Source organism: Lissotriton vulgaris, unplaced genomic scaffold (assembly GCF_964263255.1).
Source record: "Lissotriton vulgaris unplaced genomic scaffold, aLisVul1.2 SCAFFOLD_1198, whole genome shotgun sequence".
Lineage (NCBI taxonomy): Eukaryota > Metazoa > Chordata > Amphibia > Caudata > Salamandridae > Lissotriton > Lissotriton vulgaris.
The window spans coordinates 432,789-576,967 of NW_028255539.1; positions in this window are offsets into that span (position 1 = coordinate 432,789).

Consider the following 144,179-nt stretch of genomic DNA (forward strand, 5'->3'; position numbering starts at 1 on the left):
CCCCGTGTGCATCCCCACATCACCTTCACTCTGGGGGCCCGCAGGGTGCCCCAGAGTGAAGACCGCATGCCTTTCCGTGGCGGCATCGCTGCCGCGGAAAGGCATTCCAAAATGCCCATCATAATATGGCTGGCGGTGTCTATTAGACACCGCCACCATATTAAACCTGGGCGGAAAAGCGACGGACGGTCCCCCCCGCCATACTAATATGGTGGGGGGGAAATCAGTGTGGATGTCGGGCGGATTGCCCCCGCCAGGCTGGCCGACATTGTAATGGGCCCCATTATATATGCTCACTTAATAATACATTTTATCAATTATTTTAATTACTTATAAATTATTAAAATATACTATAATTACAAAAATTTCTACACACATAAAATAATAACATAAATAAAAATAAACAATTATATTTAATAAATTAAAAAAATTAAATGTACTTTCAGTATTTTTAAACTTAATTAAATACAACAGTATCTAAAATAATAAAAAAAATATTAAATACATAAATAAATAAAACTACTATTTAAAGTCCAAAAAAACTACAGTAATGAAAACATTGGATAGCGTAGAATGTAAAATTACTATTCCCACTCCAGAAAATTAAACAGTAGGGAAAGCGTTAAATAGCGTAGGGGTAAAAATTACTATTCCCACTCCAGAGAGTGCAACAGTAGGAAAAACGTTAGATAGGGTAGGGGTAAAAATTACTATTCCCACTCCAGAGAGTGAACAGTAGGGAAAGTGTTGGATAGCGTAAGGGTAAAAATTACTATTCCCACTCCAGAGAGTGAAACAGTAGGGAAAACGTTGGATAGCGTAGGGGTAAAAATGACTATTCCCACTCCAGCGAGTGCAACAGTAGGGAAAGCGTTGGATAGCGTAAGGGTAAAAATTACTATTCCCACTCCAGAGAGTGCAACAGTAGGGAAAGCGTTGGATAGCGTAGGGGTAAAAATTACTATTCCGACTCCAGAGAGTGCAACAGTAGGGAAAGCGTGGGAAAGCGTAGGGGTAACATTTACTATTCCCACTCCAGAGAGTGCAACAGTAGGGAAAGTGTTGGATAGCGGGTGGGTAAAAATTACTAATCCAACTCCATAGAGTGAAACAGTAGGGAAAGCGTTGGATGGTGTAGGGGTAAAAATTATTATTTACACTCCAGAGAGTGCAACAGTACGGAAAACATTGGATAGCGTAGGGATAAAAATTACTATTCCAACTCCAGAATGTGTAACAGTAAGGAAAGCGTTGGATAGCGTAGGGGTAAAAATTACTATTCCAACTCCAGAGGGTGTAACAGTAGGGAAAACTTTGGAAAGCGTAGGGTTAAAATTACTATTCAACTCCAGAGTGTGTAACAGTAAGAAAAGCGTTGGATAGCGTAGGGGTAAAAAATTACTATTCAAACTCCAGAGGGTGCAACAGTAGGGAAAGCGTTGGATAGCGTAGGGGTAAAAATTATTATTCCAACTCCAGAGGGTGTAACAGTAGGGAAAACATTGGATAGCGTAGGGATAAAAATTACTATTCCAACTTCAGAGAGTGTAACAGTAAGGAAAGCGTTGGATAGCGTAGGGGTAAAAATTACTATTCCAACTCCAGAGGGTGCAACAAAAGGGAAAGCGTTGGATCGCGTAGGGGTAAGAATTACTATTCAAACTCCAAAGGGTGCAACAGTAGAGAAAGCGTTGGATAGCGTTGGGGTAAAAATTACTATTTCAACTCCAGAGGGTGCAACAGTAGGGAAAGCGTTGGATAGCGTAGAATTTAAATATAACATATTTATAAATAATTTTTACATTTAAAATAATGTTTGATGTAAAAAATTATTTATAAATATGTTATATTTAAATTCTACGCTATCCAACGTTTTTTTACATTTAAAATAATGTTTAATACCCTTTTGCTTAATTTTATTGGATGCCGAAAAGGCTTTCGACCGTGTGGCGTGGCCCTTTCTGTGGGATAACTTGAAGAGTTGTGGTTTTGGTCCTGAGTTCATCAAATCAATACAGGTTCTGTATCAGCAACCGGTAGCCCGGATTAATGCCATGGGCTTGGAATCAGCAGCAGTGCAAATAGGCAGGGGGACCAAACAGGGGTGTCCCTGCTCCCCCTTACTATTTGCTCTATATATTGAGCCTTTCTTAAGAATGCTGGATTCCAATGCTAACATTACTCCATTAAAAGTACATATATATCAGGCCAAGGTGTTAGCATATGCTGACGCCGTAGCAGTGGTCACGTCCAAACCTATCATGGCAATGCAGGCTATAGAACATCTGGCCCTAGAATTTGGTAAATCATCCGGATACAAATTAAACGCAGCAAAAACCCAGTTACTCAGTATAAATATATCAAATTACACTGATGCTAGACTTTGTCAGGAAGTTGTATATTTGGGAGTTACGCTGCAGGCTAGTACAACTGCCTTAGTAAAAACTAATTGGGATCAGCTCTTAGTTAGTGCTAAGAAAAAACTAGATCAGGCAGAATGTTTACACCTTTCATTAGTAGGTCGTTGCAATTTATTAAAAATGCTGATTCTGCCTCAAAATCTATATTTTTTCCGATGTGTACCCCTAGAAGTCCCGAAGACCAGTTTGGAACAACTGCAGACAGTTTGTATGCGCTTTATATGGTCTGGAGGGAAGGCTAGAAGGGCTAGGCGCTTCATGATTCTCCCAAGAAAGGTGGGAGGTTGGTCGGTTCCAGATTTCATACTTTATTATTATGCCTGTATGTTGCAAGGAATGGGAATTTTACTAACTGGCAAAGATCCTGCAAGACCTGCAGATTCTCCATCGATTTATCAAATGTTGCTGGGGGTAAAAGTCAAGAATTGTTTATTAAAGTATCTTGAACAAAGCTACTACAAACGTACTCGTTTTAAGACAATGACAGCTGCATATAAGGTCTGGCATATAGTTCGGAGGCTACTGGGCCTTGGGAAAATAACTTGGTATACCCCATTTTTATCGTCGTTTTCCTACCCTTAGATATCTGGGATAGAATTGTACTTAATTGGAGGGAGAAAGGCATTAGAGTGGTGGGGGATTTGTATGATGCTAGTTATTGTAAATCTTTTGAACAATTACGAGAACAATATTCTCTCCCTAGAGACCATTTTGCTAAATACTTACAGATTCGTAATTATTTAACGGATTTGGGAGGTAACTTCAAACCGGATTCTCTAATTGAAGACATTATGAAAGGGGTAAGAATTGGAGTACTATATAAACATTTGTTAGACACTACAGAAAATGATCTCGAGCAACAGAATATTAAATGGTGTGCTAAACTAGGCAGACAGGACATCCAAATAGAAACTTCACTAGTTATGGCTAAAGATTTATTCTTGTCAGCAAAGTTGGTGGCTCAACATTTCAAATCAATTTATAATTTATATTATACCCCAGATAAGGTGTCTAAATGGTCAGGGGATGCTATAGGCAAATGCTTTCGGTGTGGGTTTATCTCAGCGGATGATGTCCATATATTTTGTACATGCACTGTGTTAGCTCCCGTGTTGTCACAGATAGAAAAATGTGTCTCGGCAATAGTCGGTAGTCCGATACAATTAACAGTAACACAGATATTACTGGGGTTTGAAATGGGCACAGAGAATACTAGTATCTTGAAGAAATATGCTAAACTTATTTTTTTAGTAACTGCAGTGTACAGGCTATGAATTGCATCTGCATGGTTGCAACAAGAACCACCCGCTTTTGAAGCCTGGCGGGCTCGCTTTTTTTCAATACACAATATGCCTTAAAGAGCTCCCGTAGAAAGAAGATTGGGGAACAGATTTGGGGGTTGGTTACAAACTATCTCGAGACTTAAATGGGGGGACTTATCTTGATCTTGTATAATTTCCGGGTGGATTTAATTAAGTTTGTCATGTATATAACTTTGTTCATTTATAATGTCGTTTTCTATTGTTTTGCTGCAAAATGTCTACTGTTGGAGATGTACTGGATCGAACAAATTGTTTTCCTCTGTCACTGTTGTTTTTTTTTTTTTCTCAACCGACTCATGTGTTTTCATATAAATAAATAAAAAAATTTAAAAAAATAATGTTTAATTACATTTTAAAATAATTCTACATCATTTACAAACAATTAATAATTATTAAAAGCAATTACATTTGAATAATTAATTAACAATAAATTAACAACAAATACCAATAAATATTAATTAATAATTATTACTCCCCAAATAATAAATATTAAACAATAAAATATTTTTCATTACAATTTTTTTTATTAATTCACAATTAAAAATTATTAAGCAATAAAATAAATTTTTATACCAAATAATACTTTTTATAAAATATTGATTACCAATTAATTAAAAATGTTTTCCAATTAATAAGAAATAATTACCAATTAAAAATATTAATTGCCAATTCACAAAATTATTTACCAATTAAATAATTGATTACCAATTACAAAAATTATTTTGCAATTACAAACATGAATTACCAAATTAAAAAATTAAATAACAATTAAAAACATTAATTACCAATTAAAAAAATTAATTTTCAATTTAAATAATTAATTGCCAATTATTAAGTATAAATAAAATAATTATCCATAACAACATTTTTTATAAATCATTAATTAATTACAAATAAGTTACTTTCCACTCAATTCCCCTATAAACCCACAACCCGCTACAGAAATAAAAACAACAAATTATTACAATTAATTTATAATTCCTAAAAAATTAATAATTAATTTAGTATATTTAAATTACTTCCCACCCTATTCCCCTATAAACCCACAACCCGCTCTGTTACTAAAGCATACAATTTACTTAAAAATAACATTATTAATGATGATCCCCTCATCGCTCCTGCCCTGAGTGGTCGCTCCCCTGTCTCTCTGCCGAGACGCGGTATTGTTGCGTTGTGCTGCTTTGTGAATAACTTTGAAATATTTGCGCCTTGAATTTAATTGCGTTAACCTTGCTTGGTGCTGCTTAGCTGGCTTGCTCTATATCTGACTTGCAGTTTCATTACGCGATATCCCCCGGCGCCCTGCTCTGCTCCCCCCTCCATTTTGTTTTTGTTGTTGTTGTGCTCCGTGTGCGTTCCCTTGAGCCCGCCCCGCCTCCCAGCTGAGCTGCCCTTGCCCCTCCCCCTTTCCACTATCCATATATGACCTTCGCATTTGCGTGCAGCGTTCACGCGCAGCGACCGCGCCCCATCCGCGCCGAAGGTGCGCCATAGGTAAGCCCGTCTACGCCCGTCCTCGCCTGGACCGCGCCCAGCGCCAGAGCCCCTGGTCCTCGTAATGTCCTCCCCTCCCCCATTACTTACGATGCCACCACCCTCCTAGCCCTCAACCCTGGCCGCTCCCTCAACTGCGTCCAAGCCGCTCCTGGACACACCCATGGACCCTTTTCCTGCAACTCCTGCAAGTTCGACGGTACCAAGAACAACTCCTCATCTACGAACACACAACAGATATCCGACCCCAACCACCTACAATGCATCCTGCTCAACACCCGATCGGTCCACAGGCACGCCATTGACCTCTGGAATCTACTAGACACCATCTCTCCGGACGTCGCCTTCCTAACAGAAACATGGATGAACGCCACATCAGCCCCAGACATCACCATTGCCATCCCAGAAGACTATAAGATCATACGCAAGGACCGTACCGGCCACACAGGAGGAGGTATCGCTATCGTCCATAAGAAATCCATCCGCATCTCAACCAGCTCAGACGTCAATCTTGCCAACTCTGAACACCTTCACTTCCAGACCACACTCAGAGGCACCCTCCTTTACAGGCCACCAGGACCCCGCGCACAGTTTAGTGAAGACATCACGGACTTCATCACTCCACACGCACTCCCCTCCGAGGATTACATCCTTTTGGGAGACCTCAACTTTCACCTTGAAAAGAACAACGACCGCAACACCTCCACCCTTTTGGACAACCTCGCCAACCTCGGACTTAAACAACTTGTCACTACCCCCACCCACATCGCAGGTCACACACTCGACCCTATCTTCACCTCCAGCAAACATGTCTCCTTCAGCCACACTACAGCTCTCCTTTGGACTGACCACAGCTGCGTTCACTTTACCTACAACAAGCCCACTTCCAACAACCACCCCCAACCCACTCTGCAAAGAAACTGGAACAAAATCACCATCGACCAGATCTCCTCATCACTTCTTCAAAACCCCCCAGCCCACTCCTCAAACCCAGACCAAGCAGCCACCAACCTCACCCAATGGTTATCCAACAGCAAGGCGACCGGGGCGGAAAAGAGGCGGGCGGTGTTTCCCTCCGCAGTGGTCCCCCCCGCCATTGTAATGTGGCGGGGGGGAAAAGGGTGGTGGGCGGGCATTTCTGTCGGGCGGATCGCCACCGCCACCATGGCGGTGGCGATCCGCCCGACATCGTAATGGAGCCCTAAGTATGGTCTCACTCCTGAGAAGTACAGGGATCAGTTCAGGTCAAGTAAGAAGTCTCATGCCAACACTTGGTTGGTATGTGTGGATGTGTTTTGCCGGTCACTGGATGGCTGGCTGAAGGGCAGTAATGTGACAGATTTCTAGGGGCTCTACAATTTGATTGCATGGGAGCATTTGTCTCGTCTATGTTTTGCAGATCTACGCCAGCACCTAGTTGATAGTAAGCTGACTGACCCTAGGAAGTTTGCTATGGAGGCGGACGACTGGGTGAATACCAGGGTCCACAAGAAAGCATTTGAGGGAGACTCAGCCAAAGGTGGGCAGGGTCCCTAGCAGAAAAGTGGGGGAGGGGGACGACAAGGGTAAAACACAGGAGTTCTCTAAAGTGCCCAAAACTAATACCCAGGGTAAAGGCTCCCATCCCCCTAGGACAGCGGTTCCCAAACTTTTTTGACCCATGGCTCCCTTGACCGGGTTGGCAGTTGGCCGTGGCTCCCCACTTGAGTGTTTTAGGCCACGCCCTTTGTTGCATCGGCCACGCCTCTTTGAGACCCCCCCTGCATTTGCCTGGATGTAGGAGGGCTTCACCCATCGTGCTACTAGCTGTATGGGCCCTATGGTAATAGAATGGCAGGCCTCACACGCACCCCAGAATGGAGCCCGACTAGAGGTGAGCTTTTAGGAATGGAGGGCAGACCCCTACCCACAAGGTACAGCCCCGGGGCAGCCCCATACAAGTAGGGTTGCACCCCTTGGCCTGCATTGCCTGCACTCGCACCTCTCGTAATACACAGGACCTGGATCCCCCTCGTCTTCATGTGCCCTGCTTAGACCCGTGGGGGACTGCACACTTACTGTGATCCCTGCTACTTTTGTGTTTGAAGTCCCCGCTCTAAGCCGTGGGGTACAGCCCAAATAGCAGCTGGGGGAGCGCCATGGCCAGGCAGACCAGCTGGGTTGACTGAGACGCAACAGGGCCAGGAGGCAGGAATCAGTGGGACCACCGCAGCAGTACCCCGAAGGAAGTAATGTCCATGCTCCGATGGATCCCTCGAGGATGTGCGGAGGGTCACACGGCGCTGCCGCGTCCTCTATCAGGCGGTCGGGCGGCGAAGGCGGGGTCCTTTTGGCAATGGATAGCCGACCGAATCTGGTCATTCACACAATCACATTATACATGGAGGGAGGTGGCATGAAAACGCCGGCCCGCTAGGCTCGCAGGCACCGTGGTTCGGGGTACTCTACTGCCCACTGATCATTATGTAAGTGTGCGGCTTTGTTTTTGTTTACTGTTGTTTATTTTAAAGGGGGTACTCAAACCACAATTAGCTGCATCACACTTCCAACCCCGGAAGACACATCCTGCGCGGCGCCGTGGCGCCCCTGGCTTCTCATCACGGCGCACCGGGGTGCCGCTGCGCACACTTTGGGAACCACTGCCCTAGGAGATAAGAAACAAGGGGTCTCAACAGGCAAGCCTGCTGAGACCGGCCCCCGCAGGTGTTTGGCATGTGACCAGGTTGGTCACATGAAGGGGGACCTCAAGTGCCCTAAGAGGCACAGCCACCCACCGGTGGGCAGTCCAAGGTATTGGCTAGTGTAGCGCTTGGGGAGGAGGAGTACCCGCAGGAGGGAGGGGACCCCACAGAAATGACCCTCACCTTACTAGGGGACAGTGAGATGGTCCCAGAAAACCCGTGCCCCCTAATACAAAGAAATACTGCCTCTGAGTGACCATCAATGGGAAAAGGGTAGAGGCTGTCAGAGATACTGGAGCCAGTGTGACCTCAGTCCGGTGCCACCTGGTTTCTGAGAAGCAGGTAGTCCCAGGGGCATTCCACCAAGTAATTTCGGTGGAGAATTCAGAGCGCCAGTGTTTGGTGGTGCAGGTTCCCTTCGAGTGAGGGGGGTCTCAGGTCCCTTGAGGGTAGTTGTGAGCCCTTCCATGCCTGTCGATTGTCTGCTAGGTAACTACCTGGAGCAGTCCTTCTGGAAGGATGTTGAGCTCAGGTCTCACTTGGAGAGGCTTGGGTTGCCGGAGTGGGCATGCGTGTCCACTTGGTCAATGGCGACCAGAGAGATTGATCAAGAGGACTTGGCGCCTGAAACAGTGGCCCAAGTCCCTGCCAAGAGAAAGGGCAATGGGTGCAGGAAACCGGCCCCTGAAGTTCCCACAGACTGAGAGGAGGCGGACCTTGAGGGGGCGACCCGATGCCTACAGGGGAGCAGGTAGCTGAACTGGGGGACATCTCTGAGCTGACATATTGGCAGTAGGAAGGGGGTCCCACCAGGGAGGAATTGTGCAAGGAGCAGAAGGAGTGCCCTTCTCTGGATGGTCTGTGGTGGCAGGCTGCAGACCAGGCAGCTGGTGATCAGTCCGGCTCACATTGGATCCACTGGGAGAACGATCTCCTGTACAGTGAACCTAAGGTCGCAGAGCCTGGGTTAGCCCGTGTGCTGGTGGTACCCCAGCGCTTCAGGCTCTTCCTACTGGGTCTGGCTCATGACGTGCCTTTGGCAGGACATTTTGGGCAGGACAAAAACTTTGACAGGCTTGTCACCCACTTCTTCTGGCTTCAAATGCGGAGCGAGTCAGATGGACCTGGCAGGTCTTGCCAAACTTGCCAGGCTAGTGGGAAGAGTGAGAGGAAGGTCAAAGCTCCTCTCCAACCTTTTCCAGTGGTTGGAACACCCTTTGAAAGGGTAGGGATGGACATTGTGGGGCCACTGGATCCCAAGACAGCCATGGGCAACAGGTACATCCTGGTCTTGTTGGACCATGCCACCCGGTACCCAGAGGCAATCCCTCTCAGGACAACAACGGTGCATGTGGTGGGCTGGGCATTAATGGGATCTTTTCTCATGTGGGGCTCCCCAGAGAGGTGGTTTCTGACCAATTTCATATCCAAGTATATGATATCCCTGTGGAAGGAGTGTGGTGCAACCTACAAGTTCACCACCCCTTACCACCCTTGAGGTAACGGTCTGGTAGAGAGATTCAACCAGACCTTGAAGGGTTGAATGGCATAAGGTGACATTGGATGACCTACAGAAAGTGTGGACAGAACCCACTATTTTAGCTACAGACAATGTAGACTGTTCTATCTAGGTTTAACACTACCCTTTCAGAGGCAGTTGATTTATTGGCCCCTATGAAGCTGTATAAACAACATCCTAAATCTAAGCAAGAGATCTGGTACACTGAACAACTTAGGTCGGAGAAACAGAGATGTAGAAGATTGGAAAAAGTCTGGCGGAAGAACCACACAGAGTAATGTAGGAAAGAATACACTGATGCCCTGTCCTTATACCGCAAAAACATCAGGCTGGCTAGAAGGAGCTGTCTTACTTTACAGCTGACAGAGGTGGGCAATTCCTCCAAAGAACTCTACAGGATTCTACAGACTTTTGTGAAACCTATAGCCTGTGAGAGTCCTGATGATTCCTTTCAATCCCTGTGTGATGACATTTCTTCATTCTTTGAAAATAAAATAGAGCTGATCTATGGAAATTTTTTAAAAGGAGATAACTGTAAGGTTAATGCCACTAGTATTCCTCCACTATCAAGCTTACAGAATAGTGGCATACCTATACCCACATTCACTGGTTTTCCGGAGATTAGTCGAGGTGACATCAATTCACTGATAAGTCATATTAAAACAGGGTCTCCTTTGGATTTCCTGCCTGCCAAAATGGTTGCTTCTTTAGGCAACCTACTTGGCCCTATGATTCAAACAATAATAAACCTTTCTCTTAGGGAAGGTCGGATGTCTCAAGAATGGAAAAGAGCTCTAGTTAACCCTGTTCGTAAGAACTCAGCCTCATCATGGACAGATTTATCAAACCTCCGCCCAATTTCCCTTCTGCCATATTTAAGTAAGCTGACAGAGAAACATGTGAATACCCAGTTGTCTAAATTCATCGAGGCATCAGGAGGGCTTGACCATACACAATCAGGTTTCAGACCCAACTACAGCACCGAATCAGCGCTCCTCTCTGTGACAGATAACATCAGGATGGCACAGGATAGAGGGGGCTCTATGATTCTGGTGCTGTTGGATCTGCCTGCAGCCTTCGACACGGTTTCACGTGATATTCTCCTCGGATATCTGCAGAAGGAGGGGATATGGGGTTTGGCTCTGTCCTGGTTTGTGAGTTTCCTCTCAGGCCGCTCACAAAGTGTCAGCTTGGGCCCCTACCATTCCATCTCTAGGGAGCTCACTAAGGGAGTTCCACAGGCTCATGCCTAAGCCCTACATTATTTAATCTGTATGTGGCCCCTTTAGCTGATATTGTGAGAGCATACGGATTCACTCCAGTGTCGTATGCTGACGACACTCAGCTTGTGTTTCCATTCCAGACCCTCACTCCTGCAATTAAACATTCTTTTGCGGAGGGAATGACGGCGGTGTCTGACTGGATAGCCTCCAACTGCTTACAATGTAATGTGGGCAAGACAGAGGTCATGCTCTTCGGGAAGGCTCCTCTCCTCTGGTCTCCGGATTGGTGGCCTTTGGATTTGGGCCCCGCCCCTTGCCCTAAACAGACAGTGAATAACTTAGGTGTACGATTGGACCGGGGACTACTACTGAAAGAGCATGCGAATCAGGTGACAGGGTCCTGTTTTCGGATGATTGCACTTTTGAGGCGTGTATTTCCATTCTTGTCGGACACATTCGGAAAGACCCTGGTTCAGGCACTTGTAGTCAGCCGGTTAGATTACTGTAATGGCCTCTTCTTATCTGCTAATGAAGAGGTACTCAGCAGACTGCAAGTGGCCCAAAACACCGCAGCGAGACTGGTCCTGAATGTCCCGCCTAGAACACCCTCTCGCCTCCTTCTGGAAAGACTCCATTGGTTGCCCATTCGTCAACAGGTTAAATTCAAGATCTGCTGTGTTGTACATAAAAGTTTGTTTGGCTCAGGCCCTCAATACTTGGCTGTAAAATTTAACATCTATAATCCTGGGAGTTCCCTTCGCTCCAATGGCTAACTATTGCTACAGATTCCTTCGGTTAGGAAGGTAAGGCAGGGTGGGCAAGCTCTATCTTTTATGGGCCCTACCCTTTGGAACAAACTTCCCCTTGGCCTGAGGCAAACTACCAATTATCTTAAATTTAGGAGAACACTCAAGACACACCTGTTTCTGACACAATAATTTCATTTGCCTTCCTAAAGCTCTGTTTTGATGTACATCTGGTGAACCAAGCACTGGGATACCCCTACGGGGGTCGAGTCCTGCGCTTTACAAGCACCTAAATAAATAAATAAATAAATAAAGGGCATGATTAAGGGTCTAACAGAACCCATGAGTCGTAAGTGAGACGTCCTCTTGCCGTTCCTTCTCTTTGCATGCATGGAGGTGACACAGAAGTCTCTAGGGTTCAGTCCCTTTGAGCTCCTGTATGGCCACCCTGTGAGAGGACCTCTGAGTTTGGTGAAGGAAGGCTGGGAGGCAGCTCCCAGGAAAGCTCACCATGATGTGTTGAAGTAGATACTGGCCTTCAGAATCCAAAGTGCCCGCTTCAGGAAACTCGCGCAAGCGAACCTATAAGAAAGCCAGGAAGGAAGTGGTAAGACCAGAATGCCACTCTGGTCGAATTTCAACCTGGGCAAAAACTGTGGGTCATAGCCCCAGTGGAACCTTGTGCCTTGCAGGACAATTGGACTGGGCCATTTGAGGTGGTGGAGTGCAAAAATGATGTCTCCTACCTGGTGGATTTGCAGGCTCCAAGGAACCCTTTGTGGGTCGTCCACGTGAACCACCTCAAGCCCCACTTCAAGAGGTTCGAAGTGAGCATACTCTTGGCGACAGATGATGGGGTGAAAGAGGAGGGTGAGCCTCTCCCTGACCTCCTGTCTACCAAGGAGCGCGATGGGTCAGTGGAAGGTTTGATTCTCTACCCTACACTGACTCCAGAGTAGCAGTGCGACTGTCACAAGTTGCTGGGACAGTTTGCCTCACTATTCTCCCTGACCCCAGGTGTTACTCACTGGTGTACCCATGACGTGGACACCTGTGACAGCCCACATGTGAAGCACCCGATTTACAGGTTGACTGACCGGATCAAGGTCAGCATTAAAGAGGAGGTCTCTAAGATGTTGGCGTTAGGGGTGATCGAACCTTCCAACAGTCCTTGGGCAAGCCCAGTGGTATTGGTCCCAAAGGCTACTGCACCCGGTGTCCCTTCAGAACTGCGGTTTTGTGTGGACTACCGTGGGCTCAATATTGTCACCAGGACTGATGCACTCCCCATCCCCAGAGCTGATTAGCTCATTGATTGGTTGGGACCTGCCAAGTTCCTCAGCACGTTTGATTTAGCGTTTGGGTACTGGCAGATTGACCTAACTGATGGGGCCAAGAAGAGGTCTGCATTTTGAACCCCAGAAGGACATTACCAGTTCTGGGTGATGCCCTGTAGCTTGAAGAATACCCCTGCCACCATTCAGAGGTTGGTCAACCAGGTGTTGGCTGGGCTGGAGGATTTCAGTGCCGCATACCTGGATGACATCGCAGTGTTCAGTTCCAGCTGGGAAGAACACTTGCAGCACCTCGGTGAAGTGTTGTAAGCGCTGCAAAGGGAAGGCCTCTCGATCAAGGCCAGTAAGTGCCAGATCGGGCAGGGCTCGGTGGTGTACTTGGGACACCAGGTAGGAAGCGGCCAGGTGGCGCCCCTACAGCCCAAGATTTCCATCATTCTGGCTTGGTAGCCCATCAAGACCCAGACAGAGGTGAGGGTCTTCTTAGGACTCACTGGGTAATTCAGGAGGTTTGTTAAGGGGTATGGCACCATTGTTGCCCCCTTAACAGAGCTGACTGCCAGGAAGCAGCCCAAGAAGGTGATCTGGACGGAGGCTTGCCACAAGGCTTTTGATGCCCTGAAGGCCGCCATGTGCACGGCGATCGTGCTCAAGGCCCCCAACTTCTCCAAGGAATTCGTCACGCAGACTGACGCTTCGGAGCGTGGAGTGGGAGCAGTGTTCTTACAACTGAACGAAGAGGGCTTAAACCCGCCTGTAATCTTCCTTAGCCGGAGACTACTCCCCAGGGAACAGAGGTGGAGTGCCATAGAAAGGGAAGCTTTTGTTGTGGTCTGGGTACTGAAGAAGCTGAGACCATACCTGTTTAGGACTCACTTCCGGGTTCAGACAGACCACAGGCCCCTCAGATGGTTGATGCAAATGAGGGGTGAGAATCCAAAACTGCTGAGGTGGTCCATTTCCCTACAGGGGATGGACTTTACGGTGGAACACCGCCCGGGCACAGAACACGCCAAAATATAAAGCAGAGTTGGGTTCCATTTGACTCACTTCCATATCCAACATCGAACATACTTGACCTTGTATAAGATTAAGAGTAAACACCCGGCGAGATCATCTGCGCATCTGCGATGTGGGAAGGGGGATCCCCCTTCGCATAATATGGTCCTATAGCATGGCTGTGGAATATAGGGGAACGGTGGCGGTACTGCGCTGAAAACCAATGGATATCCTGGAGGTCAATTTAAAACAATGCCTCCTGTGAATAATCCCAAAATCTAGAAAAGATAAGTCGCAATTCAGGGGGCGCTTTTGGGATCAGTCTTGGCAAAACATTGAATTGCCGTCCAATGGACGAATCCTGGAGTGCACGGGGAATAAATCGAGGTGAAAGCCATGCCAGAGCGGGTTCTGGTCCAGGGTCCCACATGAGAAATACTGGAAGGGATGAAGAGGCGGCTGAAGACCCGGAGTTGACGGCTGACACGATCCCCACTATTCAACGACCCAGGTGATCATTCCTCGTGGTACATAGGGACACATCTGGAAGAGACAGAAACAAAGGGCACGGAGCCTCGCCAGCAATGATACTAAGAAGGATGGGGCCTTGCACTTATTAATCCCACAGATATGTACCTTTTGCAGAGTGTGTAGTGAGGGAACAGATACATCTGTAACAGACAATACCAACATTGTTAATAATTCTCCCTTTCTTGAGGAAGCAACCGGCCTGAAGTGTTGTGTTGAAAAGTGATCTTTCTCTGTCTGTTTGTGTTTTGTAAAAAATGACTAATAAAGATATTTAATAAAAATGAATACACTTCGGAGTAATCCAGGATTTTTATATATCAGTCACCATCAAGTGAACAAAGTTATCAAAAGTTTCTTCCCTGCCCTGCCAAGCCTCTCCGCATCTTCACATTTAGGTTTATCATTGAAGGACCACCTTCGACCTGGTTTGAGAGCAGCTGGAAAACACATGCCGGTTGTATCTGACCGCCTCAGTGCACCTACTACCCTGAAGACTACAAAAAAGCAGCAGGAAGACAAGCACTTAACCGACACGTGGCTCCCACACAACTCCAGCTCTCCAACCCTTGACCAGGTGCTGCTCCTTCTGAGGAGATTTAGATCAATGAATTTTCATTTACAGAATAAAATGTGAATTTGTAAATGTGCGTCATAATTACTTGAGGCGAATAAACATGTATGGAATGAATAAAGCCTAAAAGAAGCCATGTTCATTCACAAAAACATTGCATGCATATTCACCCCTGCACAAGCCTGGTGGGGGATACATGTCAGACTGCACAACTTTGTACCCTGCATTTCGCAGCTCTGCTTGGGCCCAGATTATAAATTCCCCGGAGTGCAGCGCGATATTTAAAACAACTGATAAAATCCAACATCACCGGATCTGAATTTATGCGCTTGATAACCAGCACCAATTATAATTTTGCTAAAAAATGTGGCATAACAGGTGTCATCTCGGGGCATATGTATGAAAATCCCCGTTTGCGATTCTCAAATAGCGATTTTTTGAGAATCGCTATTTGAGAATTTCAAAAAAGGATGTATGTAAAAAAATCACAATTTTTTAGCGATTTCTTAGTTTTCCTTAATTGCGATTAGCAAATTACGAAATCGCAATTAAGGAATACTTTCCCATTAATTTCTATGGGCCAGGAGGCCCATAGGGATGAATGTGAAGTCATTCTCAATTTGCGATTCGCAATTTGAGAATCACAAATTGAGAATAATTTCAAAGGTGCAAGGGTGTCATATGGACACCCTGATGCACCCCTGAAATGAACATGTGTGAACATATGGCGCACATACATGCCCTAAAGGCATGTATGTCAGACATATGGCACCTTCACAAATGCCAAAAAGTGCATTTGTGAAAGAAATTGCAAATTACCACCAACTTGAACTTGGTGGTAATTTGCAATTTCTTAAGGAGAAATCGCAAAAATTGAATGCTTGTTGCATAGCATTTAAGGAATTGCAATTTGCAATTCCTTAAATGCTTACGCAAAATGAAGGAATCGCAAATATGTGATTTTCCTTCTATATACCGTTTTGCTAATTTTTAATCGCACTGTTTTTTTGCGAATCGCAGCGTTTGCAACTACAAATTCAGTTGATTCACCTGCCCCTTGGTGATTTCCACACTAATGCCATATATCTTGGTATTTACCTGGCCTTTTTTCACCTGGAAAATTTTGTCAGGTGTGACATGCTGAGATTTACATGCCGAAATTTGTGGAGATGCAATTCTACGTGAAAAACGTATATTTCCAATATGTTCTGTACAAGTAGTTACCACACAATTTAGAAATAACTAGGCCACTTGTAATCAGGGCCACAGTCACTGAAGCTTACTGTAAAGTTTACAACGGGAGTCAAGGATACAATAGTGCAGACTGCAACTCATGAACAATATATAATCCATATTTTGAAATGCACCTCTTTCTGAATGGCCAGCATTACTCCAAATACACGACCTGGTTTTGTGCATCTCTGCAAGAAGATTTATAGGGCCTCATTTATGAGGCTGTGCATCACTTTTACGCCGCTGGTGCGTCACTTTTTGTGACGCACCAGTGGCGTAAAAATGCGCCTTGTTGCGCCATATTTACAAAGTGACGCATCTAGGTAGATGCGTCACTTTGTAAACCCCTGCGCCACATTATACCTGCACCAGGTATAATGTATGCAAGGGGGCCGTATTGACGCAAGGAAGGGTCGTAGAAGTGACGCAGCGAAATCTATGAGATTTCACTGCGCCACTTCTAGGACACAAATAGGTCAATTTCTTACGCCTGCCTCACAGCAGGCGTAAGACTGACGCAGGCCCTTTCACATGGGGCTTACCCCATGTGAAAGGAAACATTGCTGGAGTTGCGTCACTTTAGTGACACACTCCAGCAATGCGTCACTTTTGTGCCTACAGATACGTCAGAAATACTGACGTATCTGTAACTCCTTGCGCAATGATGCGTCATACTGTAAATATGACGCATCATTGGTGTCTCAAGGAGGGCGCAATGAAAAGTGACGCACCGCTGTTTTCACGCAGCGATGCGTCACTTCTCATAAATGAGGCCCATAGTACTTAGAAGGGTTTGAGTCAATGTGTGACTGTTTACAGGAGTTGCAGTATACAATGCAATGTACCTTTAACCTTTCTTGAAATCTGCTTTCTTTTATCTAAGAAATATACAATTTAAAATCTAAAAAGATATGCCAGACTCCAAACGTTGTGCAGTGTTACCTATTGTATCGATACCAGAATGATGAAAGGCTAAGATGATCCTGGTGGAAACCAAACTCATGTCAGGGGGGCTTTGCAGCCCTTTGGAAGGCACGTACGCCCATCTGTACACAGAGGCATATTTTCTGCACGTTTTCTAATAATATTTACATAGAGTTTCTTACTCCTTATGTCTGGATGCTACATTACCTTCCCACTTACATAGTGTCATTGCATTCGGAAGTGGTTTCACTACTACTAAGAACGTATAACAAACTGCTTGAAATATTAATGTTTTCATATCCTGAGTAGTTGTACTTTTGTAACAGCAGGAGCCGCCGACGTTGGACCTGGGGAGCCACGCTTGAGTCTCGGCTCAATATCTTGTGATTCAGGGCAAATCCCTTAGGGGCAGATGTACAATAACTGGTCATCTCGGCATTTAAGCAGAGAAGCGCCAGTTATTCTGTGTCACAGAAAAATAGCCTTGCGCACCATGGTGCGTTGCATTTACAATGCGGCGCAAGGATGGAAAGATGGCGTGACGCATCTTTTGACGTAAAGGCAGCGCATTGCTGGAGTTGTGTCGCAAGCACAACGTAACCCCAGCAATGGTTAGAAATGCCTTTTCCTAACATGCTGTGTCACTCCTTACGCCTGCTTCAAGCAGGCGCAAGGATTTGATGCAGTGGCGTCGGAGAAGTGACTCCGTGAAATCTTATAGATTTCACTGCGTCACTTCTATGACCCTTTCTTGTCAGAATGCCCCCCTCTGCATACATTATACCTGACGCAGATATAATGTAGCGCAGGGCTTTACAACGTGACGCTTCTCCCTAGATGCGTCACGTTGTAAATATGTTGCAACGTGGCACATTGTTTACGCCAGCGCTGCGTCACAGAAGTGCGGGGTGGATGGGGTGGACACTAAAAAGCTCACAAATATGTTCGATTGCATGGGCCCCAATAGGAATACCTCACGACGCCCAAACTGCATGCCAGGCTGACAACCCCAGCCCAGCCAGCTCTGCTCACAGACCTGCGGGTGTTGCCTGCACCTGCCACGAGGCGCGTGTTCCAGGTCACCCCCCCCCCCCCCCCTTGCATCTGTCTCCAGCGGTCCAGGTTCTCTGTGCACTAACCAGGACATCCTCTAGCGCCTTTCAGACCGAGAGAGCGCCTTGAAAAGAACAACGAGGCGCGTGTTCCAGGTCCCCCCCCTCATCTCCCTCCAGCGCTCCGGGGGCTCTGCTCTCGCTGTTATGGAAACGAGGCTGCGGGCTGCTCTATCTACAGCATCTTATCTCATTATCCTTAGAGACCCCCGGCTGGAAACATGCAGAACATAACAAGAAAGCAGTCCATCTATGTCTATAATTAGATTGTGGGATAGATTTTGAACTCCGGTAAAGAAATTAATTTTGAACATGTAGCCATTGGTTTTCTCCAGCCCCCAATAAACCGCTGCAAACACAAGGAGATGATGGGCGGAGCCTGACACTTTTCAGACACTCACCCCCTAGTCAAAAGATCTGGGTTGAATCCATCATCATTCTTTAGCCCACTTCACCACCCCAGTTCAGACATGGCCATATTCAAATCAGTCTGACCCTGTGCCTCATGGAAACAGTCCAGCCCGAACTGCCAAGCCATGTCTTCCCTGGACCGGAAACAAGCTTCCGAGGACCGGTTTCTGGCTAATCACCCCTCATCAGCCAGGATAGCTTGACTCCAGTGGTAAAGTGAGCAAGGGACCCACGGCTGGGCATACCCTGCCAACTTAGGGTGAACAAACCAAAACCAAGGAGATGATGGACGGAGTACTGAAACTTTTCAGACACTGGGCAATTCAAGTTTCTCTGTGATGCCAGGTTCTCTAAGTGCCTCTCTGGTGCCAGGCTCTCTAAGTGCCTCTCTGGTGCCAGGCCCTCTAAGTGCCTCTCTGGTGCCAGGCTCTCTAAGTGCCTCGCTGGTGCCAGGCCCTCTAAGTGCCTGTCTGGTACCAGGCTCTCTAAGTGCCTCTCTGGTGCCAGGCTCTCTAAGTGCCTCTCTGGTGCCAGGCCCTCTAAGTGCCTCTCTGGTTCCAGGCTCTCTAAGTGCCTATCTGGTGCCAGGCCCACTGGGTGCCTCTCTGGTTCCAGGCTCTCTAAGTGCCTCTCTGGTTCCAGGCTCTCTAAGTGCCTCTCTGGTGCCAGGCCCACTGGGTGCCTCTCTGGTTCCTGGCTCTCTAAGTGCCTCTCTGGTACCAGGCTCTCTAAGTGCCTCTCCGGTGCCAGGCCCTCTAAGTGCCTCTCTGGTGCCAGGCTCTCTAAGTGCCTCTCTGGTACCAGGCTCTCTAAGTGCCTCTCTGGTGCCAGGCCCTCTAAGTGCCTCTCTGGTGCCAGGCCCTCTAAGTGCCTCTCTGGTGCCAGGCTCTCTAAGTGCCTCTCCGGTGCCAGGCCCTCTAAGTGCCTCTCTGGTGCCAGGCTCTCTAAGTGCCTCTCCGGTGCCAGGCCCTCTAAGTGCCTCTCTGGTGCCAAGCCCTCTAAGTGCCTCTCTGGTGCCAGGCCCTCTAAGTGCCTCTCTGGTGCCAGGCTCTCTAAGTGCCTCTCTGGTGCCAGGCTCTCTAAGTACCTCTCTGGTGCCAGGCCCTGTAAGTGCCTCTCTGGTGCCAGGCTCTCTAAGTGCCTCTCTGGTCCCAGGCCCTCTAAGTGCCTCTCTGGTGCCAGGCCCTCTAAGTGCCTCTCTGGTGCCAGGCCCACTGGGTGCCTCTCTGGTGCCAGGCCCTGTAAGTGCCTCTCTGGGGCCTCTTTCCTGCAGCACACCCTTCTTACTGACTACCCTGTGGCTTCTGGTTGCTAGGTCTCCATATCTAAGGGGTTCGCTTCACAGAACTTCTGAGGTTCGGTCTGGTCTGGCCTGGTCTTGTCTGAAGCGGGCAGCCTCGCTGGGGAATCATCGGTCCTACTTAAGCAAGGGCCCGAGAGAGGCCAAGTGAAGGAGGGGCAGGACCAGGTGGACAAGAATAAGATAACGATGGTGGAGGGGAGTTCTGCTTTGAAATGTTTCAGAACCTCGTAACCAAACTAATGTCTCACAGAAATAGCATGCCCGAATATTGCCCCTTCCAGTTAATAAAGGAACATACTCACCTCGAGGGACGATATTTGTGTAAATATTCGGGACAGTATAGTGAGGTGATATTTTTGCTAATGATATAGGGCCCGATTCACAGAACTAACTTTAAGAGTCCTAACTTCACTACTCCTAAACTGAGAAAAATCCTAACTTTAAGACTTTCGGTATTCACAGAAGGCATTTAGGAGTCCTAAAGTTAGGAGTCTTAACTTCTGTGAATACCAAAATGAGTAAGTGCCTTCTGTGAATACCGAAATGGTAGTATTTTAGGATTTTGTCTTAAGTAAGTTCTGTGAATTGGTCCCACACAGCGTTTGCGCCCAAGGTCGAGAACCCCTGGCATCTGTTCACATTGGGTTAATCCCAGCTGTAGTTTAATTCCAGTGTTCATGGGAATTGTAGTTTCTGGAGGGAAGATATTCTGCAAGCGACATTTATATTTAATGAAGTTGAGTCTGTCTCTGTTCCTACATACAAGTGATTTGTTCATTTTTAGGTAGAATGCAGGGATGGGGTCTGTGAGGATGAAACCCCAGCCTGCTGCCCCGCAGTTCGCACCCAGATATGGACGTCATCTTCATACACTGCATCACCCCAACATTAACAAACAGGTGGACAAGTAAACAAGGGTCATAAAAGCCGCCTCCAGGGATGAGCATCCGGGCTCCCAGCCTCTCCTCTGTTGCTAGGCGACACCTGGGAGCCTGGAAGTGGCAGCCTCGAAAGGGCGCTCTGCCTCTCTCCAGGGTCGGGCTGGCCTGTCGGGCCCCTGGCAGGGCCGGGAGGGCTGGTCTGAAAGGCCTGGCTGTTTGTGGGCCTGGGAGGGTGGTCACGGCTGATTTCCGTGATATTACCACACACATTGCCAGAAGCCACAAATGCATGCAGTCCCCCATACCTTGCAAAACACCTCTTCTGAATGCACCAAACACCTGAACATCAGGAAGTAGAAAAGAGCCAAGCAAGACAAGCAGGGGCAAAGAATGCGCCTGCCCGAGGCCACGCAGTGGCCATCAGGAGGGCGGGCTCCTAGTCACGGAGGGCTGTCCCGCCCCCGCATGACGCGGTAGTTCCTCTCCTGAGGCAGTCTCCCCTGGTTGGTGGAGACTGGTAGTGATGCACGTCCGGGGCGGTGGGGAGGAGCCGTCTGGAGTACTTCAGACCCCTGGCCTGTTGGGGAGGCCTCTTTGCCGCCCCGGACGTCGCAGTTCCATGTTGGGACACTCTTTTGTCCTCGTCTTGCTGGCTTGGGTGGTCGCGTCGAGGAGTTGCCGTGATATTAGGACGTCGGGTCCCGGGTCTGTCTCGTGCATGTGGTGAGTGGCGGGGCATCCCAGCCTCCTCCCGTCGTCCCCCGTCCGTGGGGACATGGGGGGGGAGTGGGCCGGCGTTGTACGGTCTGTTTGGTTGAATGTGGGTGTTTTCGCGTTTCATCATGTGGGTGCACGTCCGGTTTCGCGCATGCTTTGGAGCAATGAGAGTGTTTCTGTAGAGAGAACGGTACGGTTTGGTTGGGGCACTGTGCCCACGGCGGTTGCGGGGAGAGGTGTGGCTCACGGGTCTGAGCGGCTGACTCTGAAACATCGGATGGGCCTGGGGCCAGGGTTCGAGTCCCGGAGCGGCAGGGATAATTCTCGCCTCGGCGCATACTCTTCTGGACTGGCAGATTAAAATTTTGAGATGGCATGTACGACGAACACTTTGGGTTTTCGCTCGTCTGGAAATAAGTGGGTTCCGGCGTCTATGCGGTTGAATTCGAGCTGACTGCTTGTGCACATGGCCTTAAGGGTTAAGCAAGGCTGGTTCCGGAGCTGTTTACTGTGCTTACGAAAGCCGGATCTTGCGTCGGGGAAAGTGGAGAATACAGACACTGTGGGGTACTACGCGATCTAGCGCCTGGTCAGATAGCATTTACGGGTAAACGTTTTGGTGGCATTCGGCAGTTATCTGTATTATATGGTACGTTGTTTCCTTTCGGTATTGCCCGCCTTGCACACAGCTCACAATAAACGGACCTCTGAGGTGTGTATCCCCACGTGTCCAATTCTTGAGTGCATGATTCTAGGGTGATCTCGTAGCCAGGCCCCAGCGTGAGGTTGTTTCTCCTAGTATGGCGACAAGTAGTTCCTGAAAGGTACGGACTAGGAATTAGCTTTATTGCTGGCCGGGACACCTTGAAGCACCGCAGAACATTAGCAGCTCAATCCGTCCGGGCACGTGTTTGGGTAGTTGTGTGAGCGCTGGTGCGGGTTCATGGGAGGACTCTGAGGGGCAGATGCTGCTTTCCGCCGTTGTGGGAGCGCAAGATCACATCTCCGAAGTTGCGGTGCCTTTCAGCCCGGGAGGTCCTCTGGTTAGCGCCCTCCGTCCGTCGGGGGCTGGCGGTGCGCGAGGATTTTAAGATTTGAGGGACTTCTGCCTGGTTACACTGGTAAGGCTACTAGGTGACTTTGCCCATCAGTCTGGCGCTGTTTTCGGAGCGGTTTGTCCCTTGGCAAGCACGTATTTAGACCGCCGATAGGAACGCTTCTAGCTTAGGCCCGCGGTGCCCGAGTTACGAGTAGCCATGCTCCACCGTTCGTTTACTTTAAATATGTTCATCGGGACAGTGTTATGTTATCCAGAGGGTGGCACGGCATCGGATACGACTACCGCACACGCCTAATGTTACCTTTGATATTTTGGGGAGTTTTCTCCATCTTCTCTCCAACAACACGGTATACAGTACTCATTGCTAGGCATGCCTTCTCCTTAGTGGCCGGGCTCAAGATGTGCGGTCATTGTCGGCTCCTTTACACATTGGGGATTCTTCGCACATTTGTTTCCAATTCAGTGTGGCTTGCGACTCATTGCCTAACTGGGGTCAAACTAGAAGGAGTAGAACATTGTTGGTGGTAGACCTGGCTTGGCTTGGCTGTCGCATTTTTCGACCGCCCTGGCTACATGTTGGTCATGTGTTTTCACTGTTCACGGGAGCCAGATGTCCCCAGCATGTTGCCCCGTGGCATACAATAACCACCAATTGACACCAAAATTATGTCGATTAGCAAATGTTAGCGAAAGGCATTACATAATTAATTCCCAACATCCCGGCGCCACGGTATGGTATGGCTACGCGTCTTGCGTTCCCCGTCGAACATAGTGTTTTACAGCCGTGCCCCCCGGCCCATCCTTGGCGCGCCCGTCCTGGTGGTCGACCCCTTCCCCCCCCCCCCCGAGCAGTATCAGTATTTCGTTGGGGAATGGAGGTGAGGTGTATTCGGTGTGCCGCTTTCATCCGGCTTGGGTTTTCCTTTAGACCTTGTCATATTTTCGCATGTGCCGCTACGCACAGTTGTTAGTATTATCAGATGGGGTCTTAGTCGTGTTTAGTCTTCTTCCTTTGCAAGTACAGCACTTGGTTGTCTTCTGGCTTCTGTATATTAATCGCCATATTTATATAGTCACAGACAAGCAGTGATTAGGGGTGGGTATTGTATTGTACGGAGAACAGTATCGTCGTGTAATTGGAAAGGGAGTTCTCTGCAATTTTCTGTACCGCTGCAAATCATTTATGGAGATTGCCGCACCTCTAAGGAGCACTCGGGTACTCCGTTGTTTAAGTACCGGTACTTGCTTGTTTCTTTATGCACGATACATGGGTACGTATGCATGTCTGATTGCGCCACCCTGCTAAAAAATGGACTCGCCCGCAGTCTTTAGAATGCTGCTGCGAGGGTGTCGGAGAGCTAAAATATATTTCTCAAAAGGGCGGTCCGAGTCTCCGTAAACTGCCTGGTGTATGCCTTCATTGCGCATCCAAGTATTTGTATTCTCACATCCGCTGAGGCACGTGCATATCCCATACACGGGTTCCTTCTTCCGCCTTTCGTGCGTGCAGGTCCTCTTTACGGTATAATTATGGGTTGAGTATTTGCGGTTGTTAGGTACGATGTCCGGGAACACTATTTTGTGCCGGATACATGGATTGTCTTCTTGCTTATTTATTTCTTCCGAACGAGGAAGGTTGTTAGTGTACCGCAGTTGTATCTAACTTTGGCTGTGGGTGGGAGGATGCGATGTCTTCATGTAATCTTCGGCGTGTTTTACATATAGGTTCGGCAAGCGCCTTTCAACGCCCTCGGTAGCTATGGGATGGGAATTAAAGAGAAACCCACATGCTACTTTTCAAATGCTAATCTTCGAGCTCCCGGCATGAATATTCATGGGCCTGAGAAAGTTCCCCCTTTTATTACGTTATAGTTGGCTGGAAATGTCTGTTCTACCTCGGTGTGCATAATCTTCTAGTGCACATACAAGTGGTCATCGCCGCACTCCCATATCGACGATTGGCCTTGTATTTAGGCGACAGATGGCGGTACATGATTAGTTAGTCTGTGCATCTGATTACAGGTTTTTGTCAATTGCTCAATTATAAGTGTACCTTCGCATTCTCATAACGCGCTTCCCGGGCAGGGCAGCATAAAGTCCCGGAGCAGACTCTAGTAGCAGCGGCGCCGCTCCTGCCCGCGCATTCAGCGGCAGGTGTCGCAAGGGTCTTTCCATTGTAATTTGCAAGCTTAGGCGGCGTGGACTTTGCCCGATGGGGTCGGTGCACTTCAGTATAAGTCAGGTCCGGCACATGCGCACTGTATATGTCGGGTAGGTGCAGGCATGGCGTGATTGTTCTCTTTCTAATCTCAGCTGGTCTGTGCTACACGATGCGATATGCGTTTTTGTGTAAGGTGTATCCTAGTTCCCGTGGCACAGCCAGAATGAAATCTTCGCCTGGACATGTCTGCGGCTCCTAGGGCTGCGCACTGAAGTATGCCAAAACTTTGAGGGGCGGGCATCCCATCAGTCTGGCGCAGTTTTCAGTAGTTTTGCACTTCTTGTATGTTTTCTAGTCTAAGAAAACTACAGTAGTCCAGGTGCCGCTGTCTCACGGTCTTTTATGTGGCAACTAGTCGCGTCGCACCTGTTCCATGCATGGCAGGGAATGGTTTTGTGTCCTTTTGGCTACTGTCAGGTTTAAAAAGGCAAGTAACCCTTTAACCATACGGGACCTGGGTGAGTCACAATATTTAAAAAAGGGGTTCCCTTGGTGGATCTGTATTTACCTACGATGTAGTTGGTTGCTTGACCCAATCATTCTCACTCCTCATTCAAGCGTACCTTTGCTGGGATAATATTCTAGTGCCCTTATCATCCCAGTGTCAGTCTGGTATACAGAGACTCTAAGTCACAGACATTATAGTGCTCATGTTTTCGTTCAAAGTTGTTCATTTGTCAAGAAGTCGCTGGTGTCTCTAATTATGTTGGCTGTTCTGTGCCGAAATGACGGGACGACTAGGTGGGTTTCAATCTTGGTGGGGGTTCGTCTATGCTTCCCTCTCTATCGTACACCAATAGTGCAGTGCCTATCACTTTCCATAGCCCTTCTCAAGTATGCTATTTGTGCTTGATAGTTCCTCTCATTCATGAGTAGGGTGTCGGGGCACTGTACCAAAGTCCACCAGCTTAGGCCGCAGTGTTGAGCTATGTACGACCTGCTTCCTTGAGCATACATCAGGGGTATGTGTTGGGCCCTTACTGGAGGAAGGGTCTGGTACGCACACTGCATGAGTGTACTATGCGCTGGTGGTGGGGTGTTCTAAGAGAAGTGAAGTGCGCAGTTTCGGTACTGGCCCGTGCGCAATGTAGTGGGTATCATGCCGCGTAGCAGGTGGTTGGGGCTGACTTCCTTTCCAACTGTACCCCTTGGGAGGACCTCCCTGAGCCAGGGAATATTTTAAGATCACTTGATTAGAAGCTCCTCTCGAACAATAGCAAGGGCATGTCATCCCGGAGGTAATGTGACAGTGCAGCAGTCCTCCTGACTTACTCTTAGACGTTATCCCAAATTAAGATAGTGCTGTCTCGGGCAGAACAGGAGGTAGGTAGACCTCTATAGTTGTTAAATTTGGCTGTGTGTAAATTTGTATTGGCACCTTGATCTTACACACTACAGTTTTGCTGCCGTGCTCTTCCTATGGCGCTCGATTGGGAGGGGCCCTCACATCGGTGTTGCTATCTGACTGTTCGTCATGGTAGGTCTGGTTGTATGGAAGAGTAGTTCTAGGCCCAGGTTAATCTACTGGGTATATCCCCTGGCGCATATCTTCACCTAGGGCCTTACCCATGAGGATTGGTTATCCCCAGGCACATATCTCCTCCTGGGGCCTTACCATGAGGGATAGCTAGTCCTGTTATCTGTACAATCCTGGGACCGTTACTGGTTTATGTTATGTAGGTAGACCCCTTCAGTGTGGTCTTAGGGTGCGATGGGAGCGAATTTTCCTGTCATTTGTCATGTATTTTACTCTGGGTTTCCACTTACTGTTCGGCAAGGCAAGGTTGGCCTGTAGGGAAGTCAGTTTAGGGTGTGCTAAGTAGGTTTACTTGCATGTTCTAATCCCACCCTCAACTTATGGAATATCCCCTGGCGCGTTATATCCCCTGGGGCTTCAACCATGTGGGTTGGTTGGTCCTGTTCTATTATATCCTGGGACCCGTACTGTGTTAAATCGCTTTTGTTTATATATCTGCTTAGAACCCTGGGAGTTGTTGGTACCCCCTATTATTTTGGGCAGGCAAAGGGGGTACGGCACAAGTGATTGTGCCAGGCTCGTCGGCGAACTTGCCACCCTGTGCGGGGTTCAATAGGTTTAGCACGCAGTGCACACCAGACTCCCAAGTACAAGAACAAACGTTCGTAGGCTATGTTTGCACCGGTGCAAGTGTTAAGATAAGCACGTGAAAAATAGCAAACAGTGCGTTACGAGAAGTGGCGTGGTATGCATCAAAGAGTACCAACACAGGTACATAGAGAGCACTGCAATAATGGCAACCACTTTAAACTGAGAAATTCGACCTGTGCACCCTTGATATCGGCACATGTGTTGCTCTTCCATGAATGGGAGGGTCATACGTTTTAGTCCCCCCCCCCCCTCCGTTGGTTCTCCTACCTTCTTTTTCCTAGGCTCTGGTTCCCACTGGCAGCTCACTTGCGGTCTGCAGCCTTCAGTGTAACACTCAATTCAGGTATGCAGAGAACAACTGTGGCTTCCACAGCCCGAGCACGGACTGCCAATAATCGAGGGAGGTGGGCCCGAGAAGTCTTTTAGGAATTAATGCATTAACTAGGGGGGCAAGTGTCTCGGCTGTCCCCGTGATTTTCAGTTTGTCTCTTGCATGACCACTTCGCTAGTCACCCCAATATATGCATTTGCGTACTGCAATAGACTTCTGTACCCTGTGGGGATTAGTTGCTGAAGCGTAATCTGGCAGTTGATGGGTTGTGACAGCGCTTGTTTATGCGGGAGAGATTCTCTGCAGGGGGGCCCTTCCTATCTCCTGGTCGCTTGCCTGGGATAGTCTTCCCTAATGGGGGTGGAGGGATTGTTCCCGGATGGTTATGCCTACTGGTGTCGGAGTGGCTGGTATTTATCCATGCATGCCCCTGCGCGGGTCTGCCGAGGGGGCTCTCTGTTCCAGGCGCTGCGGTCCCCGGGAGGTGGTCATAGTCGGCCTTCAGTCTAGCTAATTTAACGGTACTATGTCTGAAGCCGCTTCCAGCCAAAAAACCTAAGAGGGCAGGGGATGCCGGCGGTTTGGCCTGTGGACCCGGATTATCGCTTAACTGGGACTCGTCCAAGTTCTATAGTATGTGCGGTGCCCTCCTATTCCCCCCTGTCAGTAAGCACTCTTACTCACCCTGCTGGTTTATGAAGACAGTGATCAGATGTATCAGTGGCTCCTTGGCGCAGTTTTCTGACGCTCAGGGGGAAGGAATATGTTGGTGTCCCAGCGGCTTGCGCTGGACAGCCTATGTCATGTTACCTAGGGCCTCGGTAGTAGGGGCCCCTTCCTATCCCTTTTGTTTCCCTGAGGGGTTGTAGGACAGGTTTATTGGTGCCTGATGGTGGCACCCCACGCCTACGGGCGTTGCCTTGTTCCTCCTCTGTCTGGAGGTAGCAATTCTAGGTGTAGGTTGCAGGTAAAGAGCAGTAATTTTGGTGGGGGGCCCGTGCGGCAGCGGGAACCACCTCACGGGCTGTGGCGGAGTTACTGGGCGATCCGGAAGAAGAGAGGTGCAAACGCTGGACGTCAGCGGGCACATAGGGGTGCCAGAGCATAACCTCAGAGCCTAACCTGTAACCTCATGGGCGGTGCAGGAATCCGTGTCGGCGCCCCAGTAGTCCTTCGGGCGGTTGTGGGCCTGCGCAACCGGGGGTTTGCCTAGTCACGCCCCGTAATGGGCGTGTCATTATAATTATGGTAATTGTACAACAGTTGGGTGGTTCGCCACTGTGTTGTTTGGCTCAACAGGCGGGCAGGTGGCGAGAATGCGGCCTGCCCTAGGATCGCCCGTAAGCTAACCCACCGTCATTACATATGTTGTATGTAATAAACCTGCAGCAATTTTTACCCAAACCTAATACTTGTGTCTTTGTGTTATTTGCGGGTTTGGGCATGTGGGGCGGGGGTTCATGTGGCCCTGATGTGACTATGCGCCTGCCCGAGGCCACGCAGTGGCCATCAGGAGGGCGGGCTCCTAGTCACGGAGGGCTGTCCCGCCCCCGCATGACGCGGTAGTTCCTCTCCTGAGGCAGTCTCCCCTGGTTGGTGGAGACTGGTAGTGATGCACGTCCGGGGCGGTGGGGAGGAGCCGTCTGGAGTACTTCAGACCCCTGGCCTGTTGGGGAGGCCTCTTTGCCGCCCCGGACGTCGCAGTTCCATGTTGGGACACTCTTTTCCCGCCCTTCCTCGAACCCAGAGTGTCGGCTTGAGGGGGCTCCGGGGGGAGCTTTTAATATGTTTCTTTTTCGTTGCAGGCGGAGTTACTGGGCGATCCGGAAGAAGAGAGGTGCAAACGCTGGACGTCAGCGGGCACATAGGGGTGCCAGAGCATAACCTCAGAGCCTAACCTGTAACCTCATGGGAGGTGCAGGAATCCGTGTCGGCGCCCCAGTAGTCCTTCGGGCGGTTGTGGGCCTGCGCAACCGGGGGTTTGCCTAGTCACGCCCCGTAATGGGCGTGTCATTATAATTATGGTAATTGTACAACAGTTGGGTGGTTCGCCACTGTGTTGTTTGGCTCAACAGGCGGGCAGGTGGCGAGAATGCGGCCTGCCCTAGGATCGCCCGTAAGCTAACCCACCGTCATTACATATGTTGTATGTAATAAACCTGCAGCAATTTTTACCCAAACCTAATACTTGTGTCTTTGTGTTATTTGCGGGTTTGGGCATGTGGGGCGGGGGTTCATGTGGCCCTGATGTGACTATGATGCCCGAAGAACAAGATCTAACCTGCTAGAGCAAACAAGCATTGCCACACCCAAAGCTACAAAACATCCCTGATTTAAAAAAAAAAAACCTTTGAAGCAAATGCCTGAATCATTTTGTGATACCTGTCCCACTCGGAGTGACAAATGCAAAAAGAACAATTGATGGACAGAATGCAGAACAATGTCATACATTCACCCCAGTACAGAGATCTGGAATCAAGCTATCTTGGCTGAAGAGGGGTGAAACCCCGAAACCCCTCCTGGGATGCTTGTTTCCGGTCCAGGGAGTACCTGCCTTGGCAGTTCGGGCTGGACTGTTCCCATGAGGCACAGGGTCAAGACTGATTTGCATATGGCCAGGTCTAAACTGGGATGGCATGGTGAGCAAAAGAATGATGGATTTGACCCAGATCTCTTGACTAGGGGTGAATGTTTTGATCTGTTCTGCATTCCGTCCATAAATTGTGTGTCTTGCTTTCTCGCCCTAAGGGCCCCATTACGATATCGGGCGGATTGCCTCCGCCAGGTTGGCGGTGGCCACCGCCACCCAGGCGGAGGCAATCCGCCCGACAACCACTCTCGTGTTCCCCTCCGCCTGATTAGGATGGCGGAGGGGACAGCGGTGGACGGAAAGACCGTCCGCCACTTTACTGCAGCGGTCGGCTTGCGACCGCGGCGGTAATAGATTAATATGGTGGCAGTGTCCAATGGACACCGCAAGCCATATTACAATGGCAAAAAGCAGAGGCCTTTCCTTGGCGGCAATGCCGCCACAGAAAGGCATGCGGTGATTGCTGCGGCGGCCCCCTGCAGGGTCCCCAGGTTGGCACCACTGTCTGGGGGGGCACATGGGGGGTACCTATGGTACCCCCCCACATTTGCATATGCAAAGCGGCAGGCACCGCGCGGTGCCTGCCGCTTTGCATATACAAATGCAAAACAGCATTTTTTACATTGTGGCGGGCGGTGCAGAGTGCACCGCCCGCCACAATACAAACACTACAGGATGTGCCCGCCACTGTGGCGGGCACATCCTAATTCCCCCCACGGGACCCCTGCCCTTATGGCGGGTGGTCCCGTTCTACGATAGGGTGGCGGGCGGACAATGTCCGCCCGTCATCCTAATGGGGCCCTAAGTGTATGCCCAGACGTGGGCCCTGGGCTCACTGAGCCACTGGAATTAAGTTATTCTGGCTGCAGAGGGGTGAAACCCCAAAAACTGTCCTAGAATGCTTGTTTCCAGTCCAGGGAGGACCTGGCTTGGCAGTTCAGGCTGGACTGTTCCCATGAGGCACAGGGTCAAGGATGATTTGCATATGGCCAGGTCTAAACCGGGATGGCATGGTGAGGATAAGAACAATGGATTTAACCCAGATCTCTTGACTGGGGGTGAATGTTTTGATTTGTTCTGCATTCCGTCCATCAATTGTGTGTCTTTTGCTCACTCAGAGAAGAGGTACCCGCTGAGGAGGAGGGAGCGCGCTGTGAATACCCACTGAGGGCATCTGAAGAAGTGAGGGCAGAGATGGAAAGAGGAAAACAACACATTTAGAGATTGGCACAAAGAGAAGCAAAGTCACATCAGCCGAGACCTTATGTAGGAAATTAGCAAAAAATAAGAGCGCGGTCTGTGGGAAGCAGCCAGGCTTCGGGGTGTCAGTGCGTGAACATATGTGACAGCAGCAGGCAGGCACCGCCATGGTGTCAATAACAGCAGCGATAAAAATACAGAGCAAAACAGCCTGGAAAGCCAGAGGCACCGGCTTTAGCATTGAGAGAGAGGAACAGCATGGAGCTCAGAGTGCCCAGAAGATGCCCCAGTGTGATGCCCCGGGGGTTACCACCTGGCACCGGCTTTAGCATTGAGAGAGAGGAACAGCATGGAGCTCAGAGTGCCCAGAAGATGCCCCAGGGGTTACCACCTGGCACCGGCTTTAGCAAAGAGACAGAGACACAGCATGGAGCTCAGAGTGCCCAGAAGATGCCCCAGGGGTTACCACCTGGCACCGGCTTTAGCATTGAGAGAGAGGAACAGCATGGAGCTCAGAGTGCCCAGAAGATGCCCAGGGGTTACCACCTGGCACCGGCTTTAGCATTGAGAGAGAGGAACAGCATGGAGCTCAGAGTGCCCAGAAGATGCCCCAGGGGTTACCACCTGGCACCGGCTTTAGCAAAGAGACAGAGACACAGCATGGAGCTCAGAGTGCCCAGAAGATGCCCCAGGGGTTACCACCTGGCACCGGCTTTAGCATTGAGAGAGAGGAACAGCATGGAGCTCAGAGTGCCCAGAAGATGCCCCAGAGGTTACCACCTGGCACCGGCTTTAGCATTGAGAGAGAGGAACAGCATGGAGCTCAGAGTGCCCAGAAGATGCCCCGGGGGTTACCACCTGGCACCGGCTTTAGCATTGAGAGAGAGGAACAGCATGGAGCTCAGAGTGCCCAGAAGATGCCCCGGGGGTTACCACCTGGCACCGGCTTTAGCATTGAGAGAGAGGAACAGCATGGAGCTCAGAGTGCCCAGAAGATGCCCCGGGGGTTACCACATGGCACCGGCTTTAGCATTGAGAGAGAGGAACAGCATGGAGCTCAGAGTGCCCAGAAGATGCCCAGGGGTTACCACCTGGCACCGGCTTTAGCAAAGAGAGAGAGGAACAGCATGGAGCTCAGAGTGCCCAGAAGATGCCCCAGGGGTTACCACCTGGCACCGGCTTTAGCAAAGAGACAGAGACACAGCATGGAGCTCAGAGTGCCCAGAAGATGCCCCAGGGGTTACCACCTGGCACCGGCTTTAGCATTGAGAGAGAGGAACAGCATGGAGCTCAGAGTGCCCAGAAGATGCCCAGGGGTTACCACCTGGCACCGGCTTTAGCATTGAGAGAGAGGAACAGCATGGAGCTCAGAGTGCCCAGAAGATGCCCCAGGGGTTACCACCTGGCACCGGCTTTAGCATTGAGAGAGAGGAACAGCATGGAGCTCAGAGTGCCCAGAAGATGCCCAGGGGTTACCACCTGGCACCGGCTTTAGCATTGAGAGAGAGGAACAGCATGGAGCTCAGAGTGCCCAGAAGATGCCCCAGAGGTTACCACCTGGCACCGGCTTTAGCATTGAGAGAGAGGAACAGCATGGAGCTCAGAGTGCCCAGAAGATGCCCCAGAGGTTACCACCTGGCACCGGCTTTAGCATTGAGAGAGAGGAACAGCATGGAGCTCAGAGTGCCCAGAAGATGCCCCAGGGGTTACCACCTGGCACCGGCTTTAGCATTGAGAGAGAGGAACAGCATGGAGGTCAGAGTGCCCAGAAGATGCCCCGGGGGTTACCACGTGGCACCAGCTTTAGCATTGAGAGAGAGGAACAGCATGGAGCTCAGAGTGCCCAGAAGATGCCCCGGGGGTTACCACCTGGCACCGGCTTTAGCATTGAGAGAGAGGAACAGCATGGAGCTCAGTGTGCCCAGGAGATGCCCCGGGGGTTACCACCTGGCACCGGCTTTAGCATTGAGAGAGAGGAACAGCATGGAGCTCAGAGTGCCCAGAAGATGCCCCAGAGTTACCACCTGGCACCGGCTTTAGCATTGAGAGAGAGGAACAGCATGGAGCTCAGAGTGCCCAGAAGATGCCCCAGGGGTTACCACCTGGCACCGGCTTTAGCATTGAGAGAGAGGAACAGCATGGAGCTCAGAGTGCCCAGAAGATGCCCCAGGGGTTACCACGTGGCACCGGCTTTAGCATTGAGAGAGAGGAACAGCATGGAGCTCAGTGTGCCCAGAAGATGCCCCGGGGGTTACCACCTGGCACCGGCTTTAGCATTGAGAGAGAGGAACAGCATGGAGCTCAGAGTGCCCAGAAGATGCCCAGGGGTTACCACCTGGCACCGGCTTTAGCATTGAGAGAGAGGAACAGCATGGAGCTCAGAGTGCCCAGAAGATGCCCCAGGGGTTACCACCTGGCACCGGCTTTAGCACAGAGACAGAGACACAGCATTGGGGTCAGAGTGCCCAGAAGATGCCCCAGGGGTTACCACCTGGCACCGGCTTTAGCACAGAGACAGAGACACAGTATTGGGCTCAGAGTGCCCAGAAGATGCCCCAGGGGTTACCACCTGGCACCGGCTTTAGCAAAGAGACAGATATACAGCATTGGGCTCAGAGTGCCCAGAACATGCCCCAGGGGTTACCACCTGGCACCGGCTTTAGCAAAGAGACAGAGATACAGCATTGGGCTCAGAGTGCCCAGAACATGCCCCAGTGTGATGCCCCAGGGGTTACCACCAGGTACGTACACGCTTTGTGTTGGATTCAAGCGCACTATATTACAAGGGCAGATCAAAGCACAGAGAGCAGCTTTATAAGCCCCTTGCGCCTCATTTATGCCGTTGTTGCGTCACTTTTGTGACGCAGCATCGTTGCAAATCCTGCACCCTGGTGCAGGGTACTTACAACATGATGCATCTGGAAGTTGCGTCATGTTGTAAAGCCCTGCGCCACATGTAGGCGTTCCGGCGCAGGGTGGGCGTTCCGGGGCAGGTGCGCCTCCTAAAAGTGGCTGAGTGAAATCTACAAGATTTCACTCAGTCACTTTTGAGCCCATGCTGCGTCAAAACCCTGCGCCTGCCTGAAGCAGGCCTAAGGATTGACGCAGAATGAACAAGATAGGACATCCTCAAGCCTTGCTGGAGCTACGTCGTGCTTGCGAAGCAACTCCAGCAATGCGCCGCCTTTACAGCACAGATGCGTCACGCATCTGTGCCTTTTTGCCCCATGGTGCGCGCATTGTAAATGCAGCGCATCCATGGTGGCGGAGCCGTGGCGCAAAATAACTGACTCTCCCTGCTGATAAGCAGGGATGCGCCAGTTATTGTAAATCTGCCCCAAAGTTTATATGTTTCCCATCTCTTCCTTCACATTAACATGTCCTCAATACAGGGGCGCTCCGGGAGAGCTAAAAGGTGAACCAAAGGGGGCGGGGCTAACTCTTCAAATAATAAGGCGGAGCTATTCTTAGTGTCAATACAGGAAAAGAGAGCGCTAAATTGTGCATTTTAAATGTATTGGTAAAACCGAATGTGATTACCACAAACATGTTTTAAAGAATTGAACAGCTCTAATAGTCTAGTAAGAGAGGAATGAATCACTTGCTGAGTAAGAAGCAGCTTCTACTGACTTCAACCTAAAGCCCTCCAGTCAGTGTTCGGAAAGCGACAACTTTATATAACAATCCTCCTAAAATCACTTCTATGATATGACATTGAGCTCGTGAAATATTTTTAATTTCATCTTCAGAAGAATGCTCCCGCTCGACTGTTAACAGAAGTGTCGCTTTCACTCTGCGCGTCAGGATGTTGCAAAATATGTGTTTGCGGCACCGCATGAACTTGTCTCCGAATATTTGGGGGCATATTATCAAGACGGGGCAATAAAATTATTGCTGCTTTATCGGCAGGAAACTGACGCTAAAGTGGCGATAAGGGGCTTGATAATATGCCCTAGAGAACTCCCATGGAAGCCCAGGTTAGATGTTCAACCTGCGTTTCTATTAGAATTCTCAAGGCGTATTATCAAGCCCCGTATCGCCACTTTAGCGGCAGTTTCCTGCCGATAAAGCGGCGATAATTTTATCGCCCCATCTTGATAATATGGCCCTAGGTTTCTGATCTCAGGAGGTGTGACTCGCAAGCCTTGGGTGGGCTTGTAATGCATCTTCTCTCTCTCCCTCCTGAGGCAGAATAAGCGAGTGTCAGTCAGTTGCCAATATTACTGGCCGGTTATTACTGTGCCAGGATCTGCGCGATTCCAAATCAAAATGAAATAACTGTCTGCGGCCCACATTGGCTACTTGTCATGTGAGATGACTGAACCACACACATTCAAGAACTCACCAGGCCTCGAGAAATGGCACAAAAACGGAGCTGCTTTGAAATAAGTTTGCAACAGTTGGCATTCGAGCTGCTTTGGAAACAAGGACATGGAATGTGCGGCTGATGGGCAGCGTCCAGCTCAGAGTTCCATCCAATGAAATGGTGTCTCTTATATGCTATAACAACCCAACTTTCAGTGCTGTTCTGAAGCCCCAGCACGTACAGTGCCGAAATCACTAACATATCAATGTTGGACCCGATTCACAAAAGTAAACTGAGATAAAACTCTACGTTTAGGACATTTTGTATTCACAAAGAGCATTTACCACTCGTAAATACTCTTTGTGAATACCGAAAGTCGTAAAGTTAGACTTTCGTCTCATTTTACCTTTGCGAATAAGGTCCATTGTTTTTAAATCCAGTAGGGGAAATGCGCATTATAAAATACAGTTATTACAAATTTGAATTTCTTTAAAATTCCTCTGAGAAGAATGACTATTTTCTCTATAATGATTGTTCCTAAATGTCTGTACTAATTATAGGAATAAGCCTGGCCTGGGGAGAGAAATCCCCACCGAGTCCAGGAAAACATTCACCCATGTGCTCGTCAGAAGCAGAATCGACTACAGCAACGCACTCTACACCAGTACCACCCAGAAACTTCAAAATAAACTACAGAACACCCAGAAGAGACCTCCACTGGGTACCTATCCACCAGAGAATTGCCTTCAAGCTCCTCACACGTGCCTAAAGTGCCCAGCACAACACCCGCCAGGCACACCTCAATCACCACCTCTCCCTCTACACTCCCACCAGACATCTGCGCTCCGCCCAACTCACCCTGGCCACCATACCACGGACCGCAAGACCACGGCTGGAGGAAGATCCTTCTCCTACCTCGCCGCGAGGACCTGGAACTCCCTGCCTCTGCACCTCAGGCTATCGCCGTCGCTGCCTCAATTCAGGAAGGACCTTAAGACCAGGCTTTTTGACTGAACTGTAGAACAGCCCCCCAGCGCCTTGAGACCCTCACGGGTGAGTAGTTGCGCTTTACAAGAAATCTGATTGATTGAAGGGAGCGGGTCTCCTATTCCGTGAAGCCAAGACAAAGGCAGACAGTGAAACAGGAGAAACGCGTTCTCACCAGGGTCCCTTCTACCTCAAAGAAATGTAATCGTGCGCAATTGGTTAATCAACAGATTTAAAGGCTGCGTCAGAGCCAGTCCATGGGTTCAACTGATGGAGACTTTTGAAGCTTCATGATGAATAGGATTTATTTTTTCTGCGAGGTATTGGACCGGAGGTCTGGGGAGCGCTCTTCTAATGAAAACTTATAAAAAGAGGTTTGCACTACTTACAGTCTGATTATGTATTACTAAAAATAAAGATATAGGTATATTTAACACATTTTATCTTAAGCACTAAACCTCTTTGCACATTTTGCAGCAGCCGGTCTTATTCTGTGTGGGATGTAATTTTAAAATAATCTTGGACCCGATTCACAGAACTAATCTGAGACAAAATCCTAAACTTACTACTTTTGGTATTTACAGAAGGCACTTACTACTTTGGTTAAACTTACTACTTTTGGTTAAACTTACTACTTTTGGTATTCGCAGAAGGCATTTACTACTTTTGGTTAAACTTACTACTTTTGGTATTCACAGAAGGCATTTAGTAGTAGTAAACTAAGTTTACTACTACTAAGTGCCTTCTGTGAATACCAAAAGTAGAAAATAAAATTTGAGGGGGCGGACAAAAAAATACCTCCGCTTCACACCCAAAAGACAGAATTCAGGAACTCCGCATTCCTCTTCAGAGTGCAAAGTGCCCGAAATTCTGCAAACTCCGCAAGCGGAGGGAGTTTACGGCCTGGGCCTGGTAAAACCTGCAAACATGGATAAACAAAAGGGTGACATAGTAACATGCAGAAAGGGATTAACAGTGACATGGGCTAAAGTAATCCCGGACCTCTTCTTGAAGCAACTCGTTAGTGATAATGTATATTTAATTGCCATCTGCCTCGTGGAAAGTCCCATAGAGCATGGCCAACAACTGGGGTTTGAAAAATGATATAGTGCTATATCTAGAAATCTCACAATAAATATCCCTAAAAGAGAAAAAACCCCGTTTAGGTGGTTTAACTCAAAATGCTCAGCAGCTCAGAGAAAATGGAAACCCCTTTTGAAAATAACTCTGCGCCTTATGCAGGAAAGTAAGCTTGTTAGACGGCAATAAAAAGAAAAGGTAGAAAAGAGGAAAAGGGTCATTAGAATAAAAGCATGGAATAACATGCAGAAAGCCATCCCATTAAGAGATATTAACGTTTTTGGGAAAATAGGGCCCGATTCACAGAACTAACTTAAGACAAAATCCTAAACTTTCTACTTTTGGTATTCACAGAAGTTAGGATGTTGTCTTAAGACAAACTTAAGACAGACTTAAGACAGACTTAAGTTAGGATTCTGTCTTAAGTTTGTCTTAAGTCAGTCTTAAGACAAAATCCTAACTTCTTTGAATACCAAAAGTAGTAAGTTTAGGATTTTGTCTTAAGTTAGTTCTGTGAATCGGGCCCATAGTAAATAAGTCTTACTTTACAGACTCATTATTTTTCTAAAATTGAGATAGTAATACCAGCAGATAAATTGATGGTGCATTTTAGGAGCATTTTTCACCCAGAACCTTTAACCCCAGATATCACCCTCACAAATACCGAAATAGCAAATACTGATATAGTGCATTATAGATCTTGAACTTTGTTTGATTCTTTATACTTCGAGGTCAATTAAGTGGTGGAAGCAATTAGTAAATATGCAGTGGGGAATGCGACAGGGGCTGACGGCGCGCCGGCTTATGATTTAAATCTAATAAACAATTGTGGGTCCCACCTTTAGTCAATGTTTTTTGAAATTTTGTTAGAAGTTTTATAACTGAATCATGGAAAATGGCCATTATTGTCTTGATTTTTTAAAAAAGGCGACATGACTTCTCTGGCGTGTTATGGGCCTATTTCATTAATTGACTCAAGTCAAGTCAAATATACTTTATTCGGTTTTTGTGATACAAAATAATAAAACTTCATAAAACATACAATTAACAATCCATGATTATAGTAAAAACACTTTAAATGAATAAGATACAGTAAAATAGGGACTCAATCATAAGAGAATTTTCTACTCCAAGATCTAGACAGTACCAGTTGAGTTCATATGCGGTTTTATGAATCCTGCCACATGGAGTATGATTTCGGAAGAGGAGGAAAACTGGGGAATTTGGGGTAGAAGTCGTGTAAGTCCCATATGGATATTGGGCCGTCTCTTACTTGAGGCGGCCAAGTTTTCAGGTAAGGGACAATATTTCTGTCTCTGAATCTCACAAGTATCAAGTCCCCAGCAACATCTTTGTGAAGGGAGCCCAACCATCCCACCCTTCTGACACTCCTTATTGCTCCGTATAGGTTACGAGGGAGTGGCCTGTTTTTGGACAGCCAGAATTTGGTTTTATTAAGTAGGTCAAATTGTCTCTCAGTTTTTCCAGGTGGGAGAGCAGGTACACCCGCAAGGATGCACACGTATGGGGCCGCTTCCGGTGGTAAGTGAATAGAATTGACTTTGTTGTGACCTGCTCCAGGTGCGGTTGTCTGGGGGAGGGAAACTTTGGCGAGGTATTTAGCTATTTTTTGCCCTGATGCACTAGGGCCAGCAGGTTGTGTTTGACGCCTTTTATCCTGCGCAGGGGGTTTAGAGACTGGGTGAGTAGGAGTTGACCTAGGGTGGGTAAATATGTCACTGCATATATCAGCCCGCGGGTTTGATTTGATGGCTTTCTCTATTCTAGAGAGCCTATCCCCTAACATGTTAATTTTTTCAAGCAGCGGTGCTATCATAGAGCTTACCAATTGTTCGATAAGGGGTAGTATGTGGGAGTGGGGAGGAGGTGTTAGAGCCTCTGAATTCTCAACAATCGAAGGGATCATTGGGGAATTGGCGGAGGGTGTGTTTAAGCACAGTTTTTGAGATTTGGGGTTGTTTCCACCTTGAATGGCACCGTTATGTTTCCATTTCACCGATGGGACCTGGGGGGGTTCAACACTTACGGTGTTCGGGCTGCAGGTTTTGGTAAAAGATATGGGGGCATCTAGAAGTGTAAGCTTGTCTGGTAGTGTACTAGCGTTTTTGGGCGGAGGGGGGGTTTCCAAAAAAGCATAGTTAGATTTACATAAGAGGTTTAACTCATCTAGCAGGGAGGGCATTTGCCCAAAACCCGCTACGCTAGTAGACTGGTCCCCCTTGGAGGTCATGGTGGATAAGGGATATAGGGAAGCGATATATGAACAGGACCACAGGTAAGGAGACGGAACGATTGAGGGGGGGTATTTACCTTCTTGATGGTAGGCCTACATTGTGACAGCCAAAGGGAGTGGCCCGTCCCGTCCTTATCCGGCCTTTGAGGGCCGTAGAGGGCCCGCCCTTTGCCCGGGCTTAGCCCCGGGCTATGTCCCGCGCGCGTCCCGCGTCGCGGGAATAGGAGCGAGATTAAATCGCTGGAGGCAGGGGGGCGGGAACGCCGAGGGAAGAGGCAGCAGCTAGGAGGCACAGAGCCTGCTGGTCCTCGCAGTCCCTCGGCGTGTAGTGCAGTTCGTGTCCTTTCCCCTCAAAGCAACCCGCAGAGTTCAGAAAGCGCTTACAGAGCGCAGGGATCCCACGTCGTTCTCCCCTGTCAGCAGCACACCGTGAGTATTAAGTATCAAGATACTGGGGAGAGTCATTTTGTCAAATTTGCCATTTGGTTTTAGGCCAGTAGTGAGTACAATAGTTCAATGCATATATTTGCACTTGAATGTAGGTAACTATGTATCAGCCAAAAAAGAAGCTCTGCACATGGACTTTATTGACTTATCGATGGCCTCAGATTTGGTAAACGCTGACAAGGAATGGTCTTTGATGGAGAGGATGAGGTATAGAGCGATCTTCTACTGCTACTCAAGCGTTTACATCAGGCTCTTAGTGTGAAAGTGCGCTATGGCCCCAGGGAGAATGAACATCCCCAATAAAATCTACATGAGGACTTAGGCGGGGATGTATCCTCGCCCCAATCCCTTTTCTGCTGTATATAAATGGCCTTGCTAAACATCTAGTTGGTTTAGGACTGGATATTCCTGGTACATGGGCCATAAAATACCTATTTTATTATATACAGATGATGCCATCTTAATCGCACAAACCGCAAATGGCTTGCTAGTAATACTGGATGGTTTTGTAAAATTGGATCTTAAAATTAACTATTTTAAATCTTTGTAAGGATTTGCAGGCCACAAAACACAAAAAACTAAAACATATTTGATGGGAAGTTCAATACTAGAGAAAGTTCATATTTTTAACTACTTGAGAATTTTATTTAGCTCGGCCCTTTCATGGAAACAGCGTTTAACTGTTAGGTCACACCAGTTTAAAAATAATGTTGAAGACATTTTTAGATTCTCTCAGATGGTAGGACAAAATCCAGCTAAAGAGCTTATTCATCTCTATAAAACAAAGGGTGTTTCAGCAAGACCTGGCCTGTGGGGATACACAGGTCCTACAGGGCACAGCAAATGTATTATGCCATGAAGAGCTTGGCCTTTAATACTTATCAGACCTTCTAAATCTCTCCCCCTATTTGTTATAGGTTAAGGCTTGGTCTAACCCTGAGGCCTTCTTGGTACGGGCGTGCATCTCGGAGTGCCGGGGTCTGACAAGGGTCAGGGAGATCTTTTTTTGTCATATATAAAGAAGTCCTTTGAAAAGTTGGATAGGAATGAATTGTATGTAAATCCCTTCATTATCACTGCAATTACAGAAGAGATGGTAAAACGTAATTTCCTAAGTTATTCAACTGACACGAGGTTAAGGAAAGCACGAAGCATGCCAGCTTTGGCGAGATATGCCCCACTGGTAACAACAAATGAGATAGAGCCATATTTATTGTGGGTAACAAATTTCATTTACAGGCGATTAAGCCTGGGTGGTAAACTCCGCTCCGCTCGCGGAGTTTCCCGCACTCCGCATTAACACGGAGCTCCGAAAAACTCAGCTTCACAGCGGAGCGGAGTTTTTTCCCCGCTCGCCTTCACCAATGTCAAGTTGGCGAGTGCAAGCGAGGAAAATCAAAATCCCGGCAAGATTTCTCAACGCAGGGTGGTCAGGTTTCTCATTGCGAGTGGTCGCGTATGCTCGCGACCGCTCACAATGAGAAACTGCTTGTTCGCGTTGAGAAAGCTGCCGCTCGAGTAAAAATCTACTTGAGCAGCAGAAAACAGAAAGAAGGGACCACTTGCGCTGTGCAATGTGCCGTTCGCAATTATTGCACAGTACGGACAAGCATCCGCAATGTGCAACCACCGCGAACTGCATTTTTCTATAGAACTCCGCTGCTTGCAGACCTCCGTGAAGTGCAACAGAGTTTTTTTGCACTTCGCGAAGTGCAACTCCGCGAACTACGCCCAGGGTTACAGGCGATCTCTTTCCCTTTTTGGATTTTGTACAATTCATTTGCTGGTATTCCACCCACATAGTGTGTGTAATCAATCACCCAAACAGAACACGTCATCTGATCTTGCCTTGTCCTTTGTACGAGGCTCAAAGGCAACAGTTTTTGTAACCTATTTTACAGAAGTGAAAGGTTAGACTTCATTTGGAAGGACTACACAACGTATGGATATTTGCTGGGCAGCTCTTAATTTTTTGAGGAGGTGCCTGGCACTTAGATAGAGCTAGGAATAGGGTTGATGTGGTTAGCGGGCTATGCGTACATAGGAGCTTTTAAGTCAGTATTGTGAAACGAGGTAATTAGGATTATTTTAAAATAGTTTGTATATAAGTTGTACTTGCAAGCCGGAGGATGAAATTATAGTGCAAATATTCATTCTATTTCTAAATAGGAGGGGGAACCTTAAGTGTACCTGTGTAAGGTTTTTACTGGTATTGTCTGAATATGAGTTGACCCCATCTGTCCCCATATATACTTGGTTCACATGTTGACCCCATCTATCTTGGTTCACGCGTTGACCCCATCTGTCCCCATCTATCCTTGGTTCACGAGTTGACCCCATCTATCGTTTATTTATGTGTTGACCCCATCTGTCCCCATCTATTCTTGGCTCACGTGTTGACCCCATCTATCCTTGGTTCTCGTGTTGACCCCATCTGTCCCCATGTATCCTTGGTTCACGTGTTAACCCCATCTAACCCCATCTATCCTTAGTTCACGTATTGATGCCATCTGTCATTGATTCACGCGTTGACCCCCGTCTGTCATTGATTCACGTGTTGACCCCATCTGTCATTGATTAACGTGTTGACCCCACCTGTCATTGATTCACGTGTTGACCCCATCTATGGTTGATTCGCATGTTGACCCCATCTGTCGTTGATTCACGTGTTGACCCCATCTATCCTTGGTTCACATCTTGACCCCATCTGTCATTGATTCACGTATTGACCCCATCTATCATTGATTCACCTGTTGACCCCATCTATCGTTGATTCACGTGTTGACCCCATCTGTCCCCATCTATCCTTGGTTCACGTGTTGACCTCATCTGTCCCCATCTATCCTTCGTTCACGTGTTGACCCCATCTGTCCCCATCTAGCCTTGGTTCACATGTTGACCCCATCTATCAATGATTCTCATGTTGACCCCATCTGTCCTTGATTCACGTGTTGACCCCATCTATCGTTGATTCTCATGTTGACCCCATCTGTTGTTGATTCACGTGTTGACCCCATCTGTCATTGATTCACATGTTGACCCCATCTGTCATTGATTCCCATGTTGACCCCATCTGGCATTGATTCACGTGTTGACCCCATCTGTCCCCATCTATCCTTGGTTCACGTGTTGACCCCATCTATCCTTGGTTCTCGTGTTGACCCCATCTGTCCCCATGTATCCTTGGTTCACGTGTTAACCCCATCTAACCCCATCTATCCTTAGTTCACGTATTGATGCCATCTGTCATTGATTCACGTGTTGACCCCCATCTGTCATTGATTCACGTGTTGACCCCATCTGTCATTGATTAACGTGTAGACCCCATCTGTCATTGATTCACGTGTTGACCCCATCTATCGTTGATTCGCATGTTGACCCCATCTGTCGTTGATTCACGTGTTGACCCCATCTATCCTTGGTTCACATCTTGACCCCATCTGTCATTGATTCACGTATTGACCCCATCTATCATTGATTCACCTGTTAACCCCATCTGTCATTGATTCACGTATTGACCACATCTATCGTTGATTCACGTGTTGACCCTATCTGTCATTGATTCATGTGTTGACCCCATCTGTTGTTGATTCACGTGTTGACCCCATCTCTCATTGATTCACTGTTAGACGGGACCTGGAGGGTCGGCCGAGGACAAGGGGAGAGGTCTCCGGGGAGAGCCGTCTCCAGCGATCGTACAGACAAGCAACTTCCCCCCCACAGAATAGGCACCACACAAGGATAAGATTTAACGTTCTTTATAAGCAATCTTGAAGTACGGTAGAATGGTACAAGGAGGTCTGGACTCAGGGGTCCCCTCGATTCTAGTCTCTTGAATGGGAAAGGGGTAGCGGGACAGTCTTATTACCAATCTGGTGGTTACGATGAGATGATGGGTAGCTCACAATCCTCGAGCTCGGCGTTCTTGAAGGACGGGTTGTTGCAGCGCCAGCAGATCCCGGAGTGGTCGAAGGTGGCAACGGTCCGCGGCAGCGCCAGCAGGTCCCGACGAAGATGGTAGTTACAACGGGTCGCGGCAGCGCCGGCAGGTCCCAACGAAGATGGTAGTTACAACGGGTCGCGGCAGCGCCGGCAGGTCCCAACGAAGATGGTAGTTACAACGGGTCGCGGCAGCGCCAGCAGGTCCCAACGAAGATGGTGGATTGCAGAGGGCCGCGGCAGCGCCAGCGGCAGGACGACAGTTCACAAGGCAGGGCTGCGGCAGCGCCAGCAGTCCGTCAAGGATGAGTTCTTCTCGGTGTCTCTCGACTCCAGGATACAACTGCCTTCCTGCTCTGGAGCTGCCCCAGTTATAGGTCTGGCGCCCTTTGATGTCCGGACCCTTGCACTTGGAGGTCGGGAGGTCCGGGATGAGGGAGTCCAGACACCCAGCAGGGGGGTGGAGCCAGTGCCCGGGGAGGCTGGGGGCCATCGGCACCTGGCGGGGGAGAGCCATCGACACTTCTTCCTCCCATTGACCTGCCAAGTGGTCCGTTCACCTCCTGGTGGATGGTGGTGCCGGGATGTCGGGCCTGGCCAGGCCCAGGGTTGGGGTCGAGTTGAGGCCACACGGCCTCGTGGTGCAGTGTCCAAGATGGCGGCCGGGCCGGGCAATGGTGCTGACGGTGGCCCGGGCCAGTAATACAGAGATGTCCGGGAGCAGGAGTCCCGTAGGGGACGGTTTGCGAGTTGCTTCTGTGGGTAGCACCTGGAGAGCCGGTGCCCGGGCCCTGTCGGGCAGGGAGGGAGCGAGCCCTTCATGTGGCCTGTCCAACATGCGTCCCCCCCAGCTGAAGGCGGGGAGAGTCACCCATCTTCTTGGGGACTTTCCACGTCGAGGCGGAAAAAGCGTGACAGGCCATCCGCGTTGGCGTGATCCTGGCCAGGGCGGTGCTCCACAGTGAAGTCCATCCCCTGCAGGGAGATGGACCATCGCAATAGCTTGGGATTCTCCCCCCGCATCTGCATTAAACCATTGCAGGGGGCGATGATCTGTTTGCACCCGAAAGTGGGTACCGAAGAGGTAGGGCCGGAGCTTCTTGAGGGCCCACACTACTGCGAAGGCCTCCCTCTCGATGGTGCTCCAGCGCTGTTCCCGGTCCAGTAGGCGTCTGCTGATGAAGGCCACTGGTTGGTTGACTCCCTCGGGGTTCAGTTGGGAGAGGACGGCCCCAATGCCATGGTCGGAGGCATCAGTCTGGACGATGAACTCTCGGCTGTAGTCGGGAGCCTGGAGCACAGGGGCGGTGCACATGGCGGCCTTCAGCTTCTCGAAGGCCGCTTGACAGTCAGGAGTCCAGTTGACTCTTTTTGGTTGGTTCTTGGATGTCAGTGCCGTGAGGGGCCCCACAATGCTGCCGTAGTCCTTCACAAACCGCCGGTAGTACCCGGTGAGCCCCAAGAAGGCTCGGACCTCGGTTTGGGTGATGGGTGGCTGCCAGGACTGGATGGCAGCGATCTTGAGCTGGAGGGGGGCCACCAGACCGCTCCCCACTTGGTGTCCGAGGTAGGTCACGGACCCCTGGCCGATCTGGCATTTGCTGGCCTTGATTGTGAGGCCGGCCTGTTGGAGGGCCTGCAGGACCTCTCGGAGGTGGTTGAGGTGGTCTGACCAGTGGCGGCTGTACACTGCGATATCGTCCAGGTAGGCGGCGCTGAAATCTTCGAGGCCCGCCAATACCTGGTTCACCAGTCGCTGGAAAGTGGCTGGAGCTTTTTTCATGCCAAATGGCATCACTTTGAATTGGTAGTGGCCATCCGGGGTGGAGAAAGCGGATCGTTCTTGAGCCCTGGGGGTGAGGCCGATCTGCCAGTAACCTGCTGTCAGGTCGAAGATGCTGAGGTAGCGGGCAGCCCCCATGCGGTCGATCAGCACATCTGCTCGGGGAATGGGGTGAGCGTCGGTTCGGGTGACAGCGTTCAGACCCCGATAGTCAACACAGAATCGGAGCTCAGGGGTGGTGCCGGGGGCAGCAGCTTTGGGGACCAGTACGACTGGGCTGGCCCAGGGGCTGTCCGAGGGTTCGATGACTCCGAGGGTGAGCATCTTGGAGACTTCGTCTTGGATGCAGGCACGTACCCGATCTGGCACGCGGTACGCCCGATGTCTGATGGGGGGACTGTCCCCCGTGTCCACGTCGTGCAGGCACCAGGGGGTGACCCCTGGGGTGAGGGAAAAGAGGGCTGCGAACTGCAGCAGGAGAGCCCGACAGTCTTGGCGCTGCTCTGAGGTCAGGGCATCTGACAGCCGGACCCCGTCTACCGAACCATCTTTTTCACGTGCCCTCAGGAGGTCAGGGAGGGGCTCGGAGTCTTCTTCCGTTCCACTGTCTGTAGCCATCAATAGGCTGAGCTCCGAACGTACAAAGTGAGGCTTGAGTCTGTTGGCGTGGAGGACCCGGAGGGGGTTCCGGGAAGATTCCATGTCGATGAGATAGGTGACGGGGCTCTTGCGCTCGACCACCTTGAAGGGCCCCGTCCACTTATCTTGCAGGGCACAAGGTTCAGTGGGGGACATCACCCATACTTGCTGGCCAGGTACGAACTCTATGGAGGAGGCGTTCTGATCGTACCATTTCTTCATGTCCTCCTGACTGGCTTCAAGATTGGCTTTGGCGATTTCTCGGAACCGCCTGGTCTGATTGCGGAGGGTCAGGAGGTACTTGTAGACGTCTGGAGGGGTTTTCAGGGGGGCCATCTCCCAACCTTCCTTGACTAGGCTGAGGGGCCCTCGAACAGGGTGCCCGTACAAGAGTTCGAAGGGGCTGAAGCCGAGGGACTTCTGAGGGACTTCTCGGTAGGCGAAGAGGAGGCACGGGAGGAGCACATCCCACTGGCGGCGGAGGGGCTCTTCTAACCCCATAATCATTCCCTTGAGTGTACGGTTGAACCGCTCAACCAGTCCGTTCCCCTGGGGATGATAGGGGGTTGTGAATCGGTAGGTGACCCCGCACTGCTGCCAGAGGGATTTCATGTATTTCGAAATGAAGTTCGTGCCTCTGTCGCTGACGACTTCCCATGGGGAAGCCCACTCGGGAGAAGATCCCCATTAAGGCTCGGCCGACCACCGGTGCGGTTACAGTTCGAAGGGGGATGGCCTCGGGATAGCGGGTGGCATGGTCCACCAGTACCAGGATAAAACGATGTCCTTGTGCTGTTCGGGGGTCCAGGGGCCCCACAATGTCTATTCCCACTTTTTCGAACGGGGTGGTAACCACTGGAAAGGGCTGCAGGGGTGCCTTGAGTTTGCGGCCGCTCTTTCCGCTGGCCTGACAAGTGGGACAAGACCGGCAGTGGTTGAGTACGTCATTTCTCATTTTGGGCCAGTAAAAGTGGGTCACCAGGCGGTTGTAGGTTTTGTCCTGACCCAAGTGTCCGGCCAGGGGGACATTGTGGGCCAAGTTCAGCAGGAAGTCTCTAAAACGGAGGGGCACCACTAACACCCGACTGGCCCCCAACTCGGCGATTCTCTGTTCACTGTACAATAGATCATTGTCCCAATAGATCCAGTGGGCCCCGGCGGTATCTCCCGCGCTCTGGGCGAGGGCTTGTTGGCGTAGTCCCTCGAGGGAGGGACATGTCTTCTGTTCTTGACGGAATTGCTCCTGTGTCGGTCCCCCTTCTTGACGCCACTGAGCCAGGTCTGGGAGATCCTGGGGCTGAGCGAGTTCAACAGTGTCGGCGTCCTCCACTGGAGCGATCGGGGGGGGGAGGTGCTGGCCATTCGGGTTCTTCTGGTTGGGGGATGGCGCGGGCCGCCATGGACCAGGTGGTTACGCACGCCCAGTCCGGAAGGCCCAACATCCCCAGGTGTTCTCTTCTTTCTACGGCGGCCCATGGGGAACTCTCGAGATCGTTCCCCAGGAGACAGTCCACGGGGCATCATCGCAGACCGTCACCTTCAGCATGCCGGATACTCCTCCCCACTCGAAGGGGACGCAGGCCATCCGATACATGCTCTCTGAATTGTCGGCTGACCGGAAGGGGCAGAGAATGTTCGGTATTATTTGTTCGGGGGTCACCAGGTGACAGCGGACGGCCGTCACACTGGCCCCTGTGTCATGTAGGGCTTCGGCCTTGCGCCCATTGATGCTCACCCACTGACTATACTTTCTGGTGTTGGCGGGTAGGGGAGCCCGCGGGACCATGTCTCTCCCTCCCAGGCACGCCAGGACCATGGCGGCCGGCTCCCACTCTTGTTGCTCGTGTCCGTACTCTTCTTGGTCCTCAGAGACGTGCTCTTCTCCGAGGGCGGCGGCTGCTACCTGGCGGGGCCTCGGAGTCTGGTTCTGTGGACAGTTCGGGTCATTGGCGTAGTGACCGACTCGCTGGCATCGGTGACACGTGACGTTGGCTCTGAACCCCGGGCGCATCGGGGGGTTGCCCCTGTTGGCCGGGGGCGGGGTGCTGGTGGCGGGAGCGGCCGGGACAGTGTCTTTCCCCTGGCCCTGGCCTCCTCCTCCTCCTCGGGGGCGGTGATGGCCTTGGTTGTTCCTGTTCTGCTCGTTCGGGCCACCCCGGCCCACTCGGGTGCTCTCCCATCGGTCAGCCTCGGCGGCGAGCTGCCGTGGATCAGTCATTTTACTGTCGAGGAGGTGCTGCCTGAGCTCGACAAAGCAGTTATTGGAGAGGTGCTCCCCACAACAAGGTTAAAAAGCTGCTCGTAGGTCGTTACGTTGCTCCCCTTGATCCACCCCTCGAGGGCTCGGCTGAAATAGTTCACGTATTCCACCCAAGTTGTACCCGGGATTCGGGTGCAGTCGCGGAACCTCTGGCGGTACATTTCGGGTGTCAGCCCATATCGAGTGAGGAGGGCGGCCTTCATGTAATCATAGGACGTCATTTGGTGATCCGGGAGCTGTAACAGGGCATCACGGCCTTCATTGACGAACCTCCCCCATAGACCGGCTCCCCAGTCACTTCGATCGATCCGGTGAGAGGCCATGGCGATCTCATAGGCCTTGAACCACTGCTGTATGTCGTCGTTTCAGTAGAACTCTCGGACGACATCTTTGGGAATGTGGACCTTTGGTTCTGAAGTTCCTGGGGTGCGTGGTTGCTCGGGCACCCTCAGGTCCTTGCCTTGCTTACGTAGTTCTATTTCTGCTAGTTTGCACTCGTGTTCATATGCCAGTCTTTTTTCTTCCAGCTCTCTTTGTCTCTGTTTTTCCTCCCGCTCTTCTCTGAGCCGTAAGTGTTCTAGGTTCAATTTTTGTTCCGCCAGTTTTAGTTCTCCATCCATTTTGAGCCGTGCCAACTCTAGTTCATGCAGTCTGTTTTTCTCTCGCTCTTGGATCTCTTCCCGGGAGAGACCCGTTCTCCTTTCCTCGGAAGGAGCGGGGTTGGTTTCCGGTGCTTCGACGCGTTGGTCCCGGGGACCAGCGGGGTTTGCCTCTGCCCATGATTCTAGGGCGTGTTTAAAGTCATCTTTTGTGCTCAGACCGGTGGTAGCAATGCCCAGTTCCATACAAAATTGTTTTAATTCTCGATGGTTGTACTCTTCCAGCTTGTCCATTTGGAATTTCTCTGTAGACCCGCTCTCTTGGGCCGGCATTGTGGTTTAGTCGTGGGGTGAGTTGCTTTCTGTACGATTACGCGTTGGTTCGGATCGCGCCGCTGGCCACCAATGTTAGACGGGACCTGGAGGGTCGGCCGAGGACAAGGGGAGAGGTCTCCGGGGAGAGCCGTCTCCAGCGATCGTACAGACAAGTAACTTCCCCCCCACAGAATAGGCACCACACAAGGATAAGATTTAACGTTCTTTATAAGCAATCTTGAAGTACGGTAGAATGGTACAAGGAGGTCTGGACTCAGGGGTCCCCTCGATTCTAGTCTCTTGGATGGGAAAGGGGTAGCGGGACAGTCTTATTACCAATCTGGTGGTTACGATGAGATGATGGGTAGCTCACAATCCTCGAGCTCGGCGTTCTTGAAGGACGGGTTGCGGCAGCGCCAGCAGATCCCGGAGTGGTCGAAGGTGGCAACGGTCCGCGGCAGCGCCAGCAGGTCCCGACGAAGATGGTAGTTACAACGGGTTGCGGCAGCGCCGGCAGGTCCCAACGAAGATGGTAGTTACAACGGGTCGCGGCAGCGCCGGCAGGTCCCAACGAAGATGGTAGTTACAACGGGTCGCGGCAGCGCCAGCAGGTCCCAACGAAGATGGTGGATTGCAGAGGGCCGCGGCAGCGCCAGCGGCAGGACGACAGTTCACAAGGCAGGGCTGCGGCAGCGCCAGCAGTCCGTCAAGGATGAGTTCTTCTCGGTGTCTCTCGACTCCAGGATACAACTGCCTTCCTGCTCTGGAGGTAGGGTGTTAAAATATCGATAACAAAAATATAGCTGACATAAATATCGTTGCAAAAATATCGTTTACAAAAATATCGACACCCTATACTTAAACAGGTAAGTACATAAATATCGACTCCAAAATATCGGTATAATTAATATAGATGTAAAAAATATCGACTTTTTAAAATAATTAAAATTACATTAAATAATAAATAAATATAAGTACTATTAACAAAATACATTACTTTACTTTTATTTTTTAACTATTTCAAAAAAATGTACTACACTTTTTAATTATAAACTTAATAAATGTGGACATATAAATTGATTTTACACATTACTTTATATAACAACAATAATACATATATATAATTAAAATACCCCTTTACCCAAAAACCCAAAACTGACCCTGAACCCTAAAAATACCCTTTTACCCAAAAACTGAAAACTGACCCTGAACCCAAAAAATACCCCTTTACCCAAAAACTAAAAACTGACCCTGAACCCTAAAAATACCCCTTTACCCAAAAACTGAAAACTGACCCTGAACCCTAAAAATACCCCTTTACCCAAAAACTGAAAACTGACCCTGAACCCAAAAAATACCCCTTTACCCAAAAACTGAAAACTGACCCTGAACCCTAAAAATACCCCTTTACCCAAAAACTGAAAACTGACCCTGAACCCTAAAAATACCCTTTTACCCAAAAACTGAAAACTGACCCTGAACCCAAAAAATACCCCTTTACCCAAAAACTGAAAACTGACCCTGAACCCTAAAAATACCCCTTTACCCAAAAACTGAAAACTGACCCTGAACCCTAAAAATACCCCTTTACCCAAAAACTGAAAACTGACCCTGAACCCAAAAAATACCCCTTTACCCAAAAACTGAAAACTGACCCTGAACCCTAAAAATACCCCTTTACCCAAAAACTGAAAACTGACCCTGAACCCTAAAAATACCCCTTTACCCAAAAACATTTTCACTAAAAAAATCCTGTACACACATCTAAAAATTATTAAAAAATTAACATAATTAATTACATAATTATTATTCAATTAACTAATTGAAATTAATTAACTATTATTTATTACACTATTTATATTCATTTAAAACATTAATTAATGTATTATTTCATTATATTTAAATTACTTCCCACCCTACTCCCCTATAAACCCACAACCCGCTACGGAACTATTAATACTAAATTCAGCTGAAAATACATTATTAAATAATAATATACTACTAAAAATACTACTTTGACTAAAAATAATCATTAAAAACACTACATTACTTATAATTATTTAAAAAACGATATTATTGTAAACTATGTTTTTGTAAACGATATTTATTACAACTATAATAATGTTAACGATATTACTTACCTGTCTGTCGATATTCTGGTCAGACGATATTTTTGTCATTGATATTTCTTCCTGTAGATGTTTTTGCAGCGATATTTATGTTAGTCGATATTTTTACGACGATATTCCTGCTCTGTACCGCTCTGGAGCTGCCCCAGTTATAGGTCTGGCGCCCTTTGATGTCCGGACCCTTGCACTTGGAGGTCGGGAGGTCTGGGATGAGGGAGTCCAGACACCCAGCAGGGGGGTGGAGCCAGTGCCCGGGGAGGCTGGGGGCGATCGGCACCTGGCGGGGGAGAGCCATCGACACTTCTTCCTCCCATTGACCTGCCAAGTGGTCCGTTCACCTCCTGGTGGATGGTGGTGCCGGGATGTCGGGGCCTGGCCAGGCCCAGGGTTGGGGTCGAGTTGAGGCCACGCGGCCTCGTGGTGCAGTGTCCAAGATGGCGGCCGGGCCGGGCAATGGTGCTGACGGTGGCCCGGGCCAGTAATACAGAGATGTCCGGGAGCAGGAGTCCCGTAGGGGACGGTTTGCGAGTTGCTTCTGTGGGTAACAAGTGCTTAGTATATCTGTTGACACTCGTCTGTTACTGATTCCTCATGGATGTCTGAAGGGTGGATGCCAGCTCGGCCTCATCTGGGCTGCGTGTGCACGGGTTTACCCCGCACGGAGCCCCCAGGGGTGTAGCTTAGTTAATAAGACTTGGGGGGGTTGAGCTTCAGGTGTTTTGACAATCACGCCGGGCTATAATGTTAAGCATTATAAGAGAAACAGAGCATGATGGGGGCTCAACAGGGGCGATTCCTCCGCAATCTCCTAGGCGAGCAGCGCAGGGATTGGATGGGGGTCTGTCCGAGGGGCCACCTGGAAGAGAAGAGGCAGTGCTACGCGACGCGGGAGGCGGCCATTGGCTTCAGGTATGTTTGTTTATTTTTAAATATTATCTTACCTCCCCCCGTAGCTCCCTCCCAGCTCTCCCCCTCCTGCATTCCCTTCACCCGCCCAACCACACGTTGTTTGTGGTGGCCACCACTGGGGCTGAAGGGCCAGTGGAAAGGGGAAGGAGTGCGGATTGTGAGGGGCACTTACTGTTTTAACTGGCACATGCATCAAAAATGCCATTTGCGATTCCTTATTAGCGAAAAATAAGGGTTCGCTAATAAGGAATTGCAAATGCCTATGCATTTAGGAATCCCTAAAAAAATAGCAATTCCTAAACATTCCTTAGTTGCGACTCGCAAATTGTGCGTCTCAATTAAGGAATGGCTTCCCAGTCATTCCTATGGGCCTAGAGGCCCATAGGAATTATTTAAAATTGCATGCGCAATTTGTGAGTACCCAATAGGTACTCGCAAATTGTGCATACATTTTCAAGGGTGCAAGGGTTTGAAAAGGACACCCTGTTGCACCCCTGAAATTGATATGTGAACACATGTTGAGCACACACATGACAGGGGCATGTGTGTGTGTAACAGGAACTTTGAAAAATGCCCTTTAATGCATTTTTCAAAGTTTTCACTAATTACCGTCAAGTATAATTTTCTGGTAATTATTGAACCCTAATAACGACATCGCTATTTTTAATGGCATCTTGCATCGCATTCAATTTAAATGCAATCACAATTTGCGATTTTTGCATTTGGGAGGATGGTCCCTGGAGCTCCTCCCTTGGAAGCCTGCTGCTTGATGGGGGGAGGAGGTCTCTAGACAGACCCTGCGCAGCGACCATTCAGGTGAAAGTGTCATCATGACTTTCATTTTGTGTAAGGAGTTAATCTTTTTTTTTTTACATAAAGCATTTCTCATGTGTTTTAATATGTGCTGCAACTGGTACAGAAGTCATTATGTATGATTATATAGGCCTTAGCTCCGACCCTAGCCCCGCCCACACCTCTATTTTAATGAGTACCTACACTTATTTTTCCCCATTTAAAGCACTGATCAGTGATGACTGTTAGTTCTAAGCCTCGCAAGGCCAATCCAAGGTTTCATCCTTACAAAAATGCTTCCGTGCACCCAAGTCTTTTAGAGCCCTTACAAAGAGCACAGCGGGGCACGGTGCTACCTGAAAACAATGATTAAACGGTGAAAGAGGCGCGCAGGCCACTTAGGCACATCTCGAGCACAGAAAAAGCATCAGGCGGAAGGGAAAATCAATGTACCTGGACCCAATTAGGAACATTGACTGAGATGGAAAACTAAAGCCGTTCTGGCAGAGAGTCGGGCGGAGAGATGGAAAAAGAGCCCCAGGCCGTGTCCACTCAGCTCTGCGGGCGCCCAAACATGGCGCCGGCGACCGACCTGCACCACTGAGCTAATACAGTGACGCCGGCACCGGGTGGCTATTTACAGGCAGGCCTCAATTTGAGAATAAAACATCCAAACAAGCATTGGAAAAGCCAATAGGCCTCACCTTTGGGTCTTATTGGCCTATAGTCATGCAGCACAGCATACCCATGGGCAATAAACATAAAACAAGCATTGGCAAAGCCAATAGGCCTCACCTTTGGGTCTTATTGGCCTATAATCATGCAGCACAGCATACCCATGGGCAATAAACATAAAACAAGCATTGGCAAAGACAATAGGCCTCACCTTTGGGTCTTATTGGCCTATAGTCACGCAGCACAGCATACCCATGGGCAATAAACATAAAACAAGAATTGGCAAAGCCTATGCAACGGCTATTGGCTTTGCCAAAATATTTCAGTCATGTTGTACACCAGCGCGGATGGCTAAAGGTTAGTGGGGTAAAGGAGAGTGGACTGTCATAAAGTGGATAAGTGGTGGGGAGAGGAGTGGGGTGTCATGGAGTAGCGTGCAGTATTGTGGAGTGTTGTGGAGGGAGTGGACTACATATAGTGGAAAGGCGCAGTGTAGAGTAGTGTGGCCTAGACTGCAGTGGCATGGAGGAGATTGTTTCAGAATAGAGTGAAGTGGCATAGAGTGCAGTGTAATGAGGTAGAGTGTCGTAGAGTCCAGTGGTATAAAGTAGAGTGTCGTAGAGTCCAGTGTCATGCAGTAGAGTGTCGTAGAGTGCAGTGGCGCACAGTAGATTAGAGTCGCTTTGAGTACAGAGTCATAGAGTGGAGTGATGCAGAGTTGAGTGGCTTACAGTGGCTTAAAGTAGAGTTGCAGAGAGTATAGTGTTGTAGAGTAAAATGTAATAGAGTGCAGTGTAGCTGAGTATACTGTTGTAGAGTGCAGTGGTATATAGTAGAGTGGCTTAGAGTGCAGTGGCAGAGTACAATGGGGTAGAGTGCAGTGGCAGAGTACAATGGGGTAGAGTGCAGTGGCAGAGTACAGTGGGGTACAGTGCCGTGACAGGGTACAATGGGGTAGAGTGCAGTGGTATATAGTAGAGTGGCGTAGAGTGTAGTGGCAGAGTACAATGGGGTAGAGTGCAGTGGTGCAGAGTAGAATAGAATGGCGTAGAGTGCAGTGGCAGAGTACAATGGGGTAGAGTGCAGTGACAGAGTACAATGGGGTAGAGTGCAGTGACAGAGTACAATGGGGTAGAGTTCAGTGGCAGAGTACAGTGGGGTAGAGTGCAGTGACAGAGTACAATGGGGTAGAGTGCAGTGACAGAGTACAATGGGATAGAGTGCAGTGGCAGAGTACAGTAGGGTAGAGTGCAGTGACAGGGTACAATGGGGTAGAGTGCAGTGGTATATAGTAGAGTGGCGTAGAGTTCAGTGACAGAGTACAATGGGGTAGAGTGCAGTGACAGAGTACAATGGGGTAGAGTGCAGTGACAGAGTACAATGGGGTAGAGTGCAGTGACAGAGTACAATGGGGTAGAGTGAAGTGGCAGAGTACAGTGGGGTAGAGTGCAGTGACAGAGTACAAAGGGGAAGAGTGCAGTGATAGGGTACAATGGGGTAGAGTGCAGTGACAGAGTACAGTGGGGTAGAGTGCAGTGACAGGGTACAATGGGGTAGAGTGCAGTGGTGCAGAGTAGATTGGCATATAGTGCAGTGACAGAGTACAATGGGGGAGAGTGCAGTGGCACAGAGTAGAATAGAGTGGCGTAGAGTGCAGTGACAGGGTACAATGGGGTAGAGTGCAGTGGCACAGAGTAGAATAGAGTGGCGTAGAGTGCAGTGACAGGGTACAATGGGGTATAGTGCAATGGTGCAGAGTAGAATAGAGTGGCGTAGAGTGCAGTGACAGGGTACAATGGGGTAGAGTGCAGTGGTGCAGAGTAGAATAGAGTGGCGTAGAGTGCAGTGACAGAGTACAATGGTGTAGAGTGCAGTGACAGAGTACAATGGGGTAGAGTGCAGTGGTGCAGAGTAGAATAGAGTGGCATAGAGTGCAGTGATAGGGTACAATGGGGTAGAGTGCAGTGGTGCAGAGTAGATTGGCGTAGAGTGCAGTGACAAAGTACAATGGGGTAGAGTGCAGTGGTGCAGAGTAGAATAGAGTGGTGTAGAGTGCAGTGACAGAGTACAATGGGGTAGAGTGCAGATGTGCAGAGTAGATTGGCGTAGAGTGCAGTGACCGAGTACATTGGGGTAGAGTGCAGTGGTGCAGAGTAGAATAGAGTGGCGTAGAGTGCAGTGACAGAGTACAATGGGGTAGAGTGCAGTGATGCAGAGTAGAATAGAGTGGCGTAGAGTGCAGTGATAGGGTACAATGGGGTAGAGTGCAGATGTGCAGAGTAGATTGGCGTAGAGTGCAGTGACAGAGTACATTGGGGTAGAGTGCAGTGGTGCAGAGTAGAATAGAGTGGCGTAGAGTGCAGTGACAGGGTACAATGGGGTAGAGTGCAGTGGTGCAGAGTAGATTGGCGTAGAGAGCAGTGACAGAGTGCAATGGTGTAGAGTGCAGTGACAAAGTACAATGGGGTAGAGTGCAGTGGTGCAGAGTAGAATAGAGTGGCAAAGAGAGAAGTGACAGAGTACAATTGGGGTAGAGTGCAGCGGTGCAGAGTAGAATAGAGTGGCGTAGAGTGCAGTGACAGGGTACAATGGGGTAGAGTGCAGATGTGCAGAGTAGATTGACGTAGAGTGCAGTGACAGAGTACAATGGGGTGGAGTGCAGCGGTGCAGAGTAGAATAGAGTGGCGTAGAGTGCAGTGACAGGGTACAATGGGGTAGAGTGCAGTGGCACAGAGTAGAATAGAGTGGCGTAGACTGCAGTGACAGGGTACAATGGGGTAGAGTGCAGTGGTGCAGAGTAGATTGGCGTAGAGTGCAGTGACAGGGTACAATGGGGTAGAGTGCAGTGGTGCAGAGTAGATTGGCATAGAGTGCAGTGACAGAGTAAAATGGGGTAGAGTGCAGTGGTGCAGAGTAGAATAGAGTGGCGTAAAGTGCAGTGACAGAGTACAATGGGGTAGAGTGCAGTGGTGCAGAGTAGAATAGAGTGGCGTAGAGTGCAGTGACAGGGTACAATGGGGTAGAGTGCAGTGGTGCAGAGTAGATTGGCATATAGTGCAGTGACAGAGTACAATGGGGGAGAGTGCAGTGGCACAGAGTAGAATAGAGTGGCGTAGAGTGCAGTGACAGGGTACAATGGGGTAGAGTGCAGTGGTGCAGAGTAGAATAGAGTGGCGTAGAGTGCAGTGACAGAGTCCAATGGTGTAGAGTGCAGTGACAGAGTACAATGGGGTGGAGTGCAGTGGCAGAGTACAATGGTGTAGAGTGCAGTGACAGAGTACAATGGGGTGGAATTCAGTGACAGGGTACACAATGGGGTAGAGTGCAGTGGTGCCGAGGAGAATAGAGTGGCATAGAGTGCAGTGACAGAGTACCATGGGGTATAGTGCAGTGGTGCAGAGTAGAATAGAGTGGCGTAGAGTGTAGTGACAGGGTACAATGGGGTAGAGTGCAGTGGTGCAGAGTAGAATAGAGTGGCGTAGAGTGCAGTGACAGAGTACAATGGTGTAGAGTGCAGTGACAGAGTGCAATGGGATAGAGTGCAGTGACAGAGTACAATGGGGTAGAGTGCAGTGACAATGTACAATGGGGTAGAGTGCAGTGGTGCAGAGTAGAATAGAGTGGCGTAGAGTGCAGTGACAGAGTACAATGGGGTAGAGTGCAGTGGTGCAGAGTAGAATAGAGTGGCGTATAGTGCAGTGACAGGGTACAATGGGGTAGAGTGCAGTGGTGCAGAGTAGAATAGAGTGGCGTAGAGTGCAGTGACAGAGTACAATGGTGTAGAGTGCAGTGACAGAGTACAATGGGGAAGAGTGCAGTGACAAAGTACAATGGTGTAGAGTGCAGTGACAAAGTACAATGGGGTAGAGTGCAGTGGTGCAGAGTAGAATAGAGTGGCATAGAGAGAAGTGACAGAGTACAATTGGGGTAGAGTGCACTGGTGCAGAGTAGAATAGAGTGGCATAGAGTGCAGTGACAGAGTACAATTGTGTAGAGTGCAGTGACAGAGTGCAATGGGGTGGAGTGCAGTGACAAAGTACAATGTGGTAGAGTGCAGTGGTGCAGTGGCATAGAGTGAAGTGACAAAGTACAATGGGGTAGAGTGCAGAGTAGAATAGAGTGGCGTAGAGTGCAGTGAGAGAGTACAATGGTGTAGAGTGCATTGACAGAGTACTATGGGGTAGAGTGCAGTGGTGCAGAGTAGAATGGAGTGGCGTATAGTGCAGTGACAGGGTATAATGGGGTAGAGTGCAGTGGTGCAGAGTAGAATAGAGTGGTGTAGAGTGCAGTGACAGAGTACAATGGTGTAGAGTGCAGTGACAGAGTACAATGGGGTAGAGTGCAGTGACAATGTACAATGGTGTAGAGTGCAGTGGCACAGAGAAGACCAGAGTGGCGTAGACTTCAGTGACAGGGTACAATGGGGTAGAGTGCAGTGGTGCAGAGTAGATTGGCGTAGAGTGCAGTGACATAGTACAATGGGGTAGATTGCAGTGGTGCAGAGTAGATTGGCGTAGAGTGCAGTGACAGAGTACAATGGGGTAGAGTGCAGTGTTGCAGAGTAGATTGGCGTAGAGTGTAGTGACAGAGTACAATGGGGTAGAGTGCAGTGGTGCAGAGTAGAATAGAGTGGTGTAGAGTGCAGTGACAGAGTACAATGGGGTAGAGTGCAGATGTGCAGAGTAGATTGGCGTAGAGTGCAGTGACAGAGTACATTGGGGTAGAGTGCAGTGGTGCAGACTAGTAGAATAGAGTGGCGTAGAGTGCAGTGACAGGGTACAATGGGGGAGAGTGCAGTGGCACAGAGTAGAATAGAGTGGCGTAGAGTGCAGTGACAGGGTACAATGGGGTAGAGTGCAGTGATGCAGAGTAGAATAGAGTGGCGTAGAGTGCAGTGATAGGGTACAATGGGGTAGAGTGCAGATGTGCAGAGTAGATTGGCGTAGAGTGCAGTGACAGAGTACATTGGGGTAGAGTGCAGTGGTGCAGAGTAGAATAGAGTGGCGTAGAGTGCAGTGACAGGGTACAATGGGGTAGAGTGCAGTGGTGCAGAGTAGATTGGCGTAGAGAGCAGTGACAGAGTGCAATGGTGTAGAGTGCAGTGACAAAGTACAATGGGGTAGAGTGCAGTGGTGCAGAGTAGAATAGAGTGGCAAAGAGAGAAGTGACAGAGTACAATTGGGGTAGAGTGCAGCGGTGCAGAGTAGAATAGAGTGGCGTAGAGTGCAGTGACAGGGTACAATGGGGTAGAGTGCAGATGTGCAGAGTAGATTGGCGTAGAGTGCAGTGACAGAGTACAATGGGGTGGAGTGCAGCGGTGCAGAGTAGAATAGAGTGGCGTAGAGTGCAGTGACAGGGTACAATGGGGTAGAGTGCAGTGGCACAGAGTAGAATAGAGTGGCGTAGACTGCAGTGACGGGGTACAATGGGGTAGAGTGCAGTGGTGCAGAGTAGATTGGCGTAGAGTGCAGTGACAGGGTACAATGGGGTAGAGTGCAGTGGTGCAGAGTAGATTGGCATAGAGTGCAGTGACAGAGTAAAATGGGGTAGAGTGCAGTGGTGCAGAGTAGAATAGAGTGGCGTAAAGTGCAGTGACAGAGTACAATGGGGTAGAGTGCAGTGGTGCAGAGTAGAATAGAGTGGCGTAGAGTGCAGTGACAGGGTACAATGGGGTAGAGTGCAGTGGTGCAGAGTAGATTGGCATATAGTGCAGTGACAGAGTACAATGGGGGAGAGTGCAGTGGCACAGAGTAGAATAGAGTGGCGTAGAGTGCAGTGACAGGGTACAATGGGGTAGAGTGCAGTGGTGCAGAGTAGAATAGAGTGGCGTAGAGTGCAGTGACAGAGTCCAATGGTGTAGAGTGCAGTGACAGAGTACAATGGGGTGGAGTGCAGTGGCAGAGTACAATGGTGTAGAGTGCAGTGACAGAGTACAATGGGGTGGAATTCAGTGACAGGGTACACAATGGGGTAGAGTGCAGTGGTGCCGAGGAGAATAGAGTGGCATAGAGTGCAGTGACAGAGTACCATGGGGTAGAGTGCAGTGGTGCAGAGTAGAATAGAGTGGCGTAGAGTGTAGTGACAGGGTACAATGGGGTAGAGTGCAGTGGTGCAGAGTAGAATAGAGTGGCGTAGAGTGCAGTGACAGAGTACAATGGTGTAGAGTGCAGTGACAGAGTGCAATGGGATAGAGTGCAGTGACAGAGTACAATGGGGTAGAGTGCAGTGACAAAGTACAATGGGGTAGAGTGCAGTGGTGCAGAGTAGAATAGAGTGGCGTAGAGTGCAGTGACAGAGTACAATGGGGTAGAGTGCAGTGGTGCAGAGTAGAATAGAGTGGCGTATAGTGCAGTGACAGGGTACAATGGGGTAGAGTGCAGTGGTGCAGAGTACAATGGTGTAGAGTGCAGTGACAGAGTACAATGGGGAAGAGTGCAGTGACAAAGTACAATGGTGTAGAGTGCAGTGACAAAGTACAATGGGGTAGAGTGCAGTGGTGCAGAGTAGAATAGAGTGGCATAGAGAGAAGTGACAGAGTACAATTGGGGTAGAGTGCACTGGTGCAGAGTAGAATAGAGTGGCATAGAGTGCAGTGACAGAGTACAATTGTGTAGAGTGCAGTGACAGAGTGCAATGGGGTGGAGTGCAGTGACAAAGTACAATGGGGTAGAGTGCAGTGGTGCAGTGGCATAGAGTGAAGTGACAAAGTACAATGGGGTAGAGTGCAGAGTAGAATAGAGTGGCGTAGAGTGCAGTGAGAGAGTACAATGGTGTAGAGTGCATTGACAGAGTACTATGGGGTAGAGTGCAGTGGTGCAGAGTAGAATGGAGTGGCGTATAGTGCAGTGACAGGGTATAATGGGGTAGAGTGCAGTGGTGCAGAGTAGAATAGAGTGGTGTAGAGTGCAGTGACAGAGTACAATGGTGTAGAGTGCAGTGACAGAGTACAATGGGGTAGAGTGCAGTGACAGAGTACAATGGGGAAGAGTGCAGTGACAAAGTACAATGGTGTAGAGTGCAGTGACAAAGTACAATGGGGTAGAGTGCAGTGGTGCAGAGTAGAATAGAGTGGCATAGAGAGAAGTGACAGAGTACAATTGGGGTAGAGTGCACTGGTGCAGAGTAGAATAGAGTGGCATAGAGTGCAGTGACAGAGTACAATTGTGTAGAGTGCAGTGACAGAGTGCAATGGGGTGGAGTGCAGTGACAAAGTACAATGGGGTAGAGTGCAGTGGTGCAGTGGCATAGAGTGAAGTGACAAAGTACAATGGGGTAGAGTGCAGAGTAGAATAGAGTGGCGTAGAGTGCAGTGAGAGAGTACAATGGTGTAGAGTGCATTGACAGAGTACTATGGGGTAGAGTGCAGTGGTGCAGAGTAGAATGGAGTGGCGTATAGTGCAGTGACAGGGTATAATGGGGTAGAGTGCAGTGGTGCAGAGTAGAATAGAGTGGTGTAGAGTGCAGTGACAGAGTACAATGGTGTAGAGTGCAGTGACAGAGTACAATGGGGTAGAGTGCAGTGACAAAGTACAATGGTGTAGAGTGCAGTGGCACAGAGAAGACCAGAGTGGCGTAGACTGCAGTGACAGGGTACAATGGGGTTGAGTGCAGTGGTGCAGAGTAGATTGGCGTAGAGTGCAGTGACAGAGTACAATGGGGTGGAGTGCAGCGGTGCAGAGTAGAATAGAGTGGCGTAGAGTGCAGTGACAGGGTACAATGGGGTAGAGTGCAGTGGCACAGAGTAGAATAGAGTGGCGTAGACTGCAGTGACAGGGTACAATGGGGTAGAGTGCAGTGGTGCAGAGTAGATTGGCGTAGAGTGCAGTGACAGGGTACAATGGGGTAGAGTGCAGTGGTGCAGAGTAGATTGGCGTAGAGTGCAGTGACAGAGTAAAATGGGGTAGAGTGCAGTGGTGCAGAGTAGAATAGAGTGGCGTAAAGTGCAGTGACAGAGTACAATGGGGTAGAGTGCAGTGGTGCAGAGTAGAATAGAGTGGCGTAGAGTGCAGTGACAGGGTACAATGGGGTAGAGTGCAGTGGTGCAGAGTAGATTGGCATATAGTGCAGTGACAGAGTACAATGGGGGAGAGTGCAGTGGCACAGAGTAGAATAGAGTGGCGTAGAGTGCAGTGACAGGGTACAATGGGGTAGAGTGCAGTGGTGCAGAGTAGAATAGAGTGGCGTAGAGTGCAGTGACAGAGTCCAATGGTGTAGAGTGCAGTGACAGAGTACAATGGGGTGGAGTGCAGTGGCAGAGTACAATGGTGTAGAGTGCAGTGACAGAGTACAATGGGGTGGAATTCAGTGACAGGGTACACAATGGGGTAGAGTGCAGTGGTGCCGAGGAGAATAGAGTGGCATAGAGTGCAGTGACAGAGTACCATGGGGTAGAGTGCAGTGGTGCAGAGTAGAATAGAGTGGCGTAGAGTGTAGTGACAGGGTACAATGGGGTAGAGTGCAGTGGTGCAGAGTAGAATAGAGTGGCGTAGAGTGCAGTGACAGAGTACAATGGTGTAGAGTGCAGTGACAGAGTGCAATGGGATAGAGTGCAGTGACAGAGTACAATGGGGTAGAGTGCAGTGACAAAGTACAATGGGGTAGAGTGCAGTGGTGCAGAGTAGAATAGAGTGGCGTAGAGTGCAGTGACAGAGTACAATGGGGTAGAGTGCAGTGGTGCAGAGTAGAATAGAGTGGCGTATAGTGCAGTGACAGGGTACAATGGGGTAGAGTGCAGTGGTGCAGAGTAGAATAGAGTGGCGTAGAGTGCAGTGACAGAGTACAATGGTGTAGAGTGCAGTGACAGAGTACAATGGGGAAGAGTGCAGTGACAAAGTACAATGGTGTAGAGTGCAGTGACAAAGTACAATGGGGTAGAGTGCAGTGGTGCAGAGTAGAATAGAGTGGCATAGAGAGAAGTGACAGAGTACAATTGGGGTAGAGTGCACTGGTGCAGAGTAGAATAGAGTGGCATAGAGTGCAGTGACAGAGTACAATTGTGTAGAGTGCAGTGACAGAGTGCAATGGGGTGGAGTGCAGTGACAAAGTACAATGGGGTAGAGTGCAGTGGTGCAGTGGCATAGAGTGAAGTGACAAAGTACAATGGGGTAGAGTGCAGAGTAGAATAGAGTGGCGTAGAGTGCAGTGAGAGAGTACAATGGTGTAGAGTGCATTGACAGAGTACTATGGGGTAGAGTGCAGTGGTGCAGAGTAGAATGGAGTGGCGTATAGTGCAGTGACAGGGTATAATGGGGTAGAGTGCAGTGGTGCAGAGTAGAATAGAGTGGTGTAGAGTGCAGTGACAGAGTACAATGGTGTAGAGTGCAGTGACAGAGTACAATGGGTTAGAGTGCAGTGACAAAGTACAATGGTGTAGAGTGCAGTGGCACAGAGAAGACCAGAGTGGCGTAGACTGCAGTGACAGGGTACAATGGGGTTGAGTGCAGTGGTGCAGAGTAGATTGGCGTAGAGTGCAGTGACAGAGTACAATGGGGTAGATTGCAGTGGTGCAGAGTAGATTGGCGTAGAGTGCAGTGACAGAGTACAATGGGGTAGAGTGCAGTGTTGCAGAGTAGATTGGCGTAGAGTGTAGTGACAGAGTACAATGGGGTAGAGTGCAGTGGCGCAGAGTAGAATAGATTGGCGTAGAGTGCAGTGACAGAGTACAATGGGGTAGAGTGCAGTGGTGCAGAGTAGATTGGTGTAGAGTGCAGTGACAGAGTACAATGGGGTAGAGTGCAGTGGTGCAGAGTAGATTGGCGTAGAGTGCAGTGACAGAGTACAATGGGGTAGAGTGCAGTGGTGCAGAGTAGAATGGTGTAGAGTGCAGTGACAGAGTACAATGGGGTAGAGTGCAGTGGCGCAGAGTAGAATAGATTGGCGTAGAGTGCAGTGACAGAGTACAATAGGGTAGAGTGCAGTGGTGCAGAGTAGATTGGTGTAGAGTGCAGTGACAGAGTACAATGGGGTAGAGTGCAGTGGTGCAGAGTAGATTGGCGTAGAGTGCAGTGACAGAGTACAATGGGGTAGAGTGCAGTGGTACAGAGTAGATTGGCGTAGAGTGCAGTGACAGAGTACAATGGGGTAGAGTGCAGTGGTGCAGAGTAGAATAGATTGGCGTAGAGTGCAGTGACAGAGTACAATGGGGTAGAGTGCAGTGGTACAGAGTAGATTGGCGTAGAGTGCAGTGACAGAGTACAATGGGGTAGAGTGCAGTGGTGCAGAGTAGATTGGCGTAGAGTGCAGTGACAGAGTACAATGGGGTAGAGTGCAGTGGTGCAGAGTAGAATAGATTGGCGTAGAGTGCAGTGACAGAGTACAATGGGGTAGAGTGCAGTGGTGCAGAGTAGATTGGCGTAGAGTGCAGTGACAGAGTACAATGGGGTAGAGTGCAGTGGTGCAGAGTAGATTGGCGTAGAGTGCAGTGACAGGGTACAATGGGGTAGAGTGCAGTGGTGCAGAGTAGATTGGCGTAGAGTGCAGTGACAGAGTACAATGGGGTAGAGTGCAGTGGTGCAGAGTAGATTGGCGTAGAGTGCAGTGACAGAGTACAATGGGGTAGAGTGCAGTGGTGCAGAGTAGATTGGCGTAGAGTGCAGTGACAGGGTACAATGGGGTAGAGTGCAGTGGTGCAGAGTAGATTGGCGTAGAGTGCATTGACAGAGTACAATGGGGTAGAGTGCAGTGGTGCAGAGTAGATTGGTGTAGAGTGCAGTGACAGAGTACAATGGGGTAGAGTGCAGTGGTGCAGAGTAGAATAGATTGGTGTAGAGTGCAGTGACAGAGTACAATGGGGTAGAGTGCAGTGGTGCAGAGTAGATTGGTGTAGAGTGTAGTGACAGAGTACAATGGGGTAGAGTGCAGTGGTGCAGAGTAGATTGGCGTAGAGTGCAGTGACAGGGTACAATGGGGTAGAGTGCAGTGGTGCAGAGTAGATTGGTGTAGAGTGTAGTGACAGAGTACAATGGGGTAGAGTGCAGTGGCGCAGAGTAGAATAGATTGGCGTAGAGTGCAGTGACAGAGTACAATGGGGTAGAGTGCAGTGGTGCAGAGTAGATTGGTGTAGAGTGCAGTGACAGAGTACAATGGGGTAGAGTGCAGTGGTGCAGAGTAGATTGGTGTAGAGTGTAGTGACAGAGTACAATGGGGTAGAGTGCAGTGGCGCAGAGTAGAATAGATTGGCGTAGAGTGCAGTGACAGAGTACAATGGGGTAGAGTGCAGTGGTGCAGAGTAGATTGGTGTAGAGTGCAGTGACAGAGTACAATAGGGTAGAGTGCAGTGGTGCAGAGTAGATTGGTGTAGAGTGCAGTGACAGAGTACAATGGGGTAGAGTGCAGTGGTGCAGAGTAGATTGGCGTAGAGTGCAGTGACAGAGTACAATGGGGTAGAGTGCAGTGGTACAGAGTAGATTGGCGTAGAGTGCAGTGACAGAGTACAATGGGGTAGAGTGCAGTGGTGCAGAGTAGAATAGATTGGCGTAGAGTGCAGTGACAGAGTACAATGGGGTAGAGTGCAGTGGTACAGAGTAGATTGGCGTAGAGTGCAGTGACAGAGTACAATGGGGTAGAGTGCAGTGGTGCAGAGTAGATTGGCGTAGAGTGCAGTGACAGAGTACAATGGGGTAGAGTGCAGTGGTGCAGAGTAGAATAGATTGGCGTAGAGTGCAGTGACAGAGTACAATGGGGTAGAGTGCAGTGGTGCAGAGTAGATTGGCGTAGAGTGCAGTGACAGAGTACAATGGGGTAGAGTGCAGTGGTGCAGAGTAGATTGGCGTAGAGTGCAGTGACAGGGTACAATGGGGTAGAGTGCAGTGGTGCAGATTAGATTGGCGTAGAGTGCATTGACAGAGTACAATGGGGTAGAGTGCAGTGGTGCAGAGTAGATTGGCGTAGAGTGCAGTGACAGAGTACAATGGGGTAGAGTGCAGTGGTGCAGAGTAGATTGGCGTAGAGTGCAGTGACAGGGTACAATGGGGTAGAGTGCAGTGACAGGGTACAATGGGGTAGAGTGCAGTGACAGGGTACAATGGGGTAGAGTGCAGTGGTGCAGAGTAGATTGGCGTAGAGTGCAGTGACAGAGTACAATGGGGTAGAGTGCAGTGACAGGGTACAATGGGGTAGAGTGCAGTGGTGCAGAGTAGATTGGTGTAGAGTGCAGTGACAGAGTACAATGGGGTAGAGTGCAGTGGTGCAGAGTAGAATAGATTGGTGTAGAGTGCAGTGACAGAGTACAATGGGGTAGAGTGCAGTGGTGCAGAGTAGATTGGTGTAGAGTGTAGTGACAGAGGACAATGGGGTAGAGTGCAGTGGTGCAGAGTAGATTGGCGTAGAGTGCAGTGTCAGGGTAAAATGGGATAGAGTGCAGTGGTGCAGAGTAGATTGGTGTAGAGTGTAGTGACAGAGTACAATGGGGTAGAGTGCAGTGGTGCAGAGTAGATTGGCGTAGAGTGCAGTGACAGGGTACAATGGGGTAGAGTGCAGTGGTGCAGAGTAGATTGGCATAGAGTGCAGTGACAGAGTACAATGGGGTAGAGTGCAGTGGCGCAGAGTAGAATAGATTGGCGTAGAGTGCAGTGACAGGGTACAATGGGGTAGAGTGCAGTGGTGCAGAGTAGATTGGCGTAGAGTGTAGTGACAGAGTACAATGGGGTAGAGTGCAGTGGTGCAGAGTAGATTGGCGTAGAGTGCAGTGACAGGGTACAATGGGGTAGAGTGCAGTGGTGCAGAGTAGATTGGTGTAGAGTGTAGTGACAGAGTACAATGGGGTAGAGTGCAGTGGCGCAGAGTAGAATAGATTGGCGTAGAGTGCAGTGACAGAGTACAATGGGGTAGAGTGCAGTGGTGCAGAGTAGATTGGTGTAGAGTGCAGTGACAGAGTACAATGGGGTAGAGTGCAGTGGTGCAGAGTAGATTGGTGTAGAGTGTAGTGACAGAGTACAATGGGGTAGAGTGCAGTGGCGCAGAGTAGAATAGATTGGCGTAGAGTGCAGTGACAGAGTACAATGGGGTAGAGTGCAGTGGTGCAGAGTAGATTGGTGTAGAGTGCAGTGACAGAGTACAATAGGGTAGAGTGCAGTGGTGCAGAGTAGATTGGTGTAGAGTGCAGTGACAGAGTACAATGGGGTAGAGTGCAGTGGTGCAGAGTAGATTGGCGTAGAGTGCAGTGACAGAGTACAATGGGGTAGAGTGCAGTGGTACAGAGTAGATTGGCGTAGAGTGCAGTGACAGAGTACAATGGGGTAGAGTGCAGTGGTGCAGAGTAGAATAGATTGGCGTAGAGTGCAGTGACAGAGTACAATGGGGTAGAGTGCAGTGGTACAGAGTAGATTGGCGTAGAGTGCAGTGACAGAGTACAATGGGGTAGAGTGCAGTGGTGCAGAGTAGATTGGCGTAGAGTGCAGTGACAAAGTACAATGGGGTAGAGTGCAGTGGTGCAGAGTAGAATAGATTGGCGTAGAGTGCAGTGACAGAGTACAATGGGGTAGAGTGCAGTGGGGCAGAGTAGATTGGCGTAGAGTGCAGTGACAGAGTACAATGGGGTAGAGTGCAGTGGTGCAGAGTAGATTGGCGTAGAGTGCAGTGACAGGGTACAATGGGGTAGAGTGCAGTGGTGCAGAGTAGATTGGCGTAGAGTGCAGTGACAGAGTACAATGGGGTAGAGTGCAGTGGTGCAGAGTAGATTGGCGTAGAGTGCAGTGACAGAGTACAATGGGGTAGAGTGCAGTGGTGCAGAGTAGATTGGCGTAGAGTGCAGTGACAGGGTACAATGGGGTAGAGTGCAGTGACAGGGTACAATGGGGTAGAGTGCAGTGACAGGGTACAATGGGGTAGAGTGCAGTGGTGCAGAGTAGATTGGCGTAGAGTGCAGTGACAGAGTACAATGGGGTAGAGTGCAGTGACAGGGTACAATGGGGTAGAGTGCAGTGGTGCAGAGTAGATTGGTGTAGAGTGCAGTGACAGAGTACAATGGGGTAGAGTGCAGTGGTGCAGAGTAGAATAGATTGGTGTAGAGTGCAGTGACAGAGTACAATGGGGTAGAGTGCAGTGGTGCAGAGTAGATTGGCGTAGAGTGCAGTGTCAGGGTAAAATGGGATAGAGTGCAGTGGTGCAGAGTAGATTGGTGTAGAGTGTAGTGACAGAGTACAATGGGGTAGAGTGCAGTGGTGCAGAGTAGAATAGATTGGTGTAGAGTGTAGTGACAGAGTACAATGGGGTAGAGTGCAGTGGTGCAGAGTAGATTGGCGTAGAGTGCAGTGACAGGGTACAATGGGGTAGAGTGCAGTGGTGCAGAGTAGATTGGCGTAGAGTGCAGTGACAGAGTACAATGGGGTAGAGTGCAGTGGCGCAGAGTAGAATAGATTGGCGTAGAGTGCAGTGACAGGGTACAATGGGGTAGAGTGCAGTGGTGCAGAGTAGATTGGCGTAGAGTGCAGTGACAGAGTACAATGGGGTAGAGTGCAGTGGTGCAGAGTAGAATAGATTGGCGTAGAGTGCAGTGACAGAGTACAATGGGGTAGAGTGCAGTGGTGCAGAGTAGAATAGATTGGCGTAGAGTGTAGTGACAGAGTAAAATGGGATAGAGTGCAGTGGTGCAGAGTAGAATAGAGTGGTGTAGAGTGCAGTGACAGAGTACAATGGGGTAGAGTGCAGTGGTGCAGAGTAGAATAGAGTGGTGTAGAGTGCAGTGACAGAGTACATTGGGGTAGAGTGCAGTGGTGCAGAGTAGAATAGAGTGGCGTAGAGTGCAGTGACAGAGTACAATGGGGTAGAGTGCAGTGGTGCAGAGTAGATTGGTGTAGAGTGTAGTGACAGAGTACAATGGGGTAGAGTGCAGTGGTGCAGAGTAGATTGGCGTAGAGTGCAGTGACAGGGTACAATGGGGTAGAGTGCAGTGGTGCAGAGTAGATTGGCGTAGAGTGCAGTGACAGAGTACAATGGGGTAGAGTGCAGTGGCGCAGAGTAGAATAGATTGGCGTAGAGTGCAGTGACAGAGTACAATGGGGTAGAGTGCAGTGGTGCAGAGTAGATTGGTGTAGAGTGCAGTGACAGAGTACAATGGGGTAGAGTGCAGTGGTGCAGAGTAGATTGGCGTAGAGTGCAGTGACAGAGTACAATGGGGTAGAGTGCAGTGGTGCAGAGTAGATTGGTGTAGAGTGTAGTGACAGAGTACAATGGGGTAGAGTGCAGTGGTGCAGAGTAGATTGGCGTAGAGTGCAGTGACAGAGTACAATGGGGTAGAGTGCAGTGGTGCAGAGTAGATTGGTGTAGAGTGTAGTGACAGAGTACAATGGGGTAGAGTGCAGTGGTGCAGAGTAGATTGGCGTAGAGTGCAGTGACAGAGTACAATGGGGTAGAGTGCAGTGGTGCAGAGTAGATTGGCGTAGAGTGTAGTGACAGAGTACAATGGGGTAGAGTGCAGTGGTGCAGAGTAGATTGGCGTAGAGTGCAGTGACAGAGTACAATGGGGTAGAGTGCAGTGGTGCAGAGTAGATTGGCGTAGAGTGCAGTGACAGAGTACAATGGGGTAGAGTGCAGTGGTGCAGAGTAGATTGGCGTAGAGTGTAGTGACAGAGTACAATGGGGTAGAGTGCAGTGGTGCAGAGTAGATTGGCGTAGAGTGCAGTGACAGAGTACAATGGGGTAGAGTGCAGTGGTGCAGAGTAGATTGGCGTAGAGTGCAGTGACAGAGTACAATGGGGTAGAGTGCAGTGGTGCAGAGTAGATTGGCGTAGAGGGCAGTGTCAGGGTAAAATGGGATAGAGTGCAGTGGTGCAGAGTAGATTGGCATAGAGTGCATTGGTTTTGAGAAAAGTGGTATGGGGTGCATTGGCACTGAGTGCAGTGCTGTAGAGTGGTGTAGGGTGGAATGGCGCAAAGAACACAGAGTGGCAAAAAACAAAACAGAGGGCGGGGTGAGAAAGAGAATCACTGGGCTAGGGAGAGCAACATAGAATGCAATGGAAGCAAACAGGCAGAGGGAGCAACGAGTATCGAGAGGAGAGAAGCACAGAGAAGAGAAAGCAATGTGGAGGGGAGCATGTGATGGGGAGTACACACAGAGTGGGGCAGGGAAACCCAAGCAGAAAAAGAGTGCAACAGGGTGCACGGTGTCAAAGAAGTACACGAAGAACACAGCTGGAAACACATGCACCCTTGTGGAATGTTTAAGTCAAAAGAAAAACGTATTCCCTAAAAGTGAGCAGTTGAAGGACGCAAGCAAAGAAAGAACAGTGCTCCAGGGGAGGGGCAAGTTCTGAGAGACAGTGGTCCCTTTCAAGTTACGTTAATGTAAATGGCCACAAAGTGACAATCAAAATGGGGTCTGCTTGTGTCTAGATAGACAATATTTTAGTATTTAATTGACAAACAATAACAACAAAACAATATATAATCAGTGAGTGAGCAGGGAGGGAAAGGGTATTGGGAAATTGGACTTTGATTAAATTTGCTTTTGCGAAGCTGGTGTGTTTGTTGTAGGCGCTCCTCAGAGATCCCAGTTGCTTACGGTGCTCTAGGGACGGCGGGAAGGATCTCCAGACCTCTTCTGACAGTCTCAGGTTGCATCTTTGTTCATTTAGCCTCCCATTGTACCATGGTTTGGAGTCTTTTGAGCTGAAAGGGCGCAACTGCGTCAAGAATGCTGGTCATCGAGTTGCTATAGTGGGTTACGAGGTTGTGGGCATCTGTCATGCCCGCTGGTGGCGGGAATACGCTGCTGCTGAGGGATGCCAAGTCATTGAGGTTAATGTCACGAGTGTTCCTTTTCCATTGTTTGGGTTTCTTAAGTTGCGGTTCATGGTTCTTCGTTGGTTCGGTGATAAGGAAGGTGATGCAGTGGTGGTTCGTCCAGTCACATGGGACGATGACGATTGATACAAGTTTGATGGAGTTTCTCACAGCAATGACAAGATCCAGTGTAGCAGCCAGCTTGTGTGTTGGGCTGTCACGGATTTTGGCCAGGTTGAGGTCAGTTAGGAAGGTTTTTAGGCTGTTAACTGCAAGTTCGTTTTAGTCGTTCCAATGAAGGTTGAAGTCACAGAGGAAGATTTGGGGACAGTGTTGCCCTGCGTTGGAAGTGATGATTTCCATGATTTGTTTGATGAATGAGGGGTTGTGACCTGGAGGGTGGTAGATCCGGTGTTCTTGACATAGGGGACAGTTTTGCTCACAACGTTTGTGCTTAGGTATTCGCATGTGGAAAGTTCGATGGTTTGTAACTGATTCACCATAAGGTTATTGCAGTGTATACAGGCTATGCCACCCAATCTTTTTGGTCTGTCTGTTCCTATAATGCCACAGCCTGGAGGGATTAGAATGTCCAGGATTGGTGCAGAGTCGTTCTTTAGCCGTGTTTCGGTTAGGACAACTAGGTTAAGATCATGCGTAAGGATGAGGTCAGCTGTGTCGCTGCGTGTTTCATGGCTGACCTGCAATTTAGGAGCATGGGCTTCAGGTGCGGTTTGGTGTCCGCAGAGGTTTTCTCTGTGATTGGTACTGGTTTGAGGTTGGCCTTGTTTACATCTCCAAAGCTTGCTCTCGGTTCTCTGTGTGGGTTCGAGGCGATTGTTAGGATGGGATTCAGGGTGGGTGGAAGGTCGTGGTGTGCAGTCTTGTACATGAGGAGAAGGGAGTGGATGGCATAGTCTGATGGAGAATCCTTGGTGCTGACCGCTCTAGAGGCGGCGATGGGTTGGGTGTGGATCGCCATCTTGTGACATGGGGTGGCTGGATGGTAGCGGATCAGTTGTAAGTGTTTGTTGGTAGGTGGGGTTGGTGTATGTTATTATTAGGGTGGATTGGCCTGTGACTCTCAGGTATCTTGAGGGCCACCTGTTGTAGGTCAGCTCGGTTGTGAAGCTCTAAGCTTCTGGAGGTCAGGTTTGAGTTGCTGTAGGTTCTGTGTCATTTCCCCCAGACTCTATCTTGGCGTGGTAACAAGAGGATGGGTTTGGGGCCTGGTGTAGGGAGGCGTGCGGGGATCTGAGTTTTGTTGTTGTTCGGGTTTTTGTCGGGAAGGGTTGGCGGGGAGAGGTGTGTGTAGTGGGCTTTTCGGCTTGAAATCTGGGCTCGGGTGTGGGGAAGTGGTGGTGGACATACTTTTGTCACTGCGTCACCCTGTTGCCATTCTAGAAGTGGTGAGAGGGCCCCAACCCTGGGGTGTGTAGGAGACCTCAGAGTCTGTAATGCGTTGTATTTAATCTATACATTCATCCATGCTTAGAACCCTAGGATATATAATAGACCTGTGAGCCTGTACCTTGTTGTGTTGAATCTATACACTAACCCATGGCTAGAACTCTGAGTGTACAGGGCACCTCTGTGGTAGTGAATCTATACATTCGCCCATTTTTAGAACCCTGGGACATATAGGAGACCGCTGAGCCTGTACCTCATAAAGCTAACTCTATACATTCATCCATGCTTATAGGCCCTGGGTGAATTGGAGAGCTCTGAGCCTGTGTGTACCTTGAATGATGCATGTATGCCTTGGCCTATGCCGAGAACCCAGGGGTGTATAGGAGAGCTCTGAGCCTGTGTGTACCTTGAATGTATGCCTTGGTCTATGCCGAGAGCCCAGGGGTGTATAGGAGAGCTCCGAGCCTGTGTGCACCTTGAATGTATGCCTTGACCTATGCTGAGAGCCCAGGGGTGTATAGGAGAGCTCTGAGCCTGTGTGCACCTTGAATGTATGCATTACCTATGCCGAGAGCCAGGGGTGTATAGGAGAGCTCTGAGCCTGTGTGTACCTTGAATGTACGCCTTGACCTATGCCGAGAGCCAGGGGTGTATAGGAGAGCTCTGAGCCTGTATGCACCTTGAATGTATGCCTTGACCTATGCTGAGAGCCCAGGGGTGTATAGGAGAGCTCTGAGCCTGTGTGCACCTTGAATGTATGCCTTGACCTATGCCAAGAGCCCAGGGGTGTATAGGAGAGCTCTGAGCCTGTGTGCACCTTGAATGTATGCATTGACCTATGCTGAGAGCCATGGGGTGTATAGGAGAGCTCTGAGCCTGTGTGCACCTTGAATGTGTGCCTTGACCTATGCCGAGAGCCCAGGGGTGTATAGGAGAGCTCTGAGCCTGTGTGCACCTTGAATGTATGCATTGACCTATGCCGAGAGCCCAGGGGTGTATAGGAGAGCTCTGAGCCTGTGTGCACCTTGAATGTATGCCTTGACCTATGCTGAGAGCCCAGGGGTGTATAGGAGAGCTCTGAGCCTGTGTGCACCTTGAATGTATGCCTTGACCTATGCTGAAAGCCCAGGGGTGTATAGGAGAGCTCTGAGCCTGTGTGCACCTTGAATGTATACATTGACCTATGCCGGGAGCCCAGGGGTGTATAGGAGAGCTCTGAGCCTGTGTGTACCTTGAATGTACGCCTTGACCTATGCCGAGAGCCAGGGGTGTATAGGAGAGCTCTGAGCTTGTGTGCACCTTGAATGTATACATTGACCTATGCTGAGAGCCCAGGGGTGTATAGGAGAGCTCTGAGCCTGTGTGCACCTTGAATGTATGCCTTGACCTATGCCAAGAGCCCATGGGTGTATAGGAGAGCTCTGAGCCTGTGTGCACCTTGAATGTATGCCTTGACCTATGCTGAGAGCCATGGGTGTATAGGAGAGCTCTGAGCCTGTGTGCACCTTGAATGTATGCATTGACCTATGCCGAGAGCCATGGGGTGTATAGGAGAGCTCTGAGCCTGTGTGCACCTTGAATGTATGCATTGGCCTATGCCGAGAGCCCAGGGGTGTGTAGGAGAGCTCTGAGCCTGTGTGCACCTTGAATGTATGCCTTGACCTATGCTGAGAGCCCAGGGGTGTATAGGAGAGCTCTGAGCCTGTGTGCACCTTGAATGTATGCCTTGACCTATGCCGAGAGCCCAGGGGTGTATAGGAGAGCTCTGAGCCTGTGTGCACCTTGAATGTATGCATTGACCTATGCCGAGAGCCCAGGGGTGTATAGGAGAGCTCTGAGCCTGTGTGCACCTTGAATGTATGCATTGACCTATGCCGAGAGCCCAGGGGTGTATAGGAGAGCTCTGAGCCTGTGTGCACCTTGAATGTATGCCTTGGCCTATGCCGAGAGCCCAGGGGTGTATAGGAGAGCTCGGAGCCTGTGTGCACCTTGAATGTATGCATTGACCTATGCCGAGAGCCAGGGGTGTATAGGAGAGCTCTGAGCCTGTGTGCACCTTGAATGTATGCATTGACCTATGCCTAGAGCCCAGGGGTGTATAGGAGAGCTCTGAGCCTGTGTGCACCTTGAATGTATGCATTGGCCTATGCCGAGAGCCCAGGGGTGTATAAGAAAGCTCTGAGCCTGTGTGTACCTTGAATGTATGCATTGGCCTATGCCGAGAGCCATGGGGTGTATAGGAGAGCTCTGAGCATGTGTGCACCTTGAATGTATGCATTGACCTATGCTGAGAGCCATGGGGTGTATAGGAGAGCTCTGAGCCTGTGTGTACCTTGAATGTATGCATTGACCAATGCCGAGAGCCCAGGGGTGTATAGGAGAGCTCTGAGCCTGTGTGCACCTTGAATGTATGCCTTGGCCTATGCTGAGAGCCCAGGGGTGTATAGGAGAGCTCTGAGCCTGTGTGCACCTTGAATGTACGCCTTGACCTATGCCGAGAGCCCAGGGGTGTATAGGAGAGCTCTGAGCCTGTGTGCACCTTGAATGTATGCATTGACCTATGCCGAGAGCCCAGGGGTGTATAGGAGAGCTCTGAGCCTGTGTGCACCTTGAATGTATGCATTGGCCTATGCTGAGAGCCCAGGGGTGTATAGGAGAGCTCTGAGCCTGTGTGTACCTTGAATGTATGCATTGGCCTATGCCGAGAGCCATGGGGTGTATAGGAGAGCTCTGAGCCTGTGTGCACCTTGAATGTATGCATTGACCTATGCTGAGAGCCATGGGGTGTATAGGAGAGCTCTGAGCCTGTGTGTACCTTGAATCTATGCATTGACCTATGCCGAGAGCCAGGGGTGTATAGGAGAGCTCTGAGCCTGTGTGCACCTTGAATGTATGCATTGACCTATGCCGAGAGCCCAGGGGTGTATAGGAGAGCTCTGAGCCTGTGTGCACCTTGAATGTATGCCTTGACCTATGCCGAGAGCCCAGGGGTGTATAGGAGAGCTCTGAGCCTGTGTGCACCTTGAATGTATGCATTGGCCTATGCCGAGAGCCCAGGGGTGTATAGGAGAGCTCTGAGCCTGTGTGCATCTTGAATGTATGCATTGGCCTATGCCGAGAGCCCAGGGGTGTATAGGAGAGCTCTGAGCCTGTGTGCACCTTGAATGTATGCATTGACCCATGCCGAGAGCCCAGGGGTGTATAGGAGAGCTCTGAGCCTGTGTGCACCTTGAATGTATGCATTGACCTATGCTGAGAGCCATGGGGTGTATAGGAGAGCTCTGAGCCTGTGTGCACCTTGAATGTATGCATTGACCTATGCCGAGAGCCCAGGGGTGTATAGGAGAGCTCTGAGCCTGTGTGCACCTTGAATGTATGCATTGACCTATGCCGAGAGCCCAGGGGTGTATAGGAGAGCTCTGAGCCTGTGTGCACCTTGAATGTATGCATTGACCCATGCCGAGAGCCCAGGGGTGTATAGGAGAGCTCTGAGCCTGTGTGCACCTTGAATGTATGCATTGACCTATGCCGAGAGCCCAGGGGTGTATAGGAGAGCTCTGAGCCTGTGTGCACCTTGAATGTATGCCTTGACCTATGCCGAGAGCCCAGGGGTGTATAGGAGAGCTCTGAGCCGGTGTGCACCTTGAATGCATACATTGACCTTTGCCGAGAGCCCTGTGAATCACCTCCTGGGTTCTGAGAACAGCGGCTGTTCCTGGAAAGCGCCGCGGCGGCTTCGGAGAATCCTCGGACCTGCACATTAGCGTCAAGGGCCGTCCTACTCCCCCCCCCCCCCCCCCCCCCTGCCTGCCATGGTGAGCCGCTGCCATGGAAACCGCAAAGTATCCCCTTCAGCCAAGTGCTGCATCCGGGGCCTCGAGATGTGAAGGGCCGGGACACGGGGCCATTAATGCAGCCATTAAAGCCGCGCGCCGATGCGGGGAGGGCCGGGGCGGGGAGTGGGTCTTAAATGAACTCTCTTTGGGTGCCTGAGGCCTTGGGGGGGGGGGGGGGGGGGGGGGGGGGGGGGATAGCACTGCACCCGCAGATATCAGACTATTGCAAGCTCCGAGGTGTGTCGAGGTGCAACGGCAGGGGACGCTACGGGGGCTCCCAGTGCCCTCAAACAGCCATCAGTGACTTAAATGGGTGGGTCCTCTCCGGGAATGAGTACCTACCTGCACTTCGTTCATTTGATAGGAAGAGTCTCTGCACTTCAAGAAGGAGAGACCCCTGCGAGCTGCAGGTGGGTGCCAAGGGAAACTGGGGGCGCTTCCAGCTGTCACCACTGACACTCGCCCGATTCACAGAACCAACATAAGACAAAAGCATAAACTTACTACCATTTCGGTATTCACAGAAGTGTGGACTCCTAACTTTACTACTCCTAAACTGAGAAAAATCCTAACTTTAAGACTTTCGGTATTCACAGAAGGCATTTAGGAGTCCTAACTTCTGTGAAAACCGAAATGGGTAAGTGCCTTCTGTGAATACCAAAATGGTAGTACGTTTAGGATTTTGTCTTAAATTAGTTCTGTGGATCGGGCCCTCAGGGACTGACGTCAGCCTTCCACTGATGGACACCAGATCAGAGGGGGAGTCACCCAGTTTGGCCCTGGCACCTCAGGAAGTGGCACAGTATCCCTCTGGGCTCAGACCCAGCCGTGGGGGCCCCTCAGGCGCCTGCAGGATTAAAGAAACAAGCACTGACAGTCACTGGGGGCAGCTCCCTCTGGGACATCCCCCACCGCCCGATGGTGCCACATGCCACTGGGGCAAACGGGTCCGTGGGCACAGGCCTGGCGCCCATTAATTCCCTTCCCCCCCTGACGCGTGGCTCCGCCAGCGTTACTATAACTGGTGCTCAAGGTGGAAACTGAAGGAAGGCGCTTCTTTTATTCATTAAAAACAACCCGTTTTCACACATAAACGGCGGGAGTCTGGTCAGCCGTCACCCCAGGAACGCTGCATCCTTGCTGTGCCCAAGAGCACACGGGCTGGGCTGCACGGGGCTGCCGAGAGGGAGCCGGTCTCAGCATGGTGGGCCCCCCTCCGTGGCCCTCTGTGCTGGGTTATGGGGTCACAGCGCCCCCTGCTGTAGGCTGCTGGGAGGTCCGCTTCCATGGGCTGCATCTCCGACCCCACTCACTCCCTCCACTCACTCCGTGGAGCCACGCCTCCCACTCACTCCCTGGGGCTGCACCTCCGACGCCACTAACTCCCTCCACTCACTCCCTGCACCTCCCACCCCCTCACTCCCTCCACTCACTCCCTGGACCAACACCTCCCACTCACTCCCTGTGGCTTCACCTCCCACTCACTCCCTGGTAGTGTACCTCCGACCCCACTCACTCCCTCCACTCACTCTCTGTGGCTGCACCTCTAACTCACTCCCGGGTGTTTCATCTCCGACCCCACTCACTCCCTCCACTCACTCCCTGGAGATACACCTCCCACTCTCTCCCTGTGGCTTCATCTCCCACTCACTCCCTGGGGCAGCATTACACCTCCGACGCCACTAACTCCATCCACTCACTCCATGCTGCCGCACCTCCCACTCACTACCTGGGGCTGCACCTCCGACGCCACTAACTCCGTCCACTCACTCCCTGCACCTCCCACCCCCTCACTCCCTCCACTCACTCCCTGGAGCCACACCTCCCACTCACTCCCTGTGGCTTCACCTCCCACTCACTCCATGGGGCAGCACCTCCGACGCCACTAACTTCCTCCACTCACTCCATGCACCTCCCACCCCCTCACTCCCTCCACTCACTCCCTGGAGCCACACCTCCCACTCACTCCCTGTGGCTTCACCTCCCACTCACTCCCTGGGGCAGCACCTCCGACGCCTCCCACTCACTCCCTCCACTCACTCCGTTGAGCCACGCCTCCCACTCACTCCCTCCACTCACTCTGTGGAGCCACGCCTCCCACTCACTCCCTGGGGCTGCACCTCCGACGCCACTAACTCCGTCCACTCACTTCCTACACCTCCCACCCCCTCACTCCCTCCACTCACTCCCTGGAGCCACGCCTCCCACTCACTCCCTGTGGCTTCACCTCCCACTCACTCCCTGTGGCTTCACCTCCCACTCACTCCCTGGGGCAGCACCTCCGACGCCACTAACGCCCTCCACTCACTCCATGCACCTCCCACCCCTCACTACCTCCACTCACTCCCTGGAGCCACACCTCCCACTCACTCCCTGTGGCTTCACCTCCCACTCACTCCCTGGGGCAGCACCTCCGACGCCACTAACTCCCTCCACTCACTCCATGCTGCCGCACCTCCCACTCACTCCCTGGAGCTGCACCTCACTCACTCCCTCCTCTCACTCTCTGGAGCTGCACCTCACACTCACTCCCTCCACTCACTCCCTGGAGCTGCACCTCACACTCACTCCCTCCACTCACTCCCTGGAGCCACGCCTCCCACTCACTCCCTCCACTCACTCCGTGGAGCCACGCCTCCCACTCACTCCCTGGGGCTGCACCTCCGACGCCACTAACTCCCTCCACTGAATCCATGCTGCCGCACCTCCCACTCACTCCCTGGAGCTGCACCTCACTCACTCCCTCCACTCACTACCTGGAGCTGCACCCCACACTCACTCCCTCCACTCACTCACTCGAGCTGCACCTCACACTCACTCACTCCACTCGCTCCCTGGAGCCACACCTCCCACTTAGTCCCTTCACTCACTCCCTGGTAGTGCACCTCCGACCCCACTCCCTCCCTCCACTCACTCCCTGGAGCTGCACCTCCGACCCCACTCACTCCCTCCACTCACTCTCTGTGCCTGCACCTCTCACTCAATCCCTCCACTCACTCCCTGGTGTTGCACCCCCGACCCCACTCCCTCCATCCACTCACTCCCTGGGGCTTCATCTCTCACTCAATCCCTAGTGTTACATCTCCGACCCCACTCACTCCCTCCACTCACTCCATGCTGCCGCACCTCCCACTCACTCCCTGAGGCCGCACCATCCATCTCACTCACTCCCTCCACTCACTCCCTGTGACTGCACCTCCCACTCACTCCCTCCACTCACTCCCTGGTGTTGCACCCCCGACCCCACTCCCTCCATCCACTCACTCCCTGGGGCTTCATCTCTCACTCAGTCCCTAGTGTTACATCTCCGACCCCACTCACTCCCTCCACTCACTCCATGCTGCCGCACCTCCCACTCACTCCCTGAGGCCGCACCATCCATCACACTCACTCCCTACACCTCCCACTCACTCTCTGGGGTTGTACCTCCCACCCCCTCACTCCCTCCACTCACTCTCTGGAGCTGCACCACTCCCTCCCTCCACTCACTCCCTGTGGCTTCACCTCCCACTCACTCTCTGGGGCTGCATCTCCGACCCCACTCACTCCCTGGGGCTGCACCTCCAACGCCACTAACTCCCTCCACTCACTCCATGCTGCCGCACCTCCCACTCACTCCCTGAGGCCGCACCATCCATCTCACTCACTCCCTGCACCTCCCACTCACTCTCTGGGGTTGTACCTCCCACCCCCTCACTCCCTCCACTCACTCCCTGGAGCTGCACCTCACACCTCACGCACTCCCTCCACTCACTCTCTGTGCCTGCACCTCTCACTCACTCCCTCCACTCACTCCCTGGAGCCACACATTCCCACTCACTCCCTCCACTCACTCCCTGGGGCTGCACCTCTCACTGACTCCCTGGTGTTGCATCTCTGACCCCACTCACTCTCTCCACTCACTCCCTGGAGCCAAACCTCCCACTCACTCACTCCCTGGAGCCACACCTCCCACTCACTCCCTCCACTCACTCTCTGTGCCTGCACCTCTCACTCACTCCCTGGTGTTGCATCTCCGACCCCACTCCCTCCCTCCACTCACTCCCTGGAGCTGCATCTCAAACCTCAATCACTCAATTCACTCAATCCCTGCACCTCCCACCCAATCCCTTAAACTGCACCTTCTGGGAAACAACCTTTACAACACAACTTTTACAACGCAACATCCATTACAATGCATGCATTTACAACGCAACCATTACAATGCACACCACTACAACGCATGCCATTACAATGCAGTCATTACAACGCATACCATTACAACGCATAGCATTACAACACATAGTACCCTTACACTATCCAACACTTACCCTACTTTTGCACCCCCTGGAGTTAGAATAGTAATGTTTACCCCTACACTATCCAGCACTTACCCTACTGTTGCACCCCCTGGAGTTAGAATAGTAATTTTTACCCCTACACTATCCAAAACTTACCTTACATGTAATGTTATGTTATGTGTTGTAATGGTATGCGTTGTAAATGTAGTATGCATTGTAGTGGAATGCGTTGTAAAGGTAGTTTCAAAGAATTTGTTGCAATGGCATGCGTTGTAATGGTATGCGTTGTAATGGATGTTGCGGTGTAAAAATTGCGTTGTAAAGGTAGGCGTTGTAAAAGTATGCATTGTATCGTCATACATCCGCACCTTCTACCCCATCCCACTCACTCACTCCCTGGGGTTGCACCTCCCACCCCACTCCACACGACTGCACCTCCCGCTCACACCCTGAGACTGCACCATCCACCTCACTCTCTCCCTGCAGCTGCACCTCGCACCCCACTCACTCTCTTCACTCACTCCCTGCAGCTGCACCACCCACCCCTCTCACTCCCTCCACTCACTCCCTGCAGCTGAACCTCCCACCCCACTCACTCCCTCCACTCACTTCCTCGGGCTGCACCGCTCACCCCAGTCGTTTCCCCCACTCAATCTCTGCGGCTGCACCGCCCACCCCACTCACTCTTTCCATTCACTCCCTCGATCTGCACCGCCCACCCCTCTCAATCCCACCACTCACTCCCTGCGGCTGCACCTCCCACCCCACTTACTCCATCCACTCACTCTTTTGGGCTGCACCACCCACTCACCCCCTGGGATTGCACCTCCCACCCCACCCCACTCACTCCCCAGGGATGAGGACACTGAGGTAGCTCGGGCTGCCAATTGCTGCTGTTTTAAACTTATGTGGCAGGCAGTAAAGGCGTGCGGCACAAGCTTCCATTGAGAAGTTGAGGTTTTCAAACATCCCTGCAGTGCCACATGGTGCAGACATGTTTAGGGGGGCACCATGGTGCCCCCCAGGATCCACTGTGGAGGGCCAGGGGGCCCTGCTAGGGGCCCTCAGTGTGGCTTTCCAACAGACTTTCCTTGTCGGAAAGACTGGCATGCAACGGCTGTTGGAAACCGACATCATAATCCTGACGGCGGGGCTGCTGTGATTGAGGGATTATGAGGTCTGTCCGATGGACCGATGGACTCCTTGAGCCTGTCAGAACCGCGTCAAAATCCCGCTGTTTCCTTTCTGACCGCCGGCATCCTAATACGGTGGTCAGAATGAAAACTATGATGTTGGGTGGAAAGGCTCTGACCGCTGGTCGGAGGCTTTCCACCCGACATCGTAATTGGACCCATAGAGTTTTATCTCTAGGAAACACAATCCTAATAGCGACAATCAATTCAGGGTGGAAAATGGGACAGTGAAATGCAACACTTCCTCACAAAACTGGTCAACGTTTCATTCCACAGATGTGTACATTCATCCTTCTGTTACACCCTCAGTTATGGAACCACTGGGGTCTGTGAAGAGGTTGGTTCTCTGGACTCGGCCTTTGGGTTTCTTATGGATCAACGGCTCTCAGTTTTCGATTTACTGTGATTATATTTTAATCCAGAAATAGTACAGTATACATAAAAAATCTGGTTGCCTCCCTTCTTCTTGGGCTGAATGAACAACCCCCAACAGCTAGTGTGTCATGTCATGTCACACCATTCCATGTTGTGTCACAACATGCCATGCCATGTTGTGTTAGGTACATATTTGAAGAATGCTTATTGGTCCCTGAGTCCTGGTGCTGTAGAGGAACATAACGAACAACCATTGGCAATACTAATAGGTCTGGCGTTAAAGACATGTGGTGTGTTAATTTCAAGCATCAGAAGTAAATAGCACGGGCATGGATGTGTATTTGTGTGGAAGCAAAGAACTGTGGAATTATATTTGTGTAGGTTAGGTTAAAAGGTCAGGCGACAATTGCATTGTCAAGCCAGAGCTAAAAATCTATGTAAGATAATGACAGCACCCCTCCATATGTGCTGCTTCCAGAGAAAAACAAGATACATTATCTGGTTATCTAAGACACTTTAATAGCATTACAATGTCCATGTGTGCCCCTGAAAGTTCAAGTTCAGGCAGCAGGATAAATAAACAAAGTGAACACAGTTGTGTGTGGGGGGGGGAGGAGGGTCCGCACTTTTACATGGAAGCACACGACTTCTGCACAATCAAAACATGTACTCTTGGCTCCCAACGTGTGGGCGGAGCCAAGGCCCTTCTCCTGGTGGTTCTCACACAACTGTCTGGGACAGTGACGTTGTCAAGCCAGACCATCAAAAAAAAAAAAAAAAAGGAGGGCTAAGGGGGCGTGGCTTAGCGGGCGAAGATGGCGGTCGCAGCATTGTAGAGCTCCCGCCGGCCCGGACAAAATTTGCTTAATTATCCTGGCCCCCGAGCCCGCTAGCTGTACCACTTGTGTGGCGATTGTCCCTGGAGGTGCCAGGACCTTTCCGGTGTGCTGAGCTGTCCTTTCAGACGTTCCGGGGGACCGGAGCCGCCGGTGGCGGAGTGCGGCCTAGTGACCTGCGGCGGAGCCGGGACCTCAATTTTCAGGCTGCCGGGCGGAGATCGGCGGCAGGTGGCCGGTAGTCGGGCCGGCCGGACGAGTCTCCAACCGGCGATTGCAGCACCGAGGGCTGAGGAGTTGCAGCGGTGCCCTGTGGTCCTGCATTCTACATCGGGGGGACCCCCCGAGCGGTGCAACGCAGCTGAGGCCTGTTTAGACATTGGGCGGCCGGGGCCTCGAGTTTCGCGACTTTGGGGCTGGCCCGGACCCGGCTTGCAGTGGTCGGCGCTGATCGTCCCCGGTGGTGGCCGTGCCCCGAGGGACCCTCCGATGTGCAGAGGTGCCCTGGCCTGGTGTTTGGAGCTGCCTGGGGACTAACGCTGTGAGACCACGTCCTGTCGATGCCTGGAGACCGACCAGGGGCCCACCGCAACAGTGAGTGTAACATCTGGAGCCAGCCGGGCGGCCGCGGGCAGCGTGCTGCAGTGGGCCCCGAGGCTAGACACGTGTAGGGGCCGGTGCGGTGGGGGCGACCCTGACCCGGCCTGGACTTATCCTGTGGCGTGTTGCCTGGCTTGACTGGGGGCTCCAAAGGCCATAACTAGACGCGGACACCCGGAGTGTGGTGGAAGTGGGACTACACGGAGGGATGACCAGGGGAGGAGGAGGTCCGCCTAAGCATGGTCCCATTGACAAGTTTACGGGACCCAGTGGAGGGCCCGGTGCACCCGGTAGTGGCGGTGGGGCAGGGCTGGACATCGCGGCGCTCCTGGCGGCAATCACCCAGTCCAGGGACATGCTGGATGCTAAGATTGGGGCCGTGGGTGCGGACGTGACACTGCTTCGCCAGGACCTGCGCAACGCGGTGGAGCGGATCACGGAGACGGAGTCCAGGATCTCAGTGGCTGAGACGGACATTGGGACACTGAAACAGAAAATGGCGGAGATGGAGCGCGTCCAGAAGACTCTCGCGTCCCGTGTGGAAGATGGTGAAGGGCGCGCACGCAGGAACAACCTCCGCTTTATAGGTTTTCCGGAGAGATGCGAGAAGGATGACATGGAGCAGTTTTTGTCCCGGTGGCTGGAAGGCTGGCTCCCGCCGGGGGTCCTATCTCCTTGCTTTGTGATCGAGTGTGCGCACCGGGCCTTGACACAGAGGCTGCCGGAGGGTGAGCGTCCTCGACCTGTCATTGCTAGACTCTTGAATTATCATGACCGCGATGTCATACTGCGAGAAGCAAGGATTAAAGGCCCCATCTCCTATGAAAACCAAAAAATTATGATTTTTCCTGACTATACCAGGCTTGTGCAGCAGCAACGCCAATCCTTTGTAGCTGCCAAGGCCAAGCTGCCGGGCCTGAAACTCCAGTACTCTCTGCTGTACCCTGCTCATCTAAGGGTGGTGTACCAGTCCCGGACCCACTTCTTCGACTCCCCGGAGGAAGTATTCAGGTGGACGGACGAAACGGTGAAGATCAGGCCGCATGCCCAACCCGGGCGGGTCAAGGGGATCATCGCAGGAGCGGACGGACCGCCCGGCCCGGAAGGGAAGACATCGGAGCTCCCGATCACGCAAGAGGTCTGCCTCCGCCAGTGCGACGCAGACCAGTGGGACAATGGACTCTGAACACTCTGACACTGGCAGTTGAACCCTAGTAGGGTCTGGCCTTTTCCTGGTAATGTGCTGCCCTACTTTGCTGCGGATCAGGTAGTGGAGCTGCTTATGTGGGGGCGCCGCTGCTGCCGGACTGCCGGCTTTGAGACTAGTCTTGGCTATGTGTGGTATCACAGCTGGGGCTCGGGAGGCGACTTACCGGGGGCCTCCGACCCTCACGAGTTGTGGGAGTTGCCTAGGGGGGGTGTGACCGTCAGGTTAAGGGGTGTTGGGATCCTTTGGTATGGTTGGCCCTGGGTCCTCGGTTCTGGTTCCGGGTCTGTCCATGCCGCAACAGATACTTCAGTGTTTCATGAGGTATAGGGGTGGGGGGAGTTGGGGTCCGGGGGAGGTGAGAGATGGTTTGTTGTTGGGGGGGTTTCAGGACGGGGGTTGGGTGGGGGTGGTTGTTGCTGCTTTTGGGGTGGAGGGGGGGGTCGCACGTGCTAATTTCTGATGTACTGAGTGAGAGGTGGGGTGTGTGGGGGTGGCGCAGAGGGCCTGGTAGGGGGAATCGCCTTGACAATGGTTGAACAAACTGCTATGCTTCCCAATAAGTCCCTACGTGTCGTAACATGGAATGTAAGGGGGATGCTCGATAAAATCAAGCGTGGGGCAGTGTTGCGCTGGGGGAAGCGGGAGGCAGTTGGCGTGCTTTTGCTTCAAGAAACACATATGATGGGTTCCAAAGTCCTTAGCCTTCAGAGGTTTGGCTTCCAGCAGGTCTACCACGCCGGATTTACGAGAGGGTCCAGAGGGGTCGCTATCTTGGTTCATCGCAGGGTGGCCTATGTGCATGAGAAACAGTGGGCAGACCCGCAGGGTCGATTTGTCTTTATCAAGGGCATGATGGGTACTGAACCTGTGGTCTTTGGTAGTGTTTATGCCCCCCCCCCCCTCTGCAATGGGCCCTGTCGGAGAGGCTGTTTGCAATATGGGACGAAATCCCGGAGTCATTGACAGTGGTTGGGGGGACTGGAATGAGGTGATGGATGTGTGTATGGACCACCAGAGGCGACAGGCGGTAGCTGTGGATCCTCCCCCCTCAGCCCCACACACCAGGCTGCGTGCAACAGTGGAGAGCTTGGGCTGGGTGGATGTGTGGTGACATATGCATCCAGTGGCGCGCGAGTCCACGTATGTGTCTGCTGTGCATGGCTCCTTTTCGCGGCTCGATTATGTCTTTATGCCTGGTGCTTGCTTGAGTCGTGTGCGGGAGGCTGCAATACTGCCGAGAGGATTGTCTGACCACTCCCCAGTCGTTGTTACGATAGAGCTCCCCACGAAACGGCAGCCATTCCGTTGGAGGATGTCCTCATGACATCTACAACAACCTGAATATGTTCACCACTTGCGGGAGGCGATTGATCATTACTGGCGTGATAACCCTGTGGGAGATACTGACGCAGTGGTGGTTTGGGAGGCGATGAAGCCCACAATACGGGGGGTGGACATTGGTTGGTGTACAGCCGCCCGCCGGAGGCACCGAGAAGCCATTGCTGCTGCAGCCGCTCAGGTTGAGGCCCTGGAACAACGTGGCCGGGATGGGGGCGACGAGACCGTAGTACGCCTGCTCCTGCAAGCACAGCAATCTTATGCTTCTATCTTACATGACGAGGCCAGGCAAGCGTGGCTCGCCAGGCGCAGTAGGATCTACCAATGGGGCGACAAGTCCTGCACGATGCTCCATCGACTGTGTCAGTCTACTTTTCAACCGCTTACGCTGCCGGTCCTCATTGCAGACGACGGCTCGGTCATGACGGACCCGACCCAACTGGCGGCTAGCTTCGCCCGATATTTCGAGGAGCAGTATGCTTCTCGAGACTCCCTGGAAGCGGACGAGATTTCTAAATTCTTTGATGATTTGCCGCCGAAGGCCGTCTCTGACGAGGCCAGAACGGCACTGGATGCTCCGCTCTCTGCTGAGGAACTCGGGGAGGCTCTGGGGCAGCTTAACACCGGGAAGGCGCCTGGACCGAGTGGCTACCCATGTGAGTTTTACAAGAAATTCCACCTCCAGTTGGGGTCTCAATACCGACGCGCACTTGAGGCGGCACGGGTTCGGGGTGAGCTGCCGCCAGATTGGCGTCACGCCGAAATTGTTGTGTTTCAGAAGCCGGGCAGGGCTCCCGACAGGCATGACTCGTATCGTCCCATATCCCTATTGAATATAGAGGCCAAAATCCTGGCGAAAGCCCTAGCGAACCGCTTACTTCCATATATCACAGACCTGGTCCACCCCGACCAGGCCGGATTCATGCCTCACAGGGCGACACGCCATAACATCTGGCGGGCGCAGGCGGCGGTGGACGCCATGGGGGCCCTGGACGAACAGGCGGCTCTACTGTTGGCGGACATGGACAGAGCCTTCGACTCTGTCAGTTGGGCGTACCTCTTTGCTCTCTTACCCAGTCTTAATCTGGGCCCGGTGTTCCTGTCGTACCTTAAGTTATTATATACCAACATCACGGCCTCGGTCCGGGTGGCTGGCGCCATATCTGGACAGTTTTGGATTGGTCGGGGGACCCGGCAGGGGTGCCCATTGTCCCCGTACCTATTCGCCCTAGCTATGGAGCCCCTGGCATCATGGGTGCGCACAGACGCACAGATACGTGGGTTCGTGTGGAGTGGGGATTTGGCAGACAGAATCGCATTATACGCTGACGACGTCCTGTTCTTCCTCACGGACCAGCAACGGTCTGGGCCCCGAGTCCTGGACGTCATGCGCGTCTTTGGAGAGGTCTCCGGCCTTCGGCTGAACCTCCACAAGTCGACTCTGTGGGTGCTGGGTGGCGGGGCTTTTGTGGACCCCTGGGCAACGGGACTGCGGGTGGCAACGGATGGGCTGAAGTACCTTGGTGTTTTTCTCTCGGAATCACGGACCATTGCCTGGGACCACAACATCATGCCTGTATGGGAGCGGGTCCAGGCCGATATTAAAACGTGGTCCAGAATGCCCCTAACTATCTTTGGCAGATCTGCCATCTTCAAGATGGTTGCGCTCCCACGCCTGCTGTATCAACTACAAAATTACCCCTACCCTATTAGCCCGCAGTGGTTTCGGCAAATCAATTCGGTGCTGGGCCACTTTCTATGGGCTGGAGGTGCGGCCAGGGTGGCGCTACGGACGTGTTTCTTGTCCACCTATTGTGGTGGTCTGGCCACCTCCGATCTGCTGTCTTATTATCAGGCTTCTCAGCTGCTCATTCTTAATGAATGGTGGTATAGCGATAGGGGAGGCCCAGCCTATGCTTTGGAGCGCTCGCTCATGGGGGACAATACGCTACATACCATTCTGTACTCGGCCCGTCTGCGGCGGGCACTGCCGTCGGTCACGAGGGTAGTCTTTGCGGTGTGGAGGCAGGCCTTGCGCCGCATGGGTTGGTGGGGCAAATTGACAGCGGAGACGCCACTATGGCATAATGGCCTGCTCCCGGAGCTTTCGACTCTGTCCGGGTTTGAGGGATGGGAGGCCATTGGCATCTCACTCCTGGGCCAGGTAATGTCTGGCACTACACTTAAATCGTTTCAAGAGCTCCGTACGGAGTTCCACATGCCTCAATCCCAGTTTTTCCGCTATCTACAGCTGCGTCATGCACTTGCCCCTAGCATCGCCAATCTGGAGTCTCTCCCCGAGTTCTGTCCGGTCGAAGCGAAGGTCTTTATGGGAGACCTGGAGGATAGAAAGGTCTCCCGTATCTACCAGACGCTGGTCACCCACTGCTCCTCTACTCTGCTCCCCCTCCGGGCGGCATGGGAAGTGGATGTGAGCCCTCTGGATGAAGATGATTGGAGGGAGGCCTTGGAATCCCCGCGAGGGGCCGCTATCGCTGTGCGACTTCGGCTTATCCAATTCAAGTACCTTCACAGGGCCTAGTACACCCGAGAGCGGCTCTGGAAGGCAGGATTGATTGAGTCCCCGGAGTGTTTGCGCTGTGGGGTCACACCGGGTTCTCTGCTGCATACGGTGTGGTCATGTGCTCGATTGTCTGGCTTCTGGAGGGGTGTGTGGAGCTGCTTGTCCGAGGTCCTGGGTTGGGATCTCCCCCGCACTCACCGGCTGGGGTTGCTGCATGTTATGGAGGGCGTTGGTGGGAACATCTACAAACGCCACTTACTGCTGCTAGGACTTGTTGTTGCTAAAAGAGAACTGGCCCGGGAATGGAAGGGAGAGAGGGCCCCCCCTTTGTCTGCGTGGAAGGCAGGGCTGGACTACTACATGGGGCTCGAGAAACCGGTGTTTGAGGCAAGGGGCTGCCCTCGTAAGAACTTTAAAATCTGGAAGCGGTGGGCCGATTACAGGGGGCTGTCGTTGGATCCCCCAGTGGATCGAGAGGAAGACATATGACAGTGCTGAAGTTGTTGGCCCAGTTCTGTGGCATACCTGTCACGCCGCACCTAAACTCTACTCGCTGCTAATTGCACACGTGCGTTGGGAGAGGGGGGGATAGGGGGGGTGGCTCTGGAGGGTAGGGGGTTCTGGGAGTTGACGGGATAGGGTGGGATGCGGGGTTGTTTTTCTTGAGCCTTATTCCTTTTCTTGATTGGACATTAATGAATGTGTAACACACTGTGTCATAACTGTTGGTGGTAATCTCCGGATTGTGGGGTGCCACGATTTCATTGCCTGATTTGCTCAATAAAATTGTTGTGAAAAAAAAAAAGGAGGGCTAAAACAGATATTAATGGGGGAGTTTAGAAAGAAAAGTCTTTAATAACTCTCAAGTAGAAGTCGAATGGAAGTAGCTTAGGACGTAGTTCCGTTCTCTTGTTGCTGCCACAAGAAAGACTTATTCATCTAATGTTACTACTGTCCAGTAAAGAATGACCCCAGGAGCTTGGAGAGTGACGTGGGGCATGAAGACAGAACTTGGAGGATAAAACATGATGAATGGTCAGTGAATATCCCAGCAATCAATCGGCAGTGCTTTAAGACGAATCGTCTGGCCAACCAGGGAAGTTGCTTTGGAGCAGGCGGAATGTCCGCGATGAGCCGAGCTGGCGGTTTCTGCACCAAGCGGAGATGTTTTATGCGTTATTAGGAGGTCCCAGGCAGCCTGTGTTACCTGTATTCAGACTGGACTTGACCAACGCCAGGACTTGTGAGGTTTGGTAGGAGATAACGACCTAGGGCAGGATTCAAAGCACACATCGGCCTCATGGTGTTCGAATGAAAGATCCGAGTCCAAGTCGATACCAGATTGCGTAGAACTTTCGAGGGGTTGGAACAAGGACTCACCTGGTGGAACTCAGGAGCATAAGACTCAGGAGCATATGTACAAGGAAATGGCGCAGCGTGGCAATGCCGCAAAGTTTGCAGTGCGCATCAATGCACACCTTTTCACACGTTAGTGCGGTCAATTACCTGCTGAAACTCTTGTGTTCTTTCATATCAAAACTTTGCACTGTTGTTACAATGACACTTGTGTGTTAAAAGTTACCTTTCTGAAATGGGCGCTGTTTCTGTACAGCTCCACGTGAACCCAATCCTGCTTCTTAACGCAGAAATTACATTGAGAACTGGGAACCCGATTCACAGACTTAACTTAAGACACAATCCTAAACTTACTCCTTTTGATATTCACAGAAGTTAGGATTTTGTCTTAAGTCTATTTTAAGACAAAATCCTAATTTCTGTGAATACCAAAAGTAGTAAGTTTAGGATTTTGTCTGTGAATCGGGCCCTATGTGTCTGAAGAACAAAGCAATTTTTACCTGATTGCAATTTAACTGTTTTAACCTTTTTAAGGAGCTTTGAATTTTTGCAAATATGTAATTTTATCTTATCCTGATTTTATTGTATTATCTGAAACTCATATTGCAATGGTTTTAAGTAACTATGCAAATGTAATAAAATTCAAATTCAAATGCTTCTGAACGCTTCGTCAGGAAACAGAATGAATATAACGAAATGTTGCCCAATCCTCTTTTGTGCTTAGCAGAGCCCCGCGCACTCCCAGGGGGATCAGAGGTGGACAGCGCTGCGAAGGCCGTGGGTGACCCCTTCCCAGGGAGCTGAGAGGATCAGTCCCTGATTAGCACCTAGAGGGATATCCGCTCTCCACACCACAGATAAGGCCCCTCATTGTGCCCCAGGGCCCCCCACCTTCGTCCTGAGGTGTCCACGTCCGGCCCCTTCGTCCAGGCCCTGTCCTTTCTCACAGCGCTTTACATTTAATACCAGAGCTCTGAGGCTCAAGGCCCCCCAAGCTGCCACCCCCCAGGGGTGCTGGGGGCTCAGCAGCACCCGATCAATCCCCGGATAAGGGGATTTGTTGCTTGCAAAGCTCACTTTGCGTCACTTTTGTTCTCTGCAGTCGATGCTCAGGTGACGCATGAGTCTGACTTTGAGAACAGGAGAGTTACCTCTTCTCAGCCAGAACCAATGGTGAGTTTCATAGTGCCAATATCGGCCACACTCACCAGCTCTCACGCAGCAACATACATAAATAAGCAGACTAGACAACTTTTTGGTGGATAAAATTCCTGGTGGTTTATTAGCCTACCAAATATGCCAACATGGTGAGTTATCTTACAGGTGATCCAAAGGCAAGCCGCCCCTCGCGGCCTACCACCTGATGGGCCAACTTGCATCGTGGCCTTAGCCAATCGGTGCTTAGCGGTTGTGTTGAGGGGATAGCCCCTCCCACTTCCGGTGAACCATCAGTCCACCCCCTTACTCACACTCCCCCCTACGAGGGGCGGAGCGCTCAAGCAACCCCCGGTTGTACAGGTTTCCAACCACCCTTAGGACAGACGGGGCACCGTCGCACCCCAGGGTCCACCGCACAGACTTCCTGGGGATATTAGGCCTCAGCACCATTTGTGCTCCTGAAGAGGGTACCCCTGAGAACCTTTTCGCCTCTGGATCGGCCTGTAACTCCGCCACAGCCCTGGGTGTGGAGACCGTTCCAGCCAGGACCCCCACCAAGGCCGGCATTCCTACTTACACCCTGCTATCTCTTGGGCTTCTCCCAGATCCAGCAAGAACAGATCCATGCCTATTCTGCACAGATGACCCCATCATCCTCGAAACACCCTGTAGATTTGGTGTGAAGCAACCCTTGTCTAATGAAGCCAAATCCCCTCAGCTCAGTGAATTTACGCATAGCGACATTAACCCTCCTGCTCGCAGCTTCCATTGCCTCCCCTGACCGAGCTCCCTGCCACTGGAGCCGGGGGGGTGATCTCGGACCACCAAAGTTCACATGACCCAAACTGGTTGCTCAATTTGCACATTGTGGATTCATGCTTGAAGCAATGTCCTATTACCCAAGGCAGTCAGCTCCTTCCCGCCCAGATGTATACCTAGGACAGTGGGAGGAAGGGTGTCTCCCCCAGTCTCTGTTGCAGCTTGCTCAACAACCCATTCCATCGTATACCTCTCCCCTCCCCCCACCTTGGCCAGAAGTGACGAGCGGGACCCCAAAGGGGTCTCCGGACACTAGCCTTCCCAGTGTGCCATTCTGTGGCACTAAAGGGGCCGCCGTCTTATGAGGGTCCCCTGTGGGGACGACATCGGTCAGCCCGCAATCTATGATCTGCATCTAAAAATGTCAGACTTTGAAGCACACAACCACTACACAATGATTACAAGTACAATTTAAAATAATACATCTGAGACAAAGAGGAAAGATCAAATAAAATGAAATTAGGGGACAGCCAAAGCGGTCAGGATTGAAAGGGTTGCAGGATGAGTGATTGAGGGGAGACAGGACCCGGATGGCAGACACAGGACATATCAGGAACATGTGTCTTGTCGTTACCCCCACACCACCCCCTGACTGGTTCGTATCACTAGGGGGGTCTGACTAGCCAGCATGTGGTCCTTTCGAGGCCCCCCGCTACTGATGCTACACTGCGTATCCCACCTCACTCTGCCTCAGCGGACATCCCTAAGTGTCCCCCTGTGTTCGAGGGCTTCCAGCGTTCTTGCCCCTGAGAGTCCCCCGGCTGGAGCCCGGCTCTGTGCAACACAAGAGCGACAACTGTAGGGCACCTCAGTCGACCATTGTTCCCTGTTGTCTATAATCCTTGTTGGAGTTATTTTTGGTTAAAATCCTATTTGCTTAGTAATAGGAACATTGTGCTTTTGAAACGACACTGCTTGGATGTACAGAACTGTGGGGCATATTAGCAAGAACCTCGATAACATTATCGCCGTTTTGCCGGCAGGAAACTGCCGCTAACACAGTGATAATGGGCTTGATAATATGCATTATAGAATTCCAATAAATGCGCAGGACATCTAACCTGGGCTTCTATTGGAATTCTATAACGCATATTAGAAAGCCCATTATCGACGTTTTAGCTGCAGTTTCCTGCCACTAATATAGCGATAATTTTAACGAGGTTCCTGCTAATATGCCGCCTATATTTGCTTGGCATTAATCAAACCAGGCGTCCATTGGGCCTTGACTCCATCTTGGTTTTCAGAGAAGCCATGTTTTCATCATGTTCTTCTACTTCAGTCAAACACTGCGGAAAGTGCATGCATTTTGGGTGGGTGGGGCATGGGCTGGATTTATAACTACAGTCCACTAACATTGAGGAAACTGCCTATCTTTAGGGAGATGAAAGTGCTTTTATGTGGTTGCGGGTCAGATTTACTCTTCTTGTTTCAAAAGTTTTTATTGAGGGCCACATTTGTCATTTATTCATGCACCGCACTGCAGCGACACCGTGCTGCGCTGCATGAAATGACAGGAATGTGCTCTGTCTATCAAGATATGCCACATTCCTGCCCTTTCCTTGCGCTGGCGCACAGTGGCACCCTTCTGCCATGGTGCACGGGTGCCTACACTGCAGTCTGGATTGTTTTTGTGCACGAAGGGCTTATCTTCCTTCATAAAACCAGTCTTTTCCCTCTTTATCCGCAGCACACGTGCAAAGAGGAGAAAATGATCAGAAATAAAGATATTTCTCCTGGTTTCGCCTCGCCTGGGCGGGCGCAGCATTTGAAGCATTCCCAGGTCTAACATTCTTTGTAAATCTGGCACTGTGCCAAAATCCATGGGTGGGTGCGTGCGAACACCCAGACTCCACCCCTGGAGCGCCTCCCTGGGGCAGAGTACGGCATACTTGCGCTAACGTGTGTCACTTCGGGTTTACCAAGTACCGCAGGGCCACGCAAGGCGGCCTTGCGTGGATTGGAGACTCTAACCTTAAGTCATAGAACAACAAAAGGCGGGAAGACTCAATCAATCAATCAGAACATTTGTAAAGCACACTACTCACCCGTGGGGGTCTCAAGGCGCTGGGGGGGGATGCTGCTACTGCTCGAATAGCCAGGTCTTGAGTAGCCTCCTGAAGATCAGCAGGTCTTGGGTCTGCTGTAAGAGGATGGGGAGGGTGTTCCAGGTCTTGGCGGTGACGTGGGAGAACAATCTGCCACCGGAGGCTGCTCTTCGGATGCGGGGGACGGTGGCGAGGGCGAGGTTGGCGGAGCGGAGCTGGCGGTTCGGAGTTTAGAAGGTGAGCTGTTTGTCGAGGTATGCTGGTCCGGTGTTGTGAAGAGCCTTGTGTGCATGGGTGAGGAGCTTGAAGGTTATCCTCTTGTTGATGGAGAGCCATTGCAGGTCTCTCAGGTGGGGTGTGATGTGGCTGCGGTGAGGGATGTAGAGGATTAGGTGAGCAGAGGCGTTCTGGATGCTTTGCAGCCGTCTCAGGAGTTCGGCCGGGGCTCCTGCATAGAGGGCGTTGCCGTAGGTCAGTCTGCTGCTGATGAGGGCCTGGGTGACCGTTCTTCTCGTTTCAGTGGGGATCCACCTGTAGATCCTGCAGATCATGCGGAGGGTGTTGAAGTAGGAGGACGAGACGGCGTTGACCTGCTTTGTCATGGAGAGAGTAGAGTCGAGGATGAACCCCAGATTGCGTGCGTGGTCGGTGGGTGTTGGTGCTGTTCCCAGTGAGGTCGGCCACCAGGAGTCGTCCCAGGCCGAGGGGGTGGAGCCAAGGATGAGGACCTCCGTCTTGTCCGAATTCAGCTTCTGACGGCTGTTCTTCATCCACTCGGCGCCGACTTTCAATCTTTCGTGGAGGTTGGTTTTGGTGGTGAGGGGGTCACATATTTAATGTTGACTATATGAACCCCCTCTTGTCAATCATTCTCACATCCTCCCTACCAGCGCTGATCGCCCCGGTCACCCTCCTACATACTCTCTTCTAATTCCAGACCAACAAGCGCTGGGGAAAAGTGCATATGTGCAGGGGCGTAAGATTCTCAAACACCGTTAACAATTGACATTTAGGAGGGTGTATATATTTGGATGTCAAGTTAAATATTCTAAATATGGGTGAAAAAACAGTCTGGAAAGTGGTTGGTGGCCCACCCGGGGCAGTGTCCAGGGACAGGAGCAGTCACTCATCTTCAACCAACCCTTCCTCCCACTGGAGGGGGGCCACGCTGGCTATTGTTAGCCAGGGGCACAAGAGCCCTCCTTCCACTGGTCTCCATTTCGAGTTAACTCTGAATGGGCAGCTCTTACCCTTGTCGATTCCGTTAATTAAGGCCCTGAGTCCACCCCAACGGCCCTTCATGGAAGACGATCAGTCATATACCTCACACCCACGAGTTCCTGCCGAAAGGCCCAAGCCATTAGCGCTGCCCTAGGACTCGTTTTCACACCTCATTAAGGAGAAAACACTGGCAGCGGGGAGCAGCTGCCGGCAGCTAATGCTTGTTAACCTGCTGGAGCATCGGGCAGACACATTCAAACTTTTAAAAGTACATTTTCATGTAAATCAAAAATCCAACTTCACCAATGAATTGGGGGCATATTTACCATTCATCACACAGCGCAACAAGCCACCTTGCTGCCAGGGCTGGCGCTAGGCATGGGCAGCGTGGGCAGCTTCCCAGGGCCTCGCACTCAGCCCACCAGCATGGGGCCCCACACTGGTGGTGTCCTGTTGTTTCCCTGGTTCCATTTCAAAAAAAGGTGTCTCCTGGCAATTAGGGTCCATGGGAGGGGCCCTCCCGGGCCTCTCAGGGAAGATATCTGGAGGCCTAAGGGAGGGAGAGGCTTTCTCTTGTCCCAATTGCAAGGAGACCATACAGAGGCACTGCGGGACACCCATGGTCCAGCATTTTAGCTCCCCCACAGTTTAAACTTTTAGCCCACAAGCAATTCTTACACCTATCGGGTTGAAGGTGTTAAAATTGCTTGTGGCCTGAAAGTTAAAAGTGTGGGGGAGCTAAAATGCTGGACAATGGGCTTCCTGCAGTGTCTCTGATTTGTCTCCTTGCAAGGGGTCACTTATTTAAATTAGAGGGACCTCGCACATTCCCTTTTGGCCCAGGGTCTCGCAAATCCTAGAACCGGCCCTGCTTGCTGATACAGGGCAGGAATGTGTTGTTCTAACCTGTTACGGGCATTCCTGTCATTTCCTTGCACTGGTGCACAATGCGCTGCCTTGCGCAAACACAGGAACCCTTGCACAATGGTGCAAGCGTGCCTGCGTTGTAGGGTTCCTGCACAAAAGCAATCCTGAGAGGCATTTGTCCGCTTTCTACCTGTGCTGCAGAATGCGGCAGAGTGCGGCAGAGCGTGGCAGAGTGCGGCCCACGTAGGAAGAGGAAACAACAGGACAAGTAAAGACATTTCTCTTCTTTGAGCCTCCCCTGGGAAGGATCAGCATTTTCCTGCATTCCCAGGTGTACCAGTGTTGGCAAATTTGAGAATGAGCCAAAATCTATGGATGGCAGCGTGGGAACACCAGGGCTCCACCCGTGGAACGCATCACTGGGGCAGAGTGACAAAAGGCAGCGCGTTGCGCCTTTGCGTGGCCTGATAAATATCAGTTTGGTTTTGCGTGGCACAAGGGCGGCCCAAAACTATGATACATTTACCCCAGATTTTTAATAAATATTAAAAAGAGTGGTTGAATGAGCTCTGTAGCCTATTCCAAACCAATGTTAACAAAAATAATATTTTAATTATACTTTCTTTTTTCTTGCAGAAACAGCTGCAGCTTAGATACTGTAGGAACAAGGCAGCCTTCAAATCTTACATGTTCCACTTAGGTACAAAATGAAAGAAATTGTTTGAAGGTAGGGGAGTGTGGTTAAACTTTCTTTGGTTGATTTTGATATAATATATTAAGACATGCTTGGGTGTCCGTGAGGACTCCAGGAGACTGGTGAGTAGTGCTTTACCTCCATTGAAGCAAACATGAGAGTGTAAACAGTGCGCCCCATGTTCATAGGAGCGCGGCCAGGCCTGAGAGCAGATAACAGGAACGCAACACAGTTCAAATTGCAAAACGCATATTTATGGGACTGCGATTTTTTTAAATACAAATCAAGATCTGATTAACACCAGCTTTCATTATACAGTTTCAGACAGATCAAAATGTAAGGGAGTCAATTCTATGTTAAATATTGAAATGTTGTCTGGCTAAATGTCTGTTTAAAGGCATACGTCGGTATGACCCATCTTCTAAAAGGTATTTTTGGTGAGGTGTACATGGCTGGAAGATGATGACCCAGTTCCCGCCTGTGGAGCCATCCAGACCTCGACCACACTTTAAGCCGCTCTCTGGCGCGTGGGGCCATTTGCTGCATTTCCGGTTCCGTCCATTAGCGGTGAAGGGCCCCTTGTGGTCTGAGGTCTGTCGCCATCAGCCTCGGCAGCGATGCTATGAGGAGGCCTGCGTGGACAGCTCTCCCTCTCCAGCTCGAGCTCTCGTCTCGTTTCACGTGGAGATGATAGTAGGTAGTTGTAGCATCACTGCTCAGAGCTCATCTGGTGAGGACTACTTTTCATACCATTACCAACAGGGCCGTGAAATAAAATGTCAGCTTGACTCCGCGCTTAAAATAATCTGAGCAGCGGACAATGGGGTTCACCCGCAGTCTCTGGAGGGCGCAGCGCTCCGCGGCGAGGAGAGGCGGCTTGACATGTCTCGACCAGAATTGGAAGTAGTAAACAGTCCTATCAGAGCCGTTAGATTGCCTCCACCAATCAGCGTTAAGGATGCAGGCTGTGATGGCGCGAAGTGGTCCAGGTCAGCAGCAATCAAGGAGACATGACACCTTCAAGGGCTTGTTACAGCGTAAGCTGTTGCATAACCATTAATGACGTGAAATGAAAATGTACTTATGAAGCGCTGCGCACGCTTCCTCGAAGGCGTCTCGGCGCTGTAAGAGCGAAAGACAAGAGAGAGGAGGAAAGAGACATCAGGACTGCAGCCGAAGAGAGCGCTTGAGCGTCACGGGCAGGTTCACAGGCTTCCCCTGAGACGCGTGTGCTCCTCAACTGATCTGATAAGAGGGGCAGTGAGCTCCAGAGTTTGGCTGTAGCATAAGAAGGGGTCACCCCCCCCCAATGTAGCCTGTGCTACTCTGGAACCTCAGCAGTATGGCAGCTGTTGAGTGACGAAGGCGTCCAGGGATGGACCACTGGAAGTTAGATCTCAAGATTTGAGGGTTGTGATTAAGCAGCGGTCTATGTGCGAGGCATAGGCCCACATGCATCATTGTTACATTTTGCACTTCCTAATTTGCGAAAAATAAGGAATCGCAAATTAAGAAGTGCAAAATGCTATGCATCATTGTTTTCGGTATTCATTTGGGATTCGGTAAAAATCGTAATTTTTACCAAATCCCAAATGAATACCGAATTCTTAAGTGCATTTTCGCAATTCCTATTGATTCCTATGGGCAAAAGGCCCATAGGAGTCAATGGGAAGGCATCAGCAAATTGCGAGTGGCACTTTGAAAATTTCATGGGTGCAGGGGGGGGTCCAAAGGACCCCCCCATGCACCCCTGAAATGTATTTTTCGCATCATGTTTCACACACACATGTCCTAAGGACATGTGTGTGTGAAACATGAATGTAGAAAAAAAAACATTTGCAGCATTTTAAACACTTTTTCCAAATTTACCGAGTGGTTCAACCACTCGGTAAATTTGGCACCCTAATTGCGACTTTGCACTTGTGAAAGTAATGATGCATTGCTTTTAAGAAATCGCACATCTGCGACTTCTTAAAAGCACCCGCATTTTTAGAACTCGCAACAATGTTACGAATTCTAAAATTGCTTCATGCATCCCAAAAAGCACTTTTGCATTCGCAAACGGCCGATTTTAAGTAATCGCACCGTTTGCGACTACAAAAATGCTTGATGCATGTGGGCCATAGCGCCTTGAAGGTGATCCCTTTATGCACAGGAGGGGAATGCAGTCTAGGCTCAGTCGAGCGGCAGCGCTGTGCACAGCCAGTACCTTATTAAGAGACACCTGGTTGAGGTTCAAACACAGCGCATTACAGCAGTCGAGCCTAGAACAAGTGAGGGCTGGGAGAGCCCATGTACGTGATGACAGGGGAAGGAAAGGAAAGATTTTCTTTAAAATCCTAACGAAACACGAGGATGTTGTACCGCGAATCTGTTTATCAGATGTCAGCGCATCATCAAATATCACTCCTGGGTTCTTGGAGGTGACTGAAGTGGGTTGGGTGGAGGGATAAATTCCTTAGGGCAGCAGATATTAGACCAGAGAGATGGTCCCGACCAAAGATGAGACCTCAGTCTTATCAGCGTGAGTTTAAGTCAGCTCTTTTTCATCCGGGTACCTGCTGCTCGCATACGGGTGCAGACATTTGCCACCGCCGTCTGAACATTATCAGCAATTGCAACAACTGTCCGAGTGTCATCTGAGTGCTGGTGAGCTAGAAGGGCAAAAGACTGAACCTCACTAGCAGGAGGGACAACATAAAGAATAAAGAGAGTGGGGCTTAAAGATGACCCTCTGGAACACCAGAGGAGAAAGAAAAGGGATTCGATGTCAACTCGCCCCATGCAGGAGTTTGTGTCCTCGCTGGCCGCATGCGAGAGTTTGTGTCCTCCCTGGCCGCATGCGAGAGTTTGTGTCCTCACTGGCCGCATGCAAGAGTTTGTGCCCTCGCTGGCCGCATGCAAGAGTTTGTGTCCTCACTGGCCGCATGCGAGAGTTTGTGTCCTCCCTGGCCGCATGCGAGAGTTTGTGTCCTCACTGGCCGCATGCGAGAGTTTGTGCCCTCGCTGGCCGCATGCGAGAGTTTGTGTCCTCACTGGCCGCATGCGAGAGTTTGTGCCCTCGCTGGCCGCATGCGAGAGTTTGTGTCCTCACTGGCCGCATGCAAGAGTTTGTGTCCTCACTGGCCGCATGCAAGAGTTTGTGTCCTCACTGGCCGCATGCAAGAGTTTGTGTCCTCACTGGCCGCATGCGAGAGTTTGTGTCCTCACTGGCCGCATGCAAGAGTTTGTGTCCTCACTGGCCGCATGCAAGAGTTTGTGTCCTCACTGGCCGCATGCAAGAGTTTGTGTCCTCACTGGCCGCATGCAAGAGTTTGTGTCCTCACTGGCCGCATGCGAGAGTTGTGTCCTCGCTGGCTGCATGCAAGAGTTTGTGCCCTCGCTGGCCACAAGCTAGAGTTTGTGTCCTCACTGGCCGCATGCAAGAGTTTGTGCCCTCACTGGCCGCATGCGAGAGTTTGTGTCCTCACTTGCCACATGCGAGAGTTAGTGTCCTCGCTGGCCGCTTGCGAGAGTTTGTGTCCTCACTTGCCACATGCGAGAGTTTGTGTCCTCGCTGGCCGCATGCGAGAGTTTGTGTCCTCACTTGCCACATGCGAGAGTTAGTGTCCTCGCTGGCCGCTTGCGAGAGTTTGAGTCCTCACTTGCCACATGCGAGAGTTTGTGTCCTCGCTGGCCGCATGCGAGAGTTTGTGTCCTCACTTGCCACATGCGAGAGTTAGTGTCCTCGCTGGCCGCTTGCGAGAGTTTGTGTCCTCACTTGCCACATGCGAGAGTTTGTGTCCTCGCTGGCCGCATGCGAGAGTTTGGGCCCTCGCTGACCGCATGCGAGCGTTGTGTCTTCGCTGACAGTATGCAAGACTTTATGTCCTCGCTGGCCGCAAGCAAGAGTTTGTGCCCTCACTGGCCACATGAGGCCACAGTTTGTGTCCTCGCTGGCCGCATGTGAGAGTTTGTGTCCTCACTAGCCACAAGCTAGAGTTTGTGTCCTCACTGGCCGCATGCGAGAGTTTGTGCCCTCACTGGCCGCATGCGAGAGTTGTGTCCTCGCTGGCTGCATGCAAGAGTTTGTGCCCTCACTGGCCGCATGCGAGCGTTGTGTCCTCGCTGGCTACATGCAAGAGTTTGTGCCCTCACTGGCCGCATGCGAGCGTTGTGTCTTCGCTGGCCGCATGAGAGAGTTTGTGCCCTCACTGGCCGCATGCGAGCGTTGTGTCTTCGCTGGCCGCATGTCAGGGGCTAGTGGTGGACAGAAAACCCCGTAGACTTTTGTTCGTGAGTCCTTATGGCAAACAGTATAAGGGGTAATTGATGGTCCCAATTCCTTCCTGTGTCTGAGATGACCTTGCGGAGCATGTTCTTTATGGTCTTATTGTACCGCTCCACAAGGCCATCTGTCTGAGGATGATAGGCTGAAGTCCGTATCTGTCTGACGCCCAGGATTCCACAAATGTGTGTCATTAAGCGAGACATGAAGGGGGTCCCCTGGTCCGTGAGGATTTCCTCAGGGAAACCCACTCGGGAGAAGAGAGTGATCATAGCCCTGGCTATTACCGGAGTGGACACTGAAGACAAAGGAAAGGCTTCGGGGTATCTACTGGCATAATCAACAATCACCAGCAGAAATTTATGGCCTCTTGCTGAGGGAGTTAGGGGTCCCACGATATCCATACCCACCCGTTTGAATGGTACGTCAATAATGGGGAGAGGGTGTAAGGGAGCCTTTTTGATAGCAGCGGGATTGGAGAACTGGCACCGAGGACATGCAGGACAATGTTTAGCCACATCTCTATAAACACCGGGCCAATAGAATCTGGTTAGAAGATAAGAAAGAGTTTGTTCTTTACCGTAATGTCCTCCCCCAGTATAATTATGGGCCAGCTCCAACACATGTCTACGGAATGCTAGCGGCACAAGGAGTTGGGTTGTTACCATGTCACCCTTTCTGGTGGCCCTATACAACAAACCCCGTTGTACATAAAAATAGGGTCCTACCTTGTTGTTGTCCTGTTCTTGTACTTGTTCCCAGGCATGCAACAAGGTATTGTCATCCAACTGGGCTGACCGGAAGCTACGAGCAGGTCCCACCGTGTCTGCAGGGGTCATAGAAAAAACAGATAACCGCTCTTTCAACTGGGAATACTCAGCTTTATCTTTTCTCTTTTCCTTTCGACTCTTACGGTCTCTCCCTGCTATCCCTTCAACATCGCTGTTCCCAAAAGGGGCCTCCCTCCACCAATTCACAGAATCTTTCTTGGCTTCATCAATATATTGATCGAACTTGGGGTGATCAGTGCCTATTATAACTGCCTCTGGCAGGGAGGGTAAAACGCCCACTCGGCGCAATTGGGGGTCAATGGAGACCTCCAGCAAGACCTCCGCCACCGGATATCCTTTGGTGTTACCATGAACACAGGTCACATAGACAGTCTCATCTTTTTGTAGCTGTTGGGGATGGACCAGCGAAGTGTCACCCACAGACACACGACAACCGGTATCCAATAGGGCTTGTTGTTTTTTCCCATTGAGGTATACTTCTCTTTTATACTGACAAGGTCCCTTGCCTATGACGTACACACGCCCTCTGGAATACCCTATCTCCATGGGTTCGGCCGGTTGGGCTCTGTGGGGGCAGTTTTGGGCTATATGTCCCCACTCACAACAGTGATAACACTAGGGTTCCCTGTGTATTGGACCCAGATCCGGGGTTGGCCGGCCTAAACGGAACGCGGGGAAGGAGGGGAACCCTGGGTTCTGGTCTGGTTTGGGGTCTGGGAATCAGGGGTCGAGGACTGGGAACGGGTGCTTTACTAGGGCTTGTGCGGAATTCAGGTGACCTGTGATATGCACAGGCTAAGTCCACCACTACCGTTGGGGTAAGGATGGGATGTTGCCTAATCCATGATCGAGTGGAAGGGGGTAAGGCATCCAGGAACTGTTCTAGGAAGACCTTTGCCATCAGATCTTCTACGGTTGTGTTAAGGGGAGTCAGCCATCTTATGCCTAAATCCTGAATGCGATAATACAGGGCTTGTGGATTATCTCCTGGGTTCCACCTTTCTTTCCTGAATTTGGCCCTATAGTACTCTTGGTCGCACCCAAGTCTCTCGAGGATAGCTTTCTTCACGTCCTCATATGATGTCCTGCCTGCTGGATTTGCTGCTACATACTGGCTCCATCTCTCCTTTGGCCAGGACGCAGTTGTCGCTACACGTTCAAAATTAGTAAAAAAATAGTCCGGATCCTCCCTGTCCTGGAATTTTTGTAGGACAGAACTGGGTACATTGGGATGGATGCGAGCAGTGGCTATAGCATCAGTTAGGCGCAGGATAGCCGTATCCTGTACTTGTTGGTTGGTAGTAAGAAGGGTGGCTTGTTCCTTTAAGGCCTCTTGCAGGGAATCCCTTTCTGTCTTGGCAGTTTGAAGCTGCTGTTCGAGCACCAGTTGAAGGTGTCTCTGTCCCTCTGCTAACTGAGTGATAATGCTTTCCACCGGGATAGGCACGGGCTGTGTCATGGCGTCACCTGTCTATCCCACTTCTGACACCACTTTTGTCAGGGGCTAGTGGTGGACAGAGAATGAGACCAGAGCACCGTTGGCTACAGTTCAGGTTTTTATTAAGTTTTACACTTAAGTATGGCTTTTGTAACGGTCCTTCCTTCTTGGGGTTGTTTCCGGTTGCAGGGAACGTCAGGGTGTGGTCCGATGTCCCGGTTCTTGTGGCCTTGGGCTGTGGCCCGACTCTCGGACCACAGCAGCAGGACCCGTGGCGTCTTCTCCCTTCAGCCCACCGGGTATGGAAGCAGTGTCGGGAACGTCGCTCAGTAGCACTCGCAGTGCACTCTCCCCTCTCCGAGTCTCCTCTGCCTCCGGGTGTTCCTCAGCCGCCTCCGCTCTCACGCTCTCCACTCTTCGGGTCTCCTCTGCCTCCGCTCTCACGCTCTCCGCTCTTCGGGTCTCCTTTGCCTCCGCTCTCACGCTCTCCGCTCTTCGGGTCTCCTCTGCCTCCGCTCTCACGCTCTCCGCTCTTCGGATCTCCTCTGCCTCCGGGTGCTCCGCAGCCTCCTCTCCGACCTCGCACACCGTCCGTTCCACGCCTCTTCCTCTTATCCTTCCTGGTTCCGCCGGCTGACGGGACTCCTCCCCCTTCCGCTGTTCAACAGCTAGACCGCTGCTGTTGACTTCCTGGTTCTGTGTTCTTGGCAACCAGGAAGCAGTGTTTCTTTCTTCTTCGTCCGCTTCGGAGTGCTTCAGCCGCTCCTCCTCCCCACAACGCATGAGAGAGTTTGTGTCATCGCTGACAGTATGCAAGACTTTATGTCCTCGCTGGCCGCATGCAAGAGTTTGTGTCCTCGCTGGCCGCATGTGAGAGTTTGTGTCCTCGCTAGCCGCAAGCTAGAGTTAGTGTCCTCGCTGGCCGCATGTGAGAGTTTGTGTCCTCGCTAGCCGCAAGCTAGAGTTAGTGTCCTGGCTGGCCGCTTGCGAGAGTTTGTGCCCTCACTGGCCACATGAGGCCACAGTTTGTGTCCTCACTGGCCGCATGTGAGAGTTTGTGTCCTCACTAGCCACAAGCTAGAGTTTGTGTCCTCACTGGCCGCATGCGAGAGTTTGTGCCCTCACTGGCCGCATGCGAGAGTTGTGTCCTCACTGGCTGCATGCAAGAGTTTGTGCCCTCACTGGCCGCATGCGAGCGTTGTGTCTTCACTGGCCGCATGAGAGAGTTTGTGCCCTCACTGGCCGCATGCGAGAGTTGTGTCCTCGCTGGCTGCATGCAAGAGTTTGTGCCCTCACTGGCCGCATGCGAGCGTTGTGTCTTCGCTGGCCGCATGAGAGAGTTTGTGTCATCGCTGACAGTATGCAAGACATTATGTCCTCGCTGGCCGCATGCGAGAGTTTGTGTCTTCGCTGGCCGCATGTGAGAGTTTGTGTCCTCGCTAGCCGCAAGCTAGAGTTAGTGTCCTCGCTGGCCGCATGTGAGAGTTTGTGTCCTCGCTAGCCGCAAGCTAGAGTTAGTGTCCTCGCTGGCCGCTTGCGAGAGTTTGTGTCCTCACTAGCCACATGCTAGAGTTTGTGTCCTCACTGGCCGCATGTGAGAGTTTGTGCCCTCACTGGCCACATGCAAGAGTTTATGCCCTCGCTGGCCACATGCAAGAGTTTGTGCCCTCGTTGGCCCCATGCAAGAGTTTGTGTCCTCGCTGGCCACATGAGATAGTTTGTGCCCTCGCAGGCCGCATGAGAGAGTTTGTGTCCTCGCTGGCCGCATGCAAGAGTTTATGCCCTCGATGGCCGCATGCAAGAGTTTGTGCCCTCGCTGCCCACATGAGATAGTTTATGCCCTCACTGGCCATAGGAGAGAGTTTGTGCCCTCGCTGGCCGCATGAGGGAGTTTGTGCCCTCGCTGGCCGCATGCGAGAGTTTGTACCCTCGTTGGCCACATGCGAGAGTTTGTGCCCTCGCTGGCTGCAAGCAACAGTTTGTGTCCTCGCTGGCCGCAGGTGAGAGTTTGTGTCCTCGCTAGCCGCAAGCTAGAGTTAGTGTCCTCGCTGGCCGCTTGCGAGAGTTTGTGTCGTCGCTAGCCACAAGCTAGAGTTTGTGTCCTCACTGGCCGCATGCAAGAGTTTGTGCCCACTGGCCACATGCGAAAGTTTGTGTCCTCATGGACCACATTCAAGAGTTTGTGTCCTCGCTGGCCGCATGCGATAGTTTGTGTCCTCGCTGGCCGCATGCGATAGTTTGTGTCCTCGCTGGCTGCATGCAAGAGTTTGTCCCCTCGCTGGCCGCATGAGAGAGTTTGTGTCCTCGCTGGCCGCATGCGAGACTTTATGTCCTCGCTGGCCGCATGCAAGAGTTGTGTCCTCGCAGGCCGCATGCGAGAGTTGTGCCCTCGCTGGCCGCATGCACGAGTTTGTGCCCTTGCTGGCCACATGTGAGTTTTGTGTCCTCGCTGGCCACATGCAAGACTTTGTGTCCTCGCTGGCCGCATGCAAGAGTTTGAGCCCTCGCTGGCCGCATGCGAGAGTTTGTGTCCTCGCTGTCCACATGCAAGAGTTTGTGTCCTCGCTGGCCGCATGCAAGACTTTGTGTCCTCGCTGGCCGCATTCAAGAGTTTGTGCCCTTGCTGGCCACATGTGAGAGTTTTGTGTCCTCGCTGGCCGCATGCAAGACTTTGTGTCCTCACTGGCCACATGCGAGAGTTTGTGCCCTCGCTGGCCGCATGCGAGAGTTTGTGCCCTCGCTGGCCGCATGCGAGAGTTTGTGCCCTCACTTGCCACATGTGAGAGTTTGTGTCCTCTCTGACCGCATGCGAGAGTTTGTGTCCTCGCTGGCCGCATGCGAGAGTTTGTGCCCTCCCCGGCTGCATGAGAGAGTTCCAGTCCTCGCTGGCCGCATGCAAGACTTTATGTCCTCGCTGGCCGCATGCAAGAGTTATGTCCTCGCTGGCCGCATGCAAGAGTTATGTCCTCGCTGGCCGCATGAGAGAGTTTGTGTCCTCGCTGGCCGCATGCAAGAGTTTATGCCCTCGCTGGCCGCATGCAAGAGTTTGTGCCCTCGCTGGCCACATGAGATAGTTTCTGCCCTCACTGCCATGGGAGAGAGTTTGTGCTCTCGCTAGCCGCAAGCTAGAGTTAGTGTCCTCGCTGGCCGCATGTGAGAGTTTGTGCCCTCGCAGGCCGCATGAGAGAGTTTGTGTCCTCGCTGGCCGCATGCAAGAGTTTATGCCCTCGCTGGCCGCATGCAAGAGTTTGTGCCCTCGCTGGCCACATGAGATAGTTTATGCCCTCACTGGCCATAGGAGAGAGTTTGTGTCCTCGCTGGCCGCATGAGGGAGTTTGTGCCCTCGCTGGCCGCATGCGAGAGTTTGTACCCTCGTTGGCCGCATGCGATAGTTTGTGCCCTCGCTGGCCGCAAGTAACAGTTTGTGTCCTCGCTGGCCGCAGGTGAGAGTTTGTGTCCTCGCTAGCCGCAAGCTAGAGTTAGTGTCCTCGCTGGCCGCTTGCAAGAGTTTGTGTCGTTGCTAGCCACAAGCTAGAGTTTGTGTCCTCACTGGCCGCATGCAAGAGTTTGTGCCCACTGGCCACATGCGAGAGTTTGTGTCCTCATGGACCACATTCAAGAGTTTGTGTCCTCGCTGGCCGCATGCGATAGTTTGTGTCCTTGCTGGCCGCATGCAAGAGTTTGTCCCATCGCTGGCCGCATTAGAGAGTTTGTGTCCTCGCTGGCCGCATGCGAGACTTTATGTCCTCGCTGGCCGCATGCAAGAGTTGTGTCCTCGCAGGCCGCATGTGAGAGTTTGTGCCCTCGCTGGCCGCATGCACAAGTTTGTGCCCTTGCTGGCCACATGTGAGAGTTTTGTGTCCTCGCTGGCCGCATGCAAGACTTTGTGTCCTCGCTGGCCGCATGCAAGAGTTTGAGCCCTCGCTGGCCGCATGCGAGAGTTTGTGTCCTCGCTGGCCACATGCAAGAGTGTGTGTCCTCGCTGGCCGCATGCAAGACTTGTGTCCTCGCTGGCCGCATGCAAGAGTTTGTGCCCTCGCTGGCCGCATGCGAGAGTTTGTGTCCTCACTGGCCACATGCGAGAGTTTGTGCCCTCGCTGGCCACATGCGAGAGTTTGTGCCCTCGCTGGCCGCATGCGAGAGTTTGTACCCTCACTTGCCACATGCGAGAGTTTGTGTCCTCGCTGACCGCATGCGAGAGTTTGTGTCCTCGCTGGCCGCATGCGAGAATTTGTGCCCTCTGAGAGAGTTCGTGTCCTCGCTGGCCGCATGCAAGACTTTATGTCCTTGCTGGCCGCATGCAAGAGTTATGTCCTCGCTGGCCGCATGCAAGAGTTATGTCCTCGCTGGCCGCATGAGAGAGTTTGTGTCCTCGGTGGCCGCATGCAAGAGTTTATGCCCTCGCTGCCCGCATGCAAGTGTTTGTGCCCTCGCTGGCCACATGAGATAGTTTCTGCCCTCACTGCCATGGGAGAGAGTATGTGCTCTCGCTAGCCGCAAGCTAGAGTTAGTGTCCTCGCTGGCCGCATGTGAGAGTTTGTGCCCTCGCAGGCCGCATGAGAGAGTTTGTGTCCTCGCTCGCCGCATGCAAGAGTTTATGCCCTCGCTGGCCGCATGCAAGAGTTTGTGCCCTCGCTGGCCACATGAGATAGTTTATGCCCTCACTGGCCATAGGAGAGAGTTTGTGCCCTCGCTGGCCGCATGAGGGAGTTTGTGCCTTCGCTGGCCGCATGCGAGAGTTTGTACCCTCGTTGGCCGCATGCGAGAGTTTGAGCCCTCGCTGGCCATAGGAGAGAGTTTGTGCCCTCGCAGGCCGCATGAGAGAGTTTGTGTCCTCGCTCGCCGCATGCAAGAGTTTATGCCCTCGCTGGCCGCATGCAAGAGTTTGTGCCCTCGCTGGCCACATGAGATAGTTTATGCCCTCACTGGCCATAGGAGAGAGTTTGTGCCCTCGCTGGCCGCATGAGGGAGTTTGTGCCTTCGCTGGCCGCATGCGAGAGTTTGTACCCTCGTTGGCCGCATGCGAGAGTTTGAGCCCTCGCTGGCCATAGGAGAGAGTTTGTGCCCTCGCTGGCCACATGAGGGAGTTTGTGCCCTCGCTGGCCGCATGCGAGAGTTTGTACCCTCGTTGGCCGCATGCGAGAGTTTGTGCCCTCGCTGGCCGCAAGCAACAGTTTGTGTCCTCGCTGGCCGCAGGTGAGAGTTTGTGTCCTCGCTAGCCGCAAGCTAGAGTTAGTGTCCTCGCTGGCCGCTTGCGAGAGTTTGTGTCATCGCTAGCCACAAGCTAGAGTAAGTGTCCTCGCTGGCCGCTTGCGAGAGTTTGTGTCATCGCTAGCCACAAGCTAGAGTAAGTGTCCTCACTGGCCGCATGCAAGAGTTTGTGCCCACTGGCCACATGTGAGAGTTTGTGTCCTCATGGACCACATTCAAGAGTTTGTGTCCTCGCTGGTCGCATGCGATAGTTTGTGTCCTCGCTGGCCGCATGCAAGAGTTTGTCCCCTCGCTGGCCGCATGAGAGAGTTTGTGTCCTCGCTGGCCGCATTTGAGACTTTATGTCCTCGCTGGCCGCATGCAAGAGTTGTGTCCTCGCAGGCCGCATGCGAGAGTTTGTGCCCTCGCTGGCCGCATGCACGAGTTTGTGCCCTTGCTGGCCACATGTGAGAGTTTTGTGTCCTCGCTGGCCGCATGCAATACTTTGTGTCTTCGCTGGCCGCATGCAAGAGTTTGAGCCCTCGCTGGCCGCATGCAAGAGTTTGTGTCCTCGCTGGCCACATGCAAGAGTTTGTGCCCTCGCTGTTCGCATGCGAGAGTTTGTGCCCTCACTTGCCACATGCGAGAGTTTGTGTCCTCGCTGACCGCATGCGAGAGTTTGCGTCCTCGCTGGCCGCATGCGAGAGTTTGTGCCCTCCCCGGCGGCTGCATGAGAGAGTTCGTGTCCTCGCTGGCCGCATGCAAGACTTTATGTCCTCGCTGGCCGCATGCAAGAGTTATGTCCTCGCTGGCCCCATGAGAGAGTTTGTGTCCTCGCTGGCCGCATGCAAGAGTTTATGCCCTCGCTGGCCGCATGCAAGAGTTTGTGCCCTCGCTGGCCACATGCGATAGTTTCTGCCCTCACTGCCATGGGAGAGAGTTTGTGCTCTCGCTGGCCGCATGCAAGAGTTTGTGTCCTCGCTGGCCACATGCGAGAGTTTGTGTCCTCGCTGGCCGCATGCGAGAGTTTGTGTCCTCGCTGGCCGCATGCGAGAGTTTGTGCCCTCACTGGCCGCATGCAAGAGTTTGTGCCCTCGCTGGCCAAAGAGTTATCCCTGATGCCTCGCTGAGCAACGCAGGTCATCACAGCAGAGTAGGAGACGGTATCAAAAGCCGCTGACAGATCAAGCATAAGGAGAGTGACCCTGTGTATGGCGGACTCAGTGCTGTGCCCACATCTAAAACCCGACGTGAAGCGCCCAAGAGCTCACGATGGACCAAGACCAAGTTGTAGATTCATAAATGTTTCTAAAATCTTATAAGGCGTAGGCAGGAGAGAGAAGCCGATAGTAAAACAGTCTCGTCCAAAAGAATAGCACAGTTTGGAGGCGCGCATAGACTGCAGGACACAGGTTCAACGAGCCTGTGTGGTTACTGTAGAGGTGGGGACGAGGGAGCGGCATTGTAGATGTCCCGCACCAAGTGACATCATCTGGAGGTGCTGTGCATGTCACTCATGCAGTCAAGTGAATGTGACCCCTTAATCCAGACTCTGATGCTCTTACATACTCTGATTCGATGTTGAGTCACCCATAGGCACTCACGAGTCTCTGATCCAGTCACCAAAGCAGGGAACAGAGTAGATCCGATTTACTGAGTTTCAAGTCCATGATATACATTTTATAGTCTTTTTAAGATACCAAAGATGGCTGGTGCTGGCTTACAGGGTATGCTAGCAGGCTTCTAGGTTCTACAAAGATACCACAGCCATACTGCCGACGACAGAGATACTGACTCGGTCAATGTACGTAGGTGCATATTGTTGACTCTCTCCTCTCGACTCTACACACAGGTTACTTGTCGATGCGCATCTCCAAAGCCCGCAGATGTAAAGTTGAGAAGAGTGAATCTATACATACCTAGGGGCACTGAAATCATGGTATTCACGGTTCCATATTGTGACCACTATACTTTGTAGTGAGATATTTTTGCTGTCAATGTTGTTGAAATGTAACTGGTACAAAAGGGGGTGGTGGTGATGGACGGAGCATCTGAATCAATCAAACACTCACACCCAGTCAAAAGATCTGGGTTTAATCCATCACTGTTCTTTAGCCCACTCTGCCACCCCAGTTCAGACATGGCTATATGCAAATCAGTCTGACCTTGTGCCTCATGCTTGAATCCAGTGGCAAAGTGAGCAAGGGACTCACGTCTGAGCATACCCTGCCACACTTATGGCATCTGAATCATCTGATGCTCCGTCCATCACCACCCCCTTTTATTAAACCCAGATCTTTTGTCTGGGTGTGAGTGTTTGATTGATTCGGATGCTCCGTCCATCACCACCCCCTTTTGTACCGCTTTTGGCCGCCATAAGTGTGCCACTGGATTCAAGCAAGCCGGGCTGAAGACGGCTGGAATGCCAGAAACCGGTCCTCGGAAGCTTGTTTCCGGTCCACGGAAGACATGGCTTGGCAGTTCAGGCTGGACTGTTCCCATGAGGCACAGGGTCAGACTGATTTGCATATAGCCATGTCTGAACTGGGGTGGCAGAGTGGGCTAAAGAACGGTGATGGATTAAACCCAGATCTTTTGACTGGGTGTGAGTGTTTGATTGGTTCAGATGCTCCGTCCATCACCACCCCCTTTGTACCGTTGAAATGTAACTGGTCCTGGCTAGAGATAAAGCCATTTTAGGAACTTGCTTCAAGCCTATTTTCTGGTTGGGTGTGGGGAGTCACGTGCTGTATTCTCTGTGGACTTTGTGTGTGTTTATCTGAGTGTGCACACGAGTGTGTATGTGTGTTTGAGTGTGTGTGTGTTGTATCTGTGCGTGCACACAAGTGTGTATGAGTGTTTGAGTGCATGTGTGATGTATCTGCGCGTGCACACGTGTGTGTATGTGTGTTTGAGTGTGTGTGTGTTGTATCTGCACGTGCACACGTGTGTGTATGTGTGTTTGAGTGTGTGTGTTGTATCTGTGCGTGCACACGTGTGTGTATGTGTGATTGAGTGTGTGTGTGTGTTGTATCTGCGCAGGCACACGTGTGTGTATGCGTGTTTGAGTGTGTGTGTGTTTTGTTTCTGCATGTGCACACGTGTGTGTATGTGTGTATGAGTGTGTGTGTGTTGTATCTGTGTGTGCACAGGTGTGTGTATGTGTGCTTGAGTGTGTGTGTGTTGTATCTGCGCATGCACACATGTGTATATGTGTGTTTGAATGTGTGTGTTATATCTGTGCGTGCACACGTGTGTGTATGTGTGTTTGAGTGTGTGTGTGTTGTATCTGGCCATGCACACGTGTGTGTATGTGTGTTTGAGTGTGTGTGTTTTGTTTCTGCGTGTGCACACGTGTGTGTATGTGTGTTTGAGTGTGTATGTTGTATCTGTGCGTGCACAAGTGTGTGTATGTGTGTTTGAGTGTGTGTGTGTTGTATCTGCACAGAGCTACACAAAGACAAACGCCTGTACAAGGGGCCAGGCCTTGTAATGGGGTCGCTAGGGCGGAGTCAGGGCCACTCCTAAAACTGCCCTGCCCCTCCCTCTCTGCCCCCCTCCCTCTCTGCCCCTCCCTCTCTGCCCCCTCCCTCTCTGCCCCCCTCCCTCTCTGCCCCCTCCCTCACTGCCCTCCCTCTCTGCCCCTCCCTCTCTGCCCCTCCCTCTCTGCCCCCCTCCCTCTCTGCCCCTCCCTCTCTGCCCCCTCCCTCTCTGCCCCTCCCTCTCTGCCCCACCACCAGGCACTGACATTCCTCCTAGTGAACAGCGAACTTCTTCCTATTCACGTTCACTATTCACTTACTCTTGAATTCCTTGAGAATATTCTCTTTTTCTGGGTGCTGGGTTTCCATAGTTTTCTTCATGCGTCATACTACTCAGATATAGTGTGTACTGTGAAATGAGTCACCTCGGTGTATCTGGGAAAGTTCGGGATATGTCTGGGTGTTTATAACGGGCCTCCATTGGCAGCTGTGGAGTTCAGGCCGGAGGCAGTGTGAATGTTTCACAGTGCCCATCATTAGGCCAATAAGGGGCTCAGAATACATGCTCATCCAATCCTTGGCCTCTCTCTACACAGCACACAAGACAATGGCAGATGGCTCAAATACAACTGTGATTCAACACAAAACTTTGTGAGGGAGGAAGGCAGCTGTCAAACAAGGGCGGACCTTTAGCATGGACGAGTTGGGTTCATGCCCGGTGCCAAACTTCAGAGGGGCCCAGGAGCAGCCCCCAGCAGCCTCCTCCCGAACTGGCTCCAAAGGAAAATATAGTTAAGTCCGTTCTGGAGTCTATTTTTCTCTTGCCCCCCTCTGCTTCCCTCCACCCCTCCCGTTTTCCCAACACACTAACAACTAAAGATGACAACTGGGAGGGGGTGCTACATTTTGTTTTGCCCAGGGCGCTTTCTGAGCAAAGCCCAGCTCTGCGTCGAAAGATTGACAGGGCGAAAATTAAAAGAAAGTGCAGTGCTCACACGTGAAGGGTGTTTTGTGTGTGGGTGCAGGAGAGAGTGAAAAGAGGGTGCTGAAGAGGAAGTAGATGATGTGAGGTATATAGATGGGGTTCCAGAAAGATATTGCGAGAAAACTGAGGGAAAGTGATGTGAAGAGGCGAACGAGAGCAACTGAGACTAAGACACTGCAAAGACCACTATCCTTCTACAGATCATATATAACCACAAGACACTCCATTTTGCCGGGGGGGGGGCCCAATCCTGCAGGGCGGGCTCAACAACCAGGAATGGAGAACCTGGAAACTTGCGTTTAGGTCACAGAGAAAAAGAATGAGCTCAACACCGTCTTCCAGAGAAGCTGACTTTATTCGTCTGCATCGCGGGTCAAAGGAACACTTTTCAGTCCTTACGCGTTTCGGCGTGGTCTCCGCCTTGATCACAGGTGAGTGCTTTAATAATCTTCAAGTGGTCACGTGCCTTTAGTTTGACACTGCAAATCCCAGAGTGCACTAAAATGTTCTATTGTAACGTGCATAGACAAATATATATATATACATTACCTGCTGGCGGTCCCCAGTAGGTAGTTATAGTTAGGACCTAGTTTCCATAGGAAAATCATTATTGGATTTGCCAATATCTTTGGCGCTGTTTGATGAATTTATGCGAATTTTTCAAAACGAATGGCTCACTCTGGTCAACTGGTAGAGAGTAGTGACTGTAGTAGAGAGTGTGTAGTAGTGTGTAGTAGAGAGTAGTGACTGTAGTAGAGTGTGTAGTACAGTGTGTAGTAGAGAGTAGTGACTGTAGTAGATAGTGTGTAGTAGAGAGTGTCTAGTATAGAGTGTGTCGAAGAGAGTAGTGGCTGTAGTAGTGAGTGTGTAGTGAGTGTGTAGTAGAGAGTAGTGACTGTAGTAGAGAGTGTGTAGTAGTGTGTAGTAGAGAGTAGTGACTGTAGTAGAGTGTGTAGTACAGTGTGTAGTAGAGAGTAGCGACTGTAGTAGAGAGTGTGTAGTAGAGTGTGTAGTAGAGAGTGTGTAGTACAGTGTGTAGTAGAGAGTAGAGTGCGTAGCAGAGAGTAGTGACTGTAGTAGAGAGTGTGTAGTAGAGAGTAGTAGAGAGTAGAGTGCGTAGAGTAGTGACTGTAGTAGAGAGTGTGTAGCAGAATGTGTAGTAGAGAGTAGTGACTGTAGTAGGGAGTGTGTAGTAGAGAGTAGTGACTGTAGTAGAGAGTGTGTAGTAGAGAGTGTGCAGTGATTTGAGTTTTACATCAAATTAAAAACGGGAACGGAACAAACTCATCCTATACATTATTGTGGTAGGTGCCCACGCATATAGGGTTAAATGATGCATTAGATGCCACAGGTCCCACCAACACGCTTCCTTTATGATAGGAGAATGCCCAACATCGCGGAGATTTGCTCTCTGCTCTTCCCGGATATTTGTATTTTCAAATGTATAATGTTATCCTGCTAAACGAAGACGATGCTCAAACTATAAAAGAAGAGGGTTTCACAGATATGTTAGTCCTTCCGGGCAAACGAAATGACCCAAAGAAAGATCAAGTGACAGTTTAGAGCTCCAAGTGAGTCTTAATAAAATCAGTGTCTGGAACGCATAGCATCAAAAAACGAGCGGGGCATCAAACTGCAGTGTCATTCAATCAAAGCTTCAAGGCTTCTGAGCGCTAGCCGAGAATTAATCACTGTGGAAGGTGCCCCTGCTATCCCAGATGTGAGAAGTCAGTTTGATATGAAAATAAGCAGTATTTGGAATGAATGTATTTGGCAGGGGGAAGGTGGGGCGGCGCAAGACCGTACTGACGAGTGAACAGGAGCCATTTTGTACCGAGTGATTCTGCCTGTGTGCATGTAGACAAACCAGGCAGCAGCATGAGCATGTGATTCGGTAAAATAACAAGCATTTACAATGCAATGGTTTTGCCTTTGTTAAAGTTAGAGCTATTGGCATTGCTCTTGACACTCTGAAGCTCCACTCTGCATTCTGAAGCTCCACTCTGCACTCTGAAGCTCCACTCTGAAGCTCCACTCTGAAGCTCCACTCTGAAGCTCCACTCTGAAGCTCTACTCTGAAGCTCCACTCTGCACTCTGAAGCTCCACTCTGAAGCTCCACTCTGAAGCTCCACTCTGCACTCTGAAGCTCCACTCTGAAGCTCCACTCTGAAGCTCCACTCTGAAGCTCCACTCTGAAGCTCCACTCTGCACTCTGAAGCTCCACTCTGAAGCTCCACTCTGCACTCTGAAGCTCCACTCTGAAGCTCCACTCTGAAGCTCCACTCTGAAGCTCCACTCTGAAGCTGCACTCTGAAGCTCCACTCTGCACTCTGAAGCTCCACTCTGAATCTCCACTCTGCACTCTGAATCTCCACTCTGCACTCTGAAGCTCCACTCTGCACTCTGAAGCTCCACTCTGCACTCTGAATCTCAACTCTGAAGCTCCACTCTCCACTCTGAATCTCCACTCTGAAGCTCCACTCTCCACTCTGAATCTCCACTCTGAATCTCCACTCTCCACTCTGAAGCTCCACTCTGAAGCTCCACTCCACTCTGAAGCTCCACTCTGAAGCTCCACTCTGAAGCTCCACTCTGCACTCTGAATCTGCACTCTGAAGCTCCACTCTCCACTCTGAATCTGCACTCTGAAGCTCCACTCTGAAGCTCCACTCTGAAGCTCCACTCTGAAGCTCCACTCTGCACTCTGAATCTGCACTCTGAATCTCCACTCTGCACTCTGAATCTCCACTCTGCACTCTGAAGCTCCACTCTGCACTCTGAAGCTCCACTCTGAATCTGCACTCTGAATCTGCACTCTGAAGCTCCACTCTGAAGCTCCACTCTGAAGCTCCACTCTGAAGCTCCACTCTGCACTCTGAAGCTCCACTCTGAAGCTCCACTCTGCACTCTGAAGCTCCACTCTGAAGCTCCACTCTGAAGCTCCACTCTGCACTCTGAAGCTCCACTCTGAAGCTCCGCTCTGAAGCTCCACTCTGAAGCTCCACTCTGAAGCTCCACTCTGAAGCTCCACTCTGCACTCTGAAGCTCCACTCTGAAGCTCCACTCTGCACTCTGAAGCTCCACTCTGCACTCTGAAGCTCCACTCTGAATCTGCACTCTGAATCTGCACTCTGAAGCTCCACTCTGCACTCTGAAGCTCCACTCTGAAGCTCCACTCTGCACTCTGAAGCTCCACTCTGAAGCTCCACTCTGCACTCTGAAGCTCCACTCCGCACTCTGAAGCTCCACTCTGAAGCTGCACTCTGAAGCTCCTCTATGAAGCTCCACTCTGAAGCTCCACTCTGAAGCTCCACTCTGAAGCTCCACTCTGAAGCTCCACTCTGAAGTTGCACTCTGAAGCTCCACTCTGAAGCTCCACTCTGCACTCTGAAGCTCCACTCTGAAGCTCCACTCTGAAGCTCCACTCTGAAGCTCTACTCTGAAGCTCCACTCTGAAGCTCCACTCTGAAGCTCCACTCGGAAGCTCCACTCGGAAGCTCCACTCGGAAGCTCCACTCGGAAGCTCCACTCGGAAGCTCCACTCTGCACTCTGAAGCTCCACTCTGAAGCTCCACTCTGAAGCTCCACTCTGCACTCTGAAGCTCCACTCTGAAGCTCCACTCTGAAGCTCCACTCTGAAGCTCCACTCTGAAGCTCTACTCTGAAGCTCCACTCTGCACTCTGAAGCTCCACTCTGAAGCTCCACTCTGAAGCTCCACTCTGCACTCTGAAGCTCCACTCTGAAGCTCCACTCTGAAGCTCCACTCTGAAGCTCCACTCTGAAGCTCCACTCTGCACTCTGAAGCTCTACTCTGAAGCTCCACTCTGCACTCTGAAGCTCCACTCTGAAGCTCCACTCTGCACTCTGAAGCTCCACTCTGAAGCTCTACTCTGAAGCTCCACTCTGCACTCTGAAGCTCCACTCTGAAGCTCCACTCTGCACTCTGAAGCTCCACTCTGAAGCTCCACTCTGAAGCTCCACTCGGAAGCTCCACTCGGAAGCTCCACTCGGAAGCTCCACTCTGCACTCTGAAGCTCCACTCTGAAGCTCCACTCTGCACTCTGAAGCTCCACTCTGCACTCTGAAGCTCCACTCTGAAGCTCCACTCTGCACTCTGAAGCTCCACTCTGAAGCTCCACTCTGCACTCTGAAGCTCCACTCTGAAGCTCCACTCTGAAGCTCCACTCTGAAGCTCCACTCTGCACTCTGAAGCTCCACTCTGAAGCTCCACTCTGAAGCTCCACTCTGCACTCTGAAGCTCCACTCTGCACTCTGAAGCTCCACTCTGCACTCTGAAGCTCCACTCTGCACTCTGAAGCTCCACTCTGAAGCTCCACTCTGCACTCTGAAGCTCCACTCTGAAGCTCCACTCTGAAGCTCCACTCTGAAGCTCCACTCTGCACTCTGAAGCTCCACTCTGAAGCTCCACTCTGCACTCTGAAGCTCCACTCTGAATCTGCACTCTGAAGCTCCACTCTGAAGCTCCACTCTGAAGCTCCACTCTGAAGCTCCACTCTGAAGCTCCACTCTGCACTCTGAACGGTCAGACTCCAAAAATCTGCCCTAATCACAATAGTATTATTTCACCTGCGTGAATATAAGTCTTTGAAATTCTGGCCAGTGGTAATACACACAAGTAATATAAAATTGTTGTTCCAAAGAGCATTAAATGGAAATAAAACAAGTACCAGACCCATTGACGCCTGCACCTTAAAAGCGAAACTGACTGAAGCAAGCGCCCGGGCCACGTTGAAAAAAAAAGCCACACACATTAGATGCAGTCAAAGCGCGCTCACGAACTCAGAAGGCACTCCACATGAACAACTACCAGATACATTGACGCCTGCACTTTGAAATGAAACAAAGTGAAACTGACTAAAGGAAGCGCACGGCCCATTAGATGCAGTCAAGGCGCGCTCACGAGGTCAAATCTCCAAAGGAGAAGCTCGTGACAGCCTGACTACAGCAGAAAAAGCTCGTAACAGTCTGATGTCCACAATATTCCCAGAAAAGTGGCAACATAAGTTGTCTCGCATAGACAGCAAAAGCTTCGCTTTTGCTTTCGTCTAGGCGAGACCTAAAAAGAACATTCGGCCGGATTCGCAGATCCCACTGAAAAAAACCAGAAGCATGGGCTCCTGAGCTCGTTTTAATGAGCCCCCAGGTGGGCATGGTCCTGGGGCAATATGCAAATATATGCGGGCTGGGTGGGGCCCCGCAGCCCTAGGGACCACCACCTCTCTGGCACTTTCTTTAATTATGCATGGGGGCACGCTGCCCCCCGCAGCCCCAGGGATTGCCACCTCCCTGGTGCTCACTTAAATTATACATGGGGGCTCCTGCCCCCCATGCTGCCCTGGGGACCACCACCCCCTAGGGGCATTAGTAAAATATGGGTGAGGGGCCTCGAGGGCCCCCCAAACCCAAGGGAGCACCACCTCCCCGGAGCTTATGTAAATTATGTGTGAGGGGCTCCTGTCCCCTACATCGCCCCGGGGACCACCACCTAACCAGGGCATTAGTATAATAAGGGTGGGGGGCATCGAGGGCCCACCCAAGCCCCAGGGACCACCACCTCCACGGGGCTGTACAATATTACACATAGTGTGGGGGAGGGCTTCCTCCCCGGGGCTTTAATTATGATGGGACGGGAGCCGCGCTGCCCCCATTCTTGAGCCTTCTATGGCCATGGGGACCGCCACCCTCCAGGGCCGGCTCCAGCAATGTCCCGGGGCACCTACCCCGGACATTTCTGTTTCCAATGGCAGGGCAGGAGCATTGCTCCCGGCCTGTCATTGCAAACTATGCTTCGCTCCTTGGAAGCGAGAGCAGAAAACCTGCTCTCGCTTCCACAAAGCAAAGCAGAATTACTTTTGGACAAGGGGAATTGCATGTCAGCAGCTCCCCTTGTCCAAAAGCAAGCCAGCTCCCGCAGGAGGGGAGGAGCCGGCTGGGACAGCTGGGGCATTGGGACTCCCCTATGGTCACAATCATGAGGGCCGGCCTCGTAGGACGAGGTCCCCGGGTCCATATTTGGCCTCAGGAAGGGGGCCATGCGACGCCTTCCAAAAAGAAAAAAAGAAAAACAAGGCTGGCCAGACCCCAGAGGATGGGGTCCCTGGGGCTATATTTGACCTCAGGAGGGGGCGCACGTGACCCTCCTCCAAAATAAAAAAATAAAAAAGTAAAGGCTGGCCAGCCCCAGGGAAGAGGGGCCCTCGCAGCCCCCCTCTCGAATATATATATGTATATATTTTTTTTAACAAAAATGAGGCAATGCTCCGGTGGATGGGTCCCCGGGGTCAATAAAGGCCTCAGAAGGGGGGCTGCACTGCCTCCCTACAAAATAAAAAAAAAGACTGGCCATGGAGTCCCCAAAATATTAAGAGAAGGGGTGCCACACAGCCCCTCTTCTAACAAAAACAAAAAAAAAGAAAATCTGGCATCTCGCCGGAGGACCCGCCCCCTCCCTGCACCACTGTGCAAACGTGCCTCCTGGTGCATTCTCATTTGGGAGATTAGGTCCCCTTGAACTCTGAGGGTCCCTGGGGGCCAATTAGGCCACCAGGTACCTCCAGTAAGCCCCACACAGTGGGAATGCTGAAAGGTGGTCCGAGGCCACGCTCCCTTTTTACATCACTCTGCAAATGCGCCTCTTGGTGCACTGGTGGTGGGGCAATGAGGTCCCCTTGTGTCCTGGGGACCTCGGGACTAAAGTGGATTTCATCCCCGACCACTCTCAGCAATCCAGCTGTGTGGGGCTTACTGGAGATAACAGGAGGGCTAGTTGGCCCCCAGGGACCATCAAGAGGTAAGGGGACTTCATTCCCTAGGCAAGAGAGCACCAGGAGGCGTGTTTGCAGAGTGGTGGAGAAAGGGGGCATGGCCTGTGTCTATCTCTCAGCAATCCCACTATCTGGGGCTTACTGGAGGTATCAGGTAGGGTAGATGGCCCCTAATGACCCTCAGCAGCAAAGGAGGCTTTAATCCCCATCGAAGAGCGCGCCAGGGAGTGCGTTTGCAGACTGGTGGTCGAAGGGGGCATGGCCAGCTATGAGTACTTACCAATGCTGCTGTGTGGGACATACTAGAGGTATGAGAACGGGTTGTCCTTGGGCCCAACTACCCCTCCTGTTACCTCCAGTAAATCCCACTCAGTGGGATTGCTAAGAGGTCTTCGAAGGCCACGCCCCCCCTTTCTCCACCACTCTGCACACACGCCTCCTGGCAGACTACGGGATGGGGGATGAAGTCCACACAACTCCTGAGGGACCTTGGGGCCAAGAAGCCCTTCTGGTACCTCCTGTGAGACCTACGCAGCAGAATTCCAGAGCGCTGATTGGAGGACCAGCACCCTTTCTCCACCACTCTGCAAACGTGACTACCAGTTAAAGAAGCATTTTTATTGTAATAGGTCTTGCATTTGCAAGAGTTAGAGCTATTGGAGGTGTGAATGTAAAACTTTTTGACTAATGTTTTTGGGAGTGGAGTGGATGTACATTGTGTTTAGGGGAATTATGTGGGATGTTGTGCAGTGAAATTATGTAGAAAGAAAGTATGTGGTATTTAGTGTATAGGAAATATGCAGAGTGGGATTATGTGTTATGGAGAGTAATTATGTGGTATGGTAGTCTGTGTTGTGGAGTGGTAACCTCAGGTTTAGTCTTCCTCGTTTCCATAGAAACTCAACTATGAACTAGGTGAGACGAAAAAAATAAGGAATCACTGAGGAGCACTTGTGGACCTAGTCAGAGGTATGAGCAGGACCACTGGAATTATTCAACTGTTTGGCTGCACCGACTTTCCCACAGTTATACATTTTCGCATTAGCCACATAATCCATCATCTGCTGCCTAATCTGCAGATTTAAACAAAAAAAGCCTTGTTTCTAGTCAACGGCTCAAACGTTACCAAAAATGCAGCGACAAGTGTTACAGCGTGGTGGAAGGCCCTTTGCAAACCTAGAATGGTTGCCTGTAACTTACTGATATGTGGGTGTTAAATTTTTACTAATTGTGTGCAAGTCACTCCTGCTTATTTTTGTGTCTCTCTTGCCCTTTTCTGCATTTCTGTTGCCTCTTTTTGCAACTTTTTTCTTTTTCTTGCCTCTTTCTGCAAATCTCTTCTACTTTCTTCACCTCTTCTGCCTTTTTCTGCACCTCTCTTGCTTCTTTGTGCACCCCTCTTCCCTATTTCTGCACTCCTCCTGCCTCTTTCTGCACCCTGTTCCTTCTTTCTGCACTTCTTTTGTTTCTTTCTGCACCTCTCTGCTTCTTTCTGCCTCCCTCTTGCCTCTTTCTGCACCCCTGTCCCTCTTTCTGCAGTTCTCTTTCTGCACCTCTATTGCTTCTTTCTGCATTTCTCTTGCTTCTTTCGGCACCTCTCTTGCAAATTTCAGCTCCCCTGATGTCTCTTTCTGCACCCCTCTTCCCTATTTCTGTACCTCTCTTGCCTCTGTCTGTACCTCTGTTCCATCTTTCTGCCCCTTTCCCCCAGCGCCTTGAGACCCTTCCGGGTGAGTAGAGCGCTATATAAATGTCATGATTGATTGATTGGTTTGCCTGTTTGGGCAACTTTCTTGCTTCTTTCTGCAGTTCTCTTGCATCCTTCTGCACACGAGTCGCTTCTTTGTGCACTTCTCTGCGAATCAACCCATTTGCAATCGTAGTTTGGTTGATGCATGTGCCCCTCAGTCTGTTTAGTAGTTTTTGTACGCTTTTTTGTTAAAAGATCAGACCTAGATACAAGTGGGTTATCGTCAGGGGTCTCTGATACAACCTCAGGATTTCAGGGGTGCTTAGAAAGAGGTTGAGATTCGCGTTCCTGAACTGACACTTCCTGAACACAGCTATTCATATTATGTGGACCAATTATAGTCTATGGTTGTGAATCTTGAGAAACAATACACTCAAGGTTTTGGGAGCCCAGAAATCCCCCTCTGACCTTTTTACCTTGTATTAGTGTCTCCAACACAGAGTGTATTTGTTTTTCGATTGCCCTCATTGCTCCCGAAAAATATTTCATTAACGATTGCTGGGGCCCATAGCTGACTTAGGTATACTCCCGGCTTTTCTTTTTCCCATCACTTTCATCCAAAAAATAAGATGTCCGTACAGTAGTAATTAGGACTATTTCTAGTAGTTGAGTTAATTCCCAGCTAATTTCTAAATACTGTATATTCTCTGAGCTAGATGTACAATGAATAAAAATCCCCTTCACAGTACTATATTGTAATGGTCCCAAAACCAGCCTAGAAAAGAAATGATGGTACTCCCTACTCCGCCCCTCAATAGTTTGATGCAACAGTGTCTTTTGTCATTTTAGCAGATCCCGGTAATGGTTTTCCCAAAACTTCCTATTAGCCACATTTGCATAGGCCAAAGTAGTTTGTGCTTGTAATAGACACTACAGAAAAGACGTCCCAGACAGCCAGCAACCATAAGGGGAATTCACCCTCAGTGTGCAAAGGATCCCCAAAATGATTGATCAAGGGGCTAGCCCGCCCTGGCCTTCTCCGGTCTATGGCGGGCTAAGACGGGCCCATCTTGGCACGGACTACGCCCAGGCCGAGCCCGGGCACGTCCAGCGCTACGGGATTCCTCAGCGTCTTTAATAGCGCTCCTGCACTCGATGTCCGGTGCTGCTGCTGTGGACCCCTCCCTCACCGGGCAGGAACCAGGAAGTAGCGGCAAAGTGCTCTGTGCAGCGCCAAGGGCCGGAACAGGGACAGAGGAAAAAGTGCAGTGCAGGTAATTGGCGAAACCTTAACGATTGTCACAAGCTGAGACAGGGCAGAGCCGGCACCCTTGAATCCCTGTTATGGTCTGATATCAGCGTCAATACCTGTGGCAGGTCACAGAGCCGGTATCGCAGCGAGTGCAGGTCACAAGTATCAGCAGAAGATCTGTGGCCTCTCAATCCTGGGGAAAAACATTCAAATTAAGCATCAAACAGCGCATCCAACTGTGCTCCAGACTGTTGGGCAGAGAGATCCTTGCCAAAAGGAAGTATTTGCAGGGATGCGCCAGTTATTGTAAATATGACCCCTGGAGTCCAGAGCTGAGGGCAGCGCATCAAAGCTGCCTTGACCCCGGAGAGCACGGTTTTAAACACCAGCTTCACGATTTTCATCCACTTGGCTTATAGTCGGTTCAGGGTCCCCCAAGTATCCAAATGAATGAAGTCAGGCTGAGACCCCCACTGTTTGCCCCAACTAAAGGCTCCCAAAGGCAGAAGTGTGGGCGCGAGCAGACCGCTCGAGCCGTCGCATTGATTTAACGGGGGAGCTGCTATCTTTACCTTTCCACAGTGATGAATTTTGCCATTTTATTTTTTACATGTTTTTAAGCATTTTCTTATAAAGAAAATTTGTACCGTGTGCTTTTATGATTTATTTTAAATCTAATACATCTTGTTGTAATAATATGACAGACTAAACTCACTGCGAGGCAGACCACAGTTTAAACAAAAGGATTCAGTCACCTGAAGGTTGTGGAAAGGACCAGGGAGTGAGGGTGGGTATCTTGCTGCTTATCTTCAAAGGTTTGAACACGAAAAAAATATAGATGTCAGTCAAGAATTGTTAAAGAAATATTGTAAGTTGATATGAGAGCTGCTAAGAATCAACACGTGACCGGTTCACACATCAGCAACAGCCCCCCCCAGCCTGCCCTCCCCCCCACACACAAGAACTCAGCGTTTTAATCCAGCCACGTGTGACTTCTTACTAACACGCACGTGCAGCCAGTGGAGTGGACGGAAAGTGGAACACGAAGTGAATACACAATAATTAAAAATACACAGAAGAGATGCTGAAAGGCCCAATTACAGCTTTCACATTAGCAGCTCCGAGGGAGTCACTCTGATGAATCCCGCCCCCCCCCTGTCCCACTTTATACGACTCTAGGACCTCCAGGAGCCCCAAGCCCCCTCCCCCTCGGCTCAGGGCCCCCGCCCGGGCTCAGAGCTGTCCCTCTCTCATGGCTCACCTTCCTCATCCATGCTTCTGGCGCCCTCCCCTCTCCCTCTCTCTTCCCTCTCTTCTGTAACCTCCTCTCACTCCTGTCTCCTCTCCTCCCTTTCCTGTCTCCCCCCTTCTCTCCTCTCTCTCCCCTGTCCACTCTCTCTCCTCTCTCTTCTGTGTCCTCCTCTCCTCTCACTCCTGTCTCCTTCCCTCTCTCCTCTCTCTTCTATGTCCTCCTCTCACTCCTGTCTCCTTCCCTCTCTCCTCTCTCTTCTACGTCCTCCTCTCACTCCTGTCTCCTCCCCTCTCTCCTCTCTCTCCCCTGTCCCCTCTCTCTCCTCTCTCTTCTGTGTCCTCCTCTCCCCTCACTCCTGTCTCCATCCCTCTCTCCTCTCTCCTCTGTCCTCCCCTCTCTCCTCTCTCTTATATGTCCTCCTCTCACTCCTGTCTCCTCTCCTCTCTCTCCTCTGTTCTCCCCTCTCTCCTCTCTCTTCTGTGTCCTCCTCTCCTCTCACTCCTGTCTCCATCCCTCTCTCCTCTCTCCTCTGTTCTCCCCTCTCTCCTCTCTCTTATGGGTCCTCCTCTCACTCCTGTCTCCTCCCCTCTCTCCTCTCTCTCCCCTGTCCCCTCTCTCTCCTCTCTCTTCTGTGTCCTCCTCTCCTCTCACTCCTGTCTCCATCCCTCTCTCCTCTCTCCTCTGTCCTCCCCTCTCTCCTCTCTCTTATGGGTCCTCCTCTCACTCCTGTCTCCTCCCCTCTCTCCTCTCTCTTCTCTGTCCTCCCCTCTCTTCTCTCTCTACCCTCCTCTCACTCCTGTCTCTTCCCCTCTCTCCTCTGCCATCCCCTCTCTCCCCTCTCTCGTGTGTCCCCTCTCTCCTCCCCTCTCCTGTCTCCTCTCTTCTCTCTCTTCCTTTTTTTTAAAATGTATTTATTGAACAGCATCACATATTCACAGTCATAGATACTATAACATCATAATCCATATAAGCAGCTTAAAATATATACAAAACAGAAAATGAATACAAGTTCCAGAGACGGGAAAGTAGAGTACTAGAAGCTTAGAGGAATCAACAAAGGCATATAATACTGCTTAGACATAATAGTTTTACCTGCTTATTTTGCTAAATTAAATATATTTAATACTAAACAATATAGCTTATATACAAGCGGTTTGATCCTTAACCCCGTGCATCCATCTCTCAACCGGTTCCCAAATTTTCTGACCCCGCATTCGAGATCGCGTTCCTTTAGATGAATAGATTGCTGTTTCCTGATTATATATAGCCAAAAACCTTGCCAGCCACATTTGGAAGGTTGGGGAATCTGCATCCTTCCAGCTAGCCGCTAATAAAATCTTATATACAGTTACCCCAATACATAAACATGATTCCTGGGTTTTATTCAATCCAAGTGAGTTATCATAGCCCAGCATGTATAGCATAGCTGACACCGGGAGCTGATGTCCAAATAATTCTTCCCAGAATTTATTCAAATCATTTTTAAGTGGGGTTAACATCCGACATCCATAAAACATATGAATTAGATCCGCAGAGCCCTGTGCGCATCTTGGACAGAGATCATCCGTTCTTTTACCCCATTTAAATAATTTTGCTGGGGTAAAATATAAATTGAAAATCGTTTTATATGACTGAGCTTTTAAATTTGAAGACATAATTATCTTAGATAATAATAACAAACTATAATCAATATCTACATTTGGATCGTTAAGCCTAGTAGCCCATGATGTTTCAGTTTGTTCTATATCATCATTTATTTTTTCTAGAAGTAAATCATATATTTTCCCTATTTTTACGCTTTTAATTGTCAGAATATCTAGAATAGGAATTGTTTCATGTGAAATCTCAGGGATTTTAGCATTCATGATCGCTTTAATTTGATGAAATTTAAATTGGTGGCTGTTGGGAATATTGTATCTCTTCTGTAGGTAAGAGAATTGAAAGTCTACAGTATTTTCGCCTAGATCCAAAACCGTTCTTATACCTGCTTTATTCCATTTTTTGGCCATATCATCATTTACTAGTCGGGGAAGATGAAAGGAGTCCCAAAGTGGAATATATTTATTATGTTTCGGGATTGATAAAAATTTCGATATTTTTAGCCAAACTTTCCTAGATCTAACAATTATTTTAAATTAAAATTTTTTAAAATAACTTGGTTCTATTTGTTTTAATAAGAGACCTTGGCGTTTGTTCCATAATAGCAATTCATATATAGAGGGTATTAGTGGTGATATTATACTAGACTCGATCGCTTTTGTAGAGAGCATGGGAGCCATTTGTTGAAGAAAAACCGCCCAGTGGTATAGTAAAATATTAGGAAGGGCTAAACCGCCTCTATGCTGGGGTAATGATAGATATTTAATAGACCTCCTAATTTTCCCGTATTGCCACAAAAAAGCTGAAATTAGTGAGTCTATGGTTTTGAGTGTGCTATCCTCTACTATTAGTGGTATTGCACGAAACAAATACAAAAGTTTAGGAAAAATATTCATTTTTACAAAATTACTCCTGCCAATAATTGATAAACGTAAACTGTCAACTCTTTTAAGATCTTTTTCTAACGTTTTAGTTAGCGGATCAAAATTCAAATTATGAATCCTTTCAACTTTCGGTGTTAAACATATCCCTAGATATGTAGCACTTTCTACTCTCCTAGGGTCATTGTAGTTTGTATTTTCAGTACAGATAATAATTGTCTTGGCTTTATTAAGTGAATAACCTGAAAATGAACCAAATTGTTGAGTTATTGTTTCAATTTGTTGAATTGCCTCCGCGGGATCAGGTGTTACAATTGCCACATCATCGGCATTATCTAGAACTTTTGTGTCAAAGTTACCTTTAGAGATAGGTTTGATAACTGTATTATGAAGTAGTTTACTGATTAAAGGGTCAATGTATAGAGCGAAAAGAAGGGGTGAGCAGGGACATCCCTGTCTTGTTCCCCTAGACACCTTTATTACCTTTGATTCCTTTCCCATAATCTGAAGCCTAGCTCTGGGTTGGCAGTACATAGCTTGAATAGATCTAATAAAGTTAACCCCAAAATTCTTTAAGCGTAGAATAGTCCACAAAAACTCCCATGATACCCGATCAAAAGCCTTTTCGGCATCGAGGAGGATCATTGACATCTGGCTCCCCTCTGCAGACACAAAATCAAACAGTGCAATGGCTCTGCAGATGTGATCAATCGTACCCTTGCCAGGAATGAAGCCGTGTTGCCAGGGGGAGACCAGATGTTCAATCATCCCCCCGAGACGGTTAGCCAGAATTTTTGCATAAAGTTTGGAATCTGAGTTGATCAGAGAGATAGGTCGGTACGAAGATGGATTCTTGACAGGTTTGTTTTTTTTGTGAAAAATTATTATGTCTGTCTCTTTCCAAGAGTCTGGAGTTGTACCCGTTATTTGTATGCCTGTAAAAAGATGTAATAAAAAAGGCAGTATAATTGGACCTAAGATCTTATATAATTCCAAAGGAATTTTATCGGGACCAGCTGCCTTTCCAGAAGCGAGACCTGCCAGTGCTAGTTGTAGCTCAGTGATAGTAATTTGGTTCTCAAGGTCATGGTTATTTAGATTGTCAAGAATATTTATTGAGTCTGTGTCGCCAATAAATTGATTTACTGCATTAATTGTTTCGAGTCCAATTTGTGGGTTATCCTCGGAGTATAGATCTTGATAATACTGCTGGAACCCTTCTATTATTTCGTGAGGATCAGTATATTGAGTATTATTTATATTTATACAAGGTATCGCGTTGTAAGAGGCCTTCTGGCGAGTACGAAGTGCCAATTGTTTACCCACTCTCTCCCCGTTTTCATATAGGTTGTTTCGATGTGTTTGAAATGTCTCAGCAGAGCGCTTAGTTAACCAGTTATTCATTTCAGTTTTGAGAATAATTATCCGGTGCAGGATATGTTTTCCGTCTATACCTTGGGATATCGTTAAAACATGCTCTTCTTCAGCTTGAACTAGATGTCAGGTTCCTGCATCACCGCGCCTACCTAACTGTCAGTGACTACAACTCCCATGAACCTTTGCAGGGGGAAGTATATGGGTGGTGGTAGCAGGAAACGAGTTGCACGTAATCCTGAGTCCGTTCTTAGTGTTTCCTTCGTTGCTGGGTGAAGACCGGCTAGCGTCGTGCTGCTGCCGCTTGCAGATGGGAGCCCTCTAAGACTGCTTGCCCGCTGTGTTAAGGTACTGTTATTTCGGAAAGCCGCTGGGAGCTTTCAGACTCGCGCGCTTTCCTGCTTTGTAGTTTGAAGTCCTTTTTGTTATCAGAGAACGCATCGGCGGATGCGTGTCAATTCCGAAACCGGCTGAGCTGGGTTTCTTGTTACACGGAGCTACGCGGCGGCTGCTGCTAGTTACCGCTGTTTGTCTTCGTTTGGGTTATTAGCCTCGTCCTGCAATGACCGGAGTAGAGTGGTGAATTAACTACCTACTACCGGCTAGAGTATTCACTTCTGATTCTACCTAAATAGCGGAGCGTAGTGGTGGTCGCAACCACACGTTGCCGTTATGGTGTTTGTAGAAGTTCATATTGAAAAGTGTACACCAACGTTTTTGCTTCTTTGTGTTTAAGGGGATTTTCTAATATTACAAGGGAAAGAACTTTACTTGATCGAGTGACAATCAGAGGATTTACTCTACAAACTCTTTTAAGGTTTTTTGGACCAATGACTTGTGAAGTACTCAAAGATTGATTTAGAGGAACAAGTCAATAGGTTGGGGGTCATTTACAAAGTCCATCTCCACATTATATGGTGTGTATTCTCAAAGGGTTTTCTTTCTGAGATCATAAACCAGTTTGCTATATGTTGTGATAACCATTGTGTTTCCTTTCAGGAAGCTGGACTGATATTCTTTTATGCTTGCTGGAGGAATGTGTACAGCCCCTCAAGGTATTCAGAAGTCTAGAGAGAATTATTGAGAGTAGCCTTATCGTTGGTTGGTGTTATAAAACTTATGCTCTGTCATTTCAGATCCCTTGTCCCTGCTGACCCCTACCCTTCCCCGGTCTCTTTTCATTATTTATCCCTCGCCTGATGGTTCGAACCCCCTGTGTATCATTTCAGGGTGTTGGTAACATCAGGAGGTGGACCCCTTTGTTCATCAATCGGATCCTGTGGAGCAGGCCCTGACAGAATTACGTGCCCACGATAAATGCTCCACCTGATACGATTGTTGGACAAACATGGCTACCCTAGAGGAAGTGTTACAGGCGCTGGTGTTAGTTCAACAGGAGTTGGTAGCCTCTAGAGCAGAAGCTACAGCCTTAAGGGAAAGAGTGGATAGGTTGGCTGGCAATCCCTTTGATGCTGCTACGCTTAATCCCCGTATACAAGTTACGGTACCTCCTCCTATACCGTTGGCAAGCCCTGAGAGATACTCGGGGGATTCATCTAAGACACAGATATTTCTTACACAGATAATGATGCATTTTTCTTGCAAACCCGCGTCTTTTCCCAACCACCATTCACGAGTAGCGTTCGCCATCTCTTACATGATAGGTGATGCAGCAAGTTGGGCTGTCCCACTTGTAAGGAGAGATGACGCTATTCTTTCAGACTGGGGGGCTTGATAGACGGGTCACTACATTCAGGGCTGACAAGGAATTGATGGAGTTAAGACAGGGACGTAATGAATTGATTACCTATTTAACGTCCTTTAACAGATTGGTGGCAGAGTCCTCCTGGCCTGAAGAGAAACAGATGTCCATTTACTATCAAGGGCTGCGGGATGGGATGAAAGATGTCATAGCTCAAATAGACCCCCAACCCACTACATGTGCTGGAATGATCAACCTTTCCTTACGGCTTGATGGCAGGATGTCAGAGAGATCGGGGGACAGGAGGAAATGGGACAGAGGTCCTCCTAGGCCTGAGTACCCTAGTAAGAAGGGGCCGCCATCAGTAGGTGAAGGCCATGAACCTATGGAGATTGAGCTGTGAGGGCACCCTTAACCAGAGAAGAGAAAGAAACCCGTAGAACCCAGGGGCTGTGTATGTATTGCGGGAGGAAAGGCCATTACGTGAGGGAATGTCCTTCCAAGCCAAAAAATTCAGGAAGTTGGGTTAAGAAAAGATTGGCGGTATCTAGCACTGAGTCATACAGCAAAGTTAATGAAGATAGGGATGACCAGACTCCCTTAAAGCTTCCTTCCTTGGTTTGTGAGGTTCTTCAAGATTCTGTATCCCACATCGTTTTGTCCATGTGTCTGGAGAGTCAGCTAGTGGTCCATCAGGTGTTGGTGATGATCGACTCTGGGGCCATGGGCAATTTCATAGACAGTGGGTTGGTAACATCTCTAAATCTGAAACGCATACCTAGACTACACCCAGAAGAAGTGTGGGCGGTAGATGGGAAACCCTTAAAATCTGGGATGATTACAGAACAGACGGATGAGGTGTTGTTGGTTGTAGAATTGCCAGAAGGGGAACATCGGGACAAGTTAATCCTAAACATAATCGAGGCTCCACAATACGAGGTGATTTTAGGCATGCCCTGGCTTTCATATCATAACCCTGATATTGATTGGAAGGAGAAAAGGCTGAGGTTTCCTTCACCTGAATGTCAAGAGCACATGTCAGTACATCCTGTTACTCAGGCGAGAGAGCTGTCTACTCCTTTTCAGGTGGCTACTGCTGCAGAAAAGGAGGTAATATTACCGTGTGCATACCAGTCATTTGCAGATGTTTTTAGCGAACAACTAGCTAATGAAATACCCCCCATCGTTCATACGGTTGTTGCATCGATATGGTTGAAGGAGCCCTGATGCCCACCTGTCGTGTGTATGCATTATCTGTGCCTGAAACCAAGCACCTCAAAGAGTACCTAACTCATTATCAAGCTATAGGCTTTATCCGCCCTTCCAAGTCCCCGGCAGCCTCTCCTTTATTTTTCATAGCGAAAGCCAATGGCGAATTGAGGGCTTGTGTTGATTACAGAATGCTGAATAAAAACACTGTCCGTAACAGGTATCCTCTCCCCCTCATTCCTGTGCTACTGGATCAAGTACGGAAGGCCTGCATTTATACGAAGTTAGATCTTCGGGGGCGTATCACCTAGTGAGAATGAGGGAGGGTGATGAATGGAAGACGGCCTTTAAAACATGTTACGGATTGTTTGAATATACCGTTATGCCTTTTGGACTGTGTAACGCCCTGGCCGCCTTCCAGTACTTCCTGAATGATGTTTTGAGGGACCTGGTAGACATCAGTGTGGTTGTCTACATTGATGACATCCTGATTTATTCCTGTGATGTAGGGATTCACCAAGAACATGTGACACAGGTTTTGCAAAGGCTGAGAGAGAACAAACTGTATTGTAAGCTTAGTAAATGCGAGTTTGGTGTAACTACTGTGGAGTTCCTGGGGGTCATGCTATGTCCTGATGGGTTGCAAATGGCAGAAAGAAAGGTGCAAGCAGTACAGTCTTGGCCCACACCTAAAACAGTGAAAGACATCCAATGTTTCCTGGGTTTTGCGAACTATTACAGGAGATTTATAGATGGCTTTTCGCGCATAGCTGCACCTCTTTCTCGTCTTCTTCGAAAAGGGGTGGGGTATTGTTGGTCGCAGGAAGCGGAGGCTGCTTTTATTCATCTCAAGAGTGCGTTTGTTACCGCTCCCATATTAGCACATCCGCAACCTGAGTTACCGTATATTGTGGAGGCAGATGCCTCGGATGAGGCAGTAGGGGCTATTTTGTCCCAGAGACATATACAAACAGGACAACTCCACCCTGTGGCGTACCTATCAAAAAAGCTGAGTCAAGCAGAGAGAAATTACACTATTGCGGAGAAAGAACTACTTGCTATTAAAAAGGCCTTCCAGGAATGGCGACAGTACCTATGGGGGGCCTTGTATCCTGTGACTGTGTTCTCAGACCACCGTAATCTGCAATATATGAGAACAGCTAGACATTTGTCACAGAGGCAGATGCGGTGGATGCTGTTTTTTGCGGAATACAATTTTCTGATAACCTTCCGTCCAGGTGCTGAAAACAGAAAGGCGGATACTTTGTCACGCTTGGGTGATACAATGGAGGTAAAGGCTGATCCTCCAATGGATGCCATCATTGAACCTAGCAAGGTGATTTGTGTGCTCAATGCGGATGTATTCCTGGAGACAATCAAAAGACAAAAGACCGAGGCGGCCTGGAGGTTGTGGAGTAGTAAAGACACCAGACGGTCCCTCGTCCGTGGTCTGCCTTTTGTAGTAAACAAATTATTCTTGCCTACCATGGAAAGCAGGAAAAAGGCTTTCGAGTGGTGTCACTCTTCGCCGATGTCTGGTCATCAAGGCATAAAGAAATCAGTGCTCTTGGTTCAGAGGCAGTTCTGGTGGGATACCTTGTCCAGAGACGTGACTCTATGGGTGGGTCAGTGTGAGGTGTGTGCACGTGCAAAGACCTTGCAGTGTCAGAGCAAGGGGAAACTTATGCCATTACCCACACCGAAGAAACCATGGCAGAGTATCAGTATGGATTTTATCACAGGGTTGCCTTCTGATCATGGACATACAGCTGTGCTGGTGGTGGTAGACAGCCTTACGAAAATGGGTCATTTTATACCATGCAGAAACCTCCCCACGGCTGGTCAAACAGCACAGCTGCTTTTGTCTAATGTTTTCCGTTTCCATGGGATCCCTGAAGTCATCATTTCAGACAGGGGTCCTCAGTTCATTGCAAGCTTTTGGAAGTCATGGTGTTTGGCATTAAAGATCAAAGCCTCTTTGTCAACCAGTTTCCATCCCCAGACGGATGGTCAGACTGAACGGCTCAATCAGACTCTGAAAAAATATCTACGTTGCTATGCTGCTGAGGCTCATGATTCCTGGGTGTCCCTGTTGTGGCTAGCTGAATTTGCCTACAATAATGCGTGGCATAGTTCGTTGGGAGTGTCCCCCTTCTACGCCAACTATGGATTCGATGCTCGGACATTGCCTATCAACATTCCTGGGGAAGTGGGTAATCAGCCTTCGGTGTTGGGTTCGGTCCGTCGTTTACATGCAGTCCAAAAGAAAGTGTCTAGGCATTTGGTCCAAGCCAAGCAGGATTACAAGAAATGGGCCGATAAGCATCGAGGTGTGGGACCTGTTTACCAGGTGGGGGACAGGGTGTGGTTGTCCACCAAAAACATCAGGTTTAAACTCCGTTCAGTGTTCCACCCTAAATACATCGGTATGTTGTTTTGAAACAGGTTAACCCTGTGGCATATAAACTGAAACTTCCAGCCTCTCTTCGAATACACCCTGTATTTCACTGCAGTTTGTTGAAACCGGCTTTGGCTGCTCGACGGAAGGCACCTCCTCCGGTGCTGTGCGATGATGGTCTGGAGTATGTGGTACGCTGCATAAAAGACTCTAAACGTCGCAGAGGCGCATTGTGGTACTTGGTGGCCTGGAAGGGCTACTCGGCTGAGGACGACTCCTGGGAGCCATCCGTAAATGTACATGCTCCTGTTGCTGTCAGATCGTTTCATCGGAGGTACCCTGCCAAGCCTGGGCCTAGGAGGCGCTAGGAGAGAGGGCATACTGTCAGGTTCCTGCATCACCGCGCCTACCTAACTGTCAGTGACTACAACTCCCATGAACCTTTGCAGGGGGAAGTATATGGGTGGTGGTAGCAGGAAACGAGTTGCACGTAATCCTGAGTCCGTTCTTAGTGTTTCCTTCGTTGCTGGGTGAAGACCGGCTAGCGTCGTGCTGCTGCCGCTTGCAGATGGGAGCCCTCTAAGACTGCTTGCCCGCTGTGTTAAGGTACTGTTATTTCGGAAAGCCGCTGGGAGCTTTCAGACTCGCGCGCTTTCCTGCTTTGTAGTTTGAAGTCCTTTTTGTTATCAGAGAACGCATCGGCGGATGCGTGTCAATTCCGAAACCGGCTGAGCTGGGTTTCTTGTTACACGGAGCTACGCGGCGGCTGCTGCTAGTTACCACTGTTTGTCTTCGTTTGGGTTATTAGCCTCGTCCTGCAATGACCGGAGTAGAGTGGTAAATTAACTACCTACTACCGGCTAGAGTATTCACTTCTGATTCTACCTAAATAGCGGAGCGTAGTGGTGGTCGCAACCACACGTTGCCGTTATGGTGTTTGTAGAAGTTCATATTGAAAAGTGTACACCAACGTTTTTGCTTCTTCGTGTTTAAGGGGATTGTCTAATATTACAAGGGAAAGAACTTTACTTGATCGAGTGACAATCAGTGGATTTACTCTACAAACTCTTTTAAGGTTTTTTGGACCAATGACTTGTGAAGTACTCAAAGATTGATTTAGAGGAACAAGTCAATAGGTTGGGGGTCATTTACAAAGTCCATCTCCACATTATATGGTGTGTATTCTCAAAGGGTTTTCTTTCTGAGATCATAAACCAGTTTGCTATATGTTGTGATAACCATTGTGTTTCGTTTCAGGAAGCTGGACTGATATTCTTTTATGCTTGCTGGAGGAATGTGTACAGCCCCTCAAGGTATTCAGAAGTCTAGAGAGAATTATTGAGAGTAGCCTTATCGTTGGTTGGTGTTATAAAACTTATGCTCTGTCATTTCAGATCCCTTGTCCCTGCTGACCCCTACCCTTCCCCGGTCTCTTTTCATTATTTATCCCTCGCCTGATGGTTCGAACCCCCTGTGTATCATTTCAGGGTGTTGGTAACATCAGGAGGTGGACCCCTTTGTTCATCAATCGGATCCTGTGGAGTAGGCCCTGACACTAGATCACGGGTTAACTGTAATTTTTTAGCTTCTCGCACTTTCTTAATACGAGAAACGTAGCTTATAGTTTCGCCTCTGAGCGCTGCCTTAAAACAATCCCATACAACCAATCTAGAAGCGCTATACTGATTCATGTTAAAAAAATCTCCTACGCATTTTTTAATAAAGCTTACATATTCTAAATTAACCAAGAGTTTCCTATCAAAAGTCAATTTAGTAGCTGGTCTGACAAAGTTGGATATATCTAGTGTTAGAACTAGTGGGTTGTGATCTGACAGGATCTTTGGGAGTTTTTTAATCTCAGCTTTACTTGTCAGATCCCGTACTACTAAAAAGTAGTCTAATCTCACATATTTGTTATGTGGATATGAGAAATATGTGTAGCCAGGATCGTTATGTTTCTTTGCGTCCCATATATCCGTCAGATCATGACTCTGTATCAGCTGATTAATGGCTCTATATACCTTAGGTTTTCGACCAACATAGGTATTTTGCCCAAAGCTTTTGCAGCCTGGCCCTAATGAAATATTCAGATCACCACATACTATGAGTGTTTTAGGCCAAGATGCAAGCTCTATCTCTAATTTTTCGATAGTTGCTGGTTCGTCATAATTCGAGCCATAGATTGAACAAACGGTTATACCAGAAGATAGTGTTGCTATAACCCATCTTCCTTGAGAATCTCCTAGCTTCTGTGTAGGTTCGCCTAAGTATACTTTGGTAATAATCGCAACACCACGGGTATTAGATGTTTGAGATGTACATACACATAGATTGTAACCAAACAGTTTTAAGAGATCTCTTTTATCCCAAGGAAGATGGGTTTCTTGTAGACAAATTATGTCAAAAGAGCCTTGCCTAATAATCTCGCTCAAGCGAGTCCGCTTAGTTTTATCATTTAGACCAGCTACATTCCATGAGCATATTGTTAGCTTCCCCATTGCAGTTTTGGAAGATATTCTATCCAATCCTCTAGCATTTTAAATAGTTTTTTAAAACTGATCTGAGTATAGTTTTCTGTTAAGTTCCATAAGTTTAGAAATATCCTTACTGCTAACTTAAAACATATATCTGTGAATTTAATAGTGATGCTGACATTTTTTTGATTTTTCCTTCCACCCCTTCCCTCAAAACCACCCCTCCATCCCTCCCCCCCTCTGCCCTTCCCACCCAAGTGAGACAACAGACTCTGTGAGAGTCCGTAGTGATGAGCATGCAGCGTGCGACTCAGGCTCCTTTATCGTAAAAGGTAATTCAAATAAATGCCGAGCTACATATTTATCCAAAAAAAAATAAAAAAACCTTTTTGGAACCCAAATCGTTAACTAATCCACCCTTCTATATTCCATTTTGAAGATCAATGTCCCTTTTATAATCCACCACCCAATCAGTATTCAGTATTCTGTATGCATCCACCATACCCCGACAGTTTTTAGACAGTAAATCTGTCCGGTATTTTGCATATGCTGCCTACAGCCTAGTCTGAATAGCATTAGCTTAATTAAATCCTAAAAGTTCTCTATTGCTAACGCTTAGGTGATATTTCATCCAAAAATTCTTTGGCTTTTATTTCCGAAGTAAAAAACTTAGATTGTCCTTCCCAAATCACTTTTAGTCGAGCAGGATTGTTGAGGTACTCTTGGGCCTTTATATCCTGAAATGGCTTGATAAGTTGGCGGAGCCTCCAACGTCTTTCCACTGTAGTGTGGCAGAAATCCGGGCAGACAAAATATGACACCTCATTCCTGATTCTTTTAGACTCGGGTTGGGCCTTCTCAAACACTAATTGGCATAGCAAAAAGTTTCCAAAATAAACCAAAATAGCTCGAGGGTACCCCCCGGGTTTCTGTGGATGTTTCATCGAGAGAGGTACTCGATGGGCTCTCTGGATCTCAGCTGCCCAGTTCCAGCCAGTTAATTCGGGAAGAGTGTCACGCAAAAGATCAATGACAAACAATCTGGCCTCCCCTTCCGGAACCCCTAAAACTCGTAGATTGTTCCTTCGCTGCCGATTCTCAAATTCTTCCAGCTTCCATTTAATATCCGTTAGTTGCTCTTCATGGGAATCTACGCAGCCCTGATGGGTAGCTATTTCTGTTTCATTAGTCATAATTCGGGACTCCACTTCTGTGAGCCTATCCCCAAAAGAGTTACAAGTTTTGGCCAATTTGCGCACTACCCCCTGCATTTTACGCATTGCGGCTTGGTTTTTACGTGCATCTTGTCGTGTTTCTTCTCGATGTGTAGCGATTGCCTGTAAAATAGTACCTACTGCTGGGGCTGATGAGATATGCGATTGATCATTCAAGAGAGTTTCAAGCGGAGTGTTGAGTGGATTAATTGAATGGTCCCATATTAAATCTTTCGAGCCCTGTCTTTTGGCTCTTTTTCTTAGAACGGTCTTAGCTTTGGAATTTGGGGCATCTGACTGCTCTCTGGGACTTTCATCAGTAGTAGCGGAGATATCATCTTCATCATCCGACCACTCGCCCCTTTCGGAAAATGAAAAAAAATCACTTGGATCTTTTTCTGCCTCAAGATCCACTATGTTTGTCAAACGTTCCTCTACCATTAAAACTACGGTTTGAGGCTCCCTGCTTTCTGCCCCCGGTTCTTGCACCAAGTTCCCAGAAAAGCTCAAGCTCTCAGTAGGGCAGGCTGTGATTGTTATTGTATTCTCAGCAGTCGGCACATCTAAACCGATATTGGTGTCTTGATTTTCTGCTGTCATGTTTATTTTACAGTTAGTTTTAAGCATTTCCGTAATATTGTCTGATCTCACCTCCGGGGCCATCAATGAATTACCCTCAGCAACAGCTTCCTCCCGATATTGCTCTGGTGTACCTGCATCATGTTCCACAATGAAAGCGGCTTCTTTCTGTGTTTACACCGCTGCCGGCGCTTGCTCACGCTGCCGCAGATCCCCCGGAACTTTCCCATGTTGTGTGGTGACCGCGGGAGCTAGCTCACTCTGCTGGCGGTGCCCCGGAACAGGAACTGGTTTCCCTGCCTCTCGGAATAGATCCGCTACAGTAGGGCCGATGACACGGGAGACAGCGTCCTTTTTCTTCAGGCTTGAGGAATCCGGTAGGGGAGCTTTCAAAGGCCCTGAGCCAGTACCCGGGATATCTTCTAGTTTTGCCAATTTCGCCGCTCTGGCTTTGGCGGATGCCGACATCGGCGCGGGAGTTGCCACTGGTTTCGTTATGGTTTTTGGAGCCGCCGCCGTTTTAGGAGCCATGTCCGGGTCTCTCAAGCTGCAGCTACTGCCGGGTTTGTCGGGTTTGTCAGGATCGCGTGCCCTGTGCAGGTGAGTGCTCGAATCTGTTTCTCCACCTTGAGCCTCTTTGGTATGCACTAGGTCTGGTGAGGGGTAGGCTCTGCTCGCAGAGCCCGAAGTACCGTCAATCCGATATAGGTGCTGATGGAATATATATGCTGGTGCATTTTTCAATACTTTGTATCGTAATTATTCCAAACCCCATAATAGATGTAAAGTCTGGTACTTCTGGTATTGTCTAACGAAAGAGGGACTAGCTAGCGTTGTTTCTCGGCGTTCTATCTTCTCATTTTAGGAGCCTTAGTCTGTGCTGCACTGCGGTCTGGAGCACGACCGCCATCTTGCCTCCCATCCCACCTCCACTTCATTTGCGGACAGAAAGGGGAACACAAAGTGAATACACAATAATTAAAAATACAAAGAAGAGATGCTGAAAGGCCCAATTACAGCTTTCACATTAGCAGCTCCGAGGGAGTCACTCTGATGAATGCCACCCCCCCCCCCTCCCACTTTATACGACTCTAGGACCTCCAGGAGCCCCCTCCCCCTCGGCTCAGGGCCCCCGCCCGGGCTCAGAGCTGTCCCTCTCTCATGGCTCACCTTCCTCATCCTTGCTTCTGGCGCCCTCCCCTCTCCCCTCTCTCTTCCCTCTCTTCTGTGTCCTCCTCTCACTCCTGTCTCCTCCCCTCTCTCCTCTCTCCTCTCTCGCCTCTGCCCCTCTCTCTCCTCTCTCTTCTGTGTCCTCCTCTCCTCTCACTCCTGTCTCCTCCCCTCTCTCCCCTCTCTCCTGTGTCCTCCCCTCTCTCTCCTCTCTCTTCTGTGTCCTCCTCTCCTCTCACTCCTGTCTCCTCCCCTCTCTCCTCTCACTCCTGTCTCCTCCCCTCTCTCCTGTGTCCCCTCTCTCTTCTCTCTCTACCCTCCCCTCTCTCCTCTCTCTCCTCTGTCCTCCCCTCTCTCCTCTCTCTTCTATGTCCTCCCCTCACTCCTGTCTCCTCCCCTCTCTCCTCTTTCTCCTCTGCCCTCCCTCTCTCCCCTCTCTCCTGTGTCCCCTCTCTCCTCTCTCTCCCCTGTCCCCTCTCTCTCCTCTCTCTTCTATGTCCTCCTCTCACTCCTGTCTCCTCTCCTCTCTCTCCCCTGCCCCCTCTCTCTCCTCTCTCTTCTATGTCCTCCTCTCACTCCTGTCTCCTCCCCTCTCTCCTCTTTCTCCTCTGCCCCCCCTCTCTCCTGTGTCCCCTCTCTCCTCTCTCTCCCCTGTCCCCTCTCTCTCCTCTCTCTTCTATGTCCTCCTCTCACTCCTGTCTCCTCCCCTCTCTCCTCTTTCTCCTCTTCCCTCCCCTCCCTCCCTTCTCTCCTGTGTCCCCTCTCTCCTCTCTCTCCCCTGTCCCCTCTCTCTCCTCTCTCTTCTGTGTCCTCCTCTCACTCCTGTCTCCTCCCCTCTCTCCTCTCTCTCCCCTGTCCCCTCTCTCTCCTCTCTCTTATGTGTCCTCCTCTCACTCCTGTCTCCTCCCCTTTCTCCTCTGCCCTCCCCTCTCTCCCCTCTCTCCTGTGTCCTCTCTCTCCCCCCTCTCCTGTCTCCTCTCTTCTCTCTCTTCTGTGTCCTCTCACTCCTGTCTCCTCCCCTCTCTCCTCTCTCTCCCCTGTCCCCTCTCTCTCCTCTCTCTTCTGTGTCCTCCTCTCACTCCTGTCTCCTCCCCTCTCTCCTCTCTCTTCTATTTCCTCCTCTCTCTCTCCTGTCCCCTCTCTCTCCTCTCTCTTATGTGTCCTCTCTCTCCTCCCCTCTCCTGTCTCCTCTCTTCTCTCTCTTCCATGTCCTCCTCTCACTCCTGTCTCCTCCCCTCTCTCCCCTCTCTCCCCTCTCTCCTGACTCCTCTCTTCTCTCTTTACCGTGTCCTCCTCTCACTCCTGTCTCCTCCCCTCCCTCCTCTGTACTCCCCTCTCTTCTCTCTCTTCTTTCCTCTCCTCTCTCCCCTCTCTCCTGTGCCCTCTCTCTTCTCTGTGTGTCCTCCTCTCTCTCTTGTTCTCCAGTGAGTCACGGCCCTCAGGCGTGAAGAGGGCGCCGGACGCCGGTTCCGCTCCGTCTGCGCAGAATGTTGCTGATTCCTGGAAAAGCCTTGGTCACCGCAAATGATGCGCTACGCATGCCGGTGTGTTGTAATATCTGGTATCCCCTTTGTATTATGTATCCCCTGCTCACCTCTCGGAAATGAAACTCACCCCGGGCAGGTTCAGACAGAAGCAGCCGATCTGTGGCTGCCCGAGGCCCACGCAGCGGCCACCCTAAACGTGCGGCCCTTTATTGCCATTTGGGCACTAACCCACCCCCTCTAGTGCCGGGACTCAGGGAGGAGTCCCCCCTCCTGGCATGCTAGGTGCGTCCCTTCCGGTGCTCCGAGGAATGGGGGGGTATATATGCTTACCCTGACATCCGGCCGTCCTCTGTTTCGTCGGACACGACATAACGGTGCCCGAGGTCGATCTGACAGCTGCGGGGTCGTTTTCTTGTCTGACAGAGCGGCAAGGGTCAGTAGTCATCGGCCGGAGTACGCGACAGGGACAGAAATCATGCTTAAATGCTAAATATGCTGGCAGCTGTTACGCAAGAGCCTCAGTTCCAGGGCAGAGGTTGTAGGGAGAGATGTGGCCTAAAGGTGTGAGCAGCCAGCTAGGGCATTGGGGAACAAAGAGGCAGATTTACAAGCCCCTTGCGCCTCTTTTATGCAGCCGTTGCGTCACTTTTGTGCTGCAGCAGCGGCGCAAAAGATGGGTCATGGTGCGGGGTATTTACAACGTGACGCATCTGGAAGATGCGTCATGTTGTAAAGCCCTGCGCCAGAAGTAGGCGTTCCTGCGTGTGGAGCATTCCGGCGCAGGAACGCCTCCTAAAAGTGGCTCAGTGAAATCTACAAGATAGGCTTAGTTAGTTAGATTGTCCGACTTGTCCGAATAGCTGACTTGCCACTGACCCAATGCACACAATAGGCGACCGAGAGCAGAGGTGCTGGCGGAGCACTCTGTCAGAAGAATCGATAACCCAATCGGGGTTCGGGAGAGGAATCGATAACCCAATCGGGGTTCGGGAGAGGAATCAATGACCCAATCAGGGTTTGGGAAGGACAATCGATAACCCAATCGGGGTCCCACTGTTAGCCGCAGAGAGGGTTGTAACGCTGGCGTTGCACTTAGCTGAGGGTACCCGTCCTGACCTGCATCCATCCAGTCCTAGTCTTTACCTGATCTGAACTTCACCTGTCCTGTCCTGTCCACACCTAAACTATCGGAGATCCTGTTGCTTTATCCCAGCTCGTGGCCAGGGTTGGTCTTCACACCATTCTTGGTAAATATAAATCTCTGTGGGTACGTCGTGTACTGTTTCCCTTTTCTACCCTTCCTATATTTCAATGCTTGAAGACAGTCTCATAAAATCTCTGCATATCTTAACTTTGATCATTTCCTTCTTAATTGGAAAGGCATTAATTGCAAATATATGGACTCTGACGTTTAAGAATTTTCATAGATAAAGTATTAAACTTTTCCTGAGTCTGTGGTTATTTGATATAAGGAATGTTATATACTACCCATTTTCTTGCTAACTCCCTTGATCCCTTAGGACTCGAGGTACCGGCAACAAGGATTGGTAAGTCAAGGTATAGGTTAAGTCCTAAGAGTAAAGTGAATTTTGGATTAGTTGAGTATGATTACTGTGTACCTTAAAAGGTTTTTGAGGTCCTTTTATACTTTTCCATCTCTGACAGAGCGGGACCTCCTTCTTCCCGAGTAGGTGCCGGGTAAGGTGAGGTGTTCTCCCACAGAACGCTGGGTGAGTGATAACTTACAGCTAAATGTTTAAATCCTAAAATTTAAGGGACTCAAATCAGGAGAACTGTATAGCTTCTGAAGGGCATAGAGAATCTCTCTGCCGCCTTGCCAGTTTCTGTTGTGTTGTGTTTTAATCACCATTATACCACATGCGTCTCTCACATTTTGTTGCTCTCTTTCACTCTAGGAGAATCACGAATAGTTGGATAAATACCTGAGAACATTTGGGCTCAAAGTTCTGGTAGGATTAATCCAAATTGTTTACACATTGAGTTTTCACATAATGCAGATGCCTAACATCAACAGGTCCTGAAGAAAGCTTGGACTCTTGGTCCATATAAGCTGAAACATGTCGACCTCAATGCACTGCGCCATTATGTAGTCATTCTTTAAGACTATTTGGCGCTATTTTTAACCTTGACCCTGAGATAATACTCAATAAACATATTTTTTGTCTCAGGAGCCAATTTTATGTATATTTCACCTTTCTTTTTCACGAGCACTGCACTCCATCAGTCCTTCCTTTGAAATACTGTGGTTCAGAAAAGTATTTTTCAAAATCCATCTCCGCATCATTATCAGGTGCGCTGGGAGAGATTTGGGTTTATGACATGTATCCCACATGACGATACTCCACCATAAAGGGTGAGCTGATGGGAATTTTTTCCAACCCAGCATTATCATTGTGATGACATGTTGGTCTAGCGGTCTTTTGGCGCGACACAACACACAGGCAATCATTTGGACCAGGTAACTCTTGTTTGTTTTTTCAATTGGTATAGGGGTTTGAGCTACCGTGGTCGTTAAATATTCCCCTGTGACCCCCCCACTTGCTTTTTTGTAGTATTTAGTGCAACTTCCGTTGCGGGTCTTGTCTACATATCACATTATTCCTTACAGGTCACTGTCCCTGTCACACGCTCAACCAGTTGATATATGTTTTGAGACTCCCCCTTTGTGAACCATGGCCGACTTTGCTGGTCTGGCATTTGATGATGACATGCTGAAGTCAGTCCTAGATGACAATCCCTGTCTTTTAGATTCATTGCCCGAAACTACCAACACAACTAAAGATGAATGGCCCACTCTCCTCAATCTAAATAAAACCCACACACGCACTCTAACACATGGGACCATCATGGCTCAATACCTGAGGGGGAAGTGTGCCCCTACGGGCCTTATTGTTACAAACGCACCAAGGTTGTTCTTGACTGATAAAGAATTCATGCGTGATTGGTCGCTAATTGCGTGGCGTTGCACGCGAGATTGGCTGATATTGATCATCAACACAGCCAAAAGGGTAGCAGATGCTATCCTTGTAGAGATTCAGGTGTTGGAGGGTCAGATTAAGGCTACTTGCAGTACTTTGTTTAAAAAACGTATGGATGAAACCAACAAAGCCAACAAAGAATACAAAGACAACATACTAGCAAGCAAGATGGACAAATTCAAAAAGGATCTAGAACGCTTCTCCCTAGTCAAAGTCTACCCCTACACCAGTGACAACTATGAAGCTCCAGGATTTAATAGCAGAGGTAAACGGTACGGGTCTAACTATTCGACCTCAGGATCCGATTCAAGTGATTCAGAAACACCAAACCGTGCCGGGACTTTGGCTGGACTAGATGGTCAACAACAACGACCCTTTAGACGGGGTGGCCGACGGAGAGGGGGAATGTATAACCAATACCTAGGGAATTTTCAATATCCGGGACCGTGGTGGCATCCAGGTCCGTGGGGGTTTCAACCTCCACCACCGTATGCTCAGCAAATGAATCCATTCGGACAACCCCCCCAGTTTTTTCCTAACCAGTCTTTTTTAGGACGTGGTTGGGGACAAAACCGGGGAAGGAAAAGAGGACAACAAACGGTCCAATGGGATCCCGACATCTCAGTCCCCAACACAAGGAGCAGGAAAGCAGCTCAGCAGTGTCGGGATCTAGACCGACGCGCCTGCCCAAGGAACTACAATCACCGGCGGTCCTGGGCGCGGGACTACATTTCCCAGAGTTCCCGGCGGGGATTCCGGGATATCTGCCGGTAGACCAGGAAGTCCGGCGTCAGTGATTCTTTCAGGATTCCTAGGCAGCGGCTGCTCCTCGGAACGGCGCCTTTCCAGAGGCTCCGTGTGTTCCAGTCTGACCGGTATTTGTGGGAGCGGTTTGTTGGTTATCTGACAGCGCGCTGGCTAGCGTGTGAAGCAATGTTAACATTTTAAGTGATTTCCGATATCGAAGTCACGAAGACTGTTGTGGTTGGAAATTTGCCTCGCGGCTGCGAGGAACTGCTGTGTTTGTTATAGGATATCGAGCTCGCTGCTGCGAGAAAACATTTGGGGATTGCGAGCGTTTCGTTCTTTGTGTATATGCTCATAGAGGTGCAAGCATATTGGTGTGGATACGAACCTTCGAGTGGCGGAGTGCAGGGGGGGATTGTTGGACCTCCACACTGCCGTCACGAACCCAAGGCATAGGGTTCATGAACATGTTGGATTTGTGGCAAAGCAATTACCAAAGCGGAGTGTGGTAGTGATTGAACTACACACTGCCGTGTTTGGGTATTTTTGGCATCAGCAAGGAAAGAAGGACTTCATCTGTTTCTGTTCGAATCAGATAACAGTGTTAAAGTTTCAATTATTGTTTAAGCACGGGAAGTGCCATTTCATTATACTTTTGGGATCCTTTTTACAAACTCAAATGTTCTCACAGTGGGGTAGGTT